Source organism: Sminthopsis crassicaudata, chromosome 1 (assembly GCF_048593235.1).
Source record: "Sminthopsis crassicaudata isolate SCR6 chromosome 1, ASM4859323v1, whole genome shotgun sequence".
Taxonomy (NCBI): Eukaryota; Metazoa; Chordata; class Mammalia; order Dasyuromorphia; family Dasyuridae; genus Sminthopsis; species Sminthopsis crassicaudata.
In genome coordinates this window covers 616,537,289-616,666,548 of record NC_133617.1, presented here as the reverse complement: position 1 = coordinate 616,666,548, position 129,260 = coordinate 616,537,289, and the positions used below count along the sequence as shown (strand labels likewise).

Genomic DNA, 129,260 nt, shown 5'->3' with positions numbered 1-129,260 from the left:
AGCAGGACCAGGAGATCATTATATACTTCAACAATAATACTATATGATGATCAATTCTGATGGATGTGGCTCTCTTCAACAATGAGATGAACCAAATCAGTTCCAATAGAGCAGTAATGAACTGAACCAGCTACACCCAGCAAAAGAACTCTGGGAGATGACTATGAACCACTACATGGAATTCCCAGTCCCTCTGTTTTTGTCCACCTGCATTTTTTATTTCTTTCACAGGCTAATTATACACTTTTTCAAAGTCTGATTCTTTTTGTACAGCAAAGTAACTGTTTGGACATGTATACATATATTGTATTTAATTTATATTTTAACATATTTAACATATCATCCTGCTGTGGGGGGGGGTGTAGAAGGAGGGGAAAAATTAGAACGAAAGATTTGGCAATTGTCAATGTTGTAAAATTACCCATGCATATATCTGTTAAATAAAAACTATTATAAAAAAAAATAAAGAAAAAGGATTGGTGACTGAAAAAAAAAGAAAAAAATACTTTGTACAATTTAAAAAAAAAAAAAGAATGCCTGACTTTCCCTCAAGGACTCCATTAATATGTAATCTTCTGATTCCCTTAGTTGTTAGTGCTCTCCCACAAATAATCATGTATATATACTTATTTACATGTTCACCCTTAAGCACCCCTTCCCAAGAATGTAAATTCCACGAGAATAGGAACCATTTAAAAATTTTTTGTCTTTAGAGCCTAACTTGATGTCTTAGACATAGTGGGGACATAATAAATACTTGTTGGATTGGATTAGGATAAATCATTTATTTGTAGTACCAATTTTTTAAGCAATAAAAGCATATGAGAAAAAGAAAACCTATTTTAGCTATACAAAACAGTGTTATCTTTACATAGTAGTGCTTGAATGATAGCAAAGAGAAGGTTCCTTCATTTGACAAATTGTATCATTTTGGCTGGGGGTCAGTATTTTTCTTTTTTTTTTTTTTTGAGGCTGGGGTTAAGTGACTTGCCCAGGATCACACAGATAGGAAGTGTTAAGTGTCTGAGACCACATTTGAACTCGGGTCCTCCTGAATTCAAGGCTGGTGCTCTAACCACTGCGCCCTAGCTGCCCCCCATTAGTATTTTTCAGGAGAAAATTATAAAATTCTGGATAAATTTGAATGGACACATTTTACATAATCTTAAATGAATAAAATTCTGGTTAAATTTTTTTTTTTTCAGCAAAAAAAAGGAATTGATTTTTGTTCATGTAACTGCAAATAGAAAATGAGACTAGGAGGCCTCTGATAGTCTGGGCCATCACCATCTGCTTAATGGACATTTCCTTTTTTTTTTTTTTTTTTTTTTAATTTTTTTTATTATATATATATATATATATATATTTTATAATATTATCCCTTGTATTCATTTTTCCAAATTACCCCCCCTCCCTTATTCCCCCCCCCCCCCGATGACAGGCAATACCATACATTTTACATGTGTTACAATATAGTCTAGGTACAATACATGTGTGCGAATATCACTTTCTTGTTGCACAATAAACATTAGATTCCGAAGGTACATGTAACCTGGGCAGACAGATATTAGTGCTAACAATTTACATTCCCCTCCCAGTGTTTCTTCTCTGGGTGTATCTACCTCTGTCCATCATTGATCAACTGGAAGTGAGTTGGATCTTCTTTATGTTGAAGATTTCCACTTCCATCAGAATACATCCTCATATAGTATTGTTGTTGAAGTGTACAGTGATCTTCTGGTTCTGCTCATTTCACTCAGCATCAGTTGATTTAAGTCTCTCCAACCCTCTCTGTATTCCTCCTGCTGGTCATTTCTTACTGAGCAATAATATTCCATAACTTTCATATACCACAATTTACCCAACCATTCTCCAACTGATGGACATCCATTCATCTTCCAGTTTCTAGCTACAACAAAAAGAGCTGCCACAAACATTTTGGCACATATATGTCTCTTTCCGCTCTTTAGTATTTCTTTGGGATATAATCCCAGTAGTAGCGCTGCTGGGTCAAAGAGTATGCACAGTTTGATAACTTTTTGGGCATAATTCCAGATTGCTCTCCAGAATGGCTGGATTCTTTCACAACTCCACCAGCAATGTATTAGTGTCCCAATTTCCCCACATCCCCTCCAACATTTGTCATTATTTGTTCCTGTCATCTTAGCCAATCTGACAGGTGTGTAGTGGTATCTCAGAGTGGTCTTAATTTGCATTTCTCTGATCAGTAGTGATTTGGAACACTCTTTCATGTGAGTGGATATAGTTTCAATTTCTTCCTCTGAGAATTGTCTGTTCATATCCTTTGACCATTTATCAATTGGAGAATGGTTTGGTTTCTTATAAATTATGGTCAGTTCTCTATATATTTTGGAAATGAGACCTTTGTCAGAACCTTTGTTTTTAAAAATATTTTCCCAATTTGTTACTTCCCTTCTAATCTTGTTTGCATTAGTATTATTTGTACAGAAACTTTTTAGTTTGATGTAATCAAAATCTTCTATTTTGTGATCAATAATGATCTCTAGTTCTCCTCTGGTCATAAATTCCTTCCTCCTCCACAAGTCTGAGAGGTAGATTATCCTCTGTTCCTCTAATCTATTTATTATCTCCCTCTTTATGCCTAAATCATGGACCCATTTTGATCTTATCTTGGTATATGGTGTTAAGTGTGGATCCATATCTAAGTTCTGCCATACTAATTTCCAGTTTTCCCAACAGTTTTTTCTGAATAATGAATTTTTATCCCTAATGTTGGAATCTTTGGGTTTGTCAAAGATTAGATTGCTATAGACGTACCCTTTTTTGTCCTTTGTATCTAATCTGTTCCACTGATCTACCGGTCTATTTCTTAGCCAATACCAAATGGTTTTGGTGACTGCTGCTATATAATATAGCTTTAGATCAGGTACACTTAGACCACCTTCCTCTGAGTTTTTTTTCATTAGTTCCCTTGCAATTCTTGACCTTTTATTCTTCCATATGAATTTTGTTGTTATTTTTTCTAGGTCATTAAAATAGTTTCTTGGGAGTCTGATTGGTATAGCACTAAATAAATAGATTAGTTTGGGGAGTATTGTCATCTTTATTATATTCGCTCGGCCTATCCAAGAGCACTGAATGTCTTTCCAATTATTTAAATCTGATTTTATTTTTGTGGCAAGTGTTTTGTAATTTTTCTCATATAATTCCTGACTTTTCTTTGGTAGATGGATTCCCAAATATTTTATACTATCAACATTTGTTTGGAATGGAATTTCTCTTTGTATCTCTTGCTGTTGCATTTTGTTAGTGATATATAAAAATGCCGAGGATTTATGTGGATTTATTTTGTATCCTGCCACTTTGCTGAAATTTTGAATTATTTCTAGTAGCTTTTTAGCAGAGTCTTTGGGGTTCTCTAAGTATACCATCATGTCATCTGCAAAAAGTGATAGTTTAATTTCCTCATTTCCTACTCTAATTCCTTGAATCTCTTTCTCGGCTCTTATTGCCGAGGCTAGCGTTTCTAGTACTATATTGAATAGTAATGGTGATAGTGGGCAACCTTGTTTCACTCCTGATCTTACTGGGAAAGGTTGCAGTTTATTTCTATTGCATATTATGCTTACTGACGGTCTTAAATATATACTCCTGATTATTCTAAGGAATAATCCATTTATTCCTATACTCTCAAGAGTTTTTAGTAGGAATGGATGTTGGATTTTGTCAAATGCTTTTTCTGCATCTATTGAGATGATCATATGGTTCTTATTAATTTGATTATTAATATGGTCAATTATATTAATAGTTTTCCTAATATTAAACCAGCCCTGCATTCCTGGAATAAATCCTACTTGATCATAGTGTATTATCTTGGAGATGATTTTCTGAAGTCTTTTTGCTAATATCTTATTTAAGATTTTAGCATCAATATTCATTAAGGAGATTGGTCTATAATTTTCTTTCTCAGTTTTCGATCTGCCAGGTTTAGGTATCAGTACCATGTCTGTGTCATAAAAGGAATTTGGTAGGACTCCTTCATCCCCTATTTTTTCAAATAATTTATATAACATTGGGGCTAATTGTTCTTTAAATGTTTGGTAGAATTCACATGTGAATCCATCTGGCCCTGGGGATTTTTTCCTGGGGAGTTGATTAATAGCTTGTTCTATTTCTTTTTCTGAAATGGGACTATTTAAGCAATTTATCTCCTCCTCTGTTAATCTAGGGAGCCTATATTTTTGGAGGAAGTCATCCATTTCACTTAAGTTATCAAATTTATTGGCATAAAGTTGGGCAAAGTAACTCCTTATTATTTCTCTAATTTCCTCTTCATTGGTGGAAAGATCCCCCTTTTCATTTGTAAGACTATCAATTTGATTTTCCTCTTTCTTTTTTTTGATCAAATTTACCAAAGGTTTATCTATTTTATTGGCTTTTTCATAAAACCAACTCTTGGTTTTATTTATTAATTCAATAGTTTTTTTACTTTCAATTTTATTGATTTCTCCTTTTAATTTTTGTATTTCGAGTTTAATTTTTGGTTGGGGGTTTATAATTTGGTCTTTTTCTAGCCTTTTAAGTTGTAAGCCCAATTCGTTAATCTTCTCTTTCTCAATTTTCTTCAAATAAGCCTCTAAAGATATAAAATTTCCCCTTATTACCGCTTTAGCTGCATCCCAAAGATTTTGATATGATGTCTCATCATTATCATTATCTTGGGTGAAATTGTTAATTGTTTCTATAATTTGCTCTTTCACCCAGTCATTCTTTAAGATGAGATTATTCAGTTTCCAATTGCTTTTTGGTCTATTTACCCCTAACTTTTTACTGAATGTAGCTTTTATTGCATTGTGATCTGAGAAGAAGGCATTTATTATTTCTGCCTTCCTACATTTAATTTTGAGATCTTTATGTCCTAGTATATGGTCAATTTTTGTATAGGATCCATGAACTGCTGAGAAGAAAGTATATTCCTTCCTATTGCCATTCAGTTTTCTCCAAAGGTCTATCATACCTAGTTTTTCTAATGTTCTATTTACTTTTTTAATTTCTTTCTTGTTTGTTTTGTGGTTTGATTTGTCTAAATCTGAGAGTGCAAGGTTGAGATCTCCCACTATTATAGTTTTACTGTCTATTTCTTCTTGCAGTTCTCTTAACTTTTCCTTTAGAAAGTTAGATGCTATACCACTTGGTGCATATATGTTTAGTATTGATATGGCTTCATTATTTATGCTACCTTTCAGCAGGATATAGTTTCCTTCCTTATCTTTTTTAACGAGATCTACTTCTGCTTTTGCTTGATCTGAGATAAGGATAGCTACCCCTGCTTTTTTGGCTTTACCTGAAGCATAATAGGCTCTGTTCCAACCTTTTACCTTTACTCTGTATGTATCTCCCTGCTTTAAGTGTGTTTCCTGTAGGCAACATATTGTAGGGTTCTGCTTTTTGATCCAATCTACTATCCGTCTCCGTTTGATGGGATCGTTCATCCCATTTACATTTACAGTTAAAATTACTAATTCTGTATTTCCTGCCATCGTATTATCCCCAGATTATGCTTTTTTCCCTTGACCCCCCTGATCCCCCTCCCCGATATTTAATTTACAGACCCCCCTTGTGACGCGCAACCCTCCCTCTTTTTTTTTTTTTTTTTTTTTTTTTAGGATCCCTCCCCCCTCCCTCCAAGTCCCTTCACTTATTCCCCTTTTCCTTTTCCCTTTTCCTCTCCCCCCTTTTAATGAGGTAAGAGAAAATTCTCTGAAAAACAAATATGTTAATTATTTACTCTTTGAGCCTCTTCTGATGAGAGTAAGATTCACACAATGATTCTCCCCCTCACTAAGTTCCCTCAGATATGGTGTATTTTCTATGTCTCTTCCTGGGATGTAGTTTCCCTCTTTTTATCACTCCTTCCCCTTTTTCTGAACCGACCTCCTTCCCTTTACTACACACCCCTTTTTTTCTTTTATATCAGTAAAATCAAATTATCCTTGAGTATTTTTTATATACCCACAACAGAGTTACAGTTCTCAAGGGTTCTGTGTACCTTTTTCTGTTTCTCTTCAGTCTTGTGGATGTAGATCAAATTTTTTGTTTAAGTCTGGTTTTTTTCTTAGAAACATATAGAATTCCTCTGTTTCATTGAATGACCATCTTCTTCCGTGGAAAAAGATGCTAAACTTAGCTGGGTAGTTCATTCTTGGTTGCAGTCCTTGATCTTTTGCCTTACGGAATATCAGGTTCCAGGCCCTTCTATCTTTTAATGTGGAGGCAGCCAGATCTTGGGTGACCCTTATTGTGGCACCTTGGTATTTAAATTGTTTTTTTCTAGCTGCTTGCAGGATTTTCTCCTTTGTGTGGTAATTCTGCAGCTTAGCCACAATATTCCGTGGTGTTCTTTTTTTAGGGTCTATTTCAGAAGGAGTTCGATGAATTCTTTCCACATCTACTTTCCCTTCTGTTTCTATTATCTCTGGACAGTTCTCTTTGATAATTTCCTGTAAAATAGAATCTAGGCTCTTTTTTTGGTCATAGTTTTCTGGAAGTCCAATAATCCGCAGATTATCTCTCCTAGATCTATTTTCCAGGTCTATAGATTTTCCCAGTAAGTATTTGACGTTGTTCTCCAGCTTCTCATTTTTTTTGTTTTGTTTGACTGATTCTTGGGTTCTCTGTGAATCATTCATTTCTATTTGTTCCATCCTGACTTTTAAGGAGTTATTTTCTTCTTTCACAGTTTTTAGTTCTTTTTGTAAATGCCCAATTTCGTTTTTAAATGAATTATTTTGCTCTATTGAATTTTTTTCCATTTCCCTAATTTTTTTTTTTTGAGAATTATTTTCTTTTTCCAATTCAGAAATTCTATTTTCTTGAGACTTTTTTATCTTTTCGAATTCAGAAATCCTACTTTCCTGTGTTTTTTTAACCTTTTCTAATTCACTAATTTTGTTTCCCTGCATCTCCTGTGAATTCTTTATTTTTTCCAACTCCAATTTCAGGACGTTGTTATTCTCTATCATAACTTCCCTTTCCTTGCCCCATTTTTCTTCGATCTCCCTCAATTTCTTAAGAGCTTCTTCTAGGAGAGAGTTATGTGATGGGGGGCAGGAATCGTTCCCCTTTAGGTTGTTATCTTCTGAATCTTTGCTGTTAACTTCCTCGGGGTTGGGTACCCGCTCTTTCTCTGTATAGAAGGAATCTATGGTTTTTCTAGCTTTTTTGCTCATACTTAAAAAATGTTTTGGGGTCTGTCCCTGGGGTAGGAAATTATTTACTTCTTTACCAGCTTCCTCCCAGACCGGATGGATGCAGCGGCCCCTGCGCCCGCGCTAAGAGAGAGCTCTGGGAGAGAGTTCCCCACCCCCTCCCTGGAAGTGCCTCAGAGGTGATTAGCACTGCTGTGCTTTGAGGGCGTAGAATAGTGAAGACAGCAAGAAGCTCAGCCTATGTGTCCGGGTGGGGAGTGGATGTCTGCAGCAGGTGACATGAGAAGCCCCTGCGCTCAAACTGGAAGTGTCTGCCAGAAACCGCGGTCCCTAGTTCAAAGGTTCCGCTTCTCTGGGACTTCCTGGAGCTGAGTTCCACTCCCTCCAGCTAAGCTAGGCAGTGTGTGTTGCCTTGGGCCGTATCCACCCACTTGTCTGTCTCTTAACTATTCTCAGGAGGTAGCTGTGGCCACACCTCCTGGTGCCAAGAGATTTGCCGAGTCACCCCCAGGGTGGGGGGGGGGGGAAATCTAATCTGAGTTTTAAAATATTTTGGCTTTCTCTTCTGAACTGCTAAATAATTAGCAGAGAAGAGCTAACAGCCTGTGCCAGATTCCTTTACCTCAGTGGCTTCTCTGATCCCAGAGCCCCTCCCAGCGCAATGGGCGCAGTGTGCCCCTACCCCACCGTCTGTGCTGGTCTTTCTTATTCCTCCCCTGAGAACTGACCTTTCCTGTTGAAACTCCAGATTCTCTTCAGCTGGTAAGTCGTGCTTCCAGTCCTTGTGGTATCTATCAGTCCTGAGCTAATTTTGAGACTTAATTTATCTAATTGGTTGTGAGGGAGTGAGGACGTTCACTGAGTAGTGTGTTTCTTCTCCGCCATCTTGGCTCCGCCCCCAATGGACATTTCCTAATAGTCCATCCTTCTACTCTTCCTCTACTTTAGCTGGATGTTTTTACTTTGGTCCTCCCAACTTGAGGATTACCAAAAGAAGGACTCAGATAGAAGGAGAAATATTAGAAGGAGGTAGACAATTCCCCTGGGGCTCATCTCTAACAATGTTTCTTTTTAATATATTAGTCATGGTGTCCACCATCCATCTCATAATGTCCTTGTAAAAATTTGGGAAGAAAAACGAGCAGAGTGGATGGAAGAGAAATTGAGAGCAGATGAACATAGGAACCAATGGATCTGCATGGCTCAGTGGCTGACAGCCAAAAAATGAAAAAACAAACTCTTTAAAAAACAAAACCAATATGGAATATTATTGTTCTGTAAGAAATGACCAGCAGGTTGAATACAGAGAAACTTGGAGAGACATCAACTGATGCTGAGTGAAACAAGCAAAACCAGGAGATTCAACAACGATACTGTATGAGGATGTATTCTGATGGAAGTGGATATCTTCAACAAATTTTATCTTCGATAAAATTCGACTAATTCAGTTCCAATTGATCAAGATGGACAGAATCAGCCACACCCAGAAAAGGAACACTGGGAAATGAGTGTAAACTGTTTGCACTTTTGTTTTTCTTTGCAGGCTATTTTTAACCTTCTAAATCCAATTTTCCCTGTGCAACAAGAGAACTGTTCAATTCTGCATTCATATATTGTATCTAGGATATATTATAAATAATTAACATGTATCAGACTGCTTGCCATCTAGGGGAGGGGGTGGAGAGAGGGAAGGGAAAAGTCAGAACAGAAGTGAGTGCAAGTAATAATGTTGTAAAAAATTACCCAAGTATATGTTCTGTCAATAAAAAGTTATTAAAAAAAAATCATTTTCAGAGGTAGACTGGATTGAATTTGGGTTGAAGTGCATTAAGGACTTTTACAAGATAATTATACTTTAAAAAACATGAAAATCTTACTCTACAAGCATAAAATAGGAAATGATTATCTAGATGTTATAGAGGAACAATTTGTACAATCTAATTTTCCTACAGAGCAGAGGCTATTTTTCATAATCATAGAATGTTATAACTAAAGTGACCTTTTGATTAAATTAACCTTCATGTATATGAAACAGATAATTTAACATTGTTATTAAGTACTGGGAAGCATAGCAACAGACAAGGCTAGAGAATCAGATATAAAATAGACCAACTAGTTTAATTGAATTGTATGAAACATAATCTTAAACAGCACCAAGCTATGGGCTAGAGATAGGAATGTCCTCACAAAGCACAAAACTTCCAGAATAAGACAGGGCAAAAAAAAAAAAAGTTCCTAAATCTAGAACAGAGGGGCCCAGCCTTGCACAGAATGCAAGAATGATCGACTACAGACACCTATATTGTTCACTCTCCAGTTCCTAGTCACACATTTAGGGCAGACTGAGAAGAGGGACCTTTTTCTAATGGTGTCATTTAAAAGAATTCATTCAAGGAATGATCAAGGTTATTGAGCTATATATGGAATAAGGAGACAATTTAGAAGCAAGCAACAGCTTGTATGATCCAAGGAACCAAGTTGAACAAGCATCTCAGGAGGAGTTTCAGCTTCAAGACCAAACTGAAACATAAAAGGTTATTACTAGAGCAGGAAAGCCAGAATCAAAGGCGATTCTGCCACCCTGAATGAGTAGAGCTTTCCTCTAGCTGCCTAATAATAGCTGAGTCTAGCAGCAGTCTACTGAAATTTCAACAAAGGCAAGCTAAATAGTGTGTTGTTCAGACCCAAAACCAGGTCAAGAACTTGCAGACTTCAAACTAGAAGGGCATCAATCATAGTTTGCCCTGAATCAGATCCCTTTGATTGATGCTGATAGTTTACAGATCCCCACCCAGAAGTGTCCCAAGATTCTTTTATTTATTTATTTATTTATTTATTTATTTATTTATTTATTTTTTAATTTTTTATTATTATATATATATATATATTTTATAATATTATCCCTTGTATTCATTTTTTCCAAATTATCCCCCCCTCCCTCTATTCCCTCCCCCTGATGACAGGCAGTCCCATACATTTTACATGTGTTACAATATAGTCTAGGTACAATACATGTGTGTAAATATCATTTTCTTGTTGCACAATAAACTTTAGAATCCGAAGGTACATGCAACCTGGGCAGACAAATATTAGTGCTAACAATTTACATTCACTTCCCAGTGTTTCTTCTCTGGATGTAGCTACCTCTGTCCATCATTGATCAACTGGAAGTGAGTTGGATCTTCTTTATGTTGAAGATTTCCACTTCCATCAGAATACATCCTCATACAGTATTGTTGTTGAAGTGTACAGTGATCTTCTGGTTCTGCTCATTTCACTCAGCATCAGTTGATTTAAGTCTCTCCAGGCCTCTCTGTATTCCTCCTGCTGGTCATTTCTTACAGAGCAATAATATTCCATAACCTTCATATACCACAATTTACCCAACCATTCTCCAACTGATGGACATCCATTCATCTTCCAGTTTCTAGCTACAACAAAAAGAGCTGCCACAAACATTTTGGCACATATATGTCTCTTTCCGCTCTTTAGTATTTCTTTGGGATATAATCCCAGTAGTAGCGCTGCTGGGTCAAAGGGTATGCACAGTTTGATAACTTTTTGGGCATAATTCCAGATTGCTCTCCAGAATGGCTGGATTCTTTCGCAACTCCACCAGCAATGTATTAGTGTCCCAATTTCCCCACATCCCCTCCAACATTTGTCATTATTTGTTCCTGTCATCTTAGCCAATCTGACAGGTGTGTAGTGGTATCTCAGAGTGGTCTTAATTTGCATTTCTCTGATCAGTAGTGATTTGGAACACTCTTTCATGTGAGTTGTCCCAAGATTCTGAAATAACACAATATTCAGTATCTCTAAGAAAACATTGTTAGGATACACACTAAGGCCAGACATTCTGTCAGTCATTTAACAAGCATTCATTAAGCACTTTATCACATGCTCTGTGCTAAGCACTGGGAATACAAATAAAAATAAAATTAAAACTAGTCCTTGCCCTCAAGTGCTTTATGTTCACATTCTAATAAGGGAAGATAACTCATTAAAAAGAAGCTTGGAGGGGGGAATATAATCTGCTGAGAAATGAGATAATTGGCCCATGAATCTTCCTTAAATGGAGGTCTAATTGGAGTCATCCAATCAGGGGCAGAGGTGTGAATTTCTGAATAGATATAATCTTCTATGAAGAATATGTGGCTGGAACATTGTGGAAAGATCTATAGTATAGCCTGAATCCTGCCTGTCAGGAACCTAAAAACCATGTCCTCATCTTTTATACTGTTCTTTTGGAGAAGACTGACTAGTAATTAGGAGGGAGACAAGAGCAAGAGACCTCATATAGGCCTCAGTTGAAGGAACTGGGGATGGTTGAGAAAAGAAGAATTAGTACATGATAGTTGTCAGTGTGAAGGACTGTCATATCAAAGGGGAAGTCAGCTAGATGGTGCAGTGGATAGAGTGCCAGCCTTGGAATCAGGAAGACTCATCTTCCTGAGGTCAGATACGGTGTCAGACACCTAACTAGCTATGTGACCTTGAGCAAGGCACTTAGCCCTGTTTGCCTTGGTTTTCTCACATGGAAAATGAAGTGGAGAAGGAAATGGCAAATCACTTCATTATCTTTGCCAAGAAGATCCCAAATGGGTTCACACAGAGCCTGATATGATTGATAATGGCTCAACAATATACGAGAGGGATATTAAATTTGGTCTAGACTAGAGACTAGAGTAGGGACAATGTAGGACAAATAACCCAGAGACAGAATTAGACTAAGTTACCCAAAAGTGGAATGGATTACTTTGGGAGTAATGATTTCCCACTCCCCCACTAAAGTTTTCCAGGTGATGACTGCAATTGTCAAATATTAAAGGATTATTACTCTATTGATGGAGGGGTTCTTAGAAAGCATCTCTTCTAAGCTCTTCATTTTGCAAATGATTAAACTGAAGGTTAGGGCAATTGACTTTAAAGAAGATTTTCATTCAGGTATGGATTTTGCTAGATGACTTTTGAGATACTTCCAACTCTGAGATTCTGTGATTATATGACTTAAAAAATATCTAAGAGACATAATTTGGCCTACAAATTGGGCATAGTAGTTGTAATAAAAAAACATGAGATTTGAAACACATGAGCAGGTATAGCTTGTAGAATGTATACACACACACACAAAAATGTACATACAAACAAAAACAAAAAACCAAACTCTATCTCTCTCCCTAGTTAGACTGTGCCTGTAGAACTGTGAACTTTGGAATCACCTCACTGAGTATCTGTGAGAATACAAACAAAAGTCATGTAATAATAATGAGTATAGAAAACAAGGCATCATTCTACATGGAAAGATAACTAGATTTAGTTTGAGGATCTGACTCTGAATCTCAGCTCTGCCATTTGTTCTTGTGCAGACTTCTATTTTCTTACTTGGAAAATGAAAAGGTTGGTCCTGATAACCTTTGAACGCTAAACCTATATTCCTCTGACCTAATGAATCATTGGGAAATTTAAAAGTTACTCAAACAGTGGATCATTCATCATCGTCCTAGATAAAGAAGATATATATTTCAGAGAAGTTAATAGTCAGTGAAACCCTAGAACACTTTATCTAAAGATTATCCATAACTTAAGGGTATTTATTTGTTATACTGTACCTTGATTCCAGGACTGAACAGCCTCGGACACTTTCCTTTCCCTTTTTTCTCTGCTCAGGACACCTCTCTCTTTCTTTCCTTTCCCCACAAACCAGGAACATTGCTTCTGTTTTCAGCTCCTGCGAACCAGGACATAGCTTCCTTTAGTCTATTAGTAATAGAAATACTCTTTTGTATGGCATCCTGCCCCTTCTGATCTTGTTATATATTTTGGAAAGTTGAACCTGAGCACATAAAGGATCCTCTCAGGATGGAATCCAAAGATCTGGACTTGAATTCTGACTCCTCACTATTTCTTTTTTTTAGGACTCAGTTTCCTTTTCTGTAAAATCAATGGGTCTAAAAATAGAACACTATATTATAATTTCAAAGGAGCTTGGGTCATGGAGATGAGTTCAGAAAATACAGCTCCCTCTTTTGTTGAACTGGGGGACTATGGGGGTGAAATAATGCATATATATTATCAGACTAAGTTGGTGTATTGTTTTTTTCCCCACTTTGTTTCTTTCTATATTTGCAATTATAACATCTAAACAAATTGTGCAAAGTTTTATCTCAAAGAGCCAGGAGATTCTCCATTTGGGGATAGCTGCAAAGAATCAACCTGGGATCCAGGCCAGTGAGTAGAACAGAAACTAGGGAAGTCATTCACAAGCAGTATCTCATTCATTTAGCAACTAAGTGAAAATAATAAGACCTAGAATGTATATAGTGTGTTTTAAGTCAGTCACAAGCAGCATCTCATTCATTTAGCAACTAAATGAAAATAATAAGACCTAGAATGTATATAGTGTGTTATAGTATATATAGTATGTGTTATATAGTGCATATAAAGTTCTTTACAAATATTATCTTATTTGATTCTCACCACTCTGGGAGGTAGGTATTCCATTTTACAGAATAGGAAACTGAGGCAGACAGGTTAAATAACTTGCTCAGGGTCACATAGACAATAAGTGTCTGAGGATGGTTTGAAACTCAGGTTGAATTCCAGGTCCAGCACTCTTCCCACTATACCTCACAAGATATAGTCAGTCCCTTTCCTAGAGAAGCTTAAATTCCAACAAAGAGGAAGCAGACATGGTTCTCTTAATGGTCTTCTAAACTCCAAGTACTACGTTTTTGAAACAGTTTTGGGCTAAAGTTAATCTCCATTGACAAGATATTTTGTGAAATTGTAGATTTTTGAAAGTGTTATTTTCTGTAGCCCAAAAAGTCACTATTCAAAGACATAGTTATTCAATCTCACTCCTCAGGGAGAGAAAAAGATAGCCCATTCTCTGAATCTATTGCTGCAAAAATTGCACAGTCTGTGCCATTTGCCCAAATACTGAATTCTTATTACATCTCCCTGTATGAAAAGTTCATGATAGAGCCCTCCAGGACTACTTCTTGACTCTCCTTAGTTTTTTCATTCATGAAATGAGTTTGTCCAAGTCTTACATTAATGATGATGATCATGAACCAACTTTGATGTGTATGTCCTCCCAGAAAGGCCCTAGCCAATGATAATGTTATGAAACATAAAGGGGTAGACTAGAAATGTGGCCCATGGCATGGAAACAGGAAGAAACACAGATTATGTAGACTTCTCTACAGACAGATCTATTCTCTCTGGTTCAGACTGCAGGACGCAGTATTCTTAACAGTGAAGGATACAAACCCACGAACACATTTAGATGTTAAGCCATTCTAAATCTCCAAGGAAAGGCAATATTGCTTAGAGGTCTGGTCCTGGAGTCTGGATGAACTGGGTTCAAATTTTACTTCTGATACATTTGATCCTGTGTGATTTGGTGCAAGTCACTATAGTTCCTATAGAGGCAATGCTCTAACATTATGAAATGGGAAAGAGTTGCTGATATGCACTAATGAAGGGAATTTCTTCATTATGAGAATGTCATTTGTGGATGACATCACAGGGTTTTTGCTCTTAAGGAGTTTGGTTATATCATAGTGGTGGAGAAATATGTAAAAAATTGTATATTTATATTTGTAGTATAAATGAAAGGTAATCTAGATGGACCTATAGTGTTATGAATGGGGGATTAAGATCAGATTTGAACTGAATTTGAAAATTTAAACCATTTAAATCAAAGTGATTCATACCATAGCAGGCTGTTTAAAAAAACTTTTTTAGTGTAATATGTTTTACTTTGAATTTAAACACCAAATAAAAGCAGCATTCCCACAAATTAGGACAGAAAAAAATATTATATAAGAGATTGAAATTATATACAGCTAACTTCTCTTTTTAATATGTAATGAATGTAACATGTAACTTTTTTTGATAATGTAACTATCAAAGCTGTCTGGTTTAATAAGTTTCCTTTTTGACTTTTTTTCTTTTCTAAAACAGCTTTTTTTTTTTTTTTTAAGTGCTTCCATTGCCCTCTTTCTTTTTTCTTTCTTCCTCCCTCCCACCCTCCATTCCTTTCTTTCTTTCACAGCACTCTCTCATTGTAACCTTGTAATTCATATCTATAGTCAAGCAAAAAACAAAATCCCCTAGGGCTATATTAAAAATTGCCTCTTTCCACATTGTTTTTTTTTCCCTTCCTTTTTTCTTTCTTCCCTTCTTTTTTTTCCCTTCCTTCCTTCCTCCACCCCTTTTTTTCCCTTCCTTCCTTCCTGTCCCCTCCAGGGACTCCACCCTGAAGGACAAACAGTTTCATCTTTGTTATCAGGGTGGGGTCAGCTCAGTCCTGAAACCCATTGAATTCAATTCAAATTCTAGCCCTAGCCGAAACCCAAGGAGGAGCCAAATTGGGACTTCACCCATGGGCCCCCTTTAGCTAAATCTCTCATTATAAAAAGAGCAAAAATAAAAACTAAATTCCAAACATGCCATGCTATGCTATGCTTGGCACACCAAGGACCTCTGTCCACTGGAATACTATTTCTAGTGTTATCCTCTCTTTACCCTCACCTATTTCCCTTACTAGACTTTAATCTTACTTCCAATCCCCATAATAAATCTTTTTTTATCAATCTAGGTTTTTGGGTCTGTAAATTCCTTTACAGGGAGCCTCTGCGCCGCCAGAAGAAAGTCCCCAAAACTCCCTACCCTTGCACCGAAACTTGTCCTGAACCCTGAACCTTGAACCTGCCACTAGACCTCATTTAACTCTCTGACAATGAAGGGACTCTAATTTCATTTGTGTTCCCCAAATCTAAACCTCATCAATTTCTTTGTTGTGTGTTTCTTTCTTTCTTTCCTTTTTAAGACTTGAGATAAATGCCCACCTAGTCAAAGATGAAAGGCCAAATTGAATGGAATTAGCTGGTGATTCAAGGTTCTGGTGAATGGGAGTTGATTTGTATGTATAGTGACTAAAGTAGGAAAGGAAGCATTGTTGAGGTTGAAGGACAAGTGGAAAAAAGGGAATGAATGAAAATCATTCTTTTTTATTTCTTTCCCTTCTTCTTCTTTTTTTTTTTTTGACCTTTTGACTTCCCAGAATGCTCTCCTTTGTTATGTTACCATCCATCAGCATAATGCAAAAACTCAGCTGCATCTTGTAACTTCAGTACCTAGTTCAGATCCCCAAGCCAAGCACAGTCTTTGAAGCCAAACTCATGCCCCAAGACAGGGAGATGCTAGACACTATTCCTAAACAAATGAGAGCTGCTAAGAGAGTTCCTAAGAGATTTTCTCCATTTGTATTCTCAGAAGAATTTGTCTCACAGCCATAGAAGAAAAGAAATAAGTAGCATAACCTAAAGCCATTTCCCACTCCGTAAATATAGGAAGTAAGTGTTTTCAGGACTTTAAATAAAGTCAGCTGAAAAGCAAAGATTATCAATATGCTAACTTTATATGAAGAGAAGCAACTTTTTTCTTTTTTTTTTTTTTTTTTTTTTTTTGGTCTTTAAAACACACTAATTCTAAGTTTTCTTTCCTTTTCTTGTAGATAGAAAGGAAGGAAGGAAACATGTACTTAGGGGCCTATTATGTACCAGGTACTGTCTTAAGAGTTTAACAAATATCACATTTGATTCTTACAACAACCTTATAAAACAACTACTGTTCCTGATTCAGTTGAGGAAACTGAGGTAGACAGAGCTTAAATTAGTAAGTATCTAAGGCTGAATTTAAACTAAATTTTCTCAATTCCAGGCCCAGAGGTAACATCTAGTTTCAGTTTGATGTAATATGATTTTGTGGTCCCCTGATTTTAAGGAGGCTTCTGTTCTAATAAGAAGTCAGTAATCCTAAATCAATTCTGTTCTGGCTTTGAGTTTGCCTTAGGGACTTCCCATAATCCCAAACTAAGAACAGCAATCTTTGTGATTATGAATAGACCACTCCTCTATTCATTGCTGCCTATCAGATATGATATGGGAGCCACCTGCCAGTAGCTAACTCAGACCTGTAGTATGGTTCTTTTCATGTGAAATGTTTGATGATGAAGATATGGAGACTCCCAGTCCATAAGCAACACCTGTGTCAGCAAAGGCTGCCCTGCAACTCCTTCAGATGTTATGATCCACAGCTGTGGAGGCTTTAGGAGAATTGACCTGCCCCTTCATTTAGGCATGGTCCTTAACCGTCAGATAGCTTCTGGACTCAGGAACTTCTGAGACAATAGTGATAATCTTTTCAATGATAACCAAATTCAGGTGACCACTCCTGAACCATAGAATTAGCCTGTCAATGATAGAAAGCTGGATAAATGTGTCTCTTGGCTTCTGTTTCTCTGTTGAATTCTCTTAGAATTCAGTCTGCTTGTAATAGCATTACAATTACAATAAACTTTGCCCCTTGGCTAAGGAGATGGGTTCAAACCTGCAAATTCTTTTGAGACACCACTGAACACACTAGTTTATGACCCCAAACTTTTGGGGTCCCCTTCCCAACTTCAGCAAGTTAACTCTGTTACTTATTAATGAAAACCAAGACACTGGTTGCTTTAAATTTTGTTGATCACAACAAAGCTTTAACTTTAATTATCTTTAACTGTTAAGCTCACTTTGCCTTTATTTCAACCCTGCCTTCACATACAGAAGTATGTGAAACTTCCTGTTGCATGTCCAAACACTAGCTTTTGGTTCTTGGCAGGGCTTTGCACATAGTAGGCATTTAACAAATGATTGTTGGTTGATTGGTATGCATCATAGAATTACAGAATCACAATCAATGCACATGTAAGAACTGAAAAGAATCATGAACTAATTGTTAGGCTTAAGCACTTTTACATTAATATATTTCAAATGACATTTCCAGGATATGATATTAGAAGAGCCAACTAGAATAGTGAAATGCTAAGGAGCTGAGAAACATAGATTAAAGAAACAACAATTATGCTACTTTAATAGGAATAAAGATACATTTTAGGGTGAACAAATGGATTGTTTCTAAGAAAGAAGAATTTATGTTAATTGGTTGCATAAATAGTTTTGTTTTGTTAAGAGGATGGGAAAGAGGAGACTATTAGTCAGCAGACAATGAATTTTTCAAAAGAGCTTTATACATACATATATATATATATATATATATATATATATATATATATATATATATATATATATATATATATATATATGCTTTCCTCCTTCCATCTAATTATATTAATAAGGTGGGAGGGCAGGGTTGAAATAGAGGCAAAAAGAGCTTAATAATTAAAGTTACAATTTTGTTGTGCTCAACAAAATTTAAAGAGACCATCCAGAGTGTTGGTTTTCATTCATAAGTAACAGAGTTAACTAAAGGAATCTTTGAGTGGGAAGAATAATATTTCAATAGTGGGAGAGAAGTCATGGGCAGTGATTCAAGTAGGCAGCCCTCAGGAAAAGGAAGCAGGTCACCCAACTGGTAAGACTTGAGGTTCCTATAATATATTCATCTCATAACCACTATTTATTTCCTTTCTTCATCATCATTAAGTAAGTGGGAGTGCCTTTCTCATCTTCCAGACCACACTCACTTCTCCAATTGTTCTTTTGTAACTTCTTTTTTTAGCCCCTTCCTCACACTAGGAATTGAGCAGTGCAATCCTTAAAAGGCTGCTCAGATATCCAGGGGGCTGCTAAATCCCACTGCTGTTTCCAGCAAAAAGATAACCTCATGATCTGGGCTGGCTATGCTCAGAGTTGTGACTACAACTCCCAATGTTTCTTTATCTGCTACTTCATCATCGTTTGTTTTTTTTTGCCACAGGACTTTGAGATAGGTAGAAATGGCAAAATGGTACAGGGGATATCTTTTGATTCTTGTATAAATTGGATCTAAGTGAGGCAGAGTTGCACAAAATCATCAACCTCAGTCTCTCTTCTATCTGTTCAGTGGCAGGACAGAATCAAGACAACTGGTTGCAAGACAACAATTGCTCAAGATGTAGTGAATGACCTTGATGTCTTTGATGTATAATCGACTCCAAGTACTCCACAACAGCCTGCTTTAGCTGCCTTCATGGCCATTAGAACAAATTGTTCTCACCCACCCATTCTCCCAGGGGAAGTCTTCACATACTTGGGGTAAATATCTCCTTGAAATAAGTAACCAAAAGAACCCACATGTGCAAAAATATTTGTAGCAGCTTTTTGTGGTAACAAAGAATTGAAAAATGAATAGATGCCCATCAATTGGGGAATAGCTGAATAAATTGTGGTATATGAAAGTAATGAAATATTATTGTTCTAGAAAAAAATGATGAACAGGCTAATTTTAGAAAGGCCTGGAAAGATTTACATGAACTGATGCTGAGCAGAAACAAACAGAACCAGGAATATATTGTACACAATAATAGCAAGAATGTGTGATAATCAACTATGAAAGATTTGGTTCTTCTCAGTTGGTTCAGTGATTTAAAGCATTCCCAATAGACTTTGGACAAAAAATATCATTTGCATTCAGAAAAAGAACTAAGGAAACTGAATGTAAATCAACACATACTATGTTCACTTCTTTTTTCTGTTTTTTTTCTCTCCCATGGTTTTTCCTTTTTGCAGTGATTTTTCTCTCCCAACATGATTCATAAAGCAATATATGTTAAAATAAACAAATAAAATTTTATAAATAAGTAACCAATGGGTTTGAGACCCCTCAGTTACCCTCAATCTGATTTAGCCTGTGTGACAAAATGGTTTACCAGGCTGCTGTGTATGCTACAGCTTCTTGGAGCCACAGATGAGAATTAGGTGAATCAGGTAGACAACAAAGGTAGAAAGAAGCCCTCATACCAGAGGTACTAGTCTTCCCTAAATACACTTTACATCCCTAGGGCAGGGGCACACTACAGAAAGATAGGAATACTAATGCCCTTCTGGTAGAGGTTCATATATTCCAGATGATAATTTGGAATTATGTTAAAGAAGGGACCAAATGTCCTTACTCTTTACTAAGAGATTTGACTGCTAGACATATACCTCATGGAAGTCACTGACAGATAGGTCTCATGAGTATCGAAATATTCATACTAGAACTTTTTGTGTTAGTAAAGATCTGGAAACAGTTTAGGTACTCATGATTAAGGAATGTCTAAACAAATTGTGGTACATAAAAAAGAATATAACTGTGCAATATAGGAAAAAAAACACGTGAAGAATTCAGAAAATCATGGAAAGATTTTTATGAACTGAGTGGAATTCAGAGTGGAATAAGCAGACAACAACAACAACAACAAAAACAAAAATTGCAACAGTGTCAATGTAAAGGACAATTGAAAAGTCACCCAACACTTAATTGTAAAATGAGCAATCTTGGCCTCAGAGAAGAGTTGAGAATAGTACCCTTCTCTCTTCAAAAAGGCAGGGGAATGATATGTATGGACTATTGTATACTCACCAGTTATGGGTAATATGTTGTTAGTTTGGCTGAACTTTTTGTCTTTTAACATCTTTGTCTTGGTATGACTCATGGAGCAGGACTTAGGTAAGAGATTTATTTAGAAATGAAGGGCATGTAAAAATAAAATATGATCATGTGTTTGCCAATAAAAATGTAAACATGAATTTAAGAAGGTATTGTTTTGTTTTTGTCTTTTTATTTTCATCACCTAGGAACTCAGTTCCTGGCAAATAGTTACTTAATAAATTACATGATAATTGATTGATTGATTGATAGCTACAGAGAACTTCCTATCGTCCTTTGCTAAATACTTCCGACTTAAAAATCAGAGTGAGACATGATCCACAGATAAATAAAAGGACTTGGGGAAAATATTTTGGGGAGTCTATAGTCATACAGGAGCATTGGGGGATTGCCTAATTTGGGAAACCTCAAGCCTAGAGTTACTTTTTTATGAATTCCCTAACTACTTGGGGGTCCTGTTAGAACAAAATTCCTTTCATCATTGAATTGCTATGTGTGATAAAGTTGGATTCCTACCATTCTAGAGCTTAAAAAGGTGAGGATTTAAAGTATAACATTGTTTGCCAAACCCTGACCCTTCATTAGCTTCCCAACACTGGCGAAAATGCAGATTCAAGATGAAAACATCCTAATTGTCTAACTTAGTTTTAGTCATTCCATCAACTCCCTGGCACTCATATTTTTCTACACAGCTATACTTGCTATGGTGAATTAAGAATTTTACTTTTGCAAAGCAAGATAGACCTTTGTCTAAACATCTCATAATTTAATGTTTCTTAAATCTGAATATTAAAGGGATAGGAGTGGGATGAAATTGAATGATCACATAGTCTTGCCATGCCAGTGCTGGATAAAGGAAGCAGGAAAGGCAGGAGAAACCCTTCTGGACAAAGGGATAACATTTAATATAATACTTCTTAAGGAAATTCTGGGATACATTGGGTAGAAATTCAGTAAAGTGATTCATACAAGCACCTAAAACATTGAGAAAGGAAGTGTAATACCTAATCATTGCTCATAAGTGAACCTAGTATGTGCCAACTTCAATATTTAAACCAAAAATAACTATCATGCTAACTATGTCACTTCCACTGGCCTCATCTTCTTCCTCTCAATAATAAATGCTTATTGATTTATTGAATAAGCAAATAAGTAAAGAAATCCAACTTCCTGCTAAGAGAAAGCTGACAAATCAGAGAAAAGGAAGATACATCTGCTGCTCAGGCAGCCTATAAAGCAGTTGCAACAAACAGTGAATACATTTATACCCCATGAGTCAGCTAATTAGAATGACTAAACATTTCCAATAAAGCCTTAAAGTTTGGCTATAACTGCCTGTGAGTTTGTGGAATTTTAGATTTTAAAAAGAAAATCAATGTAGGTCATTAAAAGTCCCAAATCACGTAAGGGAGGCTTTTTATTCCTTTATACAAATAAACTTCATTTTAGGATCTCAGCAATCTGTTCCATGTACTTGGATGATATCAATTATTTGCAGTTCACAGTGGATCCCCTTGATAAAAGATAATGATAAGTAGTACAAGGAATATAAACACCATAACACAAATGAGATCTCTGGCACATCATCAGATAGCAAGTTAATTTGTACTAAAGAGACTAGGAAGTTATAAACTGGTTGTATTTGACCCATCCTGATATTTAGATTTATACCAGGGATCTCTCTACCCATTCAATATCCCTGGCTCACCTGTCAAATATTCCCCCCTTTCTGAGAGCCACATCATAGGAATGATAAATCTTTGCCTTTTTAAAGGCCTGTCCAGAGAATGCCTCATTCTTCTTCAAGGAGTACATAAGAATTTTTGCTTACCATCCAGGACTGCTAACAAGTAGATTAGGAAATCATCCTTTCTTCCAGGCAAATACACATTTGCCATAATGTTATGTTAGTTTAATCTCTCATAATATTGGCAAGGTACCTCCCAACATTACCACCTCTGGTTCCCACTCATTCCCAAGCTCTTTCTGGGAAGAATTTATATACACTTCATCCCAAGGGAAAGGAAGCCTGCTAATTGACAGAGATCTGAGATATTTTCCCAGAATGCTATGTATGAAACCTTTTGAGGGAGCAAGGATCTTGAAATTCATAATACTTAGCACCAAGAAAAGAATTAAAAAAAAAAAAGCCAGAGACTGGATCCAAGGCTGGATCCAAAAACCCATCCACTTTCAAGAGCAGCATTGATTTATAATAGACATAGTTGCTGGGAGGTGGGGAATGTGACCCATGACAAGAGCATGATGATGCAGCTGTTAATAAACATGAACAAACCTCCTGACTTAGATTTAAGAGGGCCTATTTGCTATTTGGGTATAGATTATAGAACATTTAGAACTAGTGGGTCTTTCAATTGTGATAAGAGTCCAGCTGGCCAGAGATTGGCCCAGATGAGAGTTGGTCTCATCTTTAATTAGATCATGTGATTCCACCCCCAGAACATCATGGAATCACAGCTCTTGTGTCCAAGTTGATGAATACAATTCTCAAACTCTGTCACTGTTGTGATGATTTCTATCTGGTTGTTTAGTTTAGTGGTATGCATCATGTCTCAGATAGTTGCTGACATATTCTTCAAATAATAGTTTGCAGTGGAAGGCATTGGCAAATTTATTCCTTTAATTCTGACCCCAAAGGAAAGAGTCTTTGTCATATCTTGTTTTTTCCATACCCCAGAGCACATGACAGAACAATTTCTTTCTAAGAATCAGTATATATGAAGATTTACTCTGTCCCAGCCCTTGAGGCTCTGTCATAATACCATAGCATTCAAGATATGGCTCAGCTTACTGGGAGGGCTTGCCAAGACCTTCATTTAGTGACAGGTCACTGAAGTCCAAAGTGGGTCTCTCTCCTAGTGATTAGAGTTATGGGTAAATCAGGCAAAATGCTATTCCTCTGGAGACAGGTCCACCTAGGAGGGGGAAAGGAGTCCATTAGATTAGCAGAGGAGGAAGAATGTCAAAGTTTGGACACCTCCATCTTTAATATAATCATAACCTATTTGTGAAAGACAGTGACAATGAAGAGGCTCAGGTACACAAAATTTTGAATGTATTATTTATGTTATTTCATATAGAGTCCTACACATCTTGTTATAAGGACTTTTTTACATCGCCCAAATCATAATCAGCAACTCTGGACAAAGGATAATTGCATGACCCTACATCTCTAGTTAATAGCAACTAGGACCCAGTAACAATTTAGTGACTTTCTTTTTTTGTGTGAGATAATTGGGATTAAGTGACTTGCCCAGGGTCACACAGCTTAGAAATGTTAAGGGTTTGAGGCCGGATTTGAAGTCAGGTCCTCCTGACTCCAGAGCTGGTGCTCTACATACTTTGCCATCTAGCTGGTCCTAGTGACTGCATTTCAAAAGTGGTATGGTAATTGGCCATTTTGGGAAGGTTGAAGCTCCAGATGTCTAATTGTCACTTATATTGGCCACCCCTAGTACCCACTAAAAGTTGCATACAGCCTGGCCTTTATGAACAGGGATCTCAAACTGCTGGATGGCCTGCTTTGGATCTTCAAGAGCCTATAGCTACTTCTGGGGCCCCTTCAAAAGAGATCAGCTTTAAAATAACTAGGTCAACAGCCATCAGGATATCCAGAAGGAGAATATGAATCTTCAGATTCTAATAAGCCTCTAGGTTTCCTTTTTAGGTTGCAGAGATGCATGTCTCTCCATTTGACCTAGGGCCTGATCTACTATGACCTCGCGCAATCTGGACAACATTCTTCATCAATACAATGGTATAAATCAGGGCACTTAGAAAGAAAAGCTTCTTTCATGTCCCTGCCTATCAGAATGTAGCAATATGAGGTAGAATTCAGGGAGTCCTAGGTAAGGATTATTGTCATATTTGATTCCTTCCCAAATGAAAGTAACTATTCCTGATTGGTCTCAGCCACAGGAATAGAGGGGAAAAGTGTTGGTGGGATCAATAATCCCATAACACTTACCCTAATCCTGAGATATCCAGTCTCCTATATTGACAAGATCATGAATATTTGTACCATGAAGACTTCTTTCAGCTTCCTGTAGTTCCCAGGTACCATTCATCTTTACAAGCCACACAGGATCATTGTTAAAAGAGTTGGTATAATTAAGTTATTATACCTTCCTCTGCAGAAAAATACCTTAAAAAAAAACACTGAAGATTTGCTATTTTAGATTTGTGTCATTGCAAAGATTTCCATTTGACCTTACCCACAATAATTTGCAACACACAGATGTTGACTACCAAGTGCTTGTGATACCCCTTCATACCTTGCCACAAAAAGGTAGGATGTAACAGCATTACTAGCTACATGGATACTGACTCTTTCCCTGAAAAATGAGGGGGGAAAAAAAAGCAAACAGAACTTTTTCTCAGGGACAAGGTTTCTACTGTGCCTCTCTTATCACAGCTTTCTGACAGCCTCTAGTCATATTGACATGGTTTCCTGATCCCTTCAGTGGGGGAGATACAGAATTTGGATGGAGAAAAGATAGATTTTCTTTGGTGTTAAAGAGAATAGAGATATGGGCCTGAAGTCAAGAAGAATTGAGTTTGAATCCATCCTTGGACACTAACTAGCTGTGTGACCCTGAGCAAGTTACCTAACCCCATTTGCCTCAGTTTTCATATTTGTAAAATGAGCTGGAGAAGGAAATGGTAAACTGTTTCAGTATCTTTGCCAAGAAAACTCCAAATGGGGTCTGGAAGAATTGGATACAACTGAAAATGAATGAACAGCAAGGGAAATTTATAATGTCCTTCAATTATTTAAAAACATTCTAGTTGCACAAGTTTAATCTATTGCTTGCTGTCTGGGGAGAAAGGGGGAAAGGAAGGAAGAAAAATTTGGAACACAAGGTTTTGCAAAGGTGAATGTTGAAAAGTATTTTTGCATGTATTTGGGGAAAAAACTATTATAAAAGAAAAAGAAGCTATGTCAGAGCTAAGTTAATTCAAAGCAGGTTTTTTTTTTATTTTACCATACTTTTGCCTATTATGTTTATGCATGTAAAATTATTTTTACTAAAGTTTTTTATTTTTCAAAACATATGCATGGACAATTCTTTAACATTAGCCCTTGCAAAATCCTGTGTTCCAATTTTCCCCCCTTTTTTTCCCCATGCCCTCCTCTAGATGTCAAGTAATCTAATATATGTTAAACATGGTAGACATATATGTAAAATCCAATATATGTGTACATATTTATACAATTATTATGCCATACAAGAAAAAAAAAGAGAAGAGAAATAAAATGCATGCAAACAACAACAAAAAAGTGAAAATTATGCATGTAAAACATTCCATTATTCAACGTCATGAATAGGTTTAATAGTGCCAGAAATACACTACTTGATTTAGGTTTTAATTTCATTCTAATAAATAATAAATCTGTTACCAAAATTAAAAAAACAAACAAACATTATTTTAAGAAGGGATGCAGACTTCACTGCACTTCCAAAAAAATCTTAGTACAAAAAAGGTTGATTCCTGGCCCAATGGGAATGAAAAGGCCCACTCTGGTCAAGTCTGGGCTTTTGGAAAATAACCTGAAGCTATACTATCTGTCATATCCTGTTCAATAAAGTGAAAAAGACATTTTTCCCAGTGGAGATCAAGGGGACTTCATCTACCCATATAAATACTCAAGTAGATTTGTTGAATATTTTTCTATCTTATGCCTAAAAAAACTCCTTTTGCTAATTGTTGAATGACCTATGGGTGTCTTATTTATTTCAAACCCAGACTAATAAGGGATCAACCTGAGTCAGGACCACCTATTATGTGGGCAAAATGGTTTCTTTGAAAGCAAAAAAAATAATTGAGGGTCTAGAGTTTTGCTGGAATAAAGTCTAAGGTTTGGTTGCAATTACAAAGCTTGCAGTTCCTTCTGTAAACACAGTAGTGGATAATAGTAGAACTTCAGTTATATCACAGAATATATATAAAAAAAAGAAAATTCAGTTAAAATATTTTGAAAAATAAAATAGCAGTTCCTCTTCACTAGTCCTCACTTTGCCTGCTTTAGACATCTTCAATTTCATTCACATCTTCAAGCCACTTCCTCCATCTGTATCTAGTTTAAAAAAAAAAACAACAAAAAAAAATCTAAACCATAAAATCAACAGATATTATCTCTAAGGAGGAAAAAAAAATGAGAGTGCTTGCTTTTTTACTTGCTATCTTACTACCAGAGGAGAAACAATATACTGTAATTTTGTCCTATCCCAAAAATAAATATGGGGCAAAGGGAAAACAATATCCCTTCTCCTTCTTTCCACTGATATAGCTGATTGAGGTATCAATCAACATCTAGTCTCTCAATTACTATCCTGATTGGCCGTTGTAACCTATTGTTTTGTTTTGTTTTGTTTTTAGAAAAAGAAACACATACTTTTAAGTTTATTTTTCTTTGCATTATAGATGATATTATTTCCCCGTGACATAAATGTCTTTGTAGATGATAAAAAAACAAACAAACAAATGGAGTTGGGAATGGATAAGCATTGATCCATTGATCATGGGACACATGATGATAATGGGATATTATTGCAGTATAAGAAGGAGTACAAAGAATATAGAGAAGCATGGGAAGAATTAAATTAACTGGTGCAAAGTAAGATAAAAAGAACATTTTTACACAAACACAATAACTACAACAGTGTAAGTAGAAGGAACAATAACCAAATAAACTACCCCTTATATTATAAGGACCAAGTTTATTTCTGAAAAGATAGGAGAAAATGCACTCTCCAACTTTTATCTTTTTTACTTATTGGGGGATAGATAGATAGTTATCTGCTTGCAAAGTAGGTAGATGTGTTAGCTACTTTTGTTTAATGACTTTCCCCTTCCTCCTTTATTTCTCACACTTATTTTTAGGGTATGACTCTGTGTACACTATTGTTCAGACTGATATCTATTGGTAATTATCAGACAGTATTGCTGATTTAACACAAGGAGAAGTTCTAAGTATCAGGTCCTCCTAATGCTTGGAAGGCATATTTTTAAAAATCAGAATAATATAAAGCAAGAATCACCAAAGCTATCAAGCAAGAATCCATAGTCCTTAGGAATATTGTCAGTTCTAATTGATGGCAATATTGGTGTGAAGGATAAGGCACTGAACGTGTAATCAAGAAAACCTGAATTCAAATCTTACCTCAGACACTTACTAGTTGTGTGACTTTAAGCAATCTTTTTGCTTTTCTGAGCTTCACATCTATAAAATGGGGATAATAACATGTGCTTCACAAAGTTATGAAGATCAAAAGAGATAATATATATAAATGTCCTGCAAACCTCCTCCTTCTCCTCCTCCTTCTTCCTCTCCTCCTCCTCCTCCTCCTCCTCCTCCTCCTCCTCCTCCTCCTCCTCCTCCTCCTCCTCCTCCTCCTCCTCCTCCTCCTCCTCCTCCTCCTTCTTCTTCTTCTTCTTCTTCTTCTTCTTCTTCTTCTTCTTCTTCTTCCTTCTTCTTCTTCTTCTTCTTCTTCTTCTTCTTCTTCTTCTTCTTCTTCTTCTTCTTCTTCTTCTTCCTCTTCTTCCTCTTCTTCCTCTTCTTTTCTTCTTCCTCTTCTTCTTCTTCTTCTTCTTCTTCTTCTTCTTCTTCTTCTTCTTCTTCTTCTTCTTCTTCTTCTTCTTCTTCTTCTTCTTCTTCTTCTTCTCCTTCTTCTTCTTCTTCTTCTTCTTCTTCTTCTTCTTCTTCTTCTTCTTCTTCTTCTTCTTCTTCTTCTTCTTCTTCTTCTTCTTCTTCTTCTTCTTCTTCTTCTTCTTCTTCTTCTTCTTCTTCTTCTTCTTCTTCTTCTTCGTTTCTGACCTATAATATGATGTTATTTATGCTTACCTACTAGAAATAACAAAACTTTAGAACTGAAAGAGATTATCTAGTTCAGGGGTCCCTAACCTTCTCAATGTGTTATGGACCCCCATGGGAGTCTGATAAAGCTTATAGACCTTGTAGGAAGAAAGTTCTAGGTTCAGATTCTTTCATGCTTTGGAACCATACTTTAAAAAATCAGAATAATATAAACTAGGAATCACCAAATCTATCACCAAATCACCAAATCTATCAAGAATCCAAAAACCTTCAGGAACATTGTCATTTCTAATTGATGGCAGCTAGTTGGTGCAAAGGAGAATTATGTTTTTAAATACATAAAATAAAATTCACAGGATTACAAAGAAAACTAATTATATTTGAAACAGTTTTCAAAGCATTTTTTTTAAAGTTCACAGAACCCATATTAAGAATCCCTCATGTAATCCAACTACCCCATTTTCAGATGTGGTGACAGAGATTTAAAGAAACTAAGAGATTTCCTGAAATTACATTACTAGTTAGAAGAAAAGTTAAGACTAGAACTCGGGTTCTAGGACTCCAGCACTTCATGTTTTTGTAACTTGAAACTCAAAGTCAATTTGCATAAACCTCCCCTCATTGGTAGAGACATTTTACTTGTGCTTCAGGCCTGTGTAAGGGATGGAGTTTTTGATGGCTTGAGAAAGGTGAGATCCTGGTCTTCTGGTTACTAACTTTGAGAAAAAAGACTTTGCTTCCAAAAAAGAATTTGCTTTGAAATTTTCTTTAGGTCCTTAAAGGGAGAGAAAGACTAGGAAGAAGCCAAAGTGCACAGCACCTAACACCTCCATTGTGTCCCTAACCCCTACTTACTACACTAACTAACTAGAACACTATAAGTGTTTGGAAATTTCCCTATGAGTGCAATGATCTTGGTTATGCTAAAATATCTCTCTTTCCCAGTAGAAGGGCTTATTCTCTCGGTACATTTTCTGATATAGCTTCACTCTTCTAGGTATATAGCTTAGTAGTGGATGGAGCACCAGGCCTGGAGTTAGGAAGATTTGAGTTAAATCTTAACTGTTTGGCCCTTGTCTGTAGGATGGCGACATACTAGAAAAGGAAATGTAAAATACTTGGGTATCTTTGCCAAGCAAAAATTTGGACTTTGTCCATGGGATCAGATAAATCAAACATAGCTGAATGATTGAACAATACCCTTTTTCTGATTGATGTTTGCTATGAGCATGGATAAATGGGTTTATTTGCTGTTGACAATGTGTGCTTTTAGTTAACCTTTTTCCCTGTTATGGTATAGTGATCAGAGGCTCAGAATGAACCCAGTACTTATTTCCCTTAGACTAACAATAGATGGAGCAGGGAAAGATAAAATTCTAGCCTAGTAACCCTTTTCTCTAAGGAGAACAGAGTGGTCAACCTCTGACTAACTTTTTGTTTTCTTTCCTGGCAAGAATCAAAGTCTCACTTGGACAAATGAGGAACTAAGGCAAATAGGGTTAAGTAACTTGGTCAGGATCACACAGCTAGTAAGTGTCTGAGACTGGATTTAAACTCATGAAGATAAGTCTTCTAGATTCTAAGCCCAGTGCTCTATTGCACCACCTACATGAATTTTCCTCCAGGCTCCTAATTGGCCTCCCAGCCTCAAGTCTCTTTCCTCTCTTATTTTAGACTTCACTGAGCTGCTGGGGGTATTTTCCCAAAGTGCAAGTCTGACTATGTCATTCAGCTGTTCAGTAAATTCCCCTGCATCCCTTCTATTTCCAGGAACAATTATATATTTTTCTTGTTAGCATTTGACACATTTTACCTTTCTAGACTTATCATACCAGTCCTCCCTTAAACACACTCTTTGAAATAGCTTAATTTGTCTTCTTTTTATTACATCATTTGGCAGAAAAAGGTCCTTGGGAATCATGGTTTATCGTTGAATTAGAGTTTTTAAGTCTTTCATAATTGTTTTTCTTTATAATTCTCTTTGTTTTATAAATTGTTATCTGAAAGTACAGATTTGACTCTCAGCTATTCAGTCAAACTTTCCTTTCTCCTTCCATCAGTCTTCAACTATATTAGAGTCTCTTTCTCTTCTGGTGGCTCATGCCTAATAGAATGTATTTTAGGCACACTTTAAACAAGTTAAATACATCAGTAAGAATTATATATAGGATAAACATTGGTGTCATTTAATGAAATAAAAATAAAAATTAACATTAGACTCAATAGGAGTATGACTTTCAACTCATAGCTTAGAAAATTAGAAAACAAAAACTTTTACCAATAAAACAGAATACCCAAACATGGATGTACTCTTGTTAAAAACTTGATTCTCTACAATCAAAAACTACTTTTGTTTAGCAACTGTTCTCAAATATTTCTAAAGGCAAATGAAAAAGCACAATCCTCAAGATCAGGAAAATGGAGTCAGAGTGAGCTCTGTAGCTAAATAGTTAGGTGAGCTTTTGGGCAAATCATTTAACATTTCCAGAGTTTGTTTACGCTTCTGTAAAATAAAGAAGTTGGACTAAATCTCTGAGATCCCTTCCAGCTCTAAATATTTTTGAATCTAAACTTTTTTAATTCCTGAAAATGCAGATTCAGGCCAGTTATCACAGGTTCTTGATGAATAATCTCCTCTATGTTAAAGGGAAAAATGTTTCTATTCAAGTTTACAAAGTTTGATTTGTTGAGGCATATGTGCATTGCTGGGCTTGTTCTACCTTGTCCTGCCAAGGACATGTACATCAGCCTCTACATATAGAAAAAGGCAATTCAGGCTATATGTGGGATGATTGCTGGAGGGTAAGAGAAACTAGGGAAGGAAAGAATCAGGAAGAAAAAGAAAATAAGCTAGTTATAATGATAATTGGCCTGGATGGAGAAAAGGACACATCAAAAAATAAAATTGGCATTAATCTTTGGGATGGGACTAATACAGGCTACTTAATAAAAGGGGAGCATATCACACAATTTAATTTTATTTAGTGGTTTGGTTTTGATTGCCCTTATATTGTTTATTTATCCTTTGATTGGCTGCCATTTACATTACTTTCCTTATTCTTGGGGTAATACCTGTCTTCCTGCTTCTCAATTGTGGTAACAAGATTTTTTTTTTTTTTTGACCCACGATAAGAAAGGATTCCCATTCTCTTACCTCCCCTTGCAGACAGTGTATAAATGGTTTGCATGTTGACTAAATCAACTGCTTTGATAACTCTATGGTGGGTGCCAGGGCTAGTTAGCAGTAACACATTGATGCCATTGTAAGGCAGATGGAAAGGGGAGAAGGAATAAAGGTAGAGGCAGAAGAAAAGGAAAGAGAAAGAAAAAGAAACAGTAATAACTATGGGGTAATAGAGAGAATACAAGCTGAGTGTTAAGATACCTGGATTCTAGTGTATCTATGTCTCTGATGAAAGTTATTTTTTTTAATACTTGTACAATTTGCATTATTCTTATGTAGGAGTTAGAATAACACATTATCCATGCCTGAAAATATATGCTTCATTTCACACCTATGGTTCTTCTCATTTCTGCCAAGAGATAGGAAGCTTACTTCTCCATGTCTTCTGATTGCTGATTGAAAGTTTGACATCTTTCAAGACAGTGTTCTTTACATTATTGTGGTCAGTGAATAAATTGTTCTCTTGTCTAGTATATCCATGTCTCTGTTAGGATTTACTTGTATAATATTAAAAGGTTCTCCTGGGCTTCTAAATTCTATGATTCTTACTTCTTGTCTTTCTAGCCCAACTTTTAGAATGTGATCATGGCAAGTCTCTGCCAGTGATTTTCCTTCTTCATCCACCAGGAACATTTTTCTCTCTCTATTCCTCAATTGCTTCTTTTCCCTTGTAGGAATCACGTGTGCAAAAATATTTGTGGCAACCCTTTTTTGTAGTGGAAATGGAAATGGATGGAGTGGAAACTGGAAACTGAATGGATGCCCATCAATTAGAGAATGGCTGAACTCACTTCCAGTTGATCAATGATGGACAGAAATAACTACACCCAGAGAAGTAACACTGGGAAGTGAATGTAAATTGTTAGCACTAATATCTGTCTGCCCAGGTTGCATGTACCTTCGGATTCTAATGTTTATTGTGCAACAAGAAAATGATATTCACACACATGTATTGTACCTAGACTATATTGTAACACATGTAAAATGTATGGGATTGCCTGTCATCGGGGGGAGGGAATAGAGGGAGGGGGGGATAATTTGGAAAAATGAATACAAGGGATAATATTATAAATATATATATATATAATAAAAATTAAAAAAAAATTAGAGAATGGCTGAATAAATTATGGCATATGAATGTTATGGAATATTATTGTATTGTAAGAAATGACCAACAGGATGATTTCAGAGAGGTCTGAAGAGACTTATAAGAACTGATGCTAAATGAAATGAGCAGAACCAGGAGCTTATTATACATGGCAACAAGAAGACTATACGATGATCAATTCTGATGGATGTGGCTCCCTTCAACAATGAGATAATTCAAACCAGTTCCAATTGTTCAGTGATGAAGAGAGCCATCTACACCCAGAGAGAGGGTTGTAGAAACTGAGTGTGGACCACAACATAGCATTTTCACTCTTTCTGTTATCATTTGCTTGCATTTTGTTTTCTTTCTCAGGTTTTTTTTTTCTTCTTGATCCAATTTTTTCTTGTGGAGCAAGATAACTGTATACATATGTATACATATATTGGATTTAATACATATTTTAACATATTTAATATGTATTGGACTACATGCCATATAGGGCAAGGGGTGGAGGGAAGGAGAGGAAAATTTGGAACAGAAGGTTTTGCAAGGGTCAGTGTTGAAAAATTACCCATGCATACATTTTGTAAATAAAAAGCTTTAATAAAATTTTTTAAAATGGGGAAAAAAGAAAGAGAGCTTTTTGAATTGGAGTTCACATCCCCCTTTGAGGCTTTACCTCATTTTGCCTTTGCTATCCTCTTCTTAGTTTGTGTTCTGGTCTTCCTTATTTCCATAGCAGTTCTCTATGATTAGAACTCTTTTTCCTTTTTTTTGCCCATTTTTAAAGGCTCTTAGAGCATAGAGGAGGTTATCCCAAGCTTTATCTGCAGGGCAATAGGAGCTTTTTACTGCATTGAGGCTGGTACTGCAAGCTTCCCTACTGCACTGAGTGGCTTGGCCAAGTCTAGCCTATTATACTGGGGTTCAGGAGCTCATAATTTGCCTTCTGTGGTTGCATTGGAGATCTCACAGTTGGTCAGCTGAACTACTAACCTTCTGAACCAGGTCAGATAGCCAACACCGCTTTATTTTAGTTAAGAGCCTGCTTGACCCCCCTGTGCCTGGGCCTCCCTGTACCAGACCATTCCTCAGTTAATAGACACCCCCTCAATTTCTAAATAAAGTCATTTCTAAACAATTGAAAAAATATTAATTGCTCATGGGTAGTTTGAACCAACATAATAAAAATGACAAGTCTATCTGAATTAATCTACCAAAAATTATTTTGTAGAGCTAGAAAAAAAATAATAAAATCCATCTGGAAGAACAAAATGTCAAGAATATCAAAGGAATTCATAATGAAAGAAAGAATTAATGTGAAGGAAGGTGACCTAGAAGTACATCATAAAGCAGTAATCATCAAAACTATCTGGTATTGGCTAAGAAACAGAGTGATGGACAATGCAATAGATTAGATACCCAAGACATTGGAATAAAAATTCACTTTTTGACAAAAATTGCTGGGAAAACTGGAAAATAGTATGGCAAAAGCTAAAAATAGATTAACATCTCATACCATATACCAAGATAAAGTCAAAATATGTGTAAAATATAGATATATAGAATACCATGAGAAAATCAGGCCAGCATGTAATAGTTTATCAGATCTATGAATAAGGGAGGAATTTAGGACCAAACAAGAGATAGAAAGCATTACAAAATATAAAATGAATCACTTTGATTATATTACATTAAAAAGGTTTTACACAAACAAAACCAATGCAACCAAAATTAAATGGAAAGCAGAAAACTGGTGGTGGTGGTGAGGATTACAGCAAATATCTCTGATAAAGGCCTTATTTCTCAAATAGAGAACTGACTCTAATCTATGAGAGTATAAGTTATTTAATAAATGTTCAAAGGATATGAACAAGCAGTTTTCAGATGAAGAATGCTCTGAATCACTATTGATTAGAGAAATGTAAACTAAAGCAACTGTAAGATACTACCTGTAAGATTACACTGTAAGATTGGTTATTAAGACAGAAAAAGAAAATGACAAATATTGGAGGGGGTGTGGGAAAAGTGGGGCATTGAGCCATTGTTGGTGCAGTTGTGAACTGATTCAATAATTTTGGAAAGCAATTTGGAACTATTTCCAAAAAGTTATAAAACTATACATATCCTTTGATCCAGCAATACCACTGCTAGGTCTATATGCCAAATGGATTAAGAAAGGTGGACAGGAAGAAGAACTATTTGTATAAAAATATTTGTAGCAACTCTTCTTATGATAACTAAGAATTGGAAATTGAGGGGATATCCATTAATTGTGGAATAGCTGAACAAGTTGTGATATGTGATTATAATGGAATACTATTATCCTATAAGAAATGATGAGCATTATGATTTTTTAAAACCTGGAAAGACTTACCTAAACTGATGCAGAGTGTGATCAGAACTAGGAAAACATTGTACACAATAATTGCAATATTGTATGATGAACAACTGTGAATCACTAAACTATTCTTAGCAATAAAATGATCCAAGAAAATCCTAAAGGATCATGAAAAATGCTACTCCAGAGAAATAACTGATGGAGTCTATATGCAGAGCAGGGGGAGGGAAAACCATGGAAGGTTTAAGGAGAAATGAAAAGATTTGGGAGAGTTTCTATAAAAAACAGGCTAGTGAGTGGATATGAGACATATAGTTAGATTGCCTAGTAGCAATGAAGACCTAGCTGAGGTTATACAAAATAAATTTGCAACTATACTAAAAGAAATTTATAGAGAAGAGTCAGAAAGATTGTATGATTTTCTCCATTCTGCATTCTATTCGGATGAACTTCATTCAGCAATCCATAGTACATTTTTAGGAACAAAGGTGACAAATGATGGGGGTTGATCCAAAGCTAAGCCTTGGTTGGGTATAATGAGCAATATAAGGAGGAAAGGGATTCAATTAAGGAGGACAGTACAGATTTAAAGTGGCCCACCAAGGAAGCAACATGGGGAGAAGAAGAGAGCTCAGGAGAGATGAAGAGATTTAAGGGATAAGGGATTAGAAGTTCATGGTGCAGATGAATAGTAGACTGAGCAGAGGAAGAGGAGAAAAGCCAGTATTTTTTTCAGATAAGGTGATTTCAGAATTCTTGAACATAGAGATGGTACATTTGTGAGTAATGGTTAAAATCAAGGATATGGCCATCTTTATGTGTGGGGGAGATGAGTAGGTTGAGAAACTGTAGTTAAGATATTTAAAGGAGAATCATTATGTATGCATGTTGAAGTTCCTAGAATGAGAGCAAGAATTGGGGAAGAAATAAAAATTGTGAGCCAGGTACCAAACTCATTAAGAAAGAAAGGGGAATGATCCAGAGGGTCTATAGATAATATCTACCAGAATTTGGATTGGAGGGTAGATATAAATAGGATGAACCTTTAAAAGGTTTATGTGATACAAGAAAATTCTGAAGGACTTACAATGAAAGATGCTGTTCATCTTCAGAGAAAGAACTGATTGAAGCATACTTTTTCTTTGCTTTTTTCATTTTCTTTCCCTCCTTCCTTCCTTCCTTTTTTCTTTTTTCTCGTCCTTTCTTCCTTCCTTCCTTCTTTCCCTCCTATCCTCCCTCCCTCCTCCTTTCCTCCTTAATTCCCTCCCTTCCTCTTTTTCTTTCTTTCTTTCTCTGTTTTCTTTTACAACATCACTAACAAGGAAACATGCTTTGCATGGTTGAAATGTATAATCTATATCAAATTATCTTCTTAATCTTATCTTCTTATCTTCTCAATGAGGTAGGGAAGGGAAGGAGGGAGGCAGAGAATGTGGAATTCAAAAAAATTTTAAAGACAAATGTTAAAAATTGTTTTTACATGTAGTTGGAAAAAACAAAATAGGAAATTAAAATAAAAAACCAAATGTTTTATGGATAAGGCTCTGACTGACACACAGGACTGATACCTTGTTCCTTCTTCTATCCTTATTCCCAGAAAAGTGAGAAGGATTCCTTTGTGGTTAGGAAAGAGCAAATCAAGGTACCAGATCTTCTCAAATAAAGAAAGTCAAGCTATCAGCCATATGAAAGAATTCAATAATAGAGTTATAAAATAAACACATAAATATAAAAGAATAATAAGAGAAATGCCAATAAACAACTCTGAAGTTCCACCTCACAGTCATCAGATTGGCAAAGATGCCCAAAGGTGAAAATTACAACTGTTCCTGGGGATAGATTAAAGTAGAATGAACAGAGTAGGACCAGAAAAACAATTTTCTCAATGATCACAATAATATAAAGAATGATGCTTTGAAAGACTTCAAATTTCCAGTCAGTAATGCGATTAATCATGATTTCAGAAACCTAACGTACCTCCCCCATCTTGGCAGAGGAGTGAAGGACTACAGATGTGGAGAAGCATATATTTTTAGTCATGGACAATGTGTTCCTTTGTTTTGATTGACTATACTCATTTATGACATGGAAGATTTTTTATGATGGAGAAATAGTGGCTAGTGGATATAGTGGATAGTGATAGAGATGAAAAAAAAAAAAGAAAGAAAAGAACATCTATAAAACATTTTAGAAAATACACAGAAGAGAGCAGAACAAAACTAAGACCCAGATAACCAATGCAGTGTGTATTTTGTCATGACAAATTTAATACATAAAAAGAAGCTGCACATAAGAGAAACTTATGGCTCTCCAAAAACAATTCTTTCTTTCTGTTCTTCATATGTAGATATTTTCATGTTCATTGATTTTTGCTAAGTTTATAATAAATTTTTTAAAGTTTTTTTTAAACAGAAGAAAACAAAAAAAATGAGAAGAGGACATAGCACTTTTGTTCCTAATTTGTTAAATTTAATATCTACTTTATAAAAATAATTTTAAATTATGAACTTCGATTCAACCAGTACAGTTTACAGTACAGATACAGTCAACCAGTACTTATTAAGTACCTATTATGAACCAGATACCATACTAGGTCCTAGAAGTACAGGAACAAAGAAAAAACAATCTCTGTTTATAAGGAACTTATATCTTACTAGGGTAGACAGCAGTTCATATATAAATATATACAAAAAATATAAAGTGAATAAATATAAATATAAGCGAAGTTGTTAAATACAAGATATTTTGAAAAGGGCAGCATTCCATTCTCCAATTGATAACTGGTCAAAGGATATGAACTGACAATTTTCAGATGATGAAATTAAAACTATTTCCACTCATATGAAAGAGTGTTCCAAATCACCACTGATCAGAGAAATGCAAATTAAGACAACTCTGAGATACCACTACACACCTGTCAGATTGGCTAGAATGACAGGGAAAGATAATGTGCAATGTTGGAGGGGATGTGGGAAAACAGGGTCACTGATACATTGTTGGTAGAGTTGTGAACGGATCCAACCATTCTGGAGAGCAATTTGGAAGTATGCTCAAAAAGTTGTCAAATTGTGCATACCCTTTGATCCAGCAGTGTTACTACGCGCCTTATATTCCAAAGAGGTATTAAAGAAGGGAAAGGGACCTGTACGTGCAAGAATGTTTGTGGAAGCCCTTTTTGAAGTGGCTAGAAACTGGAAATTGAATGGATGCCGATCAATTGGAGAAAGGCTGAGTAAATTGTGGTATATGAATGTTATGGAATATTATTGCTCTGTAAGAAATGACCAGCAGGAGGAATACAGAGAGGCTTGGAGAGACTTACAGGAACTGATGCTGAGTGAAATGAGCAGAACAAGGAGATCATTATACATTTTAATAACAATACTATATGAGGATCAATTCTGATGGATGAGGCCATTTTCAACAATGAGATGAACCAAATCAGTTCCAATTGATCAGTAATGAACAGAACCAGCTACACCCAGTGAAAAAACACTGGGAAGTGAGTGTGGACCACACAGCATTTACACTCTTTCTGTTATTGTTTGCTTGCATTTTTGTTTTTCTCCCCAGGTTATTTTTACCTTATTTCTAAATCTGATTTTTCTTGTGAAGCAAGACAACTATATGAATATGTATACATATATTGTATTTAACATATATTTTGACATGTTTAACATGTATGAGACTACCTGTCATCTAGGGGAGGGAGTGGGAGGAAGGAAGGGAAAAGTTGGAACAGAAGTTTTTGCAAGGGTCAGTGTTGAAAAATTACCCATGCATATGTTTTGTCAATAAAAAGCTATATTTTTTTTTAAAAAGAGAGAGAAGAAAAGAAAAGGGCAGCATTCACAGTTGAGAGGATGAAGAAAGGCTTCTTGCTGAAGAGGCTTCTTTAAGAAAAAGAGACTCAGTGGGGTAGAGGTAAAGAGGAGTGCATTCCAGGAACAGAAAATGGCTAAAGACATAAAGACAGAAGATGGAATAGCATGTTGTTGCTATTTGTTCTTCATTCTAGAAAAGGACCGTGAATGCCATCAAAAAGGTGGTCCACCATGACATGCAAGTGAATTGGAATTAAGTGAGGGAGGGCTTGCAAAGTCACCTGCCTCACTTTCCCCTCTAGAGTCATCTGGGTCCGTGACCAGATACAGAGCAAGACAACTGAAAAGGGCCCTGGATGCATTAGAAGTGGTGTCATATTTGTGAGGACAAGAGAGATGGCCAGATTGGCTAGACTGCTTATTTCAGGAGTAGGAGTGATGTTCAGTTAGACTGGAAAGACAGGTTGGGATCAGGTTATAAAGAACTTTAAAAGCTAAACAAAGGAGTATTCTAGAGGTAGTAGGAAAACACTGACCGATTGAATAGGGAGGCATATGTTCAGATCTATGCTTAAGGAAAATTACTTTGCTGTCTACAGAATGTATTGTAGAAGATAGGGAGAACACTGAGAAGGCTATCTTCATAATCTAGGTGAGAAGTGATAAGTACCTAAACTAATCTTGTAGTTATGAGTGGAGTGAGTAGAGAACAGGAAGTAAAGGTGAAAGATATTACAAAGAGAGAAACAAGATTTGCAACTCATTGCTCTTATTGTTTAGCTTTATCTTGACTCTGTGACCTCTTTTGTGGTTTTGCTAGCAAACATACTGAAGTGGTATGTCATTTCCTGCTCCAATGTGCCCCCACTTTACAGATTTACAAACTGAGTGATTTGCCCCAAGATTACACAACTAGTAAGTATCTGAGACTGAATTTGAATCCAGATCTTCCTAACTCCAGACCTAATGCTCCAATCAGTGCACCACCTACCAGGACTCCTTTTGAAAACACAAAGCAGTATGTGAAATTTAACGTGGTAGTACAATATACTACCTTTTACATCTATGTTCCCTTCTGAACTTATGTAGGCTCTTCTGTGTATTCTTAAAAATAATTTAAAAACAAATACAAAATGAGAAAAGTTAAAAAAAAATTCCAGGTACATAGCAGACCATAAGAGTGGAATTTAATGTAAAGCAATAAATTTTCATTTTTTAAAAAAAACCTACATAATCAATGCTATATGTAGTTTTCAAAGCTGCCTCTGCTTTGCATTTTTTTTTTGGGGGGGGCTGAGGCAATGAGGGTTAAGTGACTTGTCCAGGGTCACACAGTTAGGAAGTGTTAAGTGTCTGAGTGTACATTTGAACTCAGGTCCTCCTGACTTCAGGGCTGGTGTTCTATCCACCTCACCACCTAACTGCCCCTCTTCTTTGCATTTTTAAAAAAATGTTTCATTGGGGCAGCTAAGTGGCACAGTGGAGAGAGCACTGGCTGGACCTGAATTCAAATGTAGCCTCAGACACTTAATACTTACTAGCGTCACCCCAATTGCCACAGGGGAAAACATTTCATTGATTCTCTTTTTTCCCCCTTCAGTATCAGTCTTCTCCTTCTCCAAATGAAAGTCCTCCCTTATAATAAATAAGCTTAGTCAAACAAAGCAGATTTGTGTTGCATAGGTCATGCCTGAAAAAGTATGTCTCATTTGTATCAAACGTTTATCACCTCCTCTAGTGAAAGACAGGAGACATATTAATCATTAATCTTCTTAAGACATAATTAGTCAGCACATGTATAACCTATATTAAATTACTTGCATTCTCAATGAATGGATGAAGAGAGAGGAAGAGGGAAAAATCTGGGATTCAGAATTTTAAAAGTAAATGTTAAAAATGGTTTTTACAAATAAGAGAAGAAAATATTTTAAAAGACACAATTATTGTATTAATTAGAGTTTTTCAATATTGCATTTATTTACTTACCTTAACAGTGTAGTAGCAATGGTATCAGTTGTTTTCCTGGTTCTGCTCACTTTCTATGTCCTCCCATATTTCCCTGAATCAGCTCTTTTTAACCATATTTATAACACAATAGTATTTCATTATATTCATATAACATAATTAGTTCAGCTAATACCCAACTGATGGACAGTCCCTTTGCTTCCAGGTTTTGTTTTTGGGTTGTTTTTTGTTTCTTGTTTTGCTATAACTAAAAGCATTTTTATAAGCGTTTTATGGTACTTTTACAGTCTTTTATCTCTTTGGGGAATATATAACAATATATATACAATTTAATGACCTTTTGAATGTAGTTCCAAATTTTTTTCCCATAATGTTTGAGCCAGTTCAGAGCCACCAATAGTACCTTAGTCATATCATAGTACCTCCAATAGCTGTTTTTTTTTTTTTTTTTTCATGTTCACCAATCTTGTGGATATAAGCTGGAATCTTAATTATTTTAATTTCCATTTCTTTTATTATTTAATATTAGCATTTTCCATATGATTGTTGATAATTTGCACTTGTTTGAGAATTATCTGCTCTTATCATTTGACCACTTAGCTTTTGGGGAATGGCTTTTATTTATATGTATTTCTATGAGTTATATTTTGGATGTATAGCATCAGACTTTAATTAGAGAAGTTTGCTTTCTTCCCAATTATTTCTTTTCTTATTTCTGACTTCACTGATATTGCCTATGCAAAAGATTTTTTACTTTAAATACTCAAAATTGTTCATTTTAATCTGCCATGATCTTTTCTATCCCTTGTTTGGTCAAGAACTTTTTGGAAAAGTATCTCCTCCTCTGCTCCTTTAATTTGCTAGGTTATGGATGCATTTGAAGTTGATTGGGATGACTGTTTCTGCTGAAGCCTTTACTATCCTTCCAGTCAACTTGGCTCACAACATTGGCATTAAACTTATCTCTTTACTTGCCCTCACCCCATGTACCCCATAAGTTACCAAATACACATTTTACCTCCATAACATTTCTCCCATCTGATCCGTGCCCTCTGCTCACAGAATTTCACCTGATCTTTCACCTATATTATTGCAACATGTCCCTGCCTTAAATCTTTCCTCACTTCAGACTACCTCCATACTACAGCAGAATTGGTTTTCCTGAAGCATATTTGACCATGTGATCTCGAGTCCCTCCCATCCTTCACCCTACTCAATCATCCCTAAGATTCCTAATTACCTCTAGGATAAACTATAAGCTCCTCTGTTTAGCTCTTAATGCCCTTGACAACTTTGCCCAAACTCATCTTTCTAGCCACCTTAGGCTTTATTCTCTTCACATTTTTGATCTAGCCAGCCTGGTCTTTTTTCTTGGTTCCTCACATATATTTACCCTGATCCTTTCCCCTGCAGTTTTTCCCCCAAGCCTGGAATGCTTTCCGTCCTCTTCTCTGCTTAAAAGGGTTCCCTTATTTTCTCAAAGATAACAAATCAAGCATCATATCATCTTCTGCATGAACCTTTTTCCTGATCCCTTCAAATAGTATGCTTTTCCTCTCAAGCTACTTTGTGTTCAGCAACTTTGTATTTATGGTATTTGTATTTCTTTACTACCCCTCCCTTCATATATATATAATGTCATTGGTACTCTTCAAAAATAAAGTGGTATCAAATATGTGAACCACAAGACTCCTGAAGTGACTGAAAGATAGTAAAATGTAATTGGGAAAGATTTTATACACACACACACACACACACACACACACACACACACACACACACACACACTTCTTTTTTTTCTTATATGAACTTGTCTTCCCTATTAGAATAATGTAATCTTCTTGTTAATAGGGACTGTAATTTATTGTATCTGAATCCTTAGAATCTATCACAATGTCTTGCAGGTAATAGGTACTCATTAACTGTTTGTTAATTGATTGAAGGTACTTCAGTGTCATTTGTACCAGAGGCACAAATTGGTTAGGGATAGGAGCTGACCCTGTGATTTCAATGCTATAGGAAATTCCTGCATTTAAAAACTCCTTCCACCAATGTAGGTGAGCACCTTTTTTTTTTTTTTTTTTGCAATTTATAGTACTAGAAAGTTGTCTAGATTAGGGGTGTGTGTGTGTGTGTGTGTGTGTGTGTGTGTGTGTGTGTGTGTATCACACTCAAAGAGAAAGGAAAGTCACTATACTGTTATCCCTCCTGGATATATATTGATTTAAGAAACCATAGATTCATAAAATATATTTCTTATATTTTTATTTATTTTGTTAGATATTTCCCAATTACATTTTTCTTTTTTTTCCCCAAATACATTTTACTATCTTGTGAGTCACATATTTGACACCTCTGCTTTGTTCTTTGTTTTTGAAGAGTACAGTGACATAGATAATAGATAATGTCTTAATTTGCCTGCCAATTGGATTTAAGTGAGGCAGAATTGGACTTTCTCTCTCATCCAGAATTATCAAAGTGCAGTAATAACATAAAAGTTGGGATGATTGGAAATGGCCAGAATGTAGTGGATGGCAATAATGTCTTTGATGCCTGCCCATGTTCTAAGTACTCCACAAAACCTGCATCATCTATTTCATGATCATTGGAATAAATAGTTCTTACTTTTATTTTTTATTTTCAAATTATATGCATAGAAAGTTTTCAAAAATTTACTCTTGCAAAACCTTGTATTCCAATTTTTTTCTTCTCTTTCCCCCATCCTCTCCCTTAGATAACAAGTAATCCAATATATATTAAACATATACAATTCTTTTATGCATATTTCCACAATTATCATGCGGCACAAGAAAATCAGATCAAAAAGAAAAAAAATGAGAAAGAAAACAAAAATCAAGCAAACAACAACAACATCAAAAAAAAAAAAAGACAAAAATACTATGTTGTGATCCACATTCAGTCTCCAAAGGCCTCTCTCTGGATGCAAATGTTTCTCTCCATCACAAATCTATTAGAACTAGCCTGACTCACCTCGCTGTTGAAAAGAGCCACATCCATCAGAATTGATCACTGTATAATCTTGCTGTTGTCATGTACAATGATGTCATGGTTCTGCACACTTCACTTAGCATCAGTTCATGTAAGTCTCTCCAAGCTTCTCTGAAATGATCCTGTTGGTCATTTCTTATAAAACAATAATACTTTATAACATTCATATACCATAACTTATTCAGCCATTCTCCAATTGATGGGCATCCACTCAGTTTCCATTTTCTAGCCACTACACAAAGGACTGCCACAAACATCTGCACATATGCATCCTTTTTCCTTTTTTAAAGATCTTTTTGGGATAAAGGCCCAGTAAACACTGCTGGATCAAAGGGCATACACATTTTGATATTCCCCAAAGGGCATAGGGAACAAATAGTTCTCATCTGCCCATTCCACCAGAGGAAGACTTTCCATGCTTGAGGCAGGCGCTCCCCCAGCTCCCCTAGGGGTTTGAGGCCAGTTGGTTACCCCCAATCTAGTTTAGCCTATGATTTTGCCAGCATGTGGTCACTGTACGTGCTACAGCTTTTTGGAGCCACAGGTGAAAAATGGGTGAAAGAAAGGTGAATGAGTCGCCTTGAAAAGAGTCCAACAAGCCCTCACATCAGAAGTGCTTATTATCCTCTAGAAATACCCCATATAGCCCTGCCACAGAGCACTGAGAAGCTAGACGACTTGCCCAAAGTAAGTGTCAGGATGGGACCTGAACTCAGATCTTCCAGGGTCCAAAGTTCTCTATCTCCTGGGCCTGCCTTTTGCTGTTGCTTTTGCTGTTGGATCTGATTCTTCACAACCCCATTTGGGGTTTTCTTGGCAAAGATACAGGAGTGGTTTGCTATTCCTTCTCCAGCTTATTTTAAAGAGGAAATTATAACAAGATTACAGTGCAAACAGGGTTAAATAATGGGTGGGGCAAGCAGGGTTAAATGTGTCTAGGGTAACACAGCTAGTAAATGTCTGAGGCTAGATTTGAACTCAGCAAGATGAGTCTTTCTGACTCTTAAGTTCAGTGTCCTATCCATTGTGTCACCTAGCAGCCCCGAGACCTAGCTGCTTTTCACTATAAGCTTGTTACTTTATTGCATAGATGCAATATATATGTGGGTTGAGATACAATGTATATATGAGTGTGTCTGTTTGTGTTTTGGGAAAAGGGGACGTATATGAAAAAGAGAGATACAGAGTCACAGACAGAGAGGTAAAGTATAGGCCGAAAGAAGGCCCTTAAAATATTATGATGATCAGTCTGGAAAACCAGAGAGGAAAGATATGATTTGAAAAGTCTTGAAGAGTTACTGTTCAAGCAGCCTCTCATAAGTGTGAACCTGACAAAGGTTGTCCATCATTCCATCAGTTGAATCATGAAAAATGTTTCTTGGAGGCAGTTAGATGGAATAGCAGATAGAATGCTGGGCTGGAACCAGGAAGACCTGAATTCAAATCTAGCCTCAGACACTTCCTCCTTGTGTGATACTAGGCAATTCATTTAACTTCCTTCAGCCTTGGTTTTCCTACCTGTAAAAAAATAATAAGTGAGAATAATAATAGAACTTACTTCACAAAATTATTATGGGGATCAAATGAGGAAATATTGTGAAAAAGAAAAAAAAAAACCTTAGCACAGTGCCTAGTAGGCACTTAATAAATGCTTTTTCTTTCCCTTATTCAAAGTCTACTATTGGCTTGAGTCCAGCTACACTCCTAACAACAGAACTTGGACTTTCTTCTCTATATTCATTTGTGTCTCATTCTTATGGCTTCACTGATTTTAAGGTCAGCCACTCTTAAAGAGGAGAACCTGATGGGGTGCAACTTCTAGGGGTGATGTGGCAGTAACCCTAAGGGTACCTGGCCTTGTGAGTGCTGTAGTTCCATAGGCATTACCGGTTGTCAAATAACAATCTGCTGGCCAGTAATAACAAAGTTTCTGAGATAATAATGCGGTACATACCAGACCACTCATCAGTTCTATCTCTGAGCCATAAAATGAGCATATGTCAGTGATATGAAGCAGTTGGTTTTTCCTTTTCCTATACATTTATCTTCTTGCTCCTGGTTCTTGGCTAAATTCTTTTGGAACTTAGCTTGCTTCAATTGATGTTACAAGTATTATAAACTTTGCCTCTTGATTTGGAGATGGGTAAGAAGAGCCTGCAAATTCTTTTGAGACACCTCGCAACACCAATCTGAAACTCCAATCTTGTGGGATCTTCTTTGAACCTCAACAAGTTCACTGACCAACTAATTGTTCAAACACTCTAAATGATGGGCCTAGAGTCAGGAAGATTCATCTTCCTGAGTTCAAATCTGACCTCAGACACTTCATAACTATGTGACCCTAGGCAAGTCACTTAACCCCATTTACCTTTATTTGTTTACTTATTTATATATATAATTAATATATACAAAATATTAAAATTTATTTATTTATTTATTTTTACCTTATTTATAAATGAGCTTGAAGAAGGAAATGGAAAACAACTCTAGTACATTGGCCAAGAAAAACTCAAATTTGGTCATGAAGAATCAAGGACTAAACAACAATAACATTTTGAAAAAAAAAAAAACAAACTTTCTATCAGGATTTAAAAGGTCCCTTACCTCTATTAGTTGGCCATACAAATCTTGTGAAGAGGAGAAGTTCCATGCTGGCTTTCTATTAGGAGTTGGAATCTTAATCATGACACTATTTAACTATTAAAGAAAAAGTTATATTAATTCTGTTCTCTGCATTTAAGATACAAATCTATCAAAAAGAACTTTTAAAAATTTAATATTATTGTAAATCTCAATTAAATGTCCACATAGGGTATCATATCCTTACCTACAGGTTCTCAGTCCAAAGGAATACAAATTTTGATCTCTAAAACCTTGCAAGATCTTGGGGATTATAAACTGGGATCATGCCTTAAATTCAAATCAGTTTGTCTCTCACATCCCACCAATTGGCTCAGAGTGAATATAAATAGCATTATTTCTGTTTTGAAAGAAACAGATTTTTTAAAAAACTAAGCAAAAGAGGCCATTTTCTGCTTCATTTCTTACCTAGTCTTAATCACTGATTAGCCATTCCCTCAATTAAACTGAGAACTGCTAAAATACCTTAGCTTAAAAAGGTTAAGGTTTCCCACCATATCCAGGGCCATTGTCAGTATTCCTGATCAATATCTTACCTCTGTCTCTGGCTGGTGACTTTGCACAGCCCTCTCTCACTTCAATCTAATTTACTTGTTTGTCATGGTGGATCACCTCCCAGATGTCACAGTCCTTTTCAAGAATGGAGGACAAACAATCACAGTTCTGTGGGATCAGAACATCTGTTCCTTCAGGGGTTGAGGAAGACAGTATTCTTAAATAGATAACAGGCATTTCTTGGTTCTAAGTTTGATTAATAACTCCCTTAATCCATTTTCCCAGGGAAAGGTGGAAGGTAGGGTGGGGTGGAAAGAAAGATAGTTTCTGTTTGTGAGTTTGACCTTTCACACACTTTCCTAAAGGGAAAAATCTGGAAAGAACTTTAGAATGGAGAAAATATCTGTTAATATTTTCAGTTGATCTAAAAACAAGGTTTTTTATATGCTTCCACAAAAGTAATATCTCAGTGCTGTTGTGAAGACTGTCTCACCAGCATTTTGACAATCAGAAAGCTATTAAAATGCAGATTTCTGATTTTTCCCAATACAAATCTTCTTTCTAAAACCATTTAGTATATAAGGTCTAGTGCCCCAAACTAGCTAAGTAAATAGCTTTATGGAATTAATAAGATAGGATACTGGAGATTATTTATTGTTTTTGTTATACTTACGGGGAAAATTAGTTTTCTGCCTCCTAGGCCTTTTGCAATGAAGTAACTAACTAGCTTAATTCACTTATAGAAATTAGGAGGAAGAATAAGAAAAATATAAGGGAAAGAACATAGAGAACAGCTTGAATTAAATCAAGTAAGTGTGCTTTTAAAAACTATTGCAAAAACACTTCTGAGACTAATATCTGTTTTCCTTGAGTTGCCTTACTATACAAATATAGTAGACACAGAGTAAGCCGTTTGTCAAAAGAAGACAATCAGCAACCTGCAATGAGCAAAACTCTTGCCCATTCTCAGAGGTCATGGATGGTATTTCCTTACTGACCATGCTGAGCTTTGCACCTCAGACCAGTTTAAACCAGGTTTGTCAAGTGTTGCAGCAAAATATTCTGCTTCTTGGAAAGGACTATTCCTGAAAAGGACTGTCCATTCTCCATCATAACCCCTATCTGAAGTCTTCTTTGCAGTTTTCAAGAATAAATTGCTTCTACATCCTAAGCTAAGGGCTCCAATAACTGATTGCTCTATAATGCATGCTCAATATTTTTCCCTTTTTATAAATAATTTTGTTGGATTCTACCAAAAACTCTTCTATATTTGAGGGGTGGATTTTTCACCATGATCAAAGTTAACACTGTGCTCACAAGATTTTACTCCATATTACGGAGAAAAGAGTTGGAAAAAGAAATGAAAGTAAAAATGAAAAGGAGAGTTAAGATTCCTACTCAGGAATTTTAGTGGCCTCAATAGAGTCTGGACTTACTCTTTCAATCCACATTGTACCACCTTCCTCCTACCCCCCAGGTTCTAGAGGTATCTCTGAGTGGCAGTGGAATTATTATATTATCAGCTTGAACATTCATTCCAGTTTATTCTCTCCAAAATCAATAGCCAGCTAATTAATATCTTCCCTATCAACCCAATAACATATAACCAATTAATAGCAATTTTACAAAAGGAACTATCTCAGAAACTGAGAAGATATAGCAACAGAACAGAAACATAAATACATTCCCTTCATTTCCCTTCCTCCACATCCCTCTATTCCAAAGGGGTGCACTCTTTTCCTATCCCTTGGAGTCCTAAAGAGAGTAAACCTAAACTTAAAATGGTTGCTGAAAAGTATTTGCCCCACCAAAATTTATTTCCAAATGTAATGTAGTCATTGGATTCTGTAGTACATGGTGTCTCACTTACTGGGTCAATATCCTCATTGGGCTGAGTCAAGCAGACTGCTCCTTTGGGTTTTTTGGCACACCACACTTAGCTGATAGAAAACTCTGATATGGATTTCCAACAATGGACTTCTGCTACTTTGACCTTTCAAAGTATTACAACATAGTTTACTAGAGAGAAGACCAGAGAAACAAAAGGTATTCTATCTCAGATATAGGCTGACTTGGAAAGCCATATATTCACAAGTCAATATGGAGGGGAGAAAGAGCTACCTTCACTATGGCTCTCATATCTCATGCGTTTAACAGTATCTCCAGTAGCGAACAATTTATTTCCAATGAATGGTTTTCTTACTAGGAGAATCTGTTATTATGGAGTATGAAGTTAATGCATTATTTTAAATTGTTGGCCTTATCTATGAACTATAAACACTTTCTCAGATGTTGCTTTTAATTTATTGGTCTCTTATGTAGGCAATTATCATGTATGGCATTTGTATGGCAGTGAACATATAGATTATATTTACACAAGTGATTCAATTATTCAGATATTTGAATATGATTAAATATTTGGCACCATTCAAACAATATCATCTACATGATTCATTATATGTTTTAACTTTCACCCAAATGTAAACATAGAGATCTTACTTCACTATTTCCATAGACCTGTGATCTCTTTGATGTAATCATGCTCTACAATCTCAATTCATTCATGAATTTTCATTTTATCAACAGTCAGCAAATATGTTGAATGCCTACTCTGTGCTAGGATCTATGCCTACATTGGAGATTTTTATTTGGTTTTTGGTTTTTAAAGGAAAAAAGCCTGGTTTTTGCTGTCAAGGAGCTCATGGTTTAGTGGTGAAGACAACATGCAAATAATTATGTACAAACAAGACATATGGTGAATCAAATGAAGTTATACTAATCTAAACTAGAAAACCCAGTGTGATTCTTTTTCATATTTGCTCATAGAGCCTTAATAGGAGATTTAACTGCCATGTTGAAAGTCTTCCTCTTTGTCTTTAAACATAGGTGGGGTATTGGTCCTACCCTCAAACTGTCCACATATTATTATCTTTTGCCCTCACCACATCACCAGCATGCATCCTTTTCCAATCACAAATTTTCTCCATAATATGAACTGTCAATTCTTGTATAGTGGTATCCATTGGAAATTCGCTATATCCTAATGGCACCTACCATCCATCTCTCCATTATCTTTTGTAAAGGGCTAGAACTGAGCAATGCACTTGGATAATGAAGCACGTGAGACTAATTGCCAATTGGATGGTTCCCTATTAACTTGTTTGAAGGTTGACCCTCCCCAGCTGTTCTGTGCTGACTTGATTGGTGGGACAAAGAGGGGGAAGTGACTTGTGTGGGAGAAGTAAGAGAAACTTGGGTGGTGAAACTCATGCTCACTCGGACTCGTGACCTGGCATTGGAGGCGATGGTAAAGATCTAGAATAAAGACATTTAGTGATCCTGACTCCTGCTGATTTCTGGGAAGACAGAGTTCCAGCAGTCTTTTTTATAAATTACATTATAGCTTTGATTCTTTGGAGAGAGCAGTATACCAAGATTTACTATTATATAGCACCAACAGAAAGTTATTTGTATTTTTTAAAAAGTCTCTTGTGCTGGGAAGCAGCTAGAAATTGTTGAGTAATGAGAATTTTTCCAAAAACAATCCATCCTGCTTTCTTCCAATTATTTCATTCTAGCTACAATATATTCTTCAACAGTAGTACCCTTCCATATAAACAGACAGATATGTGTAGATGGGTAGATAGATAGATAGATAAATAGATGGATAGATATAGATATCTAATAGATAAATATATAGTTATAGATATAGGTATATTTATAGAGATATAATATATAGATGTACTAACTGAATGCAGTGGCCCTCCAACCATGTATCACAATATGGAGGATGGACATTTTTTTTCTAGAAGTGATTCTTTGGTGAATTCTTTCTCCCTTTAGCTTGTCCTCTGATTCTAATATTTAAGGCCTGTTTTAGTTGATAATTTTTAAAATACAGTATCTAGACTTTTCTTGGTTTACAGGGAGTCTAGTGATTTTTAAAATATCTCTTCTGGACTTTTTGCCAAGTCAAATTTTTTATATCAAATACCTTACATTTTTCTTATTTTTTTCAATCTTTTGGTTTCATGCTAATATTTCTTGCTGTCTTATGGAGTCAATTGATATCTTTTTGGTCTATTCTAGTTTTCAGGACAGCTAGGGCATGAATAATGTCAGGACTGGAGTCAGGAAAACTCATCTTCCTGAGTTCAAATCTGACCTCAGACACTTAATAGCTGTATGATCCCAGGAAAGTCATTGACTCTGTTTGCCTCAGTTTCCTCATCTGTAAAATGAGATGGAGAAGGAAATGATAAATTACTCCAATATCTTTGCCAATAAAACTTCAAATGGGATAACAAAGAGACAGATCCAACTGTCTGAACAACAAGATTTTTAAGGACTCCGTTTCTTGAATAATGTTTATCATTTTTTATTTTAAATTACTCATTTTCCTGATTCTTTCCTCTACAGCTTTAATTCACTTAAAAACCTCTTGTTCCATTTCTTCTAGGTATCCATGCAGTTCTTGTGGAAAATCCATTTTTTATTTTGAATTTCTGCTTGTAGTTGTTATGAAGTTTTTTGTTGTTTTTTTTTCTTTTCCATCTTCATATTTGCAATAACTTTTATAACAATTGTTGTTTTCATTGATTTACTCCTCTCTCTTCATCTTTAGTTTTTGAAATGGGGCTTTGTACCAGAACTAGGCTCTTTGCCTAACTGTACTTGCAGATGAATAGGTCAGTCTTATTTTGGGTCTCTGAATTCCTGAGCGGACCTTGGGATATGGCTCTCCAGAATCTTTGAGGTAAAGAGCTCTGTATCTTCTGGGACCCCTCTGGTATTTCAGGCATGGGCTAGTGATCTCAGAGTCATTGGTCTGCCTTAGTCTGACTACCAAGTGCTATCCCATGCCAATTCTTGGAGTTTCCAATGTTCCCACAGTGGGGCATTCTGATCACACTGGAGCTTTCTAAGTTGAACCTTCTGTTCTCGTTGCCTTTGGGCACCAAGTCTTGAAGACTTGCTATGTCCCTGACCTGAACATTGTTGTTCCTGGCTCATCTCTGGTGGTGCTGCAAGATTATACTGTGCTGATACTAACTTTGCTTGGAGGTTTATTTTTCCATTGACTCTGGACTTCTGGATGACTTTTTATATGGCTCTGAAGCAGAAGAAATACTGTAGTTTCTCAATGTAATTTTTTCTCAATCATTATTCAGTCTAGTGGGAACTTCAGGATTTTGCCAAAGTAGGTATGTGGGACCTGAGTAGTTGGTCTCTCATTCAATCAGCCATATTGGAAGAAAGTCCTATGAAGATATATTTGGAATGGATGCCCTATCAAGCTTGTTTATCAGATTACATATTTGACAGTACAGATGGATAATAAATTGTTCCCAGAATTAAAAAGGAAAAGAACTAGATCATGTTCATGAAACTGCAAATATATTTTATTAACCTCAAACTTTTCATAAAAGTTCTATTTCTCTAACAATCTATGTGTGCTTCTGTGACAGTAAAACATAGAGAGCAAAGGTCTCTGAAGAGAGTAATGAAGAGGTGTATGATGGCTATGAATAAGCTGCTGTAATATATTGCCAAGGAGGAACTCTGAAGAGCAAGAGTAGAAATATGTCATTGAGAAATTATATAAATTAAATAAAAGAATATGGGCTGTTCACATGACAAGAATAAGGGATGGCAGGTAAATAGAATATTCCTCTAATGATTTCTAAAAATCAGAAAGGAAGGACAGAAGGAAAGAAGGAAGGAAGGCAAGGAGAAAGGAGAGGGAGGAAGGAAGGAAATAAATATTTATTAAGTACCCACTGTGTACTCAGGATTTTATAAATAAATATCTGATTTGAGTTTCACAAAAACTATGACAGGTAAGTGTTTTTATTAACCCCATTTTACAGGTAAGATAAGTAAGGCTGAGAGAAGTTAAGTAATGTTCCCAGAACCACACAGTATGCATCTGAATTTGGATTTGAACTTCTGAGTTCTTGATTCCAGACCCAGACCTAGTCACTATTTAATGCATCACCTATACTGAACTTATGAGAGAACATGGGCAAGAGTTGATTAGAATGGGCAGGAATGGATAGGTTTTGATCATTGAAGGGAATATTCACATGATGAGATCACAGATATATTTGAATATTTGAGATGTTTCTATATTTACATATATTGTCTTCCTCAATAGAATGCAAACTTCTTGAAAGCACAGAATTTTTTGCTTTTCTCTTATCCTCAATGCCAAGTAAGTGTTCCTGGCACATAGTAGATACTTAATAAATGCTTTTTCATTAATTAATGCATCAAAACAAGAGAGAACTAGAAGAAAAATTTAAAGTTTCAGTGTATAAACTTAACTTGATTGGCTTTTTCTTTCTTTTTTTTTTTTGCTGAGGCATTTGGGGTTAAGTGACTTGCCCAGAGTCACACAGCTAGGAAGTCTTTTTTTTTTTTTTTTTTTTTATTATATATATATATATATATATTTTATAATATTATCCCTTGTATTCATTTTTCCAATTTACCCCCCCTCCCTCTATTCCCTCCCCCCGACGATAGGCAATACCATACATTTTACATGTGTTACAATATAGTCTAGGTACAATACATGTGTGCGAATATCATTTTCTTGTTGCACAATAAACATTAGAATCCGAAGGTACATGCAACCTGGGCAGACAGATTGTAGTGCTAACAATTTTCATTCCCCTCCCAGTGTTTCTTCTCTGGGTGCAGCTACCCCTGTCCATCATTGATCAACTGGAAGTGAGTTGGATCTTCTTTATGTTGAAGATTTCCACTTCCATCAGAATACATCCCCATACAGTATTGTTGTTGAAGTGTACAGTGATCTTCTGGTTCTGCTCATTTCACTCAGCATCAGTTGATTTAAGTCTCTCCAGGCCTCTCTATATTCCTCCTGTTGGTCATTTCTTACCGAGCAATAATATTCCATAACCTTCATATACCACAATTTACCCAACCATTCTCCAACTGATGGACATCCATTCATCTTCCAGTTTCTAGCTACAACAAAAAGAGCTGCCACAAACATTTTGGCACATATATGTCTCTTTCCGCTCTTTAGTATTTCTTTGGGATATAAGCCCAGTAGTAGCGCTGCTGGGTCAAAGGGTATGCACAGTTTGATAACTTTTTGGGCATAATTCCAGATTGCTCTCCAGAATGGCTGGATTCTTTCACAACTCCACCAGCAATGTATTAGTGTCCCAATTTCCCCACATCCCCTCCAACATTTGTCATTATTTGTTCCTGTCATCTTAGCCAATCTGACAGGTGTGTAGTGGTATCTCAGAGTGGTCTTAATTTGCATTTCTCTGATCAGTAGTGATTTGGAACACTCTTTCATGTGAGTGGATATAGTTTCAATTTCTTCCTCTGAGAATTGTCTGTTCATATCCTTTGACCATTTATCAATTGGAGAATGGTTCGGTTTCTTATAAATTAGGGTCAGTTCTCTATATATTTTGGAAATGAGACCTTTGTCAGAACCTTTGTTTTTAAAAATATTTTCCCAATTTGTTACTTCCCTTCTAATCTTGTTTGCATTAGTATTATTTGTACAGAAACTTTTTAGTTTGATGTAATCAAAATCTTCTATTTTGTGATCAATAATGATCTCTAGTTCTCCTCTGGTCATAAATTCCTTCCTCCTCCACAAGTCTGAGAGGTAGACTATTCTCTGTTCCTCTAATCTATTTATTATCTCCCTCTTTATGCCTAAATCATGGACCCATTTTGATCTTATCTTGGTATATGGTGTTAAGTGAGGATCCATATCTAATTTCTGCCATCTAATTTCCAGTTTTCCCAACAGTTTTTTCCGAATAATGAATTTTTATCCCTAATGTTGGAATCTTTGGGTTTGTCAAAGATTAGATTGCTATAGATGTACCCTTTTTTGTCCTTTGTATCTAATCTGTTCCACTGATCTACCGGTCTATTTCGTAGCCAATACCAAATGGTTTTGGTGACTGCTGCTATATAATATAGCTTTAGATCAGGTACACTTAGACCACCTTCCTCTGAGTTTTTTTTCATTAGTTCCCTTGCAATTCTTGACCTTTTATTCTTCCATATGAATTTTGTTGTTATTTTTTCTAGGTCATTAAAATAGTTTCTTGGGAGTCTGATTGGTATAGCACTAAATAAATAGATTAGTTTGGGGAGTATTGTCATCTTTATTATATTCGCTCGGCCTATCCAAGAGCACTGAATGTCTTTCCAATTATTTAAATCTGATTTTATTTTTGTGGCAAGTGTTTTGTAATTTTTCTCATATAATTCCTGACTTTTCTTTGGTAGATGGATTCCCAAATATTTTATACTCTCAACATTTGTTTGGAATGGAATTTCTCTTTGTATCTCTTGCTGTTGCATTTTGTTAGTGATATATAAAAATGCCGAGGATTTATGTGGATTTATTTTGTATCCTGCCACTTTGCTGAAATTTTGAATTATTTCTAGTAGCTTTTTAGCAGAGTCTTTGGGGTTCTCTAAGTATACCATCATGTCATCTGCAAAAAGTGATAGTTTAATTTCCTCATTTCCTACTCTAATTCCTTGAATCTCTTTCTCGGCTCTTATTGCCGAGGCTAGCGTTTCTAGTACTATATTGAATAGTAATGGTGATAGTGGGCAACCTTGTTTCACTCCTGATCTTACTGGGAAAGGTTGCAGTTTATTTCTATTGCATATTATGCTTACTGACGGTCTTAAATATATACTCCTGATTATTCTAAGGAATAATCCATTTATTCCTATACTCTCAAGAGTTTTTAGTAGGAATGGATGTTGGATTTTGTCAAATGCTTTTTCTGCATCTATTGAGATGATCATATGGTTCTTATTAATTTGATTATTAATATGGTCAATTATATTAATAGTTTTCCTAATATTAAACCAGCCCTGCATTCCTGGAATAAATCCTACTTGATCATAGTGTATTATCTTGGAGATGATTTTCTGAAGTCTTTTTGCTAATATCTTATTTAAGATTTTAGCATCAATATTCATTAAGGAGATTGGTCTATAATTTTCTTTCTCAGTTTTCGATCTACCAGGTTTAGGTATCAGTACCATGTCTGTGTCATAAAAGGAGTTTGGTAGGACTCCTTCATCCCCTATTTTTTCAAATAATTTATGTAACATTGGGGCTAATTGTTCTTTAAATGTTTGGTAGAATTCACATGTGAATCCATCTGGCCCTGGGGATTTTTTCCTAGGGAGTTGATTAATAGCTTGTTCTATTTCTTTTTCTGAAATGGGACTATTTAAGCAATTTATCTCCTCCTCTGTTAATCTAGGGAGCCTATATTTTTGGAGAAAGTCATCCATTTCACTTAAGTTATCAAATTTATTGGCATAAAGTTGGGCAAAGTAACTCCTTATTATTTCTCTAATTTCCTCTTCATTGGTGGAAAGATCCCCCTTTTCATTTGTAAGACTATCAATTTGATTTTCCTCTTTCTTTTTTTTGATCAAATTTACCAAAGGTTTATCTATTTTATTGGCTTTTTCATAAAACCAACTCTTGGTTTTATTTATTAATTCAATAGTTTTTTTACTTTCAATTTTATTGATTTCTCCTTTTAATTTTTGTATTTCGAGTTTAATTTTTGGTTGGGGGTACAGCTAGGAAGTCTTAACTGTCTGAGGTCAGTTTTGAATTCAGGTCCTCTTGGCTTCAGGGCTGGTGCTCTGTCCACTGTGCCACCTAACTGCCCCTGAGTTTTAGCAGAATTACTAAAAAGTATTCATTAGGAAATAGGGAAATATCTCTGAGAAGATTAAATAAAACATGCCAAGCATACATAATTAGGAGGTAATTTCTGTATTTAGTGCAAAGTAATGTAGCTTTGTAGAAAAAGCCCTGATGTGAAATTAGGAGACCTCTGTTCTGATTTTATCTCAGTCATTACTTTTTATATTACCTTAGATAAGTCATTTAAGGCCCCCAATTATTTCCTTTTCTCATTTGTAGAAATAAAAAAATATTTGCCCATCCTATCTATTAGGGGTATTGTAAGGAATAAGATATTAAGATAAGTGAAAGCACTTTGGAAAAATCATGTTTTGCAGTACCAAAAGGCATCAGAATTCAGACCAATGCAATAACTGGTCTTACTTTCAAAGGACTGATGAAATCCTTTCCTCCTCTTGGGTAGTGAAGAGAAAGTATGGCAGAGGAAGATATAAAGGAGACAGACATCACAACTAAATAGCTTCTTTTTTTTTTAACTATTCTTTTATTTTATTTTTATTTTATATTTAAAAAAATAATAATAGTTTTTATTTTTCAAAATACATTCAAAGATAATTTTCAACATTTACCCTTGTAAAACCTCATATTCCAAAATTTTCTCCCTCCCCCCCACCTCCAGACAGCAAATAATCCAATAGAGGTTAAACATGGGCTATACTTCTAATAAGCAGCTTCTTTAACAATTACACAAGGAAGCATGTATTGCAGTTTCTTGCATTCATACTTCTTAAGCTTCTTAAGCTGTAGTTTGTGATCCCATGTGAGGTATCATAACAACATGGGGGTTGTGAAATTATAATTTATTATCAGTAAATATTTAATTTGCATACCTATTTATATACCTATATGCCAGGAGTCATGTAAAAATTTCTTAGGAAAAAAAGGGTTGTGAGTAGAAAAAATTTAAGAAGCTCAGCACTAAGGGGTCATAGGTCACAGATAAACAGTAAGGGTCTGGGTCAGGAAAATGCAATGGGAACACCAGGAATGACATGGCACTTTCTCAGCCATGACTGTAAGTAAAGAATGAGGCAGAAGTTTTCAGGTCTGGATAAGACTTCATTTTTTTGTTTTGTTTTGATTGTACTTGAGATGTTATCTGGGGTAGGTAAAAGGCTAGCCTTGGACACAGGAAGATTCACTTTCAAGTCCTGCTGTATGACTCTGGGCAAGTCCATTGACCTCTAACTTCTTTAAGAGTATAAATTGCAGGTTTTCTACATCAGAGGTGTTAGACACTAAAATAGAAAAGGAATCCCGTGGACTTCATGGTAACTTAGAAAACTACAAATTTATATTATCTATTTTTATTTATCTTGTTAAAGACTTCCCAATTATATTTTAACTTAGTTCCTGCATATGCACTCAGAGTTTTGCAAGCTGATGGGCCAGGCCCAGCCTAGGCTTCCAGTATATCTTGTTTTATTGTGAGTATTTTTGGTTGTTTATTTGCAAATTAAAAGTTTGTGGCAACCTCGTATCTAGCATATCTTTCAACATAATTTTTTTAAAAATAATGGCTTTTTATTTTCAAAATATATGCAAAGATAGTTTTCAATATTCACTCTTGCAGAACCTTGTATTCCAAATTTTTCTCCCTCCCTTCTTGGCACCCCCTCTCCTAGAAGGCAAATAATCCAATATATGTTAAATATATACAAATCCACTATTTCAAAGTCCAATTCTTTTTGTACAGCAAAATAACTGCATGGACATATTGTATATTGTATACACATATTGCATTTAACTTATACTTTAACATATTTAACATGTATTGGTCAACCTGCCATCTGGGGGAAAGGGTAAGGGGAAGAAGGGGAAAAAGTTTGGAACAAAAGGTTTTGCAACTGTCAATGCTGAAAAATTACCCATGTATATATCTTGTAAATAAAAAGCTATAATAAAAAGATAAACATGTATAAATCTTCTATACATATTCTCATATTTATCATGCTGCACAAGAAAAAATCAAATCAAAAAGGGGAAAAGGAGAAAGAAAAAAAAAAGCAAGCAAATAACAAAAAGGGTGAAAATACTAAGTTGTGATTTTCATTCAATCCCTACAGTTCTATTGAAACTGCCCTGAATCATCTCACTGTAAAAGAGAGCCATGTCCATCAGAATTAATCGTCGTATAGTCTTATTGTTGAAGGATCTCCTGGTTTTGCTCATTTCACTCAGCATCAGTTCATGTAAATCTCTCCAGGCCTCTCTGAAATCATCTTGCTGGTCATTTCTTACAGAACAATAACATTCCATAGCATTCATATACCATAACTTATTCAGCCATTCTCCAATTGAAAGTTGGTATCATTTTTTTTCAACTGCAGGCTTCTATCATGTCTCTGTGAGACACTTTGGTGATTCGTGCAATATTTCAAAGTTTTTTCGTTCATTATTACATCTATCATAGTGGTCTGTTATCAGTGGTCATTGATATTACTATTGTAATTGTTTTGAGGTGCCACAGACCTTGCCCATATAAAATGGAGAACTCAGTTGATAAATGTTATATGTCTTCTGACTGTTCTACCAACTGGATATTCCCCATCATTCTCCTCCTTGGTTCTCTAGTCCCTGAGAGATACCAATATTGAAATTAGGCCAGTTAGCAACCCTACAATGGCCTTTACAAATTCAAGTGAAAGAAATTATCAACTGATGTGGCAAAATTCATTGTTGCCTTATTTTAAGAAATTGCCACAGCCATCCAAACTTTCAACAACCACCCCTTGATCAGTCAGCAGTAAGCAATATTGAGACAAGATCTTCTTCTGGCAAACAGATTATGACTTGCTGAAGGCTGAGATGATGGTTTAGCATTTTTAGCAATGAAGTATTTTTTTTTATTAAGATAAGCCCATTTTTAAAGATATAAAGTATTATGGACTTAATAGACTTGATTACATACTTAATATTAGTTTAACCATAACTTATATACAGTGGAAAACTAAAAAATTTATATGACTCACTTTATTGTGACTTGTGGTTTAATGTGATTTTTGGTTTATTGCAATATTCACCTTATTGTGATATTTGTTTTATTGCAGTGGAGTAGCACCAAATCCACAATATCTCCCAGGTATGCCTATACTTGTTTGTAACAAAGAAGGGCTCTTTTGGAGTGAGGCTATTGGGAAGTTACAGTGACATAAAAATAAAACGTTTTTAAAAGTTAAGATTTATCAGAGACAGACAGAAAGACAGGGAAAGAGAGGAAGAGAGAGAGAGAGAGAGAGAGAGAGAGAGAGAGAGAGAGAGAGAGAGAGAGAGAGAGAGAGAGAGAGAGAGAGAGAGAGGGAGAGGGAGAGGGAGAGGGAGAGAGGAGAGAGGAGAGGCAAAAGAGAGAGGGAGAGAGAAAGGAAAAGGGAAACTGAGAGGGAGAGAGAGAAAGGGAAAAGGGGAGAGAGAGGGAGAAAGAGGAAGACAGGGAGGGAGAACTTTTTGGAAGATGATATCTAGGTTTTTGGTTTTTTTATCATGGCTTTCAGGCGGATCAATAATTTTAAAATTATCTCTCCTGGATCTATTTCCTAGGTCAGTTATTTTTCCAATGAGATATTTCACATTGTTTTCTATTTTAGTCATTCTTTTGGTTTTATTTTATTGTTTCTTGATTTCACATAATGTTATTAGCTTCCATTTGCTCAATTCTAATTTTTAAGGAATTATTTTCCCCAGGGAACTTTTGTGCCTCCTTTCCTTTTTGGCCAATTTTGATTTTTAAGCATTCTTCTCCTTATCATCTTTTTATATTTCCTTTTGCATCACTCTCATTTCTCTTTCCAATTTTTCTTCTACATCTCTAGAATTGAATTTTCAAGGCAATCAACTGGAGTTAAGGATATTGTGAGTGGGTTTGACATCATGCTTTAACCAATGGAGCTAGCCAATCTTGACTTCATATGCCACAGCTATGGCATCACCATTAATATAAACTGATTTTTATATGGATATAAATTGATAATTTAGACATAGAAGACAGACTGCAATGGGCACTTTGATTTTAATCACAGCATATAAATTTGTGTATGTTCTCATTGAGAAATGCATAGCCCTACCTAAGGTTTTAGAGTTGCCACAGAATATGCTATCTTTACATCAGTAATTGCATGTTGGGAAACAATGATACTATCATAGCTGTCAGTAATTGAACCAGGGCTTGGGATTGCTCTGAAGCAAAATAATAAATACTGCTGTTTTCTGAATTTGCAAAATTTAGATAATCTTTACTTCCAATATGTATACAAGGGTAATAAGATTGATTATGATCTTTTTCTACAATAATGCTTCTCTAAAACACATTGTACATTAGTGTGATTCTGTGATTGAGAATGCACCAAATCACTCCCTGTGAACAAGTTGCATCTTTCTGCTGCAGACTGTTAATGTTTTCCTATGACCCATGTCTCCTCAGAGAAGAGTATGCAAGTTACAGTAATACATGCTTCCCCATGCAATTCTTAAAGAAGATACTTAATTATGATATCTCTCTCTTCTTACTCCTTTGTCATTTTGTTGTTGTTCGGTTGTTTTCTTCGTGTCTGACTCTTTGTGACTCCATTTGGGATGTTCTTGGCAAGGATATTGGAGGGATTGGCCATTTCCTTCTCCAACTCATTTGACAAAGAGGAAACTAAGGTTTAAGGGTTAAGAGACTTGCCCATAGTCACACAGTTAGTAAATATGAGTCTAGACTCATCTTCCTTATTCCAGAGCTGGCACTCTATCCACTGTGGTGGAGATCACAATCTCCACTCATTCCAATAACTAACTCCAGGGTTATACTCCATCCATGAAGTTCACCTTCACTTTACAGATTCAGGGTTTTGTTGTTATTACTATTGTTGTGATTGTGGTTGTTTATTTTTTAGGGTCAGCACATGAAACTGTTTTCCTGGCTTTTCTCTTTCCGATTTCTACTCTCCTATTCAGTACAATAGATTTTGGAAACTGACTTTAATTCCTTAATAGAGAGCATGACCTGCTAGAAGAGATACCACAAAAAAGATCAAAATGTACATCTCTAGAGCATCACATACGCTCTTAACACTGGAACAAACCCAAGACAAGAATCTAAAAGATAAAAGGAAACTAAGCCCTGAAACATTATATCAGGCCAATGTGAACTTTGCAAGGCCAGCCTCTAGCAGAAAAACAAAGATGACATTAAAAGATGCAAGGATAAGTGCAATGGCCCAAGTTGATTCCAAATGACTGATGTTGAAACTTACTGTTGAAACTCTCTGATGGAAGATTATAGGTGAATAATCTTACACCCTTGATCAATTTGATTGTGCTATTATATGGGTTTGCTTAACTATCTTGTTTTGGTTTTCTTTAGAAGGGGGAAGGTAGGAAGTGACTTGTATTAAAAATAAACTGAATCAACATTTAATTCTATTAAAAGAGTGTACGGAATCTAATAAAAGAAGCTGGAGAAAAGGAAAAAGTTAAAAACCAGAAAATATAAATTTTGGTTTTAAATTTGATTCCACTTGCATCAAAAAATTTGTTCCAAATGTTTGAAACTGTAGGTAATATAGAAAAATTACAGCAGGTTGCTTAAATATCTATGAAGTGTAAATGACTCACAATAAAATGTTTTGTAAAAATACCTGATACATTTACTCTACAACATAATCTGTTAATATGAAATAGATTTTGTAAAGAGACTTATCTGTGAGTAAATATTGCCTCTGGTAAGTACCCAGAATTAAATTCTGCCTCAATATTCACATGCAAATCTTAGTAAATAACCCTCATGCAATGGTAGCAATTTTTTATTTTATTTTATGATTATTCAAATCAAGAAACATATGTTTCATATGCTGACAAGCACTTAAGAAAAATAAAACCATTTTTAGTCCCAAGCTTATCATCTATTGAAGGGCAATAATGTGTACACAAATAAGTAAATACCAATAGTGAGAGAAGACTAATAATTGGTTGTAAGAGGAAAGTTTTCATAAACAAGAACACCTTGACCTCTTTGAAAAGAGATAAGGAAAGACAAGTCATGAGGAAGGAATGTGTTATGGCTATGGGGTGGTGCAAAAGAGACTGTTGAGTTTGGCAGATAGGTAGGAGGCTAATTTGATTAGAACATAAAACAATATAGAGAGAAGTAATACAAAATAAACCTGGAAAGGTGGGAGTCTTAATAACAGATTGAAAAGTTTATATGTTTTCTGAGAGGTGGATTAAAAAGTTGCTTCAGGGTGTTGGGTTAGGTGAGTAACATGACCAGATTATTTTAGGAAGATAATTTTGATAGCATGTTATTGCTTAACAGATCAGAGAGATGAAGTAACCAGAAGCATAAAAATCAATCTGAAAAAAATTGATGACTGCTGGGCTCTTAGTGGAAAGGAACTCTTCAAGATAATGCTCTTCTAGTATTAACTATTTACATGCTAAAATGATCTTCAGTATGGTGAATACGGGGTGACACAGGAAGTTCCTGGGTTTTGAGCTCTTATGACTGTGGGCTAGGCAACTCAGTTTTCTAAAGTTCAACTTGCTCATTTATAAAAAGATGATAGTATTTACACCACCTTTATTTATTGTGAAGGAAGCACTTTTTAAACTTTATATGCTAACAAAATACTGTCCAACGCAGTGGGTTAAAATGAAACAAAGAGATTTGTAAATGGGAGGCTTACCTTGAAGACAATCTAATTCCAATACCTAGAATTAAATTCTGCCCCCCAAATACTCATGAATAAATCTTAACAATCATAATTGAGTCTGTTCAATCTCTATAGATTCATGGGCAATATTTGTACAAATTATGTATTTTTTTAACAGTTTTTTAAGTTTTTCAAATTATTATTAAAACTAAAAATGCAACTATCAGCTCTAGCAGAAATAAATTTGAATTCTAGGCTTCTGAGCAAAAAATTCCAGAGATTCCCTTTATGGTTTATGTTACAACCAAAACAAGTTCTCTCCCACTTTCTCCACACCCTTTGCTTTGGTACTTTCCATTATAATGCAAGGCCTGCTCTCAGTGTACTTTTGCTAATGGTTGGCTCTTGTCCCTAAATGTGTCCTAATTTCATGCCCAGATCAGCCCTACAGCAATATTTACAGGTAGTATTGCTTAGAGCACTGAATAAAAGACTCACTGGTTCTTGCCCTCCGATACACAAAAAAATCAGATTGTCATATCACCTAAGCCTCAGTTGACTAGAAAGGAATGGATGTAAAGTATAGAAACAAATTAATGACATGCAAGGGAACCAGGTTAAGTATTAAAGCCTTTTAATGGTTAATGGCCTTGAGGAAAGAGTGAAATCCAAGAGAAAATAAGTCTTGATTTTTAAAAAATTTATAATTTGGCATCAATTTCCCCACTAAAAATGGCTTTCTTCTACTCCTAAGACAGATAACATTTTTAATATCATTTTTTTCCTATCTGAGTTATTATAAGTTACTTAGTATATTGCAGAAAAGAGTTGACTACTGTTCCTATCTCCTTGGGAACTGTTAGTTTCTAATAGTAAACATTTGGCTCTGGATAACTTATAGTAAATCCATATAATTGGTCATTTGCCAGGTTCATTGCAGGGAAGCCCTTAGTAGATCCATTTGTTAATAAGGAGTTTTCTGTTCATATTTATGAAGTTGTCTTTTCTTTGTTCTTCCTCTTCTTCTTATGGGAGTGTTTCTTTCTATTACAAATACTTCCTTTTGCATTTTTCTTGTTCTTTTGCATTTTCATCCATTTCTTGAGAGTATGATTATGTGGACTGACACAGTATTTTCGATGATGGACATAGAGGCTGCCAGAAAAAAATGGAGGAGAGGAAGGGGGAAGATTTTTAGGAAACATAAATAATTGAAAACATAGTATAAAGATTACTTATATACTGTCTTTTAAATATAATATATTCTATTGGTTTTATGTAGCAAGTCTAAATCCAGGTTTAACTTATATTGTAACCTTTTCCTGACTAAGAACGAGACATATGAATGAGAACCAAGAATGAGAATATGGGCAATGAGATGAGAAATGCAGTAATTTCCAGGCAACAAGGGATGAAGGCCTCCCTTTTATCACAGGATTAATGAGTAGCACACTAGACGGCACCTTTGTGATGCTAACAGAAAAGGAGTTTGAGGAAAGCTTTTGGGAGGAATGTCCAAGGAGAGATTTTGAGGAATACTAAACTCATTGGATTATTCAAGTATCATATAATATACCCCAGACTTTACTAAAAAAGTATTTAAGGTTAAATAAATAAAGTTTAAAAAAAAAAAAGAAATCAAAGTATCTTAGTATCTTGATATAGTCTTATAGACTAATATTTATCCTTCAAAACAGATTGCCTTCCTTAGAGATCTCTGTAAATAGAGCAGTCAGGTTTCAAGAAGAAAATGGAGAAGTAGAAGTGATGATTGACATTTGGTTCAGATTCTTTCTTCTTGGTTTTATTGGTTCAGGTTCTATCTTTTCATAGTCAGGTAGGTTTAGAAAAGATAGCTTAGCTTGCTGCCTTATTTTTCAGATGAGGAAACTGAGGCCTAAGGAGGCCAGTGGTTGGTTCAAAGTCATTTAGTGACAAGGTCAGGATTTAAACCCAAGCTCTGACTCCACATCAAACGTTCTCTCAATTGCACCAAAGTACTGGACATATTGCCATGTCTTTCCTTGACTACATTTAGGGCACAAGATTCATTCTTCTAGGAGAATAAAATCATCCTAAGGATACAGCAGCAGCTGAAAGGGGAAGGAAGACTAGAGGGAAGAGGATGTTGAAGGAAAGCTAGCAGAGTGATTTCAGCAAAGCAATGAAGCCACTTTCCCTTTGTCACTTTGTCACGGACAGAGTTATTTTTCCCCAGCAACTATAGGTCTAAAGGTCTGAATCCTTACCATTCAGACATTTGCTTTACCTGAAGATGAGAATGGGGATTGGGAGGACCAATGAATGGAAACTCATTTTCCCCTCCAGTGTTAGGAAAGTGTGACTGGAGTATATTGCACCCCAATGATTATTTCAATGGCATGGGTAATTTCTCTAGAAGCTCACACCTGTTTTTGTTTTTTTGGTGGTGGTCATTATTGATTTCTTAGTTTTCTTCTGATGATTACGATGTATTTGATGAATAGAGAATTGAGTTGTAGCAGATAAAGATGTGAAGGATATGTATTTTTTAAATTGTACAGAGATATGAGAGGATATATTAAGCCTTTTTACTTGCTTTGATATTATATGGAACTTCTTTGAAACTCACATGACAGCTGGTAGGTCACAATCTCCATCAGCTCTTTGAATGTGACATCTTTTCACTTTTGCTAAAAGTCTTCTAGAAATCTGATGGGACATTTCAGTGCAACAGTTGGAGGCTGCAGGGAGAATGGCTAAAAGAAGAAAAGAAGGAGAATATTCAAACTTTCCATCTCATATGCCTCTGACCTGTTTTCAGTGCCTCTGAGCGTCATTTTTTCAACCTATAAAATGAAAGGGTTGAAATGGAAATCAGAGGAAATCTGGAGTACATGAACTTTGGAAAATATTGGTACTTGCATTTAAGTATAATTTGGTTTCCTTTGTAAACTCTATATAGTTTTATTTCATGCATTTAAAAATGTTATTATTCTAAGAAGAGACTCATAGATTTCACCAGATACCACCAGATTTCACCATAATACCAAAAGAGTTAAAAATCCCTAGACTCTATAATCATTGAAGTCATTTCCAGATGTAACGTTCCCTGACTTGAATCCAAAATATAACACAAGGCAGTATTAATCCAATCCACATCTAACCACAAACATTTATTGAATTCTTGCTGGATACTAAAATACATGCAACATAGATTGATTCCTACCTCTCAAAAAGCTAACAACTTTGTTGGAGAATTAAACATTTTCACATGAAAAATTAGATTGCAATAAAGAGCTAATCAATGATATAATATGGCATTAGAAGAGAATCAATAGCTGGTGATTATGTGAAATTTCTTGTCCTTATTCTGATTCCAGGTTCTCCTCCCTATGCAGTTTAGCCCTATTCTGCCACAGTTCTTAACTAGTCAATTAATCAAATCTTAAATAGACACTATGTATCTAGTAATGTGGTAATTTCTGGGAAAAATTAATAAATAAATGAAAACTATTTTGATAGGGGGGAGATACAAGTAATTTAGGAGAAGATTTAGAAAGGTTTCATTTTAGAATTGAAGATAGTACTTGAACTGAGTTTTGAAGGAGGCAAGGAATTCTAAAAGTAGAGATGGAGGCAAGGAGAAATTACATTCCAAATGTTGAGAGTAGTCTTTGCAAAGAGAAATGGGAAATATTAAAATCAGCCAGAAGGAATTCAAACATTGAGGAATCAGTCAGGATCATAAAAGACTTAGTAGTTACACTAGTGGAGACCTAGAATACAACATACTAGAAAGGTCATAGACTTACAATCAAGAATAACTCTCCCAGAAAACTGAGTATAATTTTACTAGAGGACATAGATCTTTAATAAAATAGAAGATGTCTAACTATTCCTAATGAAAAGATCAGAGTTTAAGAGAAAATTTGAAATGAAAATGAAGGCATCAAGAGAAACATAAAATACTAAATTTAAGTGAATGATAATAAAAAAACTAATCAAAAAATAAAGTATTTACATTTGAATATGTGGAAATGACACATATCCCCTACCCATACAGAATCCTATTTTCCTCAGGGAAAGAAAGAGTCCAATGAGACAGAATACTTGAGAATGATTTTGGGTGTTTTTCTTTTATGATTTTTTTTTTCAATGAAAAGAAGAGAAGAGACATCCAATTGATGACGATGAAAGACAGGGAAAATATGCATATAGACAATTGGGCACAGAAATACATTTCACTCAACAGAGAAATAAGAGAAAAAGAAAAGGGAGAGGTGGCAATAAGAGGGAGATCAGATTAGTGGAGAGATTAAATGAGAACAAAATTAACTTTACCTAAAGATATATAAAAATATTTATTGCAAGGAATGGGAATCTCAGAAGGTGCCCATAATTACTGAATTACTGAACAAGTTGTGGCATATAAATATGATGTATTGTGCCATAAAAAATGATGAAGGGAATGGTTTCAGAGAACCTGTGAAGACTTGTATGAAGTGATACAGAGGGAAATGAGCAGAACCAGGAGATAGATTATACCATGACAATATGGTAAAGACAAAAAACCTTTGAAGGATTTAGGAACTCTGATGAACACAATGACCAGTCACAATTCCAGAAACTTATAATGAAACAGGCTGCCCTCTTGGCAGAGGCAATTGGAGAGGCAATTGATTCAGATTACTTATTGGGCTCTTATTTTCTTATGGAATTAGCCAATATGAAAATTTCTTTTGTTTGACTATATATGTTTGTAACTGGATCTTTTTTTTTTTTTTTTAATAGATGAAGGAAGGAATAGAGAAGGGGAAGAAAATGGCTTTTTATTGATTAGAAAAAAATTTAAAAGCTTTTTATTTTCAAAATATATGCATAGATAATTTTCAACATTCACCCTTGTAAAACCTTGTGTTCCCCACCCCTTCCCCTAGAACAGCTAGTAATCTATGTTAAATATGTACAATTTTCTATATATATTTTCACAATTATCATGCTACACAAGAAAAATCAGATCAAAAAAGGAAAAAGATGAGAAAGAAAGCAAAATGCAAGCAAACAACAACAAAAAAGTGAAAATAATACATTATTATCCACACTCAGTCCCCACTGACCTCTCTCTGGGTGCAGATGGCTCTCTTCATCACAAGACCATTGGAACTAACTTGAATCAACTTGCTGTTGCAAAGAGCGTAAGCATCAAAATTGATCATTGTTTAATCTTGCTATTGCTGTGCACAATGCTCTCCTGGTTCTACTTGCTTCATTTAGCATCAGTTCATATAAGTCTCTCCAGGTCTCTCTGAAATCATCCTGCTGATCATTTCTTATAAAATAATAATATTCATATTCTATAACTTAGTCAGTCATTCCCCAACTGATGGGCATTCACTTAGTTTCCAGTTCCTTGCTGCTACAAAAAGAGCTGCTACTAACATTTTTGCACATGTGGGTCCTTTTCCCTTTTTTAAAGATCTCTTTGGAATATAAACCCAGTAGAAACACTGATGGATCAAAGTTTTGTACAGTTATGTACAGTTTGATAGCATTTTGGGCATAATTCTATATTGCTCTCCAGAATGGTTGGATCAGTTCACAACTTCACTAGCAATGTATTAGTGCCCCAATTTTCCCACACCCCTTCAATATTCATCATTATCTTTTCTTGTCATCTTAGCCAATATGAGAGGTGTGTAGTAGTACCTTAGAGTTGTCTTAATTTGCATTTCTTTGATCAATAGTGATTTAGAACATGTTTTCATATGACTAGAAATGATTTTAATTTTTTTCATCTGGAAATTGTGTGTTCAAATATATGAGCATTTATCAATTTAAGAATGGCTTATATTCTTACAAATTTGAGTCAATTCTCTAAGTACTTTAGAAATGATATGCCCTTGGATATAATTTTCCCCCCAGTTTATTGCTTTCTTTCTAATCTTGTCTGCTTTTGGTTTTATTTATACAAAACTTTTAAACTTAATATAATCAAAATTATCCATTTTGCATTCCATAATGTATTCTTGTTCTTCTTTGGACACAAATTTCTTCCCTCTCCACAGATCTAAGAGGTAGACTATCCTTTGTTCTTCTAATTTGCTTATAACAATACACTCTTTATGTCTAAATCATGAATCCATTTCCACTTTATTTTGGTATAGGGTGTTAGGTGTGGGTTAGTGCCTAGTTTTTGCCATACTAATTTCCAATTTTCCCAGCAATTTTTGTCAAATAGTGAGTTTTTATTCCAGAAGCTGGAGTCTTTGGATTAACCAAATACTAGATTACTATAGTCATTGATTATTATGTGTTTTGAACCTAACCTATTCCACTGATCAACTTCTCTATTTCTTAGCCAGTATCAGATGGTTTTGGTGACTGATGCTTTATAATATAGTTTTAGATCTGGTACAGCTAGGCCACATTCATTCACATTTTTCCCTTGAAATTCTAGACCTTTTGTTTTCCCAGATCAACTTTGTTCTTCAGTTATGCTAACACCTATCTATTGTCTTCTCTTCTTCCTCAAGCTAGTATCTCTACTTCCCCTCAGCTTTTTGCAATCTGGTTTCCATGCCCATCATTCTGAAGCAGGTTGTGGTCCCTTTAAGAAACTATTTCCTTTTGATCTATGATCCCTTTTCAGATTCTTCCTGGGCATATCCTCCCTAGATAAGTTATATTTCCAGGATGCCAAGGCCTTTGATTCAATTAGAAATCCTGGTCAAAAAACACCCCTTTGAAATGTTGTTAATTCCAATGGGAGATCTGAGATGTCCCAGCCCCAACTAACAGCTTCCTTAAACTAAGGTCTTTTGCAGTTGGACCCAGATAACTCACTCAGCTTTCAGGACCCTTCTGTTCACTGAGAACTGCATTCTCTCAGTGCAAAACTCCATTTTCCATAGATCTGCCACTATAGAAGTCAGTCTCTTGGTAAACTGATTTGTATCTAACAGTAAACTTTCATTTTACAACTAATAATTCGGGGATGAGTGAATTCTTTCACACCTAAAATTTGCAGCCATTTTAAAAAGTATTCTTAACAACTCTCTTATAGCCACTAACCTCTAGACCACCAGGAATCTAGACCACCCAAACCGCATCAATTCTATTGAAATCTGTCTTGTCAGAATTACTAATGACTTCCTAATTGCTAAATCCAATGCCTCTGATTATTTGATTCAAATTTTCTTTAGCATTTGATTCAACCACTATCTCCTCTCCCTTGATAGTCTTCCTTCTCTTTGTTTCCATGAACTTGGTTCTCTTCCTTCTCTGGTTCATTTAACCCCTAATCATGGGCTGATTCATTCAGGTTCCTTGGTAGTTTGTTTATACTTGATAATGAAATGAAATGAGACATTCAGGAGTAATTCAATAGTTTTTTAAAAAACTGCTCTTTAATTTTCATACTAGGTATATATGGAAATCCATCTGACCAGCTGCTGGAGAAGGTGGGCCTGCAAACATTCACCAAGTCTAAAAGGTTCTGATTCCACAAGGGCAGATCTTTTTCTGCTCCTAGGTAACAGAAGTCACATCAGCCTGGCCTGGGACCACCAGGAAGTCTTAGCTCTTCCCGGAAAAACAGATCTTGGGATCCTATTTAGAATTAGCCCAATTTACATGAAGACTGTAGGAATGGATTCTGGAAGATTTTATTCTTATCATACCCACTTGTCCTTTAATGTAGATGTCCCCAAGATTCTGTCCTTGCCACACTTCTCAATTTACTCTCTCTCTGCCTGCCTCTCTCTCACCTCCTCCTTACCAAAGCTACAATTATCACATGTATAATCTTAATTCTGTATATCCAAGTTCACTCCTTTCCTGGAGCTTCAGTTCTGTCTTTTCACTTACCTGCTGAACCTTTCAATGGAGTGAACTGTGAAAGCTGTCTCACAAGATGGAGAAAGTATTCTAAAAAGCGAGTGAAGGTTGGCTAGAGACAGTGTTCTAAAGATTGAATGAAGGTCAGGCCATGTTTCTTTCTCAGAAATCACGTGGTTTACAAGGAGTGGGACCTTTTCTTTGTGAAACTAAGTTGGGGCTACCTTGGTACTGAAACTCCCATATAAGGTAATTTAGAAATCCTAAAGATGTGGTTGGATTGAAAGTTTTTCCTCATTTATGACTTAGAATGTGAGGTTGTCCTGGCTAATCAGGACAAAGATCCAGCCTATAGGGAGTATTAGCTCAGGCCCCTATATAATTCTTGTCTGTTAATTAGGCCTTGCCTCTCCTTGCCTAACTGCTTATGGGGAGGGATATGACCTTTCTCATAATAAAATTCCTTTCTGCTTTTGCCTTGAGAAATCTCCTTAATACATTTGATTTATTTGAGCCAGTGGTCTTATTCCACACACCTTGAATGTCTTTCTAACTCAAATTCAACATTTCCCAAACTGAACCAATTCTAGTCTTCCCTAAAACCTACTCTCCTTTGACTTTCTTATCACTACCATTCTATCAGTCATTCAAGTTGAGAATCACAGTGGTTGACATTTGTATGGTTCTGTAAACAGTGCAAAGAATTTTTACATATATTAACTCCTTTAATGCAGTTCCTATTTTTTCCAAGCCATAAATTATTTTAATGGATTTCCTCATAATCACACAAATGCATACATGCCACAATAGTTATATTGTGACCCCAAAGAAATATCAGAGCTTTGAAATCTAAAATAGGCTTCCATGCTGTCATGGAAAATGTTTCTGCTAAAAACTTTATATCCCTCTGTTGAGACCTTGCCACCAAGGAATTCAGTCTTTTTAGCAAAGACTGACTTCCCAATGCCAATAATAAACTTCTTTTTGCCACTCTAGCTTTTCGGGTTCTTAAATTCCTTTACAAAGGACCTCTGCACCGACAGAAAGGGTTCCCACAACTCGCTGCCCTATGCTGAACCTCTTCATTTGGGGACACAACTCCAAACCTCATCATTTGGCTCCCTGACTGGGAATCAAGGGGAGCTGAACCTCTTCAAGCCCAAATTTGAGTCTTCCTGACTTGGAGGCTAGCACTATATCCACTGCACCATCTAGTTGCCCTGAACTCCACCTAGCTTAAAGTGTAAAAATCTTTTCAACTTATTTCCATTCTATTAGACCAAGTCTGTACTCTGCAAATCACTTAAAGGTCCAGATGAAGCCCAACTTCCTGACCTTATGTCATCAGAGTCTTTTAGACTTTATGAATGTTTGAAGGCCTTCTTCCAATGCCTTTAGTAAATTGAGGCATTCAGAACTGCAATCAGATTTCTCTGTCTCTTGCTCTCTGGAAGTTAGAACATCATTGGCATCTTTCAGGAATCATATTTCAGTTGAGTGAAGAGACTGGAATCCAGATTATAAGGAATTAAGAAGTGACTGACAAGAGACATGAAGATGATAGGAACAGCTATTAGTACCTAAAGATAAAAATATAGGAAAAAAGTAAGGAAGGAAAGAAGGAAGGAAAAAACAATTCCTAAGTATTTACTATAGCTAAATTCTGAGAATACAAATAGGAAAATTGAGACAACCCCTGTTCTTAAAGAACTCTAATTTGGGAGAAAACATACATAGGAGTTTTCTGAAACAGGTCTGATGTAAATATCCCATGGTTTTAGGGTACAACAGCAAAAGAAAGAACAATGTATCTCCTTTAAAGTCATTTCCATTGATAAAACTATTATCCTTTTTTTTTTTTTTTAATGTCAAACCATTTTATAGTGTCAAGAACTTTGTAGTTTCCTGGGTCTTGAATAGCTAGGATTTCTGAGGAGTTAGGGGCAGAAGTTGCTGCATGGTCCTCTCCTCATAGCTTTCTTTCTGAGATTGTGGCTATAGAGATCAGGACAGAAGAACTGTGGATACCAGGGGCACTTTATTCTCATGTCTCTTGGGTTCAAAGTCCTGTGGTGAATCCACTGATATCTCAAAGGAAGTGATGGTTTGACTCATGAATGCATGGGTGCTTGCTTAAAATAAAACACATATAAATAAAGCACACACATATACACATATGTATATAAACATATTTTATATATACATACATTTTATACATGTATGTATACAGATATATCTTTTTTAATAGCTTTTTATTTACAAGATATATAATGAGTAATTTTTCAGCATTGACAATTGCAAAACCTTTTGTTACAATTTTTCCCCTCCTTCCCTGCATCCCCTCCCCCAGATGGCAGGTAGACCAATACATGTTAAATATGTTAAAGTATATGTTAACTAGAATACATGTTGTATACAGGTATATCAAGAAATACATATGTATACACATAGTATTTATTCTTATGTATATTATACATATGTACATATACTTGCATAAACATACAAATATGCACATATACCTTAATGTATATACAGGTATCAAAATGTGTATTTATTTACATAAATAAACATATCAGCAAGGCACCCTGAGGAAGAGATAAGAGGAAACAGCAGGTAAATAATGTGCCAGAAAAAATAAACTATCAACACCACTTCCTGAATCACCACTTGAACTCTCAGACCCCCATATATAAGTATATCTAATATATACACATATATGATACACATATGTGTATAACATGTATGTAATTAATATAGATAGAGATAGAGTTCTTCTGGTCCTGGTGATTGAAAAGATTGTAATTAAATTCACTGAGGACAGATGAATTTTCACTTGCCATTTCATTTATTTTGGGTTTTAAGAATATTCCAATCAATGGTCCTTCTTTCCCTTCTCTGAATCACAGAATCTCAGAGTTGAAAGGGAATCCATTCAACCCATGCAGGGATCCCCTTTACAACATTCCCAACAAATGATTGCCATTCTACCTTTATTTGAAGGCCCACAGTGAATAGGACCCAACTCACTATCTCTTGAGCCAGCCTAGTCCACCTTTAAAGAGCTCCAATTGTTTTTCCTTATAGGTAGTAAAAAATCTATTTCCCTGAAATTTCCAGTCTTAGCTCCTAGTTTTGTCCACTGAGACCAATGAAAACAAAGAATGGGAAAGAGGAAGAATCTTTATTTTTTCAGGTCTGATTATAAGACTTTAATTCCTCTTTGATTCCTTCTCAAGGCACTTCTTTCAACAGGTTCCCTAGGAAGACAACTTCTCGTAAGCAGTTGAGGAGATATATTCCTGAAATCCTTTCATCTTTTCCTGGAGGACAGATTACAAAATGTCCTTGGTGTAGACAAATATTCTGTAGGCTCACTATGAAACCCCCTATAATTTCCATACTTGTTTTAAGCAAGGTCCTTGAAGCTTTGTTCTTCTTTTTGGTAGTTCCTGGGGCAGAAGGAGTTCAGTTTCTGAAGACTCTTGGATGAGACTTACTATCTCATGTCTTTTCAAAATATAAAGTTCATTGGTCTTAATTGGTAAGTAACAATTTCCTGCTGAGCCTTGATTGTAACAGGAGCTGTTCAAATCCTCAAACAATAATTTAATAGCCAGCAAAGTATTATCAATCCAATCTAATTATCCATCTCTTTCCTCTTCTTTCAGATCCTTCTTTTGCACTTCTCCAGATACTTTGTTTTCTGCTTGACCTCAGAATAATTTTCCTCTTTCCCTCTCCTATACCTCAGATATCCAATCAGCCATCTCGCACATCTAAACATTTACTAACTGCGAGACTCTGGGCTATCTAAATAATATCTTTACATATATTACCTCATGATCCTCTCAAGAACTCTGTACTATTATTATTAACTCAGTTTTGCAGAGGGGGAATCTGAGGTTTAAAATACTTAATTGACTTGCCCAAGATCATTTGGCTAGTGTCTGAGATAAGAATACAACTCAGGTAGCCACCACAAACTGAAAGTGATTTCTCCTTCTCTCTTCAAATTCCTCCCTTTGCCTTTCCCTTTCCCTTTCTCTTTCTTCTCTCTCTTCCTCCCTCCCTCTCTTCATCCTTCCCTCCCTCTCTCTCTCTCTGTCTGTCTCTCTCTCTCACATGCATCCATATACCTACACCCACACATACTTCTTCTCCCTTTCTTTTTCTTTCTTTTTCCTTCCTGCTTATTTATATGCCTATATCCCTCTTCCTACACATTCTCTTTTAGATGGCAAGCTTCTTGAGATAGGATTAGGTCAGAAGTGTTATTTTCCATCTTTATATTGCCTGGCATATAATAGGTACTGAATCAACAAATATTAAATATCTACTTTGTGTAGGCACTGTACCAGGTGCTTCAAAATAATAAACGTTTGTTGAATTAAATTCAAAAGTCAAAATACATCATCAGATGGGTAATAGAGACAATAAATATTGACAGAATTCAGAATAGGGAGAAACCACTAAGTCTATATAATGATTTGGAAGGACTCCCCCCCCAAAAATATCTTTATTAAATGAAAGCTGGATTAGATATCTTTATTTAATGAAATAAAAATTATTTATTTATTATTAGATTTATTACTTATTTATTAAATGAAAATATCAATACATTGATGAAACTATTTTTTAAAACTGAAAACTAAACAGAATTGTTTCTTTGCACCTGAACAGTTAATAAAAAGTTCACTTCCATTTTAATTGTACTGAAGATTATAAAATAATGAGTTTTACATTTTTATTATATTAATTAAATTTTAATTGCCATTAAAGTGAGTGAAACAATTTAGAAATTAATAAATATTTATGTCTGGAGAGGATTTCATGAATTTTAAATATGACTAAAAATTATTACATTTGGCAAATGATGGACTGAGATAACTTTTTTCACAAAAGAAATCTGAATTCAACTATTTGCTCTGCCACTTACTAGTCATTTACTTACAGTCTTGGGCAAATCACTTCACTTTACCTATCTGGGAATCAGTTTCCTTCTCTGAAAATGAGGGATGTTAAATTCACCTCCCCCAAATCCCTTGCAGACATATATCCATGGGAAAAATGACTTGAATTTTGAAGAATGGGTACATTTGGATTCAATGCTATTCAATGCACATTTGTTGAATGCCTGCTTTTGTAGGCAATGAGCTAAGTGCAAATAAGAGCAAGACAAAAATGAAAATTATGCCTTCAAAGAACTTACATTACACTAGGGAGAAACCACATGTATACAGAGAAATTTATGCATCATATACAAAGTCAATATAAAGTGATTTTCAGGGATGGGAGAGCACTAAAATTTAGGGGGGGGTTAAGATCGGGAAAGAACTGGGTGGCAGATAGTGCTTGGACTGTGCTTTGTAGGAACCCTTTGTAGCAATTCTGTGAGGCATGTTAAGGCAGAGAACTGATGGAGCTAAGTGGTAGGAATATCCTAGGCTAAGGAACTGCAAGGGTAAATTCCAGAAATTGAGAAAGTATTCGTCTAAAATACATTCCCTTTGGGCCACTGATATCACTGCTCTATCAGAGATGTCAGAGATAGAGGGAAAGGACCCAATAAGACAAAAAATATTGTGAAAGTGTTCAATGTAATCAAAGAAAGGTAAATAAGATGAGGTAGACTTAAATAAAGCAGAAAATGAATTGGAGGAGATAAAAATAGAAACAAAGATTGGGTCTAGATTGGGAGGACATGAATGTCAGCTAAGTATGGATCTCATCTACAGATAAGGCATTGAGGAGCCAGAGAGGGTTTTGAGTAAGGGAATGCTCTGAATTAGTCATAGTGGTAAGAATGAAAAATTGACTTGGGAAAGTCAGCCAATTAGCACTGTCAGCCAATAAACATTTATTAAGGGGCAGAGAATCTCTGCCCTCAAGTAGCTAGAAGGAAACATTTGATTGAACCCCTTCGTTTGACAAATGAAGAAACTGAGGGTAGTTAAATTAGTCATTTCCCCAAAATACAAATTTTGTTATTCTGGTCAACGGTGCCCTCTAGTGGTTCAACAAAATTTATTTTCCTGCAGTTCCAAAAACAAACTTTACTTTCCCATAGAAGTACCAGACTGGACAAAGAATTTCAAAAAAGAGGGCACTTCTTTTAAAAGGGGGATACTTGTTGACTGCTTGAGAACCTTCCTAAGCATGAGGTAAAAGAGGCAGGAAAGTGTTTTACTATGTGCCAGGCACTTTACAAATATCAGATTTGATTTTCACACTAACCCTGTGAGGTTGGTGCTGTTATTATCCCCATTTTACAGTTGGCAAAACTGAGGAACAGGGATGATTAGTCACTCACTCTGGGTCATACAGCTAGTAAGTGTCAAATCCAAGTAAGGTTGGATTTGAACTCAGTTTTTTTCTGATTCCTGACCCAGTTAAATGGTTAAATGGAAGTGATGGGGGCACTGCAAGGTATAGAGACCATAGGAACATAACTATAGGCATATAGGAGAACCTTAAAAGAGAGTGGCAAGGCAGATGGTAAGGGCTGGTGGTGCTCATTGTCATTGAGAGGAACAGAACTGCTAGCATCTGAGCTATCCAAGCCATGAGAGCAGTGGGTTAGAATTAGGATTTGGCAGAAATTCCAATGTAGTCAGAGATACTTCATAGCCATGTAGATTAGGGCAAGTCATTTAGCCAATCAGCTTCCATGTCCTCACTTGTAAAATGGAGAGAGCATCTATTTATGGAGCTATAAAGATTAACCAAAATAATATAGGTAAAGTGCCTGGCAAGTCTTAAAGGATCATTTGAGGTTTTTCATAGTGTGGTCTTCATGTTGTTGTTATTATAGAAATAGTTCTAGAGGGGCAGCTACATGGTGCAGTGCATAGAGCAGTGGCCCTAGGAGGACCTGAGTTCAAAGCTGGCCTCAAACCTGGGCAAGTCACTTAACCCCAATAGCCTTACCAAAAAAAAAGTAATAATAATTCTGACACTGTTCATTTCATTCTTCATTAGTTTATAAAAGTTATCAAAACTATTTTTCTTTTTTTTTTTTTTTCTGAGGCTGGGGTTAAGTGGCTTGCCCAGGATCACACAGGTAGGAAGTGTTAAGTGTCTGAGACCAGATTTGAACTCCGGTCCTCCTGAATTCAAGGCTGCACCACCTAGCTGCCCCCAAAACTATTTTTAAAAAATATTACTGTTTTAACTGTTCTTGTTGTGCACATCTTATTCAGCATCTTTTCATGGTTCTTTGAAATAATTTTTCCCTCCTTACTTATGGGTATAACAAAATTCTGTTTAGCTACTCCCTGGATGATGGAAATATCCTTATTTTCCAATTTTTTAACATCACACACACACACACACACACACACACACACACACACACACAAAGGCTGCTACATTTGAGCTGAGTGAGTAGTCCAGGAAAATTTGTTTTTCCATTTTATCTCTTTGATTTGTTGTTTTTCCTTCAGTCTGGTCAACTGATTCACCAAAATAGAGAGTAGCAGAATTTATTTTTTTAATGAGCCTAGCACAGGAGGGAGTTCTCTGCCTTTCCTAATATCTCAGTGTGTACTTATTTTCAAAGGGGTAGAAGCCATTTTGTCTTCTATGTTCTTTCCACTGTCTTGCAATTCAGATATGAGAGCAACTGGTAATTGGGAACCAAAGGGAGAAATGTGGATAGCAACAAGAGAAGTGGTCCATTACGTCAAGAACTACCCCAAAGTCGCAATACCATAGCTGGAAGCTAGCATAGTCAAGAAAATTTCTGAATTTAAGAGTTCATATGGTAGCCTGGGATGAGTCAATGTAGTTACTGAGAGAAGGTAAAAGAATTGCAGAGACTACCTATAATTATGACTCCAAGTGGACCAGTATGTAAAAGATAATTTTTCTTTTCATGGTCCTGAGATGCCCTTTTGTCTTTTATTTCCATGAGTCATAACTATGTGAAGTCAAGATTCTTTAGGATATACCTAACAATCTGGAAGGGCAACTTGAAGAAGGAACAAGAGATGGTTGAAGACATATCACCAAAAAAGAATGTTTAGTCTATTTACCTTTTTTTTTTTTTTTTACTTTATTCATTGCACAATAAGTTATATAATCATATCAACTAAACCTTTGAACTGAGTACATAGAACTTGCAGTATGTGTGGGTCTCTGAGGTTGATAGACAATATATTTTGATTTTGATATTTTGAGCAACAGTTCATTTTAGTCTCAAGATTAATTTGGATACAGCCAATAAGTTAATCCAAGGTGTTCTGTGAAGCTGCCTATCCTACAAGTCTGAGGGTCCTCTGATGGCCACTGGGGATACTGCAGCAAGAAAAAGGCTGTATGACCTATGATAGTGCTTTCTAAACTTGTATTGGACTGATCATTTGCATTCCAACACTCTGTACCCTGACCCTAACATCACTGGTCTTCTGAATATGAAGGATGAACAATAACAAGGAATAATGATACTTACATTATTTATCCCACAGATTTGTGAGGAAAATATTTTAACTTTTGTTATGTAATGGACTTTGGCATTTACAAATTAAAAGCTTAGACTGACAAATTAAGATATTGGATTCCCTTACTAGATAATTAGCATGGTGCCATAGTACATTTCTATAGGTTTAAGGAAATAATATTTAAGCCATATAACCAAAAGGCCACATAGAAGCAGTAGGAGCAATGTAGGAGCTGTTGTTACTTCTGGAAGATTGTGTATGAGGATAGAAGATAGGAAGTAACAGGAAGCAAGACTCAAAAGGTAATTGGAATCAGATTCTGTAGAGTTTTAAACAATAGCTGAAATACTTTATTCTAAAAGCAACAGATAGCTACTGATATTGTGTGAGCAGAATAGCATCGTGGTTAATTCATTCAATAAGGTTAATTCATTCAATTATTAATGCCTTCTCTGTATGAGACCCTGGGCAAAGCACTGGAGTTACAAAACAAAAAGAAAACAGTACCTATCCTTGAGAAACTTTTATTCTGTTGTCAGAGAACAATATGAACATAGAGGAGACAATACAAAACACATACTGAATAAATAAGAAGTCATTTTGAGGGGTGGGGTGCAGCAGAAGCTATTAACTTGGGGAGGTCAAGATAGGCCTTTTGGAGAAGATGGCATTTGAACCAAACCTGGAAAGAAGATAATGAGATCCTGGGATACTAAGAGAAACAGGTGAGAAGAGAAGGCTTTTCCAGCAAAAAAAGGGGGGTCACCTGTGCAAGGGACAAGAGAGGAGTCAAAGAATATCTTGTATGGAGGACAGCAAGTGTTCCAGGTGAGTTGAAGAATAATGTAAAATCAATCTGGAGTAATGAGCCAGATTTTGAAGAATTTTAAATGATTTCCACATCTATAAAATATGAAAAATAATAGTGGTTAATGAGTGATATCTAGACTTGCATGTGAATTGGATTTAAATGTAAAATTGCACAAAGTCATCAACCTCACTGTCTCTTCCAGAGTTATTGAAGTCCAATGTAAGACAAAAGTCAAGATAACTGGCTCTGGATGTGGTAGATGACAGGCTCTAAGTCCTCCAATTTTCTACTTTTGCTGCCTTCATAGCCTGAAAGATGTACAAATGTAGAGATATTTCCATCCCAAATGTTCAAATGGACTATTTTGTGCCCAATCTATGATAGTGCCTTCTAAATTGTATTGGACTGATCATTTGCATCCAAACATACTGTACTTCAACCCTAACATCATTGGTCCTCTAAATACAAAGGATGAACCACAACAAGTAATAATGATACTTATATTATTTATCCCATAGGTTTGTAAGGAAAATGTTTTATTAACCTTAAAGTCCAATAGAAATATGAATTGTTATTTTCTTGCTTTTGTAATGGACTTTGGCATTTACAAATTGTTTTCAGGATGATTCCATTTTAATTGCTCATATATGATCATCATAAAAATTTTATCAGAAAAGTACATCAGGTGATTATCTGAATTTAAAAGAGGAGGGGATGAGCAATACCCTTTCCCCTATTCTTTTTGCTATTTCCCAATAAGTTCCTGGATTCCTATCAATTTGATGTTTCATTGTGTTTTTTTTTTCTTTTCTTTTTCTTTTTTCAGAACCACATTTGGAGTATTAAGTGGGTTGTCTTCAGGGTCATTCTGTCTTTTCGCGTCATCCTTCTAAGGAGCAATTTCAGTCCTTAAAGAGCTCCGAAGATGTCCCAATGTCCACAAACTATTAAAAATTATTTAGAAATAGCATGCATATCAGGATCAGTAAGAACTGAAAAGGATTTATGGAGGATTAAATTTAAATTTGCCCATGGAACAGTGATAAAATTACTTCCTCTCAAGCAGAAAAGTGGGGAAAAAAACTTTATATCCAAGGGTTCTGATGAAGGCCTCATTTCTAAAATATATAGAGATTGCTAAAATTTATAAGAATACAAGCCATTCTCAAATTGATGAATGCTTAAACAATATGAACACATAATTTCCAGATGAAGAAATGAAAACCATTTCTAGTCATATGAAAATATGCTCTAAAACACTATTGATCAGAAAAATGCAAATTAAGACACCTCAGATACCACTACACACTTCTCAGATTGGCTAAGATGACAGAAAAAAGATAGTGATGAATGTTGAAGAAGATGTGGGAAAACTGGGACACTAATACATTGTTAGTAGAGTTGTGAACTGATCCAACCATTCTGGAGAACTAGTTGGAACTATGCCCAAAGGGCTATCAAACTGTAGATACCCTTTGATTCATCAGTGTCTCTAATGGGCCTGTATTCCAAAGAAATCATAAAAAAGAGAAAAGGACCCACATGTGCAAAAATGATTGTAGTCGCCCTTTTTGTAGTAGCAAGGAACTGGAAACTGAGTGGATATCCATCAGCTGGAGAATGGCTGAATAAGTTATAGCATATAAATGTTATGGAATATTATTATTCTGTAAGAAATGATCAGCAGGATGATTTCAGAAAGGCCTGGAGAGACTTAACATTAATTGATGCTAAGTGAAGTGAGCAGAACCAGGAGAACATTGTACACAGCAACATAAAGGTTATATGATGATCAATTCTGATGGACTTGGCTATTTTTAACAATGAGGTGATTCAGACCAATTCCAATAGACTTGTAATGGAGAGAGACATCTGCATCCAGAGAGAGGACTGTGGAGATCAAATGAGGGTCACAACATAGTATGTGCACCTTTTTTGCTGTTTGCTTGCCTTTTGTTTTCTTTCTTTTTTTTCCTTTTTTGATCTTATTTTTCTTGTTCAGCATGATAATTATGGAAATATGTGTAGAATTTCACATGTTTAATGTATTTTAGAATACTTGAGGGCTAGGGAAGGTGGTAAAGAGAAGGCAGGAAGAAAAAATTTGGAACACAAGGTTTTGCAAGAGTAAAAGTTGAAAATTAGCTTTGCATACATTTTGAAAATAAAAAGCTACTTTTTTTTTTTTTTTTTTTAAAGAAAATGAAATGACTTCCTCTTGTGTTTGGATGTATAGTTTGAAACATTTTAAGATCCTTGAATTTTATACACCAAAGCTTTCCCAACTGTGGGATGTTGGGAAGGTTGAGGAAACAGCATTCTCAGGGAGGATGGGAAGGGAATGATGAAAATTATTTTTAATACAGTTTCTACATAAATACATCAATTTTTTTTCAATGAAGACAAAATTCAAATCAAACAAAAGCAAGATTAATACAGTGAATTCGCAGTGAATCGGGGAGGTTTTAGCTGCTCATCATCGTGATTTCCTTTTTTCTATGGTAATGTAAAAATGTTTTAAATTTGTAGTATGTAGACTTGGGCTTCAATACTGGGTTCTACCACTTAATACTGGGTAAGTTGGGACAAGTCACCCCTCCTCTCTGGGCCTCAATTGTAAAATGAAGGGTTAGGAAAGAAAGACATCTTCTCCATCTCAAAAACCTAACATCTCATGACAGTAAATGTAGTACAGCAATGATTTATGGTATTTATGATATATGTTCTTTTACTGTGAGAGGCTCAGTAGGTAGATAGCTGGTCTGGGAGTCAAGGAAACTTGAACTGGATACAAACAGGTAGCTAGGCTTTTTGATTCTGCAAAAGTCATTGAAGCTCACAGTGTCCCAGGCAACACTCTTAGGCTAGAAGTTGCTAAATTGATAGAGAATCATCTCATTAGAAGCTCCCTCTAAATTGTGATGCTGCTTCCCCAGGAGAGTGCACTGAGTTAGGGTAGATCACTGGCAGGGCCTTATACCTGGGGACATCTCCTGCTCACTCAGATTCCTGAAGGTAAAACCAGAGACTCATTCAATGATACAAATCTTGGCACAAGCCACCATGATTAAGTAGTCATTTTTCCTACTTGGAGATGTCCCTTTGTAGAGAATACTGGATCGGTAATCCTGATCTTGCTGAACATATCTCCTTTGTATTTTTAAAAAGCTAGTAGTTTAGAGGAATGTGTCCCAATGCCCTTATGTGCTGTGCAGTTTCCAAGTTCATATGTGTAAGATTAAGCAAGCTTAAATGACTTGTCCAGGGTCACATAGATTTAGTAAGCTAAATCTAAGGCCAGATTTAAACCAAGAAAAATGAGTCTGTCTCCAGGCCTGGCACTCTATCTACTGAGCTACCTAATTGTCCCTGTCTGATATATAGTACATCCTTAAAAATGGTCATTTTCCTTATTTATTTCCTTTCTATATGGATATTGTTGTAAAGGGTCAAAAACAAAACTAAGGCAATTTCACAAAATAAATGATAATAAAATCAGAGTTTTAAAACTAGAAAGGTCCCTATTGGCATCTAATCCAATCCTCTCATTTTGTCGAGGAGGAAATTGAAATCCAAATAGATACACGTCAGTGCCAAAAAAATTTATACCATGACAATATTTGTAAAGGCAAATGAATAATAGGCATAATATTCTGTAGAGAACTTCCAGTGCAGGTGAACATGATTTCTTATCTAATGTCACTCAATGGTTAAGTTGACTAGATTAGAAGTTAGAGGATACAGTTTAAATTTTGGACCGATACTTACCTTACAATCTATGTAATCATAAGCAAGTCACCTAACCTTCAGAGTTGAAGTTTCCCTTCTGTAAAAGAAGGTATTGGACTAAATGACCTCGCAGACCTTTCTTGTCTAATAGGATTTACAGTTTGATGGCATCTCATTTATAGTTTAATTATGTAAATAAATATATCACATTTATATAAGCTTTAAGGTTTGAAAAACACTTTCCTTGTAACAATCCTGTGGGTTAGATAATACAAGTATTATTAGCCATTTTAAAAAGGCAAGAAACTGAGGTCTAAGAGGTTAGATGAGTTGCCAAGAATCACACAGTGACTTGTCTAGACGTAGTAATCAGTATCACAAATTATGAGGGATCATCCCCTAGTGTATAGGGGCACAATGAATAGAGTACCAGGTCTAGAGTTAGGAAGATATGAGTTCAAATTTGACTTCAGACATTTGGTATGATACTGAACAAGTAACGTTACCCCTGTTTACCTCAGTACCCTCATCTGCAAAATGATAATAATCATAGCACCTACCTACCAGAGATGTTGTTTGGATTAAATGAGGTAATTATTGTAAAGTGTTTGGCACATAGTAAATGCCATGTAAATATTAGCTCTTAATATTTATACTGGACTTAAAGCCAGAATGACTTGTTTTAAATGGTAAGATAGTAGAAAAGAATGCTGGGTTTGAATCCAGCTCTGCCTCATCTGATTGACATAACTTTAGACACATTAATTAATGTCTCTGAGCTTCAGTTTCCTGAATTTGTGCTAGGGTTAACTTTTAAGGTTCCTTCCGACTCTTTATCTATGATCCTAAATACCAGATGGGCAACACTTGGCAAATCACTTAACCATTCTGAGCCTCAGTTTGCTCATTTGTAAAATAAAAATGTGGAACTTATTGATGTCAAAAGACCCTTTGAGCTTTATTTTTATTTTTCAGTTTATAAAAAATTTCAATATTATTTATTTTTTATAACGTTGGCGTTATACAATGCAGTTGTTTTTCTGGTTCTGCTCTCTTTACATCACTTCATAAAAATCTTCCCATGTCTTTTTGAAATCATATATTTCCTCCTTTCTTTTTTTTTTTTCTAGTGGTTTTTTTTTTATTATAGCTTTTTATTTACAAAACATATGCATGGGTAATTTTTCAACATTGACCATGTAAAACCTTCTGTTCCAACTTTTCCCCTCCTTCCCCCAACCCCCTCTTCTAGATGGCAGGTATATCAATACATATTAAATATGTTAAAGTATATGTTAAATACAATATATGTATGCATATCCATACAATTATCTTGCTGCTCAAGAAAGATCAGATCTAGAAGGAAGGTAAAAAAAAAACCTGAGAAGGAAAACAAAAATGCAAACAAAGAATAACAGAAAGAGTGGAAATACTATATTGTAGCTCACACTCATTTCCCATAGTTCTCTCTCTGGATGTAGCTGATTCTCTTCATTATTGAACAATTGGAACTGGTTTGGATCATCTCATTGTTGAAGAGAGCCATGTCCATCAGAATTGATCATCATATAGTATTGTTGTTGAAGTGTATAATGAGTGATGTCCTGGTTTTCAGCATCAGTTCATGCAAGTTTTTCCAGGCCTCTCTGAAATCATCCTGCTGGTCATTTCTTACAGAACAATAATATTCCATAACATTCATATACCACATTTTACCCAACCATTCTTCAATTGATGGACATCCATTCATTTTCTAGTTTCTAGCCACAAAGGACTTCCACAAACATTTTTAGCCCATATGGACCCTTTGAGCTTTAAAAAAGCTCTGATTTAGAGATGGAAGAATTGTTCAGCCCTCCAGTCCAACTTACTCATTTTTCAGTGAAGGAAACTAAGGTCCAGAGAGATTAACAGTTAATTAACAGTGAGCTCACTAGATTTGCAGAAAGAGGACTACATACTTAGAAGCTATTTAACTATAATCAAGTCACAATGCAGGTTCTCTCTTTATAAAAGAAGGTGTGATCTCACAGGCCCCTTCATGTGAAAACCTATGATGCCATGTCTTGGGGGATCCTCAAGAAGGTCCCTTCATGAGGCTGATCTCACAAAAGCCTAGAAAGACTTGAATGAACTGATGCTAAGTGAAATAAGCAGAGCCAAGGGAACATTGTACACAGCCACTGCAAGGTTATGTGATGATCAACTGTTATAGTCTTCATTTTTTTTTTCCAGCAAAGAGATAATTCAAGGCAAATCCAATAGACTTATGATGGAAAGAGTTATTCACATTTAGAGAAAGAACTATGGAGGTTGAATGTTAATCAAAGCACAGTAATTTCATTTTGTTGTTGTTGTTGTTTGTTTGCTTGTTTTTTTTCCCCTTTTGATCTGATTTTTTTTTTCTTGCATATGAGGATGAATATGGAAATATGTTCAGAAGAACTGCATTTTTCTTTTCTTATCTTTTCTTATCTTTTCTTTTGTTTTGCTGAGGCGATTAGGGTTAAGTGACTTGCCCAGAATCACACAGCTAGGAAGTACACAAGTTTAACTTAGATGACTTGCTGTCTTGGGGCAGGTAGGAGGAAAGGAAGAAAAATATGAAACACAAAGTTTTGAAAAGATGAATGTTGAAAACTAACTTTGCATGTAATATTAAAAAAATAAAATAAGATGTAGGTAAACTAAATCTACAATTAAAAAAAAAGGTTTCTGTATGGAAAGGTATGAGAATCATGAAGCTAAAAGTCAGAGGTTTTAAAGAACTGCCTAAATAAAACACAATCTAAATAAGGTCAAACTGTCCCTTTCAGCTTCTCTTCAAGTATAATAGGACATCCCAGTTGTGCAGAATAGTTTAGTATAGTTAACTCCAGGGAGGAAAGAATGCTGGACTTGTCAGGAAAGACATGGATTCAAATTCTGGCTTTCTCACCCTGTCACTTAACCTTAGGTAATCTACAATGTGGCCTTGGGTATGTTTCTTAAGCTCTATGAGGTCTGGTTTCCTTATCTGTAAAATTTGGAGAATGCTAGTACCATCAGCCTCACAGAGTTATTATGAAGAAAACAGTATGTGAATGTGAGCTACTGTGAGTTATTGTATTATTATTTGAATTAATGCAATTAATTCATATGAGATGATTGAAGGGTTTATATCTAAAGGGCTGCATTTTCAACTGTGTACCTTCAGAGAAGTGGCTTAAACCTTGCACTGAAGATTTTAAAATAACCTATATTTAAAATGAGAGGCTTATGGAACAATGCTGGGAGTCAGTCAAGCAACAAGCATTTATTAAACATCTATAATAATAATAATAACCAATATTTATGTTATTTACAAAGTGCTTTACATATGTTATTCTATATCATTACTCTGTGCTAAACATGGAAAAATAAATAGTCCTTGTTTTCAAAAAGCTTCCAGTAAAATAGGGAAAGAATGCAATAACTAGTTATGCAAAAAATTGATATAGTTTGTTGTTGTTCAATTGTGTGACTCTTCGTGACCCCATTTTTTGGCAAAGATACTTGAACGATTTATTATTTTCTTCTTCAGCTTATTTTACAGTTGAGGAAACAAATAGGGTTAAATGACTTGCCCAGGATCAAACAGCTAATAAGTATCTGAAGCTGAATTTGAATTTAAGACCACCCAGACTTGTCAATAACATATATCCCTTTGTATCAGGAAAAATTTAAACCAGTGCCTGCCCTTAAGGAGCTTACTTTCTAATGGAGGAAACAACATTTTATACATAAATGGTATACAAAATTATTCAAAATAGATACAAAGTAACTTTAGAGTAAAAGGCTCAGTAACTGTGGGGAGTGGTGTTTGAGCTGAGTCTTGAAGGAAGAAAATGACTCTAAGAGGGAGAGGTGACAGAAAATATTTCATTCAGGAAATGTTTTCCATGATTGAATGCAATGTTTTACATCTATAACCTATATCAGATTGTTTACTGAGTTAGGGAGGGGAGAGGGGAGGGAAGGGAAGGAAGGGAAGATAAAAAAAATAATACAAATGTTAAAAATTGTTTTTATATGTAATTTGGGAAAAACAAAATATTAAAAATGAAAAAAAGAAAAAATATTCCATTCATGGGGAACAACTAGTACAAAAACCATGGAGTTAATTGCTGGAATTATGCATGTGTGGCTAGTGTGCCTGAATCATAGAATGTGAGAAGAGATTGGAAGGATAAAAAGGGATCACTTTTTGAGGAGCCTTACCTGTCAAATAGAGTTGATATTTCATTGTCAGGGTAATAAGGAAAAATGGGAGTTATGTGAGTAGAGATGCAGTGATATGTTTATTTCAGATCACCTAGGCAGCTGCATGGAAGATAGATTAGAGAGGTAGAATAGAGGCAACTAGGCTAATTAAGTGGCCTTTAGAGTAATTTAGGCTAGAAGTAATAACATTCTGAATTAGGGTGCCAAGTACTGGAATGGAGAAAGACTCTCCATCTCTCTAAGAGATGTCATGAAGATAGAAATGGCAAAGGAAAGAGAAAAGAAGGAGAGAAAGGGAAAAGAAAGAGAAAGAGGGAAAGGAAGGAAAGAAATAAAAAGAGAGAGAGAAAGAAAGAGAGAGAAAGAGAAAAAGAAAGAGGAATGAAGGAAAAAAGAAAGAAAGAAAAAGAAAGGAAGATAGATACAAAGAAAAAAAGGGCTCCTCAAAGAAGTTGTTACTTATCCTTTGTTGTCTCTCTATTTGGGGATAGGGAGGAAGGTAACTGTAGATAGGTGACTTGCCCAGAGTCACATAGATAGTAAATGGTAAGTTTCTGGGTCTGAATTTGAACTCAGGCTTCCTGACTCCAGTACTAGTGCACTATTCTTGCACTGTCTAGTTGATCCTTGTCCTTCATTCTTTAAGATGACCATGACAGGGGCAGCTAGGTGGTGCAGCAGTTAAGAGCACCAGCCCTGAAGGCCTGAGCAAGTTGCTTAACCCTCTTTGCCTCAGTTTTCTCATTTATAAAATAAACTGGAGAACAAAATGGCAAACACTCTAATATTTTTGCCAAGATAGTTTGAGAGAGTCAGAATGACTGAAAAAAAATGACAACTACAATAAGAGAAAAGGAAGTAGAGATTGTTTGGGGTTTTTGGGTTTTTTTTTTCCAGAGAGTTCAGCTGAGAAGGTAAGAAAAAATATAAGATGATAAATAGTGGGAATTGGTCAGATCAAGTCGGTCTTTTTTTTTTTTTAAGTATGGAAGGATGTGAGAATGTTGTAGGCAGAAGAGAAAAAATCAATAGATAAGGAATAATTGGAGACTGGGAGGATCATTATGGGGACAATCTATTGGAGAAGATAGAAGAAGAGATGAAGGGTTCATGTAGAGGGGTTGGCCTTAGCAAGAAGAAGAGTCAGTTCTTTATTAGAGACAGTAAGCAAGATGCTGAAATAATGATCAATGATTTCAAAGGTATGTGAAATGGAGAAGAGGGAGAGAATATCAATCTCTTAGTGAAAGGTCTCTGATTCCTTAAGTCCTTAACTTAGAGGTTCAGAGAAGATAGAGGCTTAAAGAGAGAAGAACATTTAAAGGTCCTTCAGGGTTTTCTCTTGTGTCCTCTTCTCTTCTCCCTCTATACTACTTCACTTGGTAATTCATCAGCTCCCATTCATTTAATTACCATCTTTATGCTGATGATTCTCAAATCAACATTTCTTACTCTAATCACTAAGCTGACCTTCTACCTCATATCTTTCAAGTATCACATCTGAAAATTAAACATCCAAACAGAATTCAAGATTTTTCTCCCTAGACCTTCCCCCATCCTATACTCTCTATTATTGTAAAGAGCAATCATCCTCTATCTTCAACATAAAGAAGATCCAACTCACTTCCAGTTGATTAATGATGGACAGAGAAGGAACACTGGGAAGTGAATGTAAATTGTTAGCACTACTGTCTATCTACCCAGGTTACTTATACCTTCGGAATCTAATACTTAATGTGCAACAAGAAAATGGTAATTACACACATATATTGTATCTAGGTTATACTGTAACACATGTAAAATGTATGGGATTGCCTGTCATCAAGGGGAGGGAGTAGAGGGAGGGAGGGGATAATTTGGAAAAATGAATACAAGGGATAATATTATTAAAAAAATTACTCATGCATATATACTGTGAAAAAAAATTATAAAAAAAAAAAAGAGCAATCATCCTCTCAGTCCCTCAGGCTTACGATCTAGGAGTCATCCTTTATTTCTATTTCTCCAATTCCACATCAGATCTATTGCCAAGAGCTATATGTTTCATCTCTGCAGCATCTTTCAAGTACTACACTTTCTCTCCTCTGATACTGACACCATTCTAGTGCAGCTCCCCATTTCCTTACCCTTAATTACTGCAAAAGACTGCTGTTGGGACTACCTGCCTCAAGTCTCTCCTCACTTCAATTCATTCTCTATTCAGTCACTAAAGTGATTTTCCTAAAACACACGTCTGATTATGTCACCTCCAATCATTCAATTCATGTTGCCTCCAGGAGCAAATTCAAAATGTTCTGTTTGGCATTCAAAGCCCTTCGTAATTTAGCCTTTTCCCATCTTGACAATCTTCTAATTCCTTACTTCTCAACATATACCCTTTTGTCCAGTAACACTGGCTTCTTGGCTATTCTTGGAACAAGAAACTCCATCACTCAACTCCGGGCATTCTCTGAAATGGTATCCTTCTTCAATTCTATCTTCTGAATTCCCTATCATTTTTTAAGTTCCAAAAAAAATTCAACCTTCTATGGGAAGCCTTCACCAATCCTTCTTAATTCCAATGTCTTTTCTCTGTTAATTATTTCCTAATTATCTCATACATTGCTTACTTTGTATATATTTTCATGTTGTCTTCCTCCATTAGATTGTAAGCTCCTTGAGGTCAGGGACTGGGTTTTTTGTTTGTTTGTTTGTTTGTTTTTAACCATTTTTTGTATCCCTAGCATTTAGCACAATGTCTAGCAGATTATAGGCACTTAATAAATGCTTATTTAATTGATTGATCACTTGCTGTGATTATGGAAATAGGGAATTATAGAAGGATTTTCTTGCAGAAGAAAAGGCTTAGTTAAGTAATAAACATTTGTAAATAGACCACATCAATAATATGATTTCTAGCTCCATTCAATAATATATTATTAGCAGCAATGGAGGTTAGTAGGAATAATTCAGGGTTGGGGTTTGGCAATCATGATCAATTTACAGGACAATAGAACACGAGATTTAAGAGTAGAAGATAGTGCAGAGCTGACCTGGTTCACCAAGGGATCAAGATTCAGAAGGAAGAGAGTCTATCTTGACCTTGGAAAATACTGAAGGGATGGAAGGCCTGGAGGTCATGGCAAGAATGCAGAATAGAGTTAGAGATAGTAAAGCATAGGAAAGGTTGGAATGGTAAAAGATTATAAGCAGAGAAAGGAAATTTAAAGTTCTTGAAACCAGAAATGGGATACTGGGTGATGGCAAGATTGAGGGTAACCATTCCCACATATGGGCAGCTATGTGACACCATATGCATAGAATGCTGGGTCTGAAGTCAGATCGACTCAGACTCATCTTCCTGTGTTCAAATTCAGCTTCAGATACTTACTACCTATGTGATGCTGGACAGTTATTTAACTCTATGTCCTCAGTTTTTTCATCTGTAAAAAAAACTAGAGAAGGAAATGGCAAACTACTCCAGTGTCTTTGCCAAGAAAATCCTAAATGGGGTCATGCAGAATTGGATATGACTGAAATGACAGATCAACAATACAGTGAAAGAATAGATCATGACATTTGAGTAGATTGAGAAATTAAGTAGTTGGGATATTTATAGAAGCATCAACATGTACAGGAAAACTCCTAAATAAGAGAGCAAGGATCAGGATAAAGAGAGAGACAAACCTTAAACTCACTGAAAGGAGAGAGAATGTTCTAGGGGTCAGTAAGATATGGGTCACCAAGTTCTGGATTGGGTGATAAATTTAATACTGTGAACCTCAAGTGAAGGTGGAGGGTGAGATGGAGGGAGTCTGAAGGGGCAATAGGGAGCAAAGAATATTGACTCTTCCACTAGGACCACTGAATTGGGATATATTGGAGAAAATTCAGCCAGCATTGGAAAGGATGGCTAGGCATGCAATGTCATCTGGAAGAAGTTTCTCATGCAATAATGGAAAGTAAAAAAAAAATTAAAAAAAAAAAAAAAAAAAACAGAAGTAGAAGAACAGGCTCTACACTATGACAACATAAAAGGAAGAAGGAATGGCTAAGAAATCATGAGACTAAGAGGAGCTGGAAAGGTCTCATGATACATTAGCCACTGAAATTAATTTTTATGTAAATTTTTATTATATTTAGTTGATTGTATTGTTAGTTAATGTTAAGTTTTAAGTAAAATATTTAATTGAAAATAGATAGAAGATATGCATATTGATGCTTAGTAGGCATTTTTATCATTTTAATGTTAGTCTACTGGGAAAAGTCCGCCTCATCTTACCCCATAAAACTCTGCATGGTGATAAATAATGTTTTGCTTCAGGGCCACTTAAACTAGGAAGACATTTCTGTGACCTTGGAAGAATTTGTTGAGTCTTCGAGAGCCAGCAACCACATAAGCAACTTCTTCTGCTACAGCCAGAATTTACCCACAAGGCAATATACTACTTTTGGGCGGCAGTCAAGGTCTGTTTATGAGACTAGGTCAAAGGGTAAACCAGGTGCTTTCCAAAGGCTTAGACAGCTACACTGGTTTCTTCAGACCATGGATGAGTCACTTAGGTGCTATTTCTGACTATTATAATGTTTGTTATAGGGTGGTAATGAAATAATAGCCCCCAGCTGAAGCAATGAAAGTGCTTTTTTAAAAAATCAGCTGGCAGAGCTTGTCCTAAAATATTTTCTCTGGCTACTCCCCTGCGTTGACTGTTGAACCCTCTATCCCTGAGCACTTCATCCTTTCCTTGTCTTCCTCTCCTTCCAGACTCAAGGGTCAAAAGTGGTGGCTCTGACATCTGGCTCCAAAAAGACCTGAGATTCTTGCATACATATGGTCAGTCATAAATTCTACTCCTCCCATGACTCATATATAGCAAAATATAGAGGGCTCTACCTCTTCCCCACCCTTCCACATCCCACACTGATTCTCCTGTCTTTTTGTGATTTTTGTCTAACCTTCAACTATGACCTTAATATTCAGTTTAATGTGATTTTACTTTTTAAATGAATTTTTTTCAATGAACAAAAATTTATTTTCTCCTTCTTTTTTCATCCCCTACTCATTGGAAAAAAGGAAGAGATAATCCTTGTAACAATTCACATAGTTAATTTCCCACAAAATGTATTTCCACATTGATCACGTTCAAAAATATGTGTGTCTCCTATTTCTAGCTGAGACCTTTGTTTTAGGAGGTTTAACTTGACCTAGAACTCTGTGACCACAGAATGACAATGTGATATGCTCTAGCTTCTGTACTTATCTAAAGACAGGTCTCAGAGTTTTGCCCCTTTTGCCCCATTAGGCAGCTAGTTGCTTATTATAGCCCTTCCTCCTCAATTCATTATTATAGTATAATGGAACTCAGGATTTGGGTCAAATCAAGCTTTGTTCCTTTCTACTTTTATGACTGAACAAATCATATACCTTTCTGACTTCAGTTTTCTCATGTACAAAATGGCAGGGGGCAGGGGAATAGATTTGAACTAAATGACTTCTGAGGTCCTTTCTAGTTGTAAATTCTATGAATATTCAGATATATACATCTATACTTGACCTTCTCTGAAACCTACAGTCCCCTCCCTCTACTCCCCACTAGAATTCTTCTTGGTCTCACACTAGAAGAGACTGGATAGTCTCCCCTCTTTAATTCTTCCTGTCCTCCCTAATTTCTCTTTTCCAGATATGAGGTGGCATATAGAGAAATATAAATATATGTCATTTTAGGGAAACAATCTTTAGATAATGAAGCTATTCAACAAGATAAATTCAATGTAACAAACCTTATTATTTTTTTTAACTTCATCTACACAAACATATAATATTGAAAATGAGATCTAAAATCTCAGAAGGTATATTTATTCATTCTTATATTTGTCTATAGAGATTTTTCCCCCAAAAGGCTATATAGAGTCAGGAAGAACTGAATTCAAATCCTACCTCAGATACTAGTTGTGTGACCCTTGGCAAATCATTTAACCTCTGTCTGAATTCTCTCATATTTAAAATGAGGACAATACCTTCCAGGGTTGTTATGAGGATCAAGGGAGATAATATTTGTAAAGTGATTTGTAAACCTTAAAGTACTATGTAAATGATAGCTTATTATTATTATTGTTATTATTTTGAGCTCGTCTATGCAGACTAAAATCATTGTACTTTTCCAGCTATCAATTTGTTAGAAATTGGGTAGAAGATAATCTACTTAGTGAATGTTAGAAGGGCAACTTTAGGTTTTCTATTTAGCATTATGAGCAAGGAAAGTTTAATTGCTGTACCTTCACTAATAGCCAGGCCTTAAGTATCTGAAAATCATTCCCAAATGTCAATTCTTAAGACCTAAATGCAAATGCCAGTTCAGAACCTAGCCCTGCTATTTAATATCTACTCTATTCCATCTTTCCATGAATGATAAAAGCCATCTTAGCCCATCTTTCCCTTTCCAAAACTAGTTCCACATTTCAACTTCAAAGAATTTCTAGAATAGATGATGGTCAAGATCTGGGTTGCCCATGTTAAATATGCCAAGTCTGTCATTACTTCCAAAGAATACTAAGGCTTACAGTCAGAGGATCTAGATTTGAGCAACTTATTTGTTCAGTGACTCTAGGCAAATTCCTTAACTTCTCAAGGTTTCAGGTTCCTTATTTGGAAAAATGAGTTTTTCCTAAACAATCCCTCCCAGCTCCAAATCTATGCCACTGATATTTCTGTGAATTTTCAGGGAGTGGGGAAGCAAAATGCATGAAAAGCCTTTTTCTGCATGTCTGCATGAAGATTTTCTGAGATGCCACCAAGTACATGAATAAAGATAACATGGAGTAATTGGAAGAGCCCTATATTTAGTTTTGCAATTCTCTTCATTTCTTTAGACTTTATTTTTCTTCTTTTTAAAATGAAGAATTTGCAGAAGATGATCTCAATTCTAAATCTTTGGAGCCAAGATAAAGCACAGTCATGGGATCATAGATTGAGAACCAAAAGTAAAATTAGAAGTCAAGTTCTATACTCTCATTTTACAAAGGGGAACAATTGAAACAGAGAGATTGATCAACTTGCCCAGGATAACCCAGCTGACAAACGATTGAGAGAATTTGAACACATGTCTTTCTTTCTCCCAAGTCCAGTGCCCTATGAAACCAAGCTGTCTCACCAAACCTGCTCCTTTGATCGTTCCTCATCCTTCTCATCCCCCAACTCAAAGGAAAAAAGGCTAACTCTGTGGTATGGAAGGGCTGTCTCCTACCCCCTGGACAACGAGCTGGTGGCCTCCTGGTTTACAAGAAATAATGCAGCCCTCTCTGAAATTCTCTTCTAAGGGACTCCAGATTTCAACCTTATTCCCATCTCTCAGGTTAAGGGAAATAAAACATCAAATTTTACCCCAGGAGTCTTTCCTTTTCAATTCAACTCTGACCGGAGAAATCATAAGAATTTCCCTGTACTCCCTCTGACAAAGTAACCTGGCTTCTGGAGAAAGCCCAATGCCCCACCACTCACCCTCTGAGACCTGAATGACAAGGAGGACAGCGGCAGTCAGGACAGCTACTCCTGTTGGTCCCATTCCTCTCCCCTCCAGTTTCCTCTCCCAGCTGGCTTGCAGGAAGCAAGAGGCTTCAGGTGTGCCCGAGTCCAGAGGGTGGATGATGAGATAAGTGAGCTGAGCCCCACCCCCAGAGGTGCTACTGTCGTACATTTCTCGTATTTCTTTTCCTGAGGGAAGTTGGGGCAATCACTGGCCTGACAGAATTTGACAGAATTTTATACACACACACACACACACACACACACACACACACACACACACACACACACACACACACACACACACGAGATGCCAGATTGGAAAGTTATGAGAGATTTCGATATTAAAAGAATTATAGGACATGGATTCCCACTCTGGTTTTGGTACTTTCTAATCATATAACTTTGGGCAAATCACTTAACCTCTTCTCTGGGATTTAATTCAATATAACAAGTTTATTTTTTACTTCACCCACACAAAGACATAATTATGAAAATAAGTTCTAAAATATGTGAAGTAATTTTTTTCATTCTTATATTTTTAGAGGTTTGTTTTTGTTTTTTTTTTAAACTTATATGAAACAGAGAAATAGTCTTCTACTTTAAAAAAAATACAATTTGACTTGAGTTGGTTCTAAGTTTAAAGTCACTGTATTTTTCTAATTACCATTTCCTTTGGTGCTCATCTATAAAAAGGACTCTAAATCAATGATCTCATAATCATGAAAAGGCAATGACTGTCTCAATTTAATTTAACAAACATTGATTAAATGTACAATCTGTGTATATATGTACATATATATATACTGCAACTAGAGGAGTTATAAAGTTTAGAAATGACCCTCTCTTTACTCTTACATAGTCTAGTAAAGTGAAGAAAAATTCATTCTCAGAGAACTAGAATATATAAACATAGTAGAGGGTCATCAAAGAAAACATTACATCACAAAGTGGCAAGATAATTACCAGTTGGCAATGGGGAAGTCTATCTGTGGCTAATCTTTGATGATAAAAAGTCATTAACTATGCTGCCTTTGGAGTTTCAAAGGTGTGTCTACTAACCTAGGCACCCATGCTTGTAAGAATGTAAAATAAATCTTTCCTGCATTCAAAAAAAAAAAAAAAAGGCCATTAAATACTTAGAGATAAAACATATGTGCTTAGTAAAGCTTTTCTTTGGTTATTGCAATTTATTGGCTAAGAGAAATAGTAATTCTTAAGATAATAGACAAATGATGCTATGATAAAAAAAATAGAAAAAGATTGCCTCTGGCTCCATTAACATTTTATTTCACTGAAGTTTAATGCTATCTATTTTTTTCTTTTGTTCAGAGCTGTGATTTGGTCAATATAGAAACCACCTAGAATGAAATCCCCTCCACTACTACAGATTACTATCTCATCTATAATTTGTAGTCTTATAGAATTTCTTAGAGATACTTAGTTAAGTATCTTGCCTGTGATCATACATATGTCACAGATAAGACTGAAACATTGCCTCTGAGGGTTACCTAATATTGAACTTTTAAAAATTGTTTGGTATCCCCTTTTGTCTGTTTCTACAGAAGTACTTGCAAGATTAAAAATAAAATCTTTAGAATAGTTAAGAAAATTTGGCATACTTATTTGAGTCAGTGAAGGTGAAAATTTGTCATCAAAAGAATATGAACTAGGTGGAAGAAAGATAGAGTGATGGAAAAGATACTAAAAATCTTTATCTTACTTCAGAGCTCTACTCACATACTACCACTACCTTGTGAAGCCTTTCCAGATTTCCCCCACTCCCCATAGAGTATGTGCTCCACATCTTTAAATTACCTTGTATTTACTCCTCTGTGGGCATGTTGTAATCCCCATCTTCTACCCTACCCCTCTCCACCACTTCACTCCTAGTAGCATTTAAATTCTTTGAATCAGGAATTATTCCAATTTTTTATCTTTATTCTTTAAGCCCCTGGCCCAGGGCCCTGTATATATAAGCAACACTGTCAATTTTCAAGTTCAAAAGATTATGTCTAATTCATATGAGTTTTTCTTGTGTCTTTATAAGACAACTGCCATCTCTTTATTGGAGAAATGTTGTTTTGTGGAGTTTACCTCATTAAATCCCTCCACAATTCACTGGGGTTGTGATTCCAGGTAACACATAAGATCTTGATATCACTATTGTATTTACTTCTAAATCAGCATCATTATCTACCAATTAGAGCAGAAACAAGTTCCTTGGATACCAGAGGAGAAATCCTAAAAAGCATACATCCAGCTGTATCAGATCAGACCTTTTTCATGTCCATCTCCTTGGCCATCTTGATATTTCCTGCAATTTCCTGCATATATTCTATCCTCGCACTCTGCTTTCTACCTCATGACTTTGACATACTAATCACATCAGTATGAAATATAACTTCTGGAAAAGTATATCAATCAATTGTTTTGTGGATTAGCTTGCTTCCCTGTAACTCTCCAAAACCATAAAGCCTTTGGTCTGTCAAGAATGTCTCCTCCAATGTTATTGCTCTATAAAAAATAATCAGCAGGCTAATTTCAGAAAGGACTGGAAAAGACTTAAATAAACTGATGCTAAATGAAGTGAGTAGAATCAAGAAAACATAGTACACAGCAATAACAAGATTATGTGATAATCAACTCTGATGGACGTGGCTCTTTTCAACAATGATTTAATGATTTCTAGTACTAGAAAGTTGTCTGGAGTAGAGGACAGATTAAATGATTTGTCTAGGGTCACACAGTCATTACGTTGGAGGTGGAACCTGAACTGAAGCCTTCCTTTTTCTGAGGGCAACTTTTTGTCCACCGCATCATGCTGCCTTGAGAGTCTTTGAAGTTGTACAAGAGGAGGACCCTAGCACAATATTACTCTCTGAGCTCTAACATGGTGTTTATCACAGAGATGACCAAAGGAAGATAACACAAGAAGGAAAGGAAAGTCAGGGATACTGAAGACCAACTTTGACTACAGAATCATTTTGTATGGAAAAGTGAGAACAGGAGGTTTTAGAGGAATCACAAGATAAAAACCATTGAAAAGAGCAATTAATCTAAAGCTAGATTATTTAGTGTGATTTTTCATCTTGAAAAGTTCTTGGCAAAGGATAACATAGAAGCTACTAAACGTTTTTCTTACAAGAGGAAGCCAAATAATTTCTATTTAAAGGAAATGAAATGTAAACTTTCCATTGGCACAAGCAGATACATTATTACAATAGGCATCTTTTGTTTCATACTAGGTATGACTGTTAAGGGTTGGATGAGAAAGGAATAAGGAAGGTGATTGTGTAATAGAGAACTGAATAAAATACACAGAATTATTCAAATGAAGCTCCCTTTCTGCTGTAGTTAGAGAGTTGGAGGTTTTAGTTGAGGTTTTAGTTTAGAATGCTTTGCTTCCTTCAAAATGCCACCTCTGAGGGCAGAGGCAAGTTTAATTATCTTTTATCCATTTCCCTAAATTAATGTATAGGGATTATGTATCCAGCCCCAACCACAAGGGTCCCTTAGTAACATGATCATAGTTTCTAACAAAGCCTTTCTTTCTGTGTTTCACTTTTGATCGTTTTGACTCATCTGAAACTTAAAGAATTACTATGTATTATGCATTGCATTTTCATCTTGTATTTCTTTGAGGATGATGAATAAGAATTCTTCTATTCTGTTGAAAATAAGGGTTATATGTTGAATTTCCATTAAAATGAATAGGATAGAAATTAGAATAAAGACCAACAACTGGATTTGGAATAACTCTCAAGGTCAGAATGGTGGAGGAAGAGGGATTATTAGGAAGTAATGTAAAATTTCTTTTCTTATAATCTTTAAAATATAAAATAGTTTGTTCTCTAATTGAGATAAATAACAGAATGTTAGAGTTGAAGTGACCTTTAGAATCATTAAATCTATCTGTCCCCATTTCACAGATGAGAAAACTGAGTCTCTTAGAGGTAAAGTGACTTGACTAATGTCCCCTATGTAATAAGTATCAGAAAAAGAATTTGGACCCATGTCATCTACTTGTAAGTCCAGGACTCTTTTCCACTGCTCCACAATGTCTGTCTCAGAAATATCTTTGCCCTATGGGAAGGAGAGGCCAACAGGACAAGGAAAGGTCATTGTGATATGATTCCAAGACAGATTTATATTCTACAATTACATTTATGAAGGCTTGGGTAATAGCTATGCTAAAGTAAATAGTAAAGGGAGAATGGGTTACTTATCAGTAGCAAGAGAATTGGAATGAGAATCAAAGTTGGGGATTTCCCTGGTTTTGAATTTCCCATTCCTGGTTAACTCTATACTATCCCTTCCAGAGATAAGTGAGTCTCATTTTTCTTTTTCTTTTAAAGATAACAGAATCATCACAAATTAAATATAATATCCCTACATGAAGCAATTAATGTTATCTCCATAATGAGGACAAGCACAGAGGTTAGTTGAATTTTTTCAGGTCATACAGAAAGTTTGAATCATTGTACTAGAAAGGAATTTTAATAGCTTGACTATCCTATTTTCCAATCAGAAAAGAACTGCTTCTAAGTCATTCTACATGAGGTTCTTCCTAAGGTGAGGAAATTGGAGCATATGAGGAGGAAGCAGCTGTTTATCCTCCAAGAAATGATGAAACTGAGCCCCAGGTAAGAGAACATCCTGTAAGGATCAGGGGAGAAGAAAAGAAAAATGGTGAATGGTAAGTTCTTGCTGGGGGGGGGGGTGTCCTGAAGAAGAATATCAAGAACAAGAACAATAGCTAACATTTGTATAGCACTTTATGTTTTGAAGAAGCCAATATAGATTATCAACATGGAGAACTTGATGAGAATTAGGTAAGGAGGATCTAAATGAAATTAGGCTTAATTAAGGTCTATGGCAGGTTCAGAATACAGGGAGTCAAATAGAACTCCTCTGCAACCTCTTAGGATTCAGTACAAAGATACAAAGTTAAATAAGGTCTAGTAGCGGTTCAGAGTCCCCTATAAAGGAATTTACAGGCCAGAAAACCTAGATTGATAAAAGAGGTTTATTGTGGGGTTTGGAAGTAAGGTTGAAAGGTAAAAAGACACCAGGGCCAAGGCTGGCACTGGTGGACAGAAACTCCTGACATGGCCGGAGCAAGGTACAGGGGCTCGTGGGTGGAGTCCTAGGTTGGCCTCTGGCTTGAGCTTCAGCCAGGGTTAGAATTTGAATAGAATTCAATGGGTTTTTAGATAAGGAGGAAGCTGTTTGTGGGGGTTGGGAAACCTGAGCAGATCATTAGAATGGGGGCTGGGACAGCCCAAGTTAGCTTAGATCCGATGGGGGCTGGGAGAGCCCAGATATCTCCCATTGGAATTCATGGGGGCTGGGAATTAGAAAGGAATCTTAACCCACATCAAACTCACTAGACAACTCAAAAATTTTATAGAATGTATAGAATGGAAACAAGGCATTGTAACTCAGAAGAAAAACAAGAGCATGGGGTGGTTCTATAAGAATAGTATCAATGATACTAACACTTAGCTGGGGCTGGCAAAAGACATTAAGGACAAGAAGAACGGTTGGGAAGAGGATATCTATACTGAGGAAAAGATGTGCATTAAAGCAAAACTAGGCTGTTACTCAAAATGGCTGGTAAAACTGTTGACAAAAAGATGGCAGAAATGATCAATTTTTATTTTGCTTTTGTTTTTCCTACCAAGAGAATGAATTTTGGATTTGGAAAGGATAGAACAAAAATGGCTAATGAGGTATGTCAAAAATCAGATTTATTCAAATATAAAGAAGAGATTGTTCACTAGTCCTTCAAGCATGCCCAGATTTGCCTTTCCTGTGAGTGAACACTAAGTATGATCTAACATCTGTCTGCCTGATTCCAATATAATACATACAGATTGGTGAACCTACTTCTGCCCATGTATGAATCAATCACTCCTTCCAATCTGATTCTTCACAACTACACAGCACCAGATCTCATTCACTGAAAAAGGAAAAGTTCTTAACAATTAAAGGATATAGAATAAATAATTGACAACAATAAATGAATAGGTAGGCAGTAAAATAAATTATTTCAGCCAACTAAAACTCTAAGTTCCTAATTGAACTGCCAAGAGAAATGAGAATGAGGAACATACTTTGGTGAAAATACAATAGGGCCTTTGCTCAAATAGTTTATAGCTTTATCTGGACCCATTTTTGTAACACAAAATGTCAGTTTGTTTACAAAGGAACATCGAGAAAAATGTTAGCATTTGAGATTGTAAAAATCCTAAGCAGTAAACTATTGTGTCCTGCTTTCTAGAGACCCCAAGTTGGGGTGACAAAACATATCATGCTTTCTAGACCCCCCAATGCTGGGGTAATTAAAATACACTGTCTTACTGGAAGAGTTATGAGGCAAGACTCCAAAGGGAGGTTAAAATATGGAGTCTATTTATTGCAAGGTCTTTCACCCTTATATACCTTAATACCCTTATGTAGCCAAAACAATACTGGGCATATGCTATGTATATACTGTGCACTTGGGACCACATGAACAACTAATATATGTAGATTGACCCCTGGTATCACTCTGCTTCAATTACAACACAGGTTGTCACCACCCCCTGACTTCTCAGGAAGTCTGAGAGCCCTTAGGGGAGATAGGGAGCCAAACCAAACATTGTTAGCAGGTTCCCTCTGGGCTGAAGGGTCTTATACCTTCAGAGTATAAGAGTTTCCCCACTGTCTTCTATATCTCACTATTTCTTTTGTTTTAATTGAAGCAGGTATAAACCAGTGGTTAAATCCATACCATGGAAGGAGTCACACAGGTAAGTTGTAATGTCATACAAGCAATTAGTAATACAACAAACAATATAAATAAACAAGATACTATAAAAGACTTCCATGAGTCCCAGAAGGAAGTTGTAAAAAATAATTATCAATTCACAACCACACATACACCTCCTTCAGCAACCAAGAGATAGTCCAAAGCCAATCTATGATCCATCACTTCATATGTCAGGGAATCCAATGATCCTTGCAGGTTTTGAAGTCCTGTATCAGTCTTATCATGTCTCAGGGAATCCAATGATTCCTGCGGGTTCTGAAATCCTGCATCAATCAGTCTCATTGACAATTATTTTTGATGTTCATGAGTTAATTGCCATACATATAGGGTTAACTGCCAGGCTCTTTCAGTGGTGGGCACAGTCAGCAATGGAACCATCTGATGTTTCTTGGGTCTTCTTCATTTTGAGGATCTTCTCTTTTTTCTGTCTTTCTTTGATGGACAAGGTGGATATGGCTCATTGGCACCCATTGGATTCCTTCTCCATATGTAGAGACCCTCTCCCCCAAGCAGTTAACATATCTGGTCCCTTCCATTCACCACTTTCTGGATCTTTTCACATCATCTGGCAATTACCTAAAGATATTGTTGCTGCTTGCAGTGGACACTGCCCTTCCAGAGGGTTATGAAACCTGTCTGCCAGAGCCAGTGCATCTCCATCCAAAAAAAAATTAATAATATATAGAGTTAGAAGTTCTCTAGGGTTATCTGTGGCTGCCTCTTTCTTGTTTTTTGAGGAGTGTCTTGATGTCTCTGTTTCTCCTCTCTACTATTGCCCGTCCTTGAGGAGTAATTGGTATGCCAGTGGTGTGTGGAACCTGATACTGTGCACAAAAGTATGCAAAATGTTTAGAAATATATGCAGGTCCATTATCTGTTTTATGTGCTTCTGGCACACCCATAATTGCAAATGCTTGTATAAGGAATTCAGTAACCACTCAGGCTGTCTTTTTTCCTGCTGGTATTGCAAATGTAAATCCTAAAAAGGTGTCTACCACAACATGGATTTTCCAGATTTCTTTTTTATAGCAAATGCAGGGGAATTCCAAGGATTTAGAGAAGGTTGTAAATGTCCTTGGTCAAATTGTTCCTGTACTATATCTAATAAGGCCTGAATTTTTTTACTGGTTAAGGACCACTGTTTCACCCATATATATGGGTGTATCAGTTTTCCATTGAATGGAAACAGGTAAGAGTGCTGGCAGGCCTTGAATAGCAGCCCTACCTAAAAAGCTTAAGTACTCAATTGTAATCCTAACTGTTGTAAGATGTCTCTTTCCCATAGATTGATGGAGATTTTTTTCATAAAAGGAGTAAAAACTCCTGTTTTATCTTCAAATGTCCATCTCAAAGGGGTAGCACTAAGTTCAGCTACTATTGATCCTCCTGTGGGGAATAGAGCGAGATAAGGTGAAGAACTTACAAGAATATGTAAATTCTTTTTCTGTATTTTATTTTCATTATTTTTGTGTTTCCCCTATGACCTGTATAATATGTGCAGGCCCATATTTACTTGAGCCTTGGCCAATTATAATCATATTTACTTAACCTGAGCTGATGACATTTATCAGTATTTGACATTTATCGATATTTAGTCTATTAGCTGGATTACTATCTGTTTGATTAAGCCTGAAGGCCTGATTTGAATTAGGAATTAATTAGTTTTCTGAAGAAATCAAAACAATTTAAAGTCATGAAAAAATTCTCTAAATCATTATTGGAGAAATGCAAATTAAAACACCAAAATTTTACACCTATCAGATTGATAAAAACAATAGAAGGGGAAAGTGACAGATGTTGGAGGGGATATGGAAAAATTGGAATACTAATTTGCTGTGGGTAGAATTATGAACTGATCAAACCATTTTGGATTGTGCTCAAAGAGTATTAGACTGTCTGTACTCTTTGATCCAGCAATATATACTTTTTGACCCAGCAATACAACTATCAAGTCTTTTTCTCAAGACAATTAGGGGAAAAGGAAAAAGAAAATATGTTCGAAAATATTTCTAGTAGCTCTCTTTTTTTTTTTTTTTTTTTGATCCTAGGGTGTATTTTATTCTTTTCTTTCTTTCTTTCTTTCTTTCTTTCTTTCTTTCTTTCTTTCTTTCTTTCTTTCTTTCTTTCTTTCTTTCTTTCTTTCTTTCTTTCTTTCTTTCTTTCTTTCTTTCTTTCTTTCTTTCTTTCTTTCTTTCTTTCTTTCTTTCTTTCTTTCTTTCTTTCTTTCTTTCTTTCTTTTTTTTTAATAGCTTTTAATTTACCAGATATATCCATGGGTAGTTTTTCAGCACTGACAATTGCAAAACCTTTTGTTCCAATTTTTCCCCTCCTTCCCTCCACTCCCTCCTCTAGATGGCAGGTTGACCAATACATGTTAAATATGTTAAAGTATAAGTTAAATACAATATATGTATACTTGTCCATACAGTTATTTTGCTGTACAAAAAGAATCGGACTTTGAAATAGTGTACAATTAACCTGTGAAGGAAGTAAAAAATGCAGGCTGACAAAATTAGAGGGATTGGGAATTATACGTAGTGGTTCACACTCATCTCCAGAGTTCTTTCACTGGGTGTAGCTGGTTCAATTCATTACTGCTCTATTGGAACTGATTTGGTTCATCTCATTGTTGAAAAGGGCCACACCCATCAGATTTGGTCATCCTATAGTATTGTTGTTGAAGTGTATAATGATCTCCTGGTCCTGCTCATTTCATTCAGCATCAGTTCATGTAAGTCTCTCCAGGCCTTTCTAGCAGATCTTTTTGTAATGGCAAAACCCAGAAATAATTGTGAAGATAATCATCAATTGGGGAATGACTATACAAGTTATGGTATATCTTCATGATGGAATATTATTCTACTATAAGAAATGATGATTTTAGAAAAACATGGAAAGACTTGCATAAAATAATGAAGAGAAAAATGAATAGAACCAAAAGAATGTTATATAGTAACAGCAACATTGTTTTAAGAATAACTTTGAATGACCAATTCATTTTATTATAAATACCCAAATTAATGACAAAGATCCCATCATGAAGAAAGATGTTATCTGCATCCAGAGAAAGAACTGACATGTATGTTATATGCATATATATACACATACTTACTTGTTTCCAATGGTAGCCATCTCTAGAGTGAAGGGAAGGGAAGGAAAAGAGTAAAATTTTGTCATATATTTAAAAGAAATAGCAAATCATACATAATGATCTGCAGTTTCTACTTTGTTATTTCTTAAGTTTAGGATAAAAAGAAAAACTGTGCAAACTCCCTACTTTCCCTCTTCTGAAACAGGCGTTGCCTCTCAGAGCAGTTATAATCTAACCATCACCTAGGCACCCATAGAATTAATAACTCATGAACCAATGGAAAAATTATTTTTCTCTACAATTTGTCAACCCTCTGCTCCCCAAATCAGATAACCTCATGGCTTTAATAATCTCAGATAGTTTCCTATGAAACTTCTAGTATTTTCCCCCTTCCCTCTATTCATACAGTCACTAACCTGGCTCAGACTCTTGTCACCTCTCAAATGGACTATTTGCAGTAGTTTCCCAATTGGTCTCCCTACCTTGTTTCTCCTTAATCTAATCCCTCCTCCATTCATTAACCAAAATGATTTTCCTGAAGTGAAGCCCAACACATAGGGCTCCCTGTTGCCTCTAAGATGAATGTTACCTCTTTTTTATTTTATCTTTTAAAAGTGCCTATTTTGTGCAGCTTTGTTAATGTTGAGGTTGGAGTTGTAGACAGGTATTGTGAGGTGTCTCAAAAGAATTTGCAGGTTTGAACCCATATCCTAGTCAAGGGGTAAAGTTTATTGTGATTATAATGCCAATTGAAGTGGGCTAAGTTCCAAAAGAATTTAGCAAAGAACCTGGAAAAAGGTGTCTCCTTTTTCCATATCATTGATATGCTCATTTTATGGCCTAGAAGTAGAACTAAGGAGTGGTCTCAGGAATTTGGTTATCACTGACCAACAGTGGGTCAATAATGTTTATAGGGCTATTCTAAGCCCAGAAGACTTCGAAATCATTGACAAACAAATTATTAGAATAATAGCATTCTTAGGTCAGAAGGCCTCAGGATCACTAATAGATCTTCCCTAAAATCTAAGGGAAGAAATATTATTATATTCCTAGTCCAGAGGACTTTTACAATCACTGACAGATAGATGGCCAGGCATTCTGAGGTTTTTTGGGGGCCCTCAGGATCACAGATTCCAAAACCAGAAGATTTTAGAATCCCTGGATTGTTATGACAGAAGGCCCCTCTAAGGTCAGGGGACCTCAAAATTATTGCTTTATTTTCCCTTGAAGCTATACCATATCATTAGTACAGTAGTAGAAATAGCTAAGTGTTGCAGCAGATGGAGGGCTAAGCCTGGAGCCAGGAAGATTCATCTTCCTGAGTTCAAATTTGCTCTTGGATATTAACTACCTATGTGTCCTTAGGCAATATACTTAGCTCTGTTTGCCTCAGTTTCTCATATGTAAAGTGAGCAGGAGAAGGAAATGGCAAATTTCTCCAGTATCTTTGCCAAGAAAAATTCCAGTGGGTCACAAAGAATTGGACACAACTGGACAGCAAGAAGTATTTAATTTATAACTAAATAAACATATATATAAGAAATTCTTGCTCAACATTTATTTGTTGATAATAAATAGTTCATAATCAAAAAAACTTGGTGACCAGTTACTCCTCTCTGACTTGTGTAGGGTTTAAAAAAAAATCCATGTGTTCCTTGACATTTATCCCTATTGATTGTTACCTTGTTAGAATCAGTTATTATTTTAACTTCTCAAAACCTTTTGGATCCCATCATCAATGTTCCTAGTTATTGTCCCCAAATTTGTCTCATCTGCAAATCTGATAAGCATTCTATCTGTGCCATTTAAGGGATTGATCAGCAGATTAATGGCACAGAGCCAAGATAGACCTCCCTAGAACCTTCCACTACAGACCTCCCTACAAGTCAATTATTGGTTTTTGGTCATGTCCAATTCTTTGTGACTTACTTCATGTAGGATTTTTTGGGCAAAGATACTGGATCAGTTTGCCATTTTCATTTCTAGTTCAGTGACTTGTTCAGGATCACATAACTAGTAAGTATCTGAGGTTAAATTTGAACTTGAATCTTCTAGATTCTAGGCCCAGCTTTTTATCTACTATGCTACCTATCCATTAATGACTACTCTTCAAGTTCAATCATTTGACCCATCTTGTTGACAAAATTCTGTTGTCACAATTCTATGTTAAGTAAGAGAAGTCTTATCATCCCTGTTTTACATATGAGGAAACAGAGAAATTAAGTGATTTCCTCAAAGTTGCACAACTAGTAATTGACAGTCAGGATTTTAATCAAGCTCTTTTAAATTCCAATCTAGTACCCCCTCACTCCCCCTTCTACTGCATCTCACTACACAGGGATTCTTGGAAGAGGGAAGGATGCACCTTTCCAAGGAGAAGATCACATTAACAGCATACAATATATGGCCCTCATAACAAAAGTCACAGTAAGAGGGACTGAGCTCTTTGATCTAGTGACCAGCTTTCCTTCAGATAGCAGTTTTTAATACCTGCCCTTTTGACAGGAGCCATTTCAGATTATATGGTGTCCCTGACCATTCTAGCCCTGTGCCTGGCATATAGCAAATAATTAAAACCACTTAGTGATTGATTGATTTTAACAGGTAACTGGCAGTTCCATTGAACTTTGACTCTTCTCTTATTTGACCAGAGCATAGCTGTATTTTAATTCTTCATTTAAGATGACACTGTCATCAATATGCCTAGCCTTGCCCCTGTGCAGGCCCTGAATTGAGACCTGTAATAGCTTGAGGCTGAGTGCATTCCATAGTGATAATGGATGCTTTCCCAGAAGGCATGTGTCTACATTAGTTGGGGGGATGGGAAATTGGTCAGGATTGCTGTCATGGGTGGGAAATTTCTGAATTAGTGAGAATTGTACTGACCTTGCAAGTTCCATATAGCCAGGAAAGTGAAGGACTGGGGATATGATTTCCTCACAATGGCAGCTCCTCAAACTGAGCCGCTTCCAACTTACACTGAAGATATGGACCATGGCAGGTAAGGGAGTGACTGCTCACTCAACAAGCATTTTTTGAGTCCCTACTGATGGGGGTTAAGGTCCCTTTAAGATTTCCTTTCTGATTTCCCAACCCCCATGGCTGACCTTTGATTCACAAATCCTGGTCAAAAGGCACCCTTTTGAATATCCGGGCCCAGCTCCCATGGGATCTGAGCAGGCTTGGGTTTTCTCAGCCCCCACAATTTCTTCCTTATCTGAAAAGCCCGCCAGAACTTGGGGCACTGCCCACAAGCCCTTTTTAGGTATAAAAGAGCCAAGCTAGAGCTCTCTCTTTGCAGGAGCCCTTCCCCCCAAACATGGTGTCCTTCCGGCCATGTAAGGGTTCCTGCCTGCCCAGCCTTTGGCCCTGGCGTCTTTCTAACTAAATTTACTTCCAAATTCCTACAATAAACCTTTTTTTTTTTTTTTAAATCAATCTAAGTTTTCGGGCCTGTAAATTCATTTACAGGGGACACTGCGCCTCATGGGACTATCTTATACTATATCTTTGCGCCAAGAAATGGGGTTCCCCCTTTCCTATCTCTCATCACTACTATGTGCTACTTTGACAATGATCTATCTATACAGCTGCCAAAGGTGTGACCACGTCACTCCATGACTCAACAAATTCCATGAGTTCTCTATTACCTGCCAACTTCTCTTTGGTATTTAAAAAATCTTCACAGACTGGCCCCAACTTTCCTTTCTAGCCTAATTACATGGGACTAATGTTCCTAAACTCTTTAGGACTGTTGTGTTCCTCATACATAGTTGGATGGTATAGTAGACAGAGCTCCTGGAGTCAGAAAATTATTCAATCACTTTAGTCATGTATGACCCTTTGTGACTTCATTTGGGATTTTCTTGGCAATGATATTGGGTGATTTACCATTTCCTTCCCCAGCTAATTTTACAGATAAGGAAACTGAGTCATATAGGGTTAAGTGCCTTGTCCAGGATCACACAACTAGGAAGTATCTGAGGCCAAATTTGAAGGAGAATTTAATTTAATTCAGTCTTCCTGAATCTAGGCCTGGTACTCTGTACACTATGGCACCACTTAGCTCCCCCTGCAGTCAAGAAGACTTGAGTTCAAATCCAGCCTCACTCACACTGTCTGTGTGACCCTGAACAAGCCACTTAACCTCTTTTTTGTCTCAACTTCCTCAACTATAAAATGGAGACAATGAAAACACCTATCTGCCAGGGTAGTTTGGGGTTCAAATGAGATAATTGTTTATAAAGTGCTTAGTACAGTGCCTGGCACACAGTAAGGGCTACAGCAATGTTAGCTCTTACTATTATTATTATAATGGTGTCCCATCTCTGGGCACCATGCTTTTTCACAGAAAATTCATAGTGAAGCGGGTTGTGGTCCCTTTAAGAAACTGTATTTCATATTGATTTGTGATTTCCTTCAGACTGATCTGTGATTCCTTTCAGATTCACAGCCCCTCCTGGCTGAGGCATATTAGTCCAAGATGCCTGGGCCTTTGATTCAAAAATCCTGGTCAAAAGCATCCCTTTGGTTTCCAATAGGAGATCTGGACTTGTCCCAGCCCCTGCTGGATCTGAGCCAACTTGGGCTCTCCCAGCCCCCATTCTGATGATCTGCTCAGGTTTCCCAACCCCCACCAAGACAAACCAATATAATAAGCTTCCATCAACTAAGGCTTTGCAGACAGATGTTGGAGGCTTACTCAGCTGCCAGGACTTTCTGTCCACTGAGAACTGCATTCATAGTGCAAAACTCCATTTTCCATAGATATACCCACTGGAATAATATTCTTTTCCAGTGTTATCCTCTCCTATTTCTCTAACCAGACTTTATGCCTCTCTGTCAGGATTTCTAACCTTACTTCCAATCCCCATAATAAACCTCTTTTATCAATGTAGTTTTTCTGGTCTGTAAATTCCTTTACAGGGAACTTCTGCACTACTAGAAGGGAGTCCCCAAAACTCCCCACCCTTGCTCCAAATCCCAAGGGTTGCAGGGAAGCCAAACCTCTCCATTTGTTTCCCTGAACCCAGAATCTGGCACTAGACCTTATCAATTAACTCCCTGACCACCAGAAACCCTAATTTCATTTTTGTTCCCTAAATCTAAACCTCATCAATAGGGATGCATTTCTTTCTGACCTCCTCTCCTAGAATTTCTCAGAATTTATTTATTCATTCATTCATTCATTTATTTTTGGTGAGGCAATTGGGGGTAAGTTACTTGCCCAAGGTCACACAGCCAATAAATGTTAAACGTCTGAGTTTGGATTTGAACTCGGGTACTCCTAACTTCATGTAGGGTGCCTTTATCCACTATGCCATCTAGCTGCCCCCAATTTCTTTTCTTTTTTTTTTTTTAATTTAGATTTTTTTCCCACAGTATATATGCATGAGTAATTTTTTAAAATAATATTATCCCTTGTATTCATTTTTCCAAATTATCTCCCCCTCCCTCCACTCCCTCCCCCCATGACAGGCAATCCCATACATTTTATATGTGTTACAATATAACCTAGATACAATATATGTGTGTAAATCCCATTTTCTTGTTGCACATTAAGTATTAGATTCTGAAGATATAAGTAACCTGGGTAGATAGACAGTAGTGCTAACAATTTACATTCACTTCCCAGTGTTCCTTCTCTGGGTGTAGTTATTTCTGTCCATCATTGATCAACTGTAAGTGTCATTGATCAACTGGAAGTGTAGCTGCCCCCAATTTCTCAGAATTTAGCTCAGGTTTCATCTTCTGCTTGAGGCCTTTCCATTCACATCCACAGATCTGTACACATCTTGAATGTAGTTATGTATATGACCTTTCCAAAGAGAACATAAGGTCCTTGAGGTCAAGTAGAGTTTCCTTTTTTGTCATTTGTCTTCATTATCTTGCATAGTGCCAGGTACAAAGTAGATAAATAAACAATCTGCTTGCTGATTGATTGTTAATTGTTATAGGGACTACCCTCCCCCAGCCAGTTCCCTCAGTTTCCTCTTCCCTTTGTTTGGAAAGCTGGAGGGTAGAGTATTTCATTCCTTCCAAAGCCTCTTTGTAGAGAGGGCTGGGATCTGAACTTTGCAAATAACGCTCCATCTTCAGCAGCAGCTCTGTGTAGTTTACCTCCCATAGAACATCATTCCTACTCCTCTGGGTCTTATTCCCCTTGCTTTTCAGTTCCCTTTGATGCACAGTCTTCCTCCACTATATTGTAAGATAAATAGAAGTATATATATATATACATATATATATATATATATAATTTTACATTAGTGTGTGTGTATGTATGTTTCCTTTTTTCCTTCCTTGTGGCTCTAACCACCTATCAGCCTGAAAGGAGTCAATTAAGACTATATTGCAAGCAATATACATACACTCACACAACTATTTGAGTCTAATGGTTGCCATCTCTAGGGGACAGGAGAGGGAAGAAATAAAATAAATTTATATGATAACATATATTTAAAAGGAATAGTAAGTTGTACACCACAGATTTGCAGTTCCATGTGAATTATCTTTTTTATTATACTTTATGGAAATGCTTATTTTATTCTATAGACTAAAAATAAAATAATTTTAATAAAAGTAATAAAGATGTTTTAAAAAAAAAATTCTAAGTTCCTTGAAGTACAGGGCTATCTTTTTCATATTTGTATCCCCAGTGCTTAGCACAGTTCTGGTGCATAGTAGCTGCTTAATAAATGTTTATTGAATTGAAAAATTACTTGAACCATTTATTTAGCTTTTCTATATTTGCTTCTCCAGCTAGACTGTAAGATCTTTGTGTTTAGCTATTAAAACCCTATTACAGCAAGAAAAAAAAAAAAACTGAAAACTATGAAAAGCTTGGTTCTTCTCAGTGGTTCAGTGATCCAAAGCAATCCCAAAAGAGTTTAGACAGGAAATACCATCTGCATACAGAAAAAGAACTAAGGAGACTGAATGGAAATAAACATATGCTACATTCACCTCTTTTTTTTGTTTTTTTTATCTCTCCCGTAGTTTTTCCCTCTTGCTCTGAGTTTTCTCTCTCAACATGATTCTTTTTTTTTTTTTCCAACATAATTCTTCCTCTCCCCCCCCCTCAAGGCTGGGGTTAAGTGACTTGGCCAGGGTCACACAGCTAGGAAGTGTTAAGTATCTGAGACTAGATTTGAACTCAGTCCCTCTGACTTCAGGGCTGGTGCTCTATCCACTGCGCCACCTAGCTGCCCCCCCAACATGATTCTTAAAGCAATGTGTATTAAAAATAAATAAAACTTACTATAATAAAAACAAAAAAACAGAAAAAAAAACACCTTGTTAGTCCATTAGATTTACTCTTTCCACTCTGAAGGTGTTCACATATGTCAAAGGATCAAGATAAGACACATCTTTATACTGACTAAATGTAAATAAAGCAGTGAAGAAGCACATTAACAATTTTGTTTCCTCCTCTATAAAATAGATCCTAGAGTAAAATTAGAGTTAGGAAGACCTGAGTTCAAAGCCACCCCCAAACTTGTTAAATTATATGTTCCCAGGTAACTTATAATTTCTACCTGCCTCAGTTTCCTTAACTGTAAAATGAGGATAATAATAGTGTCTACATCACAGGGTTGTTGTGAGGATCAAATGAGATATTTGTAAAGTCCCTGGCACACTATAGGACCTTAATAAATGTTATTTCCTTTTTTCCTTCCTTGTGGCTCTAACCACTTATCAGCCTGAAAGTAATGAGGGAAAGGAAAGGGGGAACCCCATTTCTCGGAGCATAGATAATCCCATGAGGCGCAGTGTAAAATGAATTTACAGGCCCGAAAACCTAAATTGATAAATAAAAGGTTTATTGTAGAAATTTGGAAGTAAAGTTAAGGCCAAAGGTGGCCGCTGGGTGGGCAGGAACCCTTACATGGCCGGAAGGATACCATGTGTTGGCTGGGAGGGTTCCTGCCAAGAGGGTATTCCGACTAGCCTCTTTTAAACCCAAAAGATGATGGGCGGTACGCCTAAGTTCTTGGCGGGCTTTTCAGTTAGCTCAGATCAGGTGAGGGCTGGGGGAAGCTGAGCTGATGATGGGGGCTGGGCCCAGATATTTAAAGGGTGCCTTTGACCAGGATTTGTGAATCAAGGTCAGACATGGGTTGGGCAATTAGAAAGGAATCTTTCAACCCCCATTAAAAGGAATCAATTAAGACTTGGAGCCTACAAGCAATATGTGAAGTGCTTTATCTGGTTTATTTTAGATGGAAAAGGCTATATAAACACTTTTTAAAGGATTGCTATCATTATTGGAATTTATTGGAATTACGGGACACATAGTAAGATCTGGAACTAGGTATTTTGGAGACTAATTATTAATTAATTTCTTAGGGTAGTATGAACACATTCAGAACAAAATTGATCAATGGAATATTCTCAGTATTTTGTGGGAATCTAAACAAAATAACTATATAAGAGAAGATAGTTAATTGAGTGAATCTAATAGAAAAATAGAACTAAATATGGAAATGGTGGGACTTTAAGTAAAGTGAAGGATCATTAAAATGTCCAGGGAAGTAGCTAGGACAAGTCCATTAGTAAAATCTTCTAAGGAACTCTGAGGTTCATAAATGCTGGGACCAGTTCAGAAGAGAGCTAACAGCATAATGACTACAAAATTTAGCTATTTTCATCTTGGTGATGGAATAGTATTATATACAGTATTTGGATTATATTTCTTCAATCTAAAATAAATACTTGAAAGTCAGCTGGCAGATATTTGAATAACAGGAAAATTTAAAAAATACAATAAATAATAGCATAGTACCAGGAAGGCAAATTAGAATTCAACAAAATCAGCAAACCTAATGGCTTCTCTAGAGGCTACTAGAATGAAATAAATTCAAGATAGCCTTTATTTCAAGGAATTGAGATATAAGTCAAATTCTGTGACAGTTTGCTCTAGAAGTGATGAAAGACTTTCCTTTAGATCTTTAGACTAAGACTGAAGCACATCTATGGAGGGTAGTCTGAATTATACTGCCTCCAGGCAGGGAAATAACTAGGTACCTCAAGGTCATCTGACTTCCTATTTCCTGAGGTGGATGATGAAAAGAAGAAATCTTTAATGGATAATTAAGAAAGGAATATCTCTTAGGCTCTTGCTTTGCAGCTTTGTGTATCACTTAAAAAAAAAAATCGGGTCAGCATTTTCTAATATTGTGATTCAATACTAGAGGAGAAACCACAGATAAATTAACTAAAACATCAGGAACTTTTATACAAGTTTAGGACAATGAGCTCTATTCAGTAACCCCTAAATTGGGCAAACAAAGACTTTCAACCCATCTAGAAGTGAACTAGTAAAAATCTACAGCTCTTAAAAGTCTCTTCATTCAACTTTCTGGATGAATAATGATAATAATTATAGTATAACTAACATATATAACATATAGAAATATAATAGCACCTACAGATTGTTGTGAGCACTAAATGTACTAACATATGTAAATAATAATAGTACTCACTTCATATATATATATATATATATAATTTATATATTCACATATACATATAAAATTAAGCTATATCTAAATATTTATTTATTAAATGAAATATCTATATTGATCTACAGAGTAATACAAATAGATAATTTTTGGGGGTCAAGGATCCTTTTGATAAGGCTAATAAGGCTTCTTAGAATCATATTTTTAAATGCATAAAATGAAATACATAGGGATGACTACTAATAGACATTAAGAGCTACTCTTTATATAGCATTGTAAGATCTTATAACATTTTATACATATTATCTCATTTTCATTTTCACATCAACCCTGTGAAGCCATTATTTTCCCCATTTTGCAGATGAGGAAACTGAGGCTAAAAGGTTAAATGACTTGGTTTCTTATTGAAGAGCCAGTAACCAAAATTTTTTTAAGAACAACTTTGTGGGCCCTAGGTTAAGAACACCTGATACAGTAATTTAAGTAATTGTAAATCGCTTTACATAAGCTATTTCATACACATATTTTTTCAACACTTCAGTATGATCACCAAGAGCATCCATCAAAAATGAAGAAATTTTTCTGCCCCATTTAAATCCTTTTTAAAATTATTTTTTAATTTTATAATTATAAAATTTTTTTGACAGTATATATACGTGAGTAATTTTTTTTTATAACATTATCCCTTGTATACATTTTTCCAAATTATCCCCTCCCTCCCTCTGTTCCCTCCCCTAGATGACAGGCAATCCCATACATTTTACATATGTTACAATATAACCTAGATACAATATATGTGTGTAAATCCAATTTTCTTGTTGCACATTAAGTATTAGATTCCTAAGATATAAGTAACCTGGGTAGATAGACAGTAGTGCTAACAATTTACATTCACTTCCCAGTGTTCCTTCTCTGGGTGTAGTTGTTTCTGTCCATCATTGATCAACTGGAAGTGAGTTGGATCTTCTTTATGTTGAAAATATCCACTTCCATCAGAATACATCTTCATACAACATTGAAGTGTACAGCAATCTTCTGGTTCTATTCATTTCACTCAGCATCAGTTGATGTAAATCTCTCCAAGCCTCTCTGTATTCCTCCTGCTGGTCATTTCTTACAGAGCAATAATATTCCATAACCTTCATATGCCATAATTTACCCAATCATTCTCCAATTGATGGACATCCATTCATCTTCCAGTTTCTAGCCACTACGAAAAGAGCTGCCATAAGCATTTTGGCACATGCAGGTCCCTTTCACCTCTTTAGTATTTCTTTGGGATATAAGCCCAATAGCAGCAATGCTGGATCAAAGAGTATGCACAGTTTGATAACTTTTTTGCCCCATTTAAATCCAAGGAGGATGCAGGTTGGAGGAGCTGATGAGGTAATTTCCACAGTTAAATAGACTGGATACAGACAGGAGCTCTGGAGTGAAAGATCACTTGAAGGGTGCAGGCTCCTCATTGGCTTCCCAAGTTTCAAAGCTCTATGCAGGCTGCCTCTACCTAACCTATGTATTGTTGAGCTGTCATTTAAGAAAAGAAGCATTCAAACTTTGTGTACACTATTGCATCAGAATAGATTTTCATCAGTTTAAGACAACTTCCCTCTGAGTTTAAAATTCAGCTTGTATAGACTGGAAAAGCAGTTGTACTTTGTCAACTTCTTTTTTTTTTTTTTAAACTAGTTTTTCATCAGTCTAGTCCAGTATTTATTGTATGGCTGTAAAATAGATTGGACTTCTGGAATGTTTGTCATTCGGAAAGAACTTAAGAGAATATTCCGTGAAGTTCTGCCCATACTTATCAGACTGCGGTAGTAATAAAGCATGGCACACAGTCCACCTAAAGGTTCTGCAGAATGCCATACAGAGAGATTTGAGATTGTCACCTATTCAGTCAGACAAATATTTATTTAGTTGCTATAAGATCGTACTACATACCTCCAGGTGCAGCAGAAATCAGGAGACTTCTGTTATATGCAAACTTTATACTTACATCTCTATTCAAATAAATGAACAATTTCTCCTTTCTTGTTTTAGGCAGCTAAATGGCACAGTGCTAGACCTGGAGTTAGACCCAAATTCAAATCCTACCTTAGATATGTACTTGATATTTGACATCGGATAAATCACTTACTCTCTCAGCCTCAGTTTCTTCTTCTGCAAAGTGGGGAAAAAAATAGCACCTATTTTGCAGGATTGTTATAAAGATCAAACAAGATAATATGTTAAAGCATTTTGCAATCCTATAAATTCTAGGTATTTTTATAATTTTCGGTACTAGATAATCAAGTGAAGATGTAAAGCTTCTCTATGTTAGATCTTTACTATTTGTAAAGTAGTTAATCAGCTGGGAGGACTTGATCATGGACCAAAGGGAAAAAAGAAAATTGAACCAAATGACCTTTAGATTTAGAAATCCTAGGAAGAAAGACTAGATTGAAAGAGACTTAAAGAGGCCATCTAATCCAAACCTCTCATTTTATAGGTGAGGAAAAGGAAGGTCTAGGAGAGTGAGACTTACTAGGGATCACACAAGCTAGCAAGCTCCAAAAGCAGGATGTGAACTCAGGTTGTCTGACTGCATAGCTCTTTTTGTTGTACCATGCTGCTTTCTAAGTATTCCCCATCCATGATTTCATGAACTTTAAGGTTCAACATTAAAATTCACTGTAACTATATAGTTCAAACTTGCCAAATTCCATGGGCCAGATTCAAAATAGACTATAAAATAAGATGACATTGTAATTTTGTTGTGGTTGTTTTAGATCTATGATTTCCCTATTGTAGGCAACTATTTTGGAAGAAACAATCTCTTCCAATGCAATTTATAAATGTAGAGTTGTTTTAGGGCACAGAAAGGCTAAATGATTTGTTGGGAGAGAAGCCAGATTTGAACTCAGATATTCCTGAGTCTGAGGCTGATTCTCTATCCACTGTGCCACCCTGATGCCTAACACTTATGCTTCTGTAACTTGAAGAGTGCATTCTTACTACTGGAGATATTCACTATATTGGTATTGATTGTGACTTTTCATCCTGTGTGATGTTTTTTTCTCCAAAAAAATCCTCTATTATTAAGGCACCTACTACTGACTTTACTGAAGAGGATCTGCAAGGTCCTTGGGCTTGGGGCATTTTAGTATAATGTGTTGCTTCTAGCAGGGAGTTTTTAAAAAAAATTTGGCCAACTCTAGCCACTCTTCTCAGCTTTATCTTTCTTCTTCAGGGCCATTTCAGTGCCATTCTTCACTAGGTATGGAGTCTAAATTCAGTATTTACACGATTGTTACTAATAGACCACTACAGAAATGTGAAAAGATCTGTTTCTTGTCCTCATTCCTGATTCACTTATGAATCTCAGAATTATCTGACATAAATGGGACATATGATAAATTCTGCACATGTTCTTTTTCTTTTCACATGCTTTTTGTGTATTGTGAAATAACGCCTGAAGTCTTTGAACTTCTTATTGAAATGCTTTGCAGATGAACTGTTCAAATCAATGCTCAAGTGAGACAGGTGTCTGCTTTCTAGACTATTTGCTAATTGAGGAAGATTGGGAGTTCTTTCAACTTCCTTGTAGTCCTTATTTTGAATTGGTTAAACTTGTCAAGTTTAACTTCTAAAGTTTTTATTTAATTGGAGTCAATATCTTAATTTTATCTTTTCCATTTTTTAAAAGTATATATCCTATTTAAACAGACTGAGTTGGACTGATTGTAATTATAGAATTATCTTCTCATCTCTGTCCTTTTAATCCTGCTTTTTGGCCTCTGCTCTAACCATTTGCTCTGACTGTACACAACTGACTCTGAAATAATTATTTTGCTATTCAAAGTTTGCACCTTGCTTCTCTTGCTCTTTGTGCTGAATACTGTTTCTCTCTCCCTCAACATTTTCTCTGAAATCTTTCTACTGTACACAGTTCAGGGGTTAAGGGTGTCCTCAAATCAGCAGTCACATATTTCCCTCTACATATGCTGGATTCAGCTTTATAAAACTTTTTTTTTTTGGCAAGGCAATCAGTTAAGTGACTTATTCAGGATAATACAACTATTAAGTGTCAAGTTTCTAAGGCCAGATTTGAATTCAAATCCTGTTGACTCCTGGATTGGCACTTTATTAACTGTGCCACTTAAGGTGCCCTTAAAAATTATCTTTCAAGAAACCATCCTTGGAGGGTGACTTGGATATATACAAAGCAAGAATGGGATTAAAATGAAATCATATTTGTCAGAATTTTTAGGTTTCTTTAGTTATGTTTTGATGGCTGTACTTTCCCACAGAAACATTTATAACCCTGTAAACTTCTATTTATTCATTAGATGGAGAATTTTAGTTTGTGAACTGAAAATCTTCTCATGCTTATAGTCATCATGAACAATGGTGTGGGTTAGGTAAGAGTGAAGTCTAAACAAACAAATATTGTTATTTGTAACATGCTCTCCTGGCAGTAACAATTATTAGTCTGTCCTAGACCCACCAGAGTATCTTTTTTATTATTATTATTATATATTTTTTAATAATATTATCCCTTGTATTCATTTTTCCAAATTATCCCCCTCTCCCTCCAGTCCCTCCCCCCGATGACAGGCAATCCCATACATTTTACATGTGTTACAATATAACCTAGATACAATACATGTGTGTAAATACCATTTTCTTGTTGCACAAGAAGCATTAGATTCCGAAGGTACATGTAACCTGGGCAGACAGATATTAGTGCTAACAATTTACATTCACTTCCCAGTGTTTCTTCTCTGGGTGTAGCTACCTCTGTCCATCATTGATCAACTGGAAGTGAGTTGGCTCTTCTTTATGTTGAAGATTTCCACTTCCATCAGAATACATCCTCATATAGTATTGTTGTTGAAGTGTATAGTGATCTTCTGGTTCTGCTTATTTCACTCAGCATCAGTTGATGTAAGTCTCTCCAAGCCTCTCTGTATTCCTCCTGCTGGTCATTTCTTACAGAGCAATAATATTCCATACCCTTCATATACCATAATTTACCCAACCATTCTCCAACTGATGGACATCCATTCATCTTCCAGTTTCTAGCTACAACAAAAAGAGCTGCCACAAACATTTTGGCACATACAGGTCTCTTTCCGCTCTTTAGTATTTCTTCCCACCAGAGTACCTTTGACCACTGTCCTTTGCAGTGTGAACTCTACCCGGCTCACCTCCTCTGAGCCTTCAAAGGTCTCTGGCCACAATCTCTTGAATCTATAGCTTAATAACTGGTAGCGCACTCAAGAACAGCCACGTATAATCTTAAAAGCCTTTATTATACCTACTCACATAATGCACTGACTGATGCTCTGACTTGTTGGTTCCCTAGTGAACACCTGGTCAGAAGACCCACGTGTTCACTACCAAACTCCTTACCTCTTTTGGCTACCCATCTTGGCTTGGCCACCCAGGCTAGGGAGCCAGGGTGAAGAGCGCCAGGTTAAAGAGAGCGACTGCTGCCTGCAGTGGGCTTATAAAGGGCCTGTGAGGTCACACACACAGCCAATCAGCGAGAGTCACCCATTACGAAGCTATCTCATCGTGGCCAAGATCCCACCCAAGGGCAGTCCTAATATCCACAGAAATTACTTCTGGGCCTCAATCTCCCGATGCACTGTGGCGCCGCCCATTTAAAGGGCTCTTACAGTTATTGATGCAAGTTATCCTGAGGAATTGAAAATAATGCCAAAGAAACTGATGGAGTGAGCAAGAAATTTGGGTATTTCATTTGGTTAATTTATTGTTTCTTCTGGAATATTCTGCTATACTTACATGTTCTTTTGGGAATTCACAGGGTATAGATTCATTTAGATTTCTTGAAAACTGACTTATCTTTCCTTTTGGTTTATCTTCTTTTGCTTGTGATTTTAAAATGTATTTTATTTCTTTTGAGTTCTTTAGTAACTTTAGTCCACAGGTTCTCAAACTATGGCCTGGGTTATGGCAAATGGGCTGAAGGGCGGAGACAGTGTGAGCCTTTGTTTTTACTATAGTCCGACCCTCCAACAGTCTGAGGGACAGTAAATTGACCCCCTATTTAAAAAGTTTGAGGACCATTGTGCTAGAGTAATTTGCCAATTTCCTTCTCTAGCTTATTTTACAGATGAAACAAGTAAAATTAAGTGACTTACCCAGGATCACATAATTAGTATATGTCTGAGTCTAGACCATTCTATTGCACCAAATACAACAACCAAGGAGACACAAAAGATGAAATAAATTATCACAAAAAAATAAAAGGAAAAAAAACTATAAAAACAAAAAAATAACAAAAAGAAATCTGTTGATGGATGTTAAGAGTACACAAAGACACAAAAGTAAAAGCAGAACTTAAATAGAAACAATGGAGGTGAAATAGGCCAGAAACAACATAGACTAAACTTACCAAAACATCTTATCTACAAAAGAATTGAAATTATGGAACTAAATTTCAAAATAGGAAGAGGAAAAGATAAAAGAGGATTGTGTGATATCTCTCCAAGTCAATGGTAAACAATGAAGAAAAAAGAACTGTTTAAGTATTTTAGGAAAAAGAGGGCTTACAGGAGAATAGGTTATTTGACAAAGGGAGGGATTGAAGCAGAGAGAAAAGGAGGAACTCCTTTTCAGTGTTGGGAGAGGGTGCCAATAAAGAAATTCTCATTGTGGGACAAGCACATTTTTTAATAGAAGATGGAGACCTGACAATAAGGGAATTAGTGCTTACCTATTACCTATTACCTCTGAGAGATAGTTGGGTCTCCTTGGGCATCCTCCCTCCAGAGAAGGGGAATTAGAGCTTCTAGGGCCAACTGATATCCAGAAGAGTGAGTGAGCACAAATCCAGAGAGATTTCATGGCAAATGGGGGAGAAATTATCATGAAAAATGCAGGAGGTAATAATGAACTGCTCAATCAAGGACAATGGGAAAATTCAATTAGGAAACAATACTCCTATGCTCTCAATCTCTTATAGGAATGGATCCTAAATCAGGAACAAAAGGAAAAACAGTGGAAAGGGGAAAAATCTAAGAAAAAAATAACATAGGGGTAGCTAGGTAGTGCAGTGGATAGAGCACCGGCCTTGAATACAGGAGGACCCTGAGTTCAAATGTGGTCTCAGACACTTAACAGTTCCTAGCTGTGTGACCCTAGGCAAGTCACTTAACCCCAGCCTCAGGGGGGAAAAAAAATAACATAGCCCCTATTCAGAGGCAGGAACTCAAACCAAAGCAGGATTTTCTTTGTGAGTGGCAAAAATGAATAACATGGATAAAGGAAAGCAATAGGTGAAAAGAAGTCCAGATATATCTTAGTAATAAAAGGAGGACACTATTAGAGCAAAGTTATTACCTGAGAATGTTTAAAAGTAATTGATACATTCAGGCAGACAAAGCACAACTCCAGCTCTTTAAATAGAATATTGTTATAGTAGTAATGGCACAAAAATGGATCACTGGGTTCTAATATATAGCCACACAATGGAGTTCAAAGTAGCATTCGAGTTTAAGAGATAACACAATTAGAAAAACAATTGCCCTATGTCTAACCTGCAAGAGGTCATAACTACAGTTTCCAGAGTGATTAAATGAAGAGACTATGTTGGAGAGAGAAATCAACCCCAATCCGCTTTTAATTAGTAAAATTAAGTCACTTATAGTACCATTTTCAAAGTTATTCCCCTCTGCCCAATTAATTTAAGAAATAAAAAAGAAACAAATGCCAATGTAATATTCTTTAATGACATCCTGTATTTTGATTAAATTCCAACCTGGTTTGAAGAAAAAAAATTATGAAGCATTTTAAAACTTGATTAAAAAGAAAGTAAACAAGAGAATAATACTTCTTTGATTAATTAATTTTTAAAAATTGGTTATTTTTCCTATTTGGAAACAAAAAGATAATAAAGTGTGTCCTTTTTCATTGATGGACTTGAATGAATTAATCAGAGCATGGATAGAACTTAATGACAATTTACTGAACATCAATTCAGTGTGATATAAAAAAAAAATCTCTTTTTTCTCAACTAGGCTTCATGAATCATTCATAATTTCTCACAGATTAAGTAAGGCACACATCATTATTGGCATCATAGTTCACATCCGTAAGAAAATATAAATAACATATGAAGACAATGGATTTTGTGTGCAGTAAAATACATCATGTGACCCTGAATACACTGATCTTCAGAAAGGTAGCTTTAAACTGTATGTAAATCCAAGAGTTATAACTGTTCATTTCTTCTCTAAACTAGGCCAATTTAACAGACATTGATTTAAAGGAATATAGCAAAAATTAAGTTTCCTTAAATTAGCTTATTTGGGGAAAAGTTATACTTTTCCTTTTAAATAGTAAGCAATTTAATTCTTTTTAATCATTTGACTGATATATTATTTTTTGACAGAGTATATAAACAAACTGATGGCAATTGGAATAATCTTAGTGGCATATATGTATATCCTATATTTGATATTACATTATTAGTGGTTATGTTTATAGATCAAAGGTCAGTTGAAGCTCCACTGACATAACCAAAAAATCCATTTAATTATTATTCTGTAAATAATGTAGACAGATTCATATCTAGTAGTAGTAGTAGTAGTATCTTAAAAATAAAACAAAACCAAACAAAAAAAAACAGATAAAATCTCAATGCATGGGATTCATGGGCAAAACTTCTAGATAGAAGACACTTTGATAAAATATTATTATAAGCATTATATTATAGTTAATACTTTATTGTAGTGGGAATGTATTTCCTGAAATAGTAAATTTGTTCTAACATTAGATAATAAATTCCACCACCAAACCATTTGATGCCCAACCACCAAACTACTCTCAATACTCTATTTAGATAAATTAATTCTGTCTTAAATTAACTATTAGCACCTGGCAAGTTGTATTTTCAGGCTAGATAAAAATTCAAAATAAATACTAGCAATCATTTTTATATATGAATAGCATTCAACTTTAGTTATTTCAGTGCTTCAAGATTCACAGGAGTTAAGCAGCTCAACATAATGTTAGCTCTCTAGAACTTGGGCAACCTAAATCTTGAGCTTCTTTTCAGAAGGAAATAGGCTGCTCAAAAGTATATTATACTCCAAAACTTCAATTCAATTCAACTCAACAAATATGGATGATTGCTTGTAAATGGCCCCTTAAAATATTTTTTTGGAAACAATCATGATCTCAATAATAAACAAAACTAAAACCCAAAATGCTGATGGTGAAACAAGAAAAACTGAATAAAGGTATTAAAAAATCTGAGTTAGAAGAAATGAAACAATTTTTGCACACACACATATATATATACATATATATACATGTATATATATATATATGACTAAAACTGCATACGTGACATTCTTATTAAAATAATTTTGTTTACCATGCAAAACAATTCTATAAGCAAAGAAACTAAATATTAGAACTACAATTGCTGCAGAAGTGACATGTATTTAAAAATTCACTTCAATGATGAGTACATTCAATGATTACTTTTAAACAGTGTTCTCCAAAAGTTGTCACCTAGTTCCCTTAAACATCGATATGAATTTCATGTTTTATAGACATCTCTCTGGTTCCTGCTAAATACATAATGAATGAACTTAAGTGAGGTAAAGATGCTGTGATTGTCACATAGAGCCAATATGGCAGGGGAGAAGTTTTTCCAAAAGGGCAAATCCATAAACCATGACGAATTCCATCCCGAACATGGTGAGAAGTCCAAGAAATAAATAACATCCAGGGAAGAAAGCACCATGAATCTTTGAGCTGGAAAAGGTGCATAATCAACTTTAGTGCCACTACCACAATAGGTATCAGAGTAGAACAGTGGAGAAAAGGCCTATGTGGTAGGTTCAAAGCAGCCTGGGGGGGAAAGAAAAAGAAATATCAAGTATTGTTTCTATGTGGGAAGTTTTTTTTTTTTTTTTTTTTTTTTTTTTTTTAAGATATTTATTGGTTATTTTCCAGTTTTTTTGATTGAAGTAGCAAGTAAAATTTTTCTCTATTGGCTTCATTCCAATACATGAATCAAAACAACTATATACAAAATAAAGGTAGGTGATATGTATAATGGGAGCTATTTTCTTACTTAAATAATCAGATTTGAGGAACTCTCCCCTTTATTTTGTGTCAACACAAAGCAGGGAATCAAATATTATAAAACATTAGCAAAATGATTATATTATCACTTTATTTTTCCTCTAAGTTGCTAGAACCATGTAGCAATATCATGCACATTTCTCCAATATTTCAAATTATCTGTAATTTTATTAGTGTGGGTACTCTTTCCATTAATGGAGATTAAAATCTTACCACCCATTAGGAGATTGGTGTCATGGGTTGCTAACACAAAAAAGGAAAAGAAAATCAGTTTGCTGTCTAACTTTAACCTGGGTCCATACTTTCACACCTTTCCAATCTGCTAACTTCAAAAGCTTATATTGAGTTGGCATAAACAAGTTACTATATTATACTTAGAACAAACATGCTCTTGTTCCTAAATAAAAATAAATAATCTGAACAGCTAGGAAGAACAGATGCAATAACTTAAATAACCTGAACAGTTAGGAAGAACAGATGCATCTGTGGTAAGGTACTGATTATGGAATCAAAAAGACCAGAATTATTTTAAAAAAAATCTTCATGTCTCAGTTTTCTCTATAAAATGTTGATAATAATAGAACCTACCTTTCAGGACTGTTGTGAGAATCAAATGAGATATTTGTAAAGTGCCTACAGTGCCTAGAACATAATAAGCACTATATAAATGCTAGCAATTACTACTACTATTACTATTAACAGATAATTAACACAGTAGAACTATTTTGCAAATAAGTTGCTCTGATCATCCCATAATAAAGTAGAATTCAATTTTTTACAGTAGAAAATTATTTAAATCTTGGCAGAATGTCATAGGTACATAAACAGATTCTAAAACATGTATCTCTGAATTGAGCTTTTCTATAGAAATTAATTCATTATTTTTATATACAGAGAGCAGAAACTCTAAACTTTTTTTAAATCAAAGGACCTCTTTATATTCTTACAAATTATTGAGGCCCCCAAAAGAGATTTTATGTGGATTATTGCAATATTTAAAATATTAGAAGTTTACATTGATGCCATATTAAACTAATAACTAATTTTTAAAAAGCAATAATAAGCCTATTATATGTGAACACAAGTAGCATTAAAAACAACAACAACAACTGTATTTCCAAAATGAAAAAAAAAATGAGAAAATGGCATTGTTTTACACATTTTTTCAAATCTCTTTAATGGCTAGTTTAATAAAAAACATTTGGATTCCCACATCTGCTTCTGCATTTCATCTGTTGCAATATGTTTTTGTGTTGAAGTACCTGAAGAAAATCTGTCCTCACAGAGATGTGTATTTGGAAAAGGAAAAAGTAGTTTAATAAGTAAATAACACTTTAATATTATTATAAAAATAGTTTTGACCATGAAAATCCTTTTAAATCCTTGGGGACTTCCTGAGATCCTGGGACCATATTTTGAGAACTAATGATTTACAGCATGAAAGATATAATTAAAAATTCTAGTTTAAAACACATACAAATAGTGATATCATTTTACTTGTCTTCTCAAAGTTTAGGTAAAGACTGGAGAGAGGGAGAAAATTTGGAACTCAAAAAAAAATTTTAAATGAATGTTAAAAAAAAAAAAAAAGTATTTATTTGCTGAGGCAATTGAGGTTAAGTGACTTGCCCAGTGTCACACAGCTAGGAAGAACTGTTAAGTGTCTGAGGTCACATTTGAACTCAGGTCCTTCTGACTTCAGGGCTGATGCTCTACCCACTGCACCAACTAGCTGCCCCAAGATCAATTTTAAAAATACATATGTATATATATAAATACGGACTCATAGGACTAAATGGGAGATTTTATTTCCAATGGGAAGAAAAAGTAATCCTTAGTGTAAGAATAAATAAAAAATCTGGGCCAATTATATGTGACTATTTATAGAATCATAGGGTTATGTTGGACATTTCAACTACTCTATTCAACCACAATTCTATCAACTACTTACTTGTTGATACTATGCTATACCATACAACTACAACAACTAGCCAGAGATGGCAATTTTCTATATTTAAAATTTGTTGTTATTGACTAGCCCTTCATTTTATTTATTATTATTTTTTTATATTTGAATAGTTTTTATTTACCAGATATATGCATGGGTAATTTTACAACATTGACAATTGCCAAACCTTTTGTTCTAATTTTTCCCCTCCTTCCCTGTCCCCCCAGATGGCAGGTTGACCAATACATGATAAATATGTTAAAGTATAAATTAAATACAATGTATGTATACATGTCCAAACAGTTGTTTTGCTGTACAAAAAGAATCGGACTTTGAAATAGTGTACGATTAGTCTGTGAAGGAAATCCAAAATGCAGACGGACAAAATTAGAGGGATTGTAGCCCTTCATTTTAAATGCTGCATGCTAATTAACAGGGTATAAAAAAAAATAACAAGGAACTTATTCCAGGTTTCTTGCTAGAATATTAATATACAATTTGTTTATAGACAAATTATGAGTAATTGCAGATTGCTGCAAAAATAAACATGAAGACCATTACTCAAAAACAACCAAAAAAAAAATTCGCTAATATTTATTACTGATGAACTATGCCATCTACTGGTAAATGCAAAAGAAATTATTTTCAATATTCTACTCTGGAACTGAAGGACTTGTATAGTATTTAACCTGATGAAAGCTACCTGCTAGATGAATCGTGGCTTTATGATGGTTTTAAACAAAACAAAACAAAACAAAAAAACAACTTAAAAAAAAAAAAACTAAACCAACATTTGAATATTTGCTTGGTGTAATGTATCAGGGATCACAGGGATCACAAATTAAAAATAATTTCTGAAACATGTAATTGTTGACAGATTTGACAAAGAATTGACAGAGTAACTTCTATCTTATTACTTTTTTTTTTTTTTTTTTTTTTGAGGCTGGGGTTAAGTGACTTGCCCAGGGTCACATAGCTAGGAAGTGTAAGTCTCTGAGACCACATTTGAACTTGGGTCCTCCTGAATTCAAGGCTGGTGCTCTATCCACTGCGCCACCTAGCTGCCCCTATCATATTACTTAAAAAAAAAAATCCCCGTCATCTCTATCAGTCTTTGAAATATATTATAAATTGGCTATCATCAAAATAAGTATTAGACAAAAAAATAGAGAAAGAAATCTGTGAGACAGAACAAAGATATCAAATAGTTAACCAAATGTATATAAAAGATTAGTCTTTGATAACTTAAAAAAAAGATTGAAGAATTTATTATTAACAATTATCTCTAAAAATTTGTTAATAACTTATTTTAAAAATGTGTTTAGATACATCTTTTGTTTCACATGTTAGTGAATTTTAGCTGGATAATAGACAACTTTTTTTTTAAACTATAAAAAGCATAAGAGAAAATGGAGCAACATATGCAAAGGACATTTTTTTTTCTATTAAACAAAAAGAAGAAATTATTGAAGGCAAAATGGAGGTCCTTAAAAATTTGAATAAACAATTTACAATAAAAGCAAAATAATCAAAAGAAAAACAGATTGTCTATTTATATAAACTCTAACAAATGAAAATGACATCTAAAATATATAGAAAGGTGTCAAAATTTGCAAAAGTAATTAACTCCAAGTCCAAGTTGGATACTCAAAGATATAAGCAGACAATTTTTAAGAAGAAACACAAAATGAAAAACATCATTTAAAAAAAATTCAATCTCACTAATAACCAAAGCTATTCATATGGAGAGGTAAATGTCAAGAATTTCAAAGAGAAATAATGAAAAAAACCAAGAATGATGGGGGCCTGAAAATGTCATATTTCAATTTATACTACAAAATAATAATTATCAAAAGTCTTTGGGAACTGGTTAAAAGCAGGAAAAATACATTAGTTCTATGA

General features: G+C 35.6%; 2 protein-coding genes across 6 annotated transcripts in view; both read right to left on the bottom strand.

Annotated features, from left to right (window-relative positions):
* Window positions 1-64,220: 64,220 nt before the first annotated feature.
* On the bottom strand, window positions 64,221-96,018 carry CCL28 (C-C motif chemokine ligand 28). Its single transcript, XM_074282561.1, is given in 4 exon segments — window positions 64,221-64,402; window positions 64,404-64,544; window positions 66,001-66,127; window positions 95,905-96,018. Coding segments are annotated over 4 exon segments (381 nt in total). The 5' UTR covers window positions 95,969-96,018; the 3' UTR covers window positions 64,221-64,353.
* A 27,015-nt stretch (window positions 96,019-123,033) lies between these two features.
* The window catches only part of TMEM267 (transmembrane protein 267), a 14,502-nt gene continuing 8,275 nt past the window's right edge, over window positions 123,034-129,260 (bottom strand). For all 5 annotated transcript variants that reach the window (XM_074282572.1, XM_074282567.1, XM_074282571.1 and 2 more), the window contains one exon: window positions 123,034-125,173. In XM_074282572.1, the coding sequence (XP_074138673.1) occupies window positions 124,841-125,173 (333 nt within the window). In that variant the 3' untranslated portion in view covers window positions 123,034-124,840. The remainder of the gene's footprint in view (window positions 125,174-129,260) is intronic.